Source organism: Salvelinus fontinalis, chromosome 26, assembly GCF_029448725.1.
Source record: "Salvelinus fontinalis isolate EN_2023a chromosome 26, ASM2944872v1, whole genome shotgun sequence".
In the NCBI taxonomy this organism is placed as follows: Eukaryota; Metazoa; Chordata; class Actinopteri; order Salmoniformes; family Salmonidae; genus Salvelinus; species Salvelinus fontinalis.
Genome location: NC_074690.1, coordinates 47,089,561 through 47,214,414, shown reverse-complemented (window position 1 = coordinate 47,214,414; position 124,854 = coordinate 47,089,561). Strand labels below are relative to the sequence as shown.

At 43.2% G+C, this 124,854-nt stretch overlaps 1 protein-coding gene across 1 annotated transcript; it reads left to right on the top strand.

The window, feature by feature from the left end:
* Nucleotides 1-26,329: 26,329 nt before the first annotated feature.
* On the top strand, nucleotides 26,330-107,658 carry LOC129824479 (unconventional myosin-IXb-like). The gene is made up of 41 exons (XM_055884182.1): nucleotides 26,330-26,622; nucleotides 41,122-42,011; nucleotides 57,050-57,144; nucleotides 57,653-57,715; nucleotides 59,142-59,241; nucleotides 65,929-66,029; nucleotides 66,707-66,830; nucleotides 66,964-67,053; nucleotides 67,344-67,460; nucleotides 67,866-68,000; nucleotides 68,192-68,313; nucleotides 68,554-68,695; nucleotides 68,980-69,169; nucleotides 69,389-69,467; nucleotides 70,739-70,831; nucleotides 71,035-71,074; nucleotides 71,258-71,380; nucleotides 71,590-71,670; nucleotides 72,276-72,509; nucleotides 72,649-72,798; nucleotides 73,030-73,187; nucleotides 73,290-73,580; nucleotides 75,861-76,043; nucleotides 76,427-76,514; nucleotides 78,407-78,613; nucleotides 80,283-80,413; nucleotides 80,541-80,644; nucleotides 82,122-82,294; nucleotides 82,792-82,899; nucleotides 84,003-84,173; nucleotides 84,345-84,386; nucleotides 87,622-87,733; nucleotides 96,137-96,210; nucleotides 96,311-96,503; nucleotides 96,765-96,893; nucleotides 97,185-97,290; nucleotides 97,623-97,754; nucleotides 98,038-98,161; nucleotides 99,198-99,319; nucleotides 99,729-99,856; nucleotides 105,420-107,658. The coding sequence occupies exons 2-41, from the start codon at nucleotides 41,199-41,201 to the stop codon at nucleotides 105,605-105,607; spliced, it is 5,856 nt and encodes a 1,951-aa protein (XP_055740157.1). The 5' UTR covers nucleotides 26,330-26,622; nucleotides 41,122-41,198; the 3' UTR covers nucleotides 105,608-107,658.
* Nucleotides 107,659-124,854: the final 17,196 nt, after the last annotated feature.

Here is a 124,854-nt window from a genome sequence, read left to right as displayed (position 1 = left end):
TATTTCTCCACCTCTCACACTCTGAGTCTTGCTGCTGTTTCTAACTCTCTCTCATTCTCTCACACACAGTCGCCTGTAAATGTCTCCTCTCCCTATCTCACCCTCCTCCACCGGAGATCTAGTTCTGTGTGTTTCTATCGTCCAGTCAGTCCGTCAGACAGCGGTGTAGCTATGTGAGTCTCCTGCTCCAGTACAGCTTCCTGGGCTAATTAGCCCTGCTTGCTAGGTGGTTACAACCTGGCACCCTTCAATTAAATGCAGCTTGGATAGAGCCAGTCAGGGGATCCTCAGCCAGTGAGAGAGGAGGAAGAGACGGATGAGAGAAGAGGGGTTTCAGCAGCCACAGACTGCACGGCTGAACAGACCCGACGGACGCCTCTGACTAGAGAGACTGAAGCACTGCCCTGTAGAGGGAGGGTTTCAACTCTCAGACTCTACCTCTCGCTCCTTTTTCTTCTTCTCTCTCTCTCTTTCTCTCTTGCTCTCTCTGGTCTGAGTTTACAATAAAGCAATAAGGTTGTACATCTTCACGTTAAACTAAATGAAACTCTTTTCGAAACATATGGTGTCGACAGTATATTTACCTTGACTTAGGGCTGTTACGGTGACCATATTACCGCCATACCGGCGTTCACGAGTCATGACCGCAGTCAAATTCCATGTGACCTGTTAAGTCATGGTAACTAGGCTTTTCCAAGCTCTGATGCTGCTGATGGTTATTAGTAGCCCACCAATCTTGCTAACAGCCTGGTACTTAGCACTCAATTGCTCTCTAATCACTCTGATATCAATGCAAATGTTTTCCAAAATCAAATCAAACACGGACATCTCATGTAGCCTAGCCCATAGGCCTATATGTTTTGATAAGGTTTGTATCACAACTAAAGTGGCTAAATAACTTCTTAAAATGAAGCACATTAATCCGCTTTACAACGGGTGTAGAGCCGAACTGGCATACATAGGTCGGCGCGTGACTTTCAAGTTTGGGGAATATAATTTTCACCATAAAAATGCACCTTTATAATAAAGCATTACAACAATAAACGTAGTCTAGTGCTTTTGCTGTTCGTTAGGCCTACTCATCTCGTTGGCTGACAAAGTAGGCTAAATATGGACAGTTCCTCTAACAACCTCGGATTTCGATAAAAGGGACATGCGCAGTTGCATCCCCATTGTGTCTGTCTTCACTTAGCCTACTTCCTTGCTGAGATGCCTGTGAGAAGGAATTGATCACGTGACGGCATTGGCTAGTAAGAATTGAGATACATGAGAGAACCATGTGAGTGAGAGATGCTTTGGAGCACGGCAGCCGGGAGAAGGGAATTATAATTAAAGTCACTTTGGCCGCAAAAGGCATGGATTTTTTAGGGGGCGTAACGGCCATACAAGGGGATGTCGCAAGGATATTTGAGGCCTGGGAGAATATTATCAAGTGCTATTGAAATTGTGAATGAGAGACTGATGAAGTGTGTGCAGCCTGCACAAGAAACAAAACAGATTATGATCATTTCTTCAAATTATCATAAGAGTCGCATCCTGCAGCCTTAGAATGTATTGCAAATCAAAACATATAGCCCAACGTTTGTATCACAACTAATGTTGCATAAAAAACTCTTAAGCATATAGGAGGACCTGTTTCTGTGTTGACCACTCAACACAAAATAGCTGCATGTGCGCACTTCCTTGGAAATTGTTTAGAGAAAATATCCTTTCTATTTTATTCAGCTATGTTCAATTGTATTCTTCATACTATAAAATAATAACAAATTATGCAAATATTGTCTGTTAAAATAACTAGTGTAGCCCACAGCCATATGGCATAGCCATATCAGGGCATAACATAAGGACAACTCAGAGCATGCTATTCTGTTCTTCTGAAATAGACTACATCATGTTTCTTTAGACCTGTCTAAAATAAATAATGGATATATTTTGATGGTGTAGGCAATACTAAATTGATTTATTAGACTTTTTAAAATGTAGATGCTCCAAAGGTCTGAATCAGTGGCTTGTATCAGTGGCTATGCGTGGAAGCCAGGAGACGCTAAATGTGTTAATGCTAATTAACGGTCAATCACCATGAAACCGGCAGTTATTTGCTTGACATTCACCGGCTGACAAAATGTTCTGACCGCCACAGCAATACCTTGACTTCACTTACATACCATAGGCCTTACATCTATTGCCAACAACTATGGTCAAACTGCAGTCTGTGGGGCTGAGCTAAACCCCAATTGCTTTCAGCTACACAATTCTCTCAACAATAACTTTTCTCTCTCTCTCTCTCTCTCTGTGAGTTGTACGGAACTGGAAAAAGACAACATTGCAACAGACATTATCATTTGGAAGCTGAGTAAGTATAGACATGCATAATTTGTGACTGACAAAAAGACTCCTTCAAAAACATCGCCAGTTTGTATGATTTAGAGAGCCTGAGGATCAACATGCTGAGTGATCTAAAATAGCAGAGTTACATTGTGTTGCTACTCTTTGACTGAATGTGTCCAAGCTGAGTTGTCTGAGGTATTTTTTTCTAAAGTCTGCTATGAGGCCTGGTCAAAAGTAGTGCACTATACCGAATAGGGTGCGATTTGAGACACAGGCAAAGAAAAAAAGTTGCAGCATTGAAGACAATGGGCTGAAATGAGCTGTGCTAAAAGTAAACACAGAACTCAGAAGGGCTTCATCACTCTATGCTGAGAGGAACAATTCTGAGAGTCTGATGTTGGAAAGAGACAACAAACAGTAGATGATACACTGAACAGACTCATGCATAACCACAGCCACATTGTCTTCGACTCTAAAACACAGACGGACAATGTGTGTGTGTTTGTGTTGCTGCTTCCATGTGTGTGAAGGGGGTCTGTCTGCTCTTGTCAAAAAGGAGTTGTTTATGCTGCTCTTAGATCACAATGCTTTGAGTCGGTTGCCTCCCGCATGGCTGAACTGCAGGGGGACATAGAATGGAGATGAAGGTATAGAATTGAAAACACACTTAGTTACCGTGATGTCCTAGTAACGGTCAGGAGAACCTACTGTATTGTATTGTATTTGTATTTATTATGTATCCCCATTAGCTGCTGCCTTGGCAGCAGCTACTCTTCCTGGGGTCCAGCAAAATTAAGGCAGTTTATACCATTTTAAAAACATTACAATACATTCACAGACCTCAAAACACACTGTGTGCCCTCAGGCCCTTACTCCACCACTACCACAAATCTACAGTACAAAATCCAGGTGTATGTGTGTGTATAGTGCGTATGTTATCGTGTGTGTGTATGCATGTGTCTATGCCTGTGTTTGTGTTACTTCACAGTCCACGCTGTTCCTAAAGGTGTATTTTTATCTGCTTTTTTAAATTCCATTTTACTGCTTGCATCAGTTACTTGATGTGGAATAGAGTTCCATGTAGTCATGGCACTATGTAGTACTGTGCGCCTCCCATAGTCTTTTCGCGACTTGGGGACTGTAAAGAGACCTCTTGTGGCATGTCTTGTGGGGTATGCATGGGTGTCCGAGTTGTGCGCCAGTAGTTCAGACAGACAGCTCGGTGCATTCAACATGTAAATACCTCTTATAAGTACAAGTAGTGATGAAGTCAATCTTTCCTCCACTGTAGTTCAGGGGTTCCCAAACTTTTTCACTCAGTCCCCCCTTCCAGCATTGGGGAACATCCCGCGCCACCGCTGCAATGCGTGCGTACGCCACGTCTGTTTCTATGGGCACAAGCACTGTTCATGACTAAATGTTCACACCTCTCTTGTTGACAGAGAGAAAGTTATGCAGGTTTAAAGCTTATTTCCTGCAATTCTACACATTAGTTGATTTCTGGACATTTCTGACCAGTTATAAAAAGCTCTCTAAGGTATGCAATGACTGACATGACAAGAGGAAAACTGATGATGCACTACCCAATTTCGAAATTGCAACTTGTACATTCTACTATTACAACTTTCAAGAGTAAGTTGAAAGCCGGACTAAGTTCCTTAATTAAAAAAGTATACATTATGTTTTTTTGAAGGGGGAGACTAGTTTGCCATATGGATACTGTGGTTCTAAGGCTGCGTCCCGAATTGCACCATACTCTACAATCACATTCCTATGGAAACCATCCTCTCCAAAGGTAACTAAGACGTGAAAATATACACTGCTCAAAAAAATAAAGGGAACACTTAAACAGCACAATGTAACTCCAAGTCAATCACACTTCTGTGAAATCAAACTGTCCACTAGGAAGCAACACTGATTGACAATACATTTCACATGCTGTTGTGCAAATGGAATAGACAAAAGGTGGAAATTATAGGCAATTAGCATGACACCCCCAAAAAAGGAGTGATTCTGCAGGTGGTGACCACAGACCACTTCTCAGTTCCTATGATTCCTGGCTGATGTTTTGGTCACTTTTGAATGCTGGCAGTGCTCTCACTCTAGTGGTAGCATGAAACGGAGTGTACAACCCACACAAGTGGCTCAGGTAGTGCAGTTCATCCAGGATGGCACATCCATGCGAGCTGTGGCAAGAAAGTTTGCTGTGTCTGTCAGCGTAGTGTCCAGAGCATGGAGGCGCTACCAGGAGACAGGCCAGTACATCAGGAGACGTGGAGGAGGCCGTAGGAGGGCAACAACCCAGCAGCAGGACCGCTACCTCCGCCTTTGTGCAAGGAGGTGCACTGCCAGCGCCCTGCAAAATGACCTCCAGCAGGCCACAAATGTGCATGTGTCTGCTCAAACGGTCAGAAACAGACTCCATGAGGGTGGTATGAGGGCCCGACGTCCACAGGTGGGGATTGTGATTACAGCCCAACACCGTGCAGGACGTTTGGCATTTGCCAGAGAACACCAAGATTGGCAAATTCGCCACTAGTGCCCTGTGCTCTTCACAGATGAAAGCAGGTTCACACTGAGCACATGAGCACATGTGATAGACGTGACAGAGTCTGGAGACGCCGTGGAGAACGTTCTGCTGCCTGCAACATCCTCCAGCATGACCGGTTTGGCGATTGGTCAGTCATGGTGTGGGGTGGCATTTCTTTGTGGGGCCGCACAGCCCTCCATGTGCTCGCCAGAGGTAGCTTGACTGCCATTAGTTACCGAGATGAGATCCTCAGACCCCTTGTGAGACCATATGCTGACACATGCACATTTGTGGCCTGCTGGAGGTCATTTTGCAGGGCTCTGGCAGTGCACCTCCTTGCACAAAGGCGGAGGTAGCGGTCGTGCTGCTGGTTTGCTGCCCTCCTACGGCCTCCTCCACGTCTCCTGATGTACTGGCCTGTCTCCTGGTAGCGCCTCCATGCTCTAGACACTACGCTCACAGACACAGCAAACCTTCTTGCCACAGCTCGCATGGATGTGCCATCCTGGATGAACTGCACTACCTGAGCCACTTGTGTGGGTTGTACACTCCGTCTCATGCTACCACTAGAGTGAGAGCACTGCCAGCATTCAAAAGTGACCAAAACATCAGCCAGGAATCATAGGAACTGAGAAGTGGTCTGTGGTCACCACCTGCAGAATCACTCCTTTTTTGGGGGTGTCATGCTAATTGCCTATAATTTCCACCTTTTGTCTATTCCATTTGCACAACAGCATGTGAAATTTATTGTCAATCAGTGTTGCTTCCTAAGTGGACAGTTTGATTTCACAGAAGTGTGATTGACTTGGAGTTACATTGTGTTGTTTAAGTGTTCCCTTTACTTTTTTTGAGCAGTGTAGTATGCATGGATCATGATGGATAAAATATGTAATTTAACAATCACCAACTTCACTGAACAATTGTACATTTGTGTTAATTGTGGAGGGAATCTATACATTTCTGCCAAAGTTCTGTCAACAACTGCTGAATAATCCCAATATATATATTTTTTAAACAATCACATTATTCCCATTATTTTCTGAAAGGGGTACCTAGAGGCAGCAGGCATTTAAAAATGCTGTTCTTCATATAACGAGCTCTGTCCTGGGGCCCACGTTGGTTTTTCCCCTTGCACTACACAGCTGATTCAAATAACACACTCATCATCAACCTTTGATTATTTAAATCAGCTGTGTAGTTCTAAGGGAAAACACTAAATGTGCGCCCAAAGGGGGCCCCAGGACCGAGTTTGGGAAACGCCAATATAAAGTATAATCTGACAGGGTGCTGTATCAATGTTCTCAGTGTCTCAACATTTTCCCTCTCTTCCATTGCATTAGAATGAAATGTTTCTGAAGAAAAGGATTATTGAAAAATGTACCACACTTTGCATAATGAGTAATGGCACAATTAATAGCTATCCAAATAAGCAAGAACTTCACAGCTAAGAACTGCTTGTAGAATTGTGGGCTTAAGTTGATATCTTATGTTCCAAATATAGGCAATAGCATACGTGGGTGAGAATGTCCAAACTCAAAACATACAATCAGCTATTTTCAGGGACGTAGATAATTATAATGGAAACTTTGTCCACCAAACAATAACACCAGCCAATCACTTTTGGATAACAATTAGTCCGAGACCATATTCTTACCAGTTTATATCTAATTTACAACTGCCAGGTCGCAGTGACACTAATGGCGTCAGTCCCGCTTCTGACCCAATGACTCCCACTGGTGAAACACTGCGATATTACAGACAGATATCCTCGTCTCAGTTCACAGGTACTGACCCGGCTGCCACACGCAGACGCTGTGGTGACTGACAGGCCTCGACAGTTACTGAGCGTTTTGAAGCACAAACACCAGGAGATTTGAATAAATAGCAGTAAACAGTAAATGATTATGGTAATGGTAATGGTACTGACTACGCCGTCCTCAGTAATGACAGTCTGGGCACAGTGAGCACTCAGACAACCCTGTTGCCGTGGCCAACAGTAAAGTAATGCTAGAGAAAATCACTCACACATTCTCTGCTCTCTTTCTTTTGGCTGAGATTGAACATGAACTACAAGGTGAAGGACTGGAAAGAAAGAGAGAGAATGGGAGATAGAGGGAAACAAAGAGAGGTAGAGGAAGAGAACGGGAGAGAGAGCAAGATAGAGTGGGAGAGAGGGGTAGAGGGAGAGAGAGTTAGAGAAAGAGACAGAGACAAAGAGAGACAAATGACAACGACACACAAGGAGAAACACAATCATATGGAGGGCCTGAGAGATACCAAGACAACATTTGAAATTGGAAAGACCCAAATATAACGCTGCTCTGTAACAGGGTCACATTACTTGCGCCCCAAATGGCACCCTATTCCCTATGTAGTGCACTACTTTTAACTAGGGCTCATAGGGTTCTGGTCAAAAGTAATGCACTATATAGGAAATAGGGTGCCATTTCGGACGCAGACATTATCTGGGTACAGCATAGCTCAGTGAAAGTACAGGACAGTACAGAGTGTCTGGAACAGTGTCTGCCCAATTCATTCAACTCATATAAAGTGATGGCCTTGGCAAGGTTTGAGACCAAAATATATTTCTGTCGTGTGTGTAATTTAATAATTGAAAGTGTTGATGAATAATATGATGCACACGGATCAAGGTTATTAATAACATATTGTTACAGTGAACAAAGTCAATTCAGACTGACTGGAGCAGCTCCCTTGTCTGTATGATCATCTCCGACCCAGTCATATTCCATACTATACTGCAAAGATCATTGCACCTTTATGTCCCACAGTATGTATGCTGAATTCCCACAGTCATTGGCTGCAATAAATATATTTAATATTTATATAAAATGGGAGAGGATTAAAAGATACCATCAGAGCCATATACAGTATATCGCAATATATATACAGTGCCTTTAGAAAGAATTCACACCCTTGACTTTTTCCACATTTTGTTGTTACATCCTGAATTTAAAATGGATTAATTGTAGATGTTGTGTCAATGGCCTACACACAATACCCCATAACGTCAAAGTGGAATTATGTTTTTAGAAATGTTTACAAATTAATTCAAAATGAAAAGCTGAAATGTCATGAGTCAATAATTATTCAACCCCTTTTTTATGCAAAGCTTGAATATGTTCAGGAGTAAAATTTGCTTAACAAGTCACAGTAAGTTGCACGGTCTCACCTTGTGTGCAAAAATAACATGATTGACACAATTATATGTAAGGTCCCTCAATCGAGTAGTGAATTTCAAACAACAGATTCAACCACAAATACCAGGAAGGTTTTCAAATGCCACGCAAAGAAGGGCAGCTATTGGTAGATGAAAAAAATACGGACATTGAAAATCCCCTTTGTGCATGGTGAAGTCACTAATTACACTTTGGATGGTATATCAATTAATACACCCAGCAGTCACTACACAGATACAGGCGTTTCACCATGAGGCCTTTGGTGACCATAAAACAGTTACATAGTTGTAAGGGCTGTCTTTCTCCTCATCCTCAGATGAGGAGAGGAGAGAAGGATCATCAGACCAAAATGCAGCATTCGGGAAATAAGCCATCTTTTTATTTAACACGACGATGGCACGAAACAAAACACTTTCAAATTTACCAAAACAAGAAAACGACGTTGACGAAACCTGAACATAAACTTACATAACTAAACGTAAACTCACGGACAGGAAACAGACGACATCAAAATAAACGAACAGCCAAACAGTCCCGTATGGTACATACATTCGACGACACAGGAGACAATCACCCACAAACAAACAGTGAGAACACCCTACCTAAATATGACTCTTAATTAGAGGAGAACGCAAAACACCTGCCTCTAATTAAGAGCCATACCAGGCAACCAAAACCAACATAGAAACAGATAACATAGACTGCCCACCCAAAACACATGCCCTGACCTAAACACATACAAAAAACAACATAAAACAGGTCAGGACCGTTACAATAGTTTAATGGCTGTGATAGGAGAAAACTGAGCATGGATCAACAACATTGTAGTTACTCCACAATACTAACCGAAATGACAGAGTGAAAAGAAGGAAGCCTGTACAAAATAAAAAATATTCCAAAACATGCATCCTGTTTACAATAAGGCACTAAAGTAAAACTGCAAAAAATGTGGCAAAGAAATGTACTTTATGTCCTGAATGCAAGGTGTTGTGTTCGGGGCAAATCCAACACAACACATCACTGAGTACCACACTTCATATTTTCAAGCATGGTGGTGGCTCCATCACGTCATTGGTATGCTTGTCATCGGCAAGGACTAGGGAATTTTTTAAGACAAAAAGAAACGTAATAGGGTGTCCCGAGTGGCACAGCAGTCTAAGGCACTGCAATGCTAGAGGCTTCACTACAGACCCGAGTTTGATCCCGGGGTTTGTCCTGGGGGGGCTTTACTTGGCTAACCGCGCTCTTGCAACTCCTTGTGGCGGGCCGGGTGCTTGTAGGCTGACCCCGGTTGTCAGTTGAATGGTGTTTCCCCCTACACATTGGTATGGATGGCTTCCGGGTTAAGTTGGCGGGTGTTAAGAAGCACGGTTTGGTGGGTCATGTTTCGGAGGACGCCTTACTCAATGTTTACCTCTCGAGCCTGTTGGGGGGTTGCAGCGATGAGACAAAATAGAAATTGGGGAGAAAAAGGGCGTAAAATACAACAACAAACAAAATAAAAGGAATAGAGCTAAGCACAGGCAAAATCCTTGAGGAAAACCTGGCCCAGTCTGCCTTCCACCAGACACTGGTCTGGTGATGAATTCACCTTTCAGCAGGACAATAACCTAAAACACAAGGCCAAATATACACTGGAGTTGTTTATCAAGATGACATTAAATGTTTCTGAGGTGGCCTAGTTACAGTTATGACTTAAATCGGATTAAAAATCTATAGAAAGACTTGAAAATGGCTGTCTAGCAATGACCAACAACAAACGTGACAGAGCTTGAAGAATTTAAAAAACAGTTGTCCAATCCAGTTGTGCAAAGCTCTTAGAGACGTACCAAGAAACACTCACAGATGTAATCGCTGCCAAAGGGGATTCTAACATGTATTGACTCAGGGGTGTGAATACTTATCTATAATGAACAAAAATATAAACGCAACATGTAAAGTGTTGGTCCTATGTTTCATGAGCTGAAATAAAAGATCCCAGAAATGTTTAAAATGCACAAAAATATTATTTCTCTCAATTATGTGCACACATTTGTTTACATCCCTTTTATTGAGCATTTCTCCTTTGTCAAGATAATCTATCCACTTGACAGTTGAGGAATATCAATAAGCTGACTGAACAGCATGATCATTACACAGATTCACCTTGTGCTGGCGACAATAAATGGCCACGCTAAAATGTACGGTTTTGTCACACAACACAATGCCACAGATGTCTCTAGTTGAGGGAGCATGCAATTGACATGCTGACTGCAGGAATGTTCTTTTCTCTACCATAAGCCGTTTTATTAAAGAATTTGGGAGTACGTCCAACTGGCCTCACAACCGCAGATCAAGTGAAACCACGCCAGCCCAGGACCTCCACCTGCAGGATTGTCTAAGACCAGCTTCAAGGACACCTGATGAAACTGTGGGTTTGCACAACCGAAGAATTTCTGCACAAACTGTCAAAAACCATCTCAGGCAAGCTCATCTGCGTGCTCGTCTTCCACAGCAGGGTCTTGACCTGACTACAGTTCGGCTTGTAACCAACTTCATTTGGCAAAGACTCACCTTTGATGGCTACTGGCACTCTGGACAAGTGTGTTCTTCATGGATGAATTCCGGTTTCAACTGTACCAGGCAGATGGCAGACAGCATAGCATGTATGGCATTGTGTGGGCGAGCGGTTTTCTGATGTCAACGTTTTGAACAGAGTGCCCCATGGTGGCGGTGGGGTTATTGTATGGGAAGGCATAAGCTACTAACACAATTACATTTTATCGATGGCAATTTGAATGCACAGAGATACCGTGACGAGATCCTGAGGCTCATTGTCGTGCCATTCATCCAGTTCTTCCATGGCCTGCATGGAAGAACTTTCTCATTATGGTGTATTGTGTGTAGATGGACAAGAACAATAAATTGATGTTTAACATCAGGGCTGTAAAACCAACAGCCGTGTCTCTAATATAAGATTTCAAGAATGTTATAGTGGTGGAAATATACAAAGTGTGTGTGTGTGTGTGTGTGTGTGTGTGTGTGTGTGTGTGTGTGTGTGTGTGTGTGTGTGTGTGTGTGTGTGTGTGTGTGTGTGTGTGTGTGTGTGTGTGTGTGTGTGTGTGTGTGTGTGTGTGTGTGTGTGTGTGTGTGTGTGTGTGTGTGTGTGTGTAAGCTGTCTTCTTTCTCCAGAGGGTGACAGACCAGTCCTCCATTATTCCTCCTCTTCTAAACTACTGAACAATCATGGTGTCTCTGCCTCCAAGAGAAAGATTACAAATAAATCAAGTCAGATCTTACCAGTTCATTGCATTAAGTCAAAGCTACTGTGGGTCAGTACAGATTCAGTAGATACTTTCATGCTGAGTAAAGTACCATTAAAAAGAGATTGCCAGTTCTATGATGTGTGTGCTGAATATTGAGTGTCTCCCTGGATAGCAAGATGGTGGTGGCTAACCTCACTGCGCTGACACCACCACCTTGAGTCCCAAATGGCACCCTATCGGCCCTGGTCAAAAGTAATGCGCTATACAGGGAATAGGGTGCCATTTGGGACCACTCCACATCTATCTGGGCAGGCCTCTGGACCTGAGCCAGCTCTTATTCTCTCTAACGTTGGCATGTTTAGTATTGTTTACTGTTGTCTAAATGTGCTGAACGCTAGCCTCACTGCCTCTTTATCTTTAAGTTGTAACTAACCGTGTATAATTGTGAGATTAGCTCATGTACTGAATAGGAGAACTCCTGCATTCACTGTTTTTTTGTATGACAAATCTGTATTGATACAGAAGTTTTCTATGTAATACATATTTTTCTTTCACAGCTTTCTGAAAAATGTCCTGCATTCACTGTTGTTTTCTGTATGACAAATCTGTATTGATATCGTAGTGTTTTGTGTGACAAATCACCTTAATTGACATCTGTATAAGAAATGTCCTCAACTCTCTTTCATTCACAGTTCTCTGAGAACTGTATCATAAGGATTTCCACAGGAATGGTGAAGCTAGTTGTCTTTCAATAAAGTTCCAAGAGCGGTCAGTGCTACTGCAAGTACCACGTTAACACATCCTCAACACGGAAACAGGATTTGTTCCTCTCCCCCTTTTGAAAAAAAGAATGTCTGTCTATTTACTGGTTACTGGTATTACTGGTGACTTAAGGGTCCACCACGGGTTTACCACAACGTAGTTACTCAAACTATAACATCTCCTCCCTTCTATTCTGTGCTCAGTACTTACTGAACATGATTCTGGAATTTGGCAGTAAGTGACTCCCACAAACCACTATGAGGTCGAGGGTCATAGAGCTAGTTCACACTTCCCAGATGTTGTTTACATTAAATCAAATCAAATTTTTCACATGCGAAGAATACAACAGGTGTAGATCTTACAGTGAAATGCTTACTTACAAGCCCTTAACCGACTATGTGTAACGAAACTCTAGCTCTTCCTCCTCCTCGGACGAGGAGAGGAGAGAGGGATCGGAAGACCAATGTGCAGCGAGGTATGATGACATAATGATTTAATTTATTAAACAAGACGAAAAAACGAACTACACTTGATAATTAACAAAATAACAAAACGACATAGACAGACCTGGACATGAGAACTTACATACAACGAAGAACGCACGAACAGGTACAGACTACAAAACAAACGAACAAACGAAACGATACAGTCCCATGTGGTACCAGCATACAAACACAGGAGACGACCACCCACAACAAACAATGTGAAACAACCTCCCTATGTATGGTTCTCAATCAGAGGAAAACGTAAAACACCTGCCTCTGATTGAGAGCCATACAAGGTCAATTAAACCTGACACTTAACATAGAACAAACACAGACTGCCCACCCAGCTCACGTCCTGACCCACTAAACACAACTATACAAAAGGAGAACAAGGTCAGGAACGTGACACTATGCTTAAACAAAAATTGATAAGTAAAAAATTGAAAATAGAAAATTAAAGCAACAAATAATTAAACCGAAGCAGTAAAATAACAAGCGAGGCTATATACAGGGGGTACCAGTACAGAGTCAATGTGCGGGGGCACAGGTTAGTTAAAGTGTCTATGCATAGATTATAAACAGAGAGCAGCAGCAGCGTAAAAGAGGGGTCTGGGTAGCCCTTTGATTTGCTGTTCAGGAGTCTTATGGCTTGGGGATAGAAGCTGTTAAGAAGCCTTTTGGACCTCAACTTGGCGCTCCGTTACCGCTTGTTGTGCGGTAGCAGAGAGAACAGTCTATGACTAGGGTGGCTGGAGTCTTTGACAATTTTTAGAACCTTCCACTGACACCGCCTGACATAGAAATCCTGGATGGCAGGAAGCTTGGCCCCAGTGATGTACTGGGCCGTACGCACTACACTCTGTAGTCGGAGGCCGAGCAGTTGCCATACCAGGCGGTTATGCAACCCGTCAGTATGCTCTCGATGGTGCAGCTGTAGGATGTTTTGAGGAACTGAGGACCTATGCCAAACCTTTTCAGTCTCAAGAGGGGGAATAGGCTTTGTCGTGCCCTTTTCACGACTGTCTTGGTGTGTTTGGACCATGATAGTTTGTTGGTGATGTGGACACCAAGGAACTTGCAGCTCTTAAACTGTTCCACTACAGCCCGTCGATGAGAATGGGGCCGGGCTCGGGCCTCCTTTTCCTGTAGTCCACAATCATTTCCTTTGTCTTGATCACATTGAGGGAGAGGTTGTTGTCCTGGCACCACTCGACCAGGTCTCTGACCTCTTCCCTATAGGCTGTCTCGTTCGTTGTTGGTGATCAGGCCTACCACTGTTGTTTCATCGTCAAACTTGGTGTTGGAGTCGTGCCTGGCCATGCAGTCATGAGTGAACAGGGAGTACAGGAGGGGACTGAGCACGCACCCCTGAGAACGCACCCCGTGTTGAGGATCAGTGTGGCACATGTGTTGTTCCCTACCCTTACCACCTGGGGACGGCCCATCAGGAAGTCCAGGATCCAGTAGCAGAGGAAGGTGTTTAGTCCCAGGGTCCTTAGCTTAGTGATGAGCTTTGAGGACACTATGGTGTTGAACGCTGAGCTGTAGTCAATGAACAGCATTCTCACATAGGTGTTCCTTTGGTCCAGGTGAGAAGGGGCAGTGTTGTGTGCAATGGAGATGGCATCATCTGTGGATCTGTTGGGGTGGTATGCAAATTGGAGTGGGTGTAGGGTTTCTGGGATAATGGTGTTGATGTGAGCCATGACCAGCCTTTCAAAGCACTTCATGGCTACAGATGTGAGTGCTACGGGTCGGTAGTCATTTAGGCAGGTTACCTTAGTGTTCTTGGGCACAGGGACTATGGTGGTCTGCTTGAAACATGTTGGTATTACAGACTCAGTCAGGGTTGAAAATGTCAGTGAAGACACTTGCCAGTTGGTCAGCGCATGCTCGGAGTACAGGTCCTGGTAATCCGTCTGGCCCTGTGGCCTTGTGAATGTTGACCTGTTTAAAGGACTTACTCACATTGGCTACGGAGAGTATGATCACACAGTCGTCCAGAACAGCTGGTGCTCTCATGCATGTTTCAGTTTTACTTTCCTCGAAGCGAGCTTAGCAGTAATTTTGCTCGTCCGGTAGCCCTGCCACATCCGACAAGCGTCGGAGCCGGTGTAGTACGATTCAATCTTAGTCCTGTATTGACACTTTGTCTGTTTGATGGTTCGTAGGAGGGCATAGTGGGATTAGCTTCCGGGTTAGAGTCCAGCTCCTTGAAAGCGGTAGGTTGGGTATGTACGTGCTTCTACACCTACATTGGTTGCTGTTTGGGGTTTTAGGCTGGGTTTCTGTACAGCACTTTGAGATATCAGCTGATGTATGAAGGGCTATATAAATGAAATAAATAAAAACAATTTTGATGTACGTACGGTCACTGTGGGGATGATGTCATCGATGCACTTATTGATGAAGCCAGTAACTGATGTGGTGTACTCCTAAATGCCGTCGGAAGAATCCCGGAACATATTCCAGTCTGTGCTAGCAAAACAGTCCTGTAGCATAGCGTCTGCTTCATCTGACCACTTTCTTATTGACCGAGTCACTGGTGCTTCCTGCTTTAGTTTTTGCTTGTAAGCAGGAATCAGTAGGAATTAATTATGGTCACATTTCCCAAATGGAGGGCGAGGGAGAGCTTTGTACACGTCTCTGTGTGTGGAGTAAAGGTGGTCTAGAGTTTTTTTCTGTCTGGTTGCATATTTAACATGCTGATAGAAATGAGGTAAAACTGATTTGAGTTTCCCTGCATTAAAGTCCCCGGCAATTAGGAGCGCCGCCTCTGGATGAGTGTTTTCCTGTTTGCTTATGGCTGTATACAGCTCATTGAGTGCGGTATTAGTGCCAGCATTAGTCTGCGGTAGTATATAAACAGCTACGGAAAATATAGATGTAAACTCTCTTGGTAAATAGTGTGGTCTACATCTTGTCATAACATACTCTACCTTAGGCGAGCAAAACCTTGAGACTTCCTTAGATTTCGTGCACCAGCTGTTGTTTACAAATATGCATCGACAGCCGCCACCTTGTCTTACCAGAGGCCGCTTTTCTTTCCTGACGAAAAAGTTTAAACCCCGCCAGCTGTATGTTAATCATGTCGCCATTCAGCCACGACTCGGTGAAACAAAAGATATTACAGTTTTTGATGTCCCGTTGGTAGGATATATGTGCTCGTAGTTCATCTATTTTATTATCGATTGATTGTACGTTGGCTAATAGGACCGATGGTAAAGGTAGATTACTCTCTCGGCGACGGATCCTTACAAGGCACCCGGACCGTCATCCTCAATACCTCCTGCGAATGACGGGATGAGGGCCTTGTCGGGTGTCTGGAGTAAATCCTTCCAATCCGACTCGTTGAAGAAGAATTCCTCCAGTACGGGGTGAGTAATCCCTGCTCTGATATCAAGAATCTCTTTCGGTCATAAGACACGGTGGCAGAAACATTATGTACAAAATAAGTTACAAACAACTCGAAAAAACATACACAATAGCACAATAGGTTACGGGATCGTAAAATGGCGGCCATCTCCTTCGGCGCTGAAGCCATTACCTCCCCACTGCTGGACCTTCTCATGGGTCTGGGAGTGGAACTCAGGGTGTGACGCGGAAGGTGTTGAGATTATGTACATATTTAACATTCTGGGGCCAGATTTACTACATCAGTGTAAAATAACATCCATCTGTAGTAGTTTTCTGTGAGTTTTCAAATGAAAGCACAACTATACAGTGACATGAACTCCTCTATTCAGGGATACGTTTGATGCTTTTTTCTTTCTTTGAGCTTTTTGCTCATTTGCTCACTTCACATCAGAGCAAACAGCTTTTTTTGGTTTGGTTGAGTTTGTATGCTTTTTTTTCTGAAATAATTGTTCATTTCCATTATTAAGAGCACTAAGTGGTGCTGACTTACCTATCTATAACATAACAAGAGATAACATTTCTCTGTATGCTACATGTTCTGAAATTCTCATTTATAAAAGGCCTTCCAGGACAAAACATATTCCCTCTTATAAACATTTTTTTTTTATTACTTTTTAATGTAAACATTTACTGAGTACATGTAATTGCAATCATGGCGCTGCAGAGATGGATAGCTGCTGTATCACGGGTTCCTGATACTATTTTGTGTTTTTTTTACACTGATCTCTGAACTGTTTTTGCACATAATATTTCCTCTATTATTTCCTATGACCAAAAACAGCTTCTGGACATCGATCTCTAACCTCAATATTGATGAAGATTTCTATTTCAACGAGTCTGCAGCTGCAACTACCCAATGGATATTGACTTAATTATTCACGTCATTCTTTTTTTTAAAGTATGTATTTGTTTCATATTTTTTGCATTTTATTTTTATTTTATTTTTAGGCTTTGGATCAGCTTTAAAATTGTGGATAGATTTTTGCTTCCATCAAGGGTGGCAGGTAGTCTAGTGGTTAGAGTGTAGGGCCAGTAACCGAAAGGTTGCTAGATCAAATCCCTGAGCTGACAATGTAAAAATCTGTTGTTTTGCCCCTGAACAAGGCAGTTAACCCACTGTTCCTAGGCCGTCATTGTAAATATGAATTTGTTCTTAACTGACTTGCCTAGTCAAATAAAGGTACAAAAATGTAATTGTCTCCATCATTTCCAATCCCCCATATATTTTTGGGGTAAATATATATTTATATATATATATATACACACACACACACACACACTACCGTTCAAAAGTCCTCAACTGGCAGCTTCATTAAATTGTACCCGCAAAACACCAGTCTCAACGTCAACAGTGAAGAGGCGACTCCGGGATGCTGGTCAGAACTGATCGATTTCTGCTAGATAGGCCAGCTGAAAAGTCAAAATGTGCTATTTTTTCATTCTTCATTTAAGGTTAGGGGTAGGCATTAATTTTAGCGGTTTTGTTAAGGTTAAGGTAAGGTTTAAAATCAGATTTTATTCCTTTGTGGCTGTGCCAGCTATGGACCCCTCTGCAGAGCTGCCTCCAGGGCAAGATTCATGACAATAAATGCCAACCAGTGACATCATCATGCCGCATGTATACAAACATAAAACAAGCAGGGGTCTAGCCCCATTGAGGTTCTTGAGAGTGCAGCCAAGGAAGTGATAGAAGGGAAGAAGTCCATTCGAGCAGCAGCAAGGGATGAAAAAATAGACTGGTACATTGACAAAAAAGAAAAATGAAAGAGAGGCTATGATAGAGTAGCAGAGGCACACAAAAAGGTATTATCTGATGACACGGAGTCTGATCTTGCTAAACATATTAAGAATTTCAAGGAACAGTTTCATGGGCATAGTAGCCTCAAATGCAGAGACTTGTCTACGAATTGGCACATCGAAAAACAACATCCCTGTCCCAGACTGTGGTGAAGAAATGGAAGTGTAAGTGATATTGAACAGAGAGATCTACAGTATATCCGAAAGTAGGAATGCATTTGAAATATACAATATACCACACCAACATTCTATGAATTAAATTTTGACCTACCAGCACCATCACCACTTACCCCAAGGCGGCTCAACATACCCAGTCCCTATGCTCAATTTACCCCATACCCGGGGTAAGATGTGCCAAGAGACCTCTTTTTTTGGACAAGCTATCTTTTCAAAACTGTTATGTTCCTAATGTTTTGTACACTCAGTGTATGTAGATGTCTTTGTTAGAAAGAATACTATATGTCCATTGAAGTAGTGATGCTGAATGTAAAAAATGGCTCAACTTACCTCACTCTCCCCTATCAGAGAGGAAGAGGCGAAGCGAGAGGGTCCACTCCCGTCAAAATGTGTCCATGCGGGAATACAGTGATAAGCAGACTGATAAGTAGATCGTCTGCCTCTCGCCTTTAGGACAAGGACTCCCATTGTTAGGGTGGAGACATGGTCATGGCCTTTTCTCAATTGGATTTGCTCAACTACTGCGTCCTCTCTCCTCCGTCCTCTTTCGCCTCCTTTTTTAAAAGGTCAAAAGGTCATTGAGGACAGGTGGCGAGGAGAGGGAATTTGGACGAAAATGTGCTTGTATGAAATGAGACTCTCCTCCACTTGCACGTCATCAGGCAAATTACGTTTACAGGGGTGGATCCCAAAATGTATGTGTAAAGTGATCCAAACTAATGAAGTTAGTTGTGCAAGACATTTTATAGATAAAACGATAAATAGCATATTGTTTTTAAACGTGTGCATGATTTTCCCCTCTGACAAAACAAGAGCTGATTCAAAGGGGGTGTGGCAGATGTAAAAAATATTCTGTGAAGGTCTTAGGTAAGATCATAAAGAATGATAGAGAGTGGATCCCTATATACTTCCTATTATGGTGTCTGTGAGCACATGGGCAGCACCAATGAGGCAATCTCCATTTTGAAGTAGTCCATTTTCTTCTTCATGAGTGGCTGATCCCTCCTGATGACCCGGTTGGATGTGACTCCAATAGGTTTATCAGGAGGAATTGGCCCAGTGGCACTGCTCATGCTAAAACAACATTTTGGCCACTAGAGGGCTCTATCATTCTCTATGGGTAGGATACGCATGACTATCCTCGATGACAGGTGGCTATCGAGGAGGGGAGGACACTCTTCTGTTCGCCTACAAACAAATTGAGATCTCAAATTGACCACTCAACCACTTATCGGTTTCCGGGTCACGGAGGAGAGAGGACGGAGGAGAGAGGATGGACGAATGACTTTTGCCCAAATGAGAAACACTTGTTATTTAACACAGTATCTCTGCCAGTATTCAACTCTACTGTGCATTCCCACTTCCTGGTCACCTGTCCATACTGTCCTGTGAGCCATGACCAGTGACCCATGACCCAACATATAGTGCCCTCTAGTCTAGTGGACAAATTATATGGACTATACAAAGACAGAAACTACAGACAACACAACCACATGGGAATGCCTATATTGAAGCCAGAGCCACAGATAATGACCAAAGAGGTCCAGCGGTGCCAACTAGCCCATTAGCTGTTAATGCATCCAGCCAGCCAGGACACCCTAACCCTACAGTGCTGCCATCACTTTATACTGGATCTGATTTCATACAGCTCCTCTCTTCTCCTCTTGTCTCTGGTTCCCCTTCTCTTCTTTCTTTTTGTATCTACTCTCCCAACTCCACTCCTCTCTTCACGTCTTCTTTATTCTCTTCTCTTCACTCTTACATTTCCATTTTAGTCGTTTAGCAGACACTCTTATAGCAATTAGGGTTAAGTACCTTGCTCAAGGGCACATCAACCGATTTTTCACCTAGTTGGGTCGGGAATTCAAACCAGCAATCTTTTGGTTACTAGCCCAAAGCGCTTTTACCGCTAGGCTACCTGCCGCCCTCTCCCAGCTCTTTTCTTTTCCTCTCCTTTTCTCTCTCCTCCCAACTCCTCTCTCCTCTCCTCTCCTCCCCACTCCACTCCTCAATACCATCAAGATACACGTTCCATGAAGCTATGAGGGAACTGTTAATCCTTGAAGAACATCCAGAAGTGAAACTCTGAAATGATGATCAGGTAACAGAGGTGTAATGGACCCTAGACACACGCACACAGTAATCCATACAGGGTGTCTGTATTTCAAAGTCCAGAAGTGGACATTGACTCAATCTGTGGGTAAAAGTGTTTTCTACCTCATCTGTTATCTTTGGTTTCACTGGCTCCTCTCTGCTAAGTGGACTGGATGCATTAGGGCTGGAGAGGAGCTTGTATCAGACTAGTCTTAAAAGGCAACATGAAAACCCAGAATATGTCCCAAATGGCACCCTATACCCTATATATTGCACTACTTTTGACTAGGGTCCATAGGTCTATGGCCAAAAGTAGCAAACTATATTGGGAATAGAGTGCCATTTGGGAGGTATAAAATGTTATAAACACAAGACAGCTTCCCCATTGTCAGCTGTCTGCCCTGGTGTAGAGGGACAGTGACAGGTATCTGACAATCCTTGCATGGAAGTGCCACCTATCAAGTTCTAGACTTGAAAACAAAACACATACAGTGAGGCAAAAAAGTATTTAGTCAGCCACCAATTGTGCAAGTTCTCCCACTTAAAAAGATGAGAGAGGCCTGTAATTTTCATCATAGGTACACTTCAACTATGACAGACAAAATGAGGGGAAAAAATCCAGAAAATCACATTGTAGGATTTTTAATGAATTTATTTGCAAATTATGGTGGAAAATAAGTATTTGGTCAATACTTTGTTATATACCCTTTGTTGGCAATGACAGAGGTCAAACGTTTTCTGTAAGTCTTCACAAGGTTTTCACACACTGTTGCTAGTATTTTGGCCCATTCCTCCATGCAAATCTCCTCTAGAGCAGTGATGTTTTGGGGCTGTTGCTGGGCAACACGGACTTTCAACTCCCTCCAAAGATTTTCTATGGGGTTGAGATCTGGAGACTGGCTAGGCCACTCCAGGACCTTGAAATGCTTCTTACGAAGCCACTCCTTCGTTGCCCGGGCGGTGTGTTTGGGATCACTGTCATGCTGAAAGACCCAGCCACGTTTCATCTTCAATGCCCTTGCTGATGGAAGGAGGTTTTCACTCAAAATCTCACGATACATGGCCCCATTCATTCTTTCCTTTACACGGATCAGTCGTCCTGGTCCCTTTGCAGAAAAACAGCCCCAAAGCATGATGTTTCCACCCCCATGCTTCACAGTAGGTATGGTGTTCTTTGGATGCAACTCAGCATTCTTTGTCCTCCAAACACGACGAGTTGAGTTTTTACCAAAAAGTTATATTTTGGTTTCATCTGACCATATGACATTCTCCCAATCTTCTTCTGGATCATCCAAATGCTCTCTAGCAAACTTCAGACGGGCCTGGACATGTACTGGCTTAAGCAGGGGGACACGTCTGGCACTGCAGGATTTGAGTCCCTGGCGGCGTAGTGTGTTACTGATGGTAGGCTTTGTTACTTTGGTCCCAGCTCTCTGCAGGTCATTCACTAGGTCCCCCCGTGTGGTTCTGGGATTTTTGCTGACCGTTCTTGTGATCATTTTGACCCCACGGGGTGAGATCTTGCGTGGAGCCCCAGATCGAGGGAGATTATCAGTGGTCTTGTATGTCTTCCATTTCCTAATAATTGCTCCCACAGTTGATTTCTTCAAACCAAGCTGCTTACCTATTGCAGATTCAGTCTTCCCAGCCTGGTGCAGGTCTACAATTCTGTTTCTGGTGTCCTTTGACAGCTCTTTGGTCTTGACCATAGTGGAGTTTGGAGTGTGAGTGTTTGAGGTTGTGGACAGGTGTCGTTTATACTGATAACAAGTTCAAACAGGTGCCATTAATACAGGTAACGAGTGGAGGACAGAGGAGCCTCTTAAAGAAGAAGTTACAGGTCTGTGAGAGCCAGAAATCTTGCTTGTTTGTAGGTGACCAAATACCTATTTTCCACCATAATTTGCAAATAAATTCATTAAAAATCCTACAATGTGATTTTCTGGATTTTTTCCCCTCATTTTGTCTGTCATAGTTGAAGTGTACCTATGATGAAAATTACAGGCCTCTCTCATCTTTTTAAGTGGGAGAACTTGCACAATTGGTGGCTGACTAAATACTTTTTTGCCCCACTGTATCTGGACTGGTGAGTGTGAAAGGGGTATGCTCCTCTGACGGCAGTAATTTACAGGCAGAGAAGAAAGGATGAAAGTCTTCCATCTCTACATAGAGTAATGGTCCTGAAAAATACCTTTGATGCCTGATAATGCTATCTCCCTTGTTTATCTGAGTATCTCTAACTCACTCACCCATTCTCTCCCTCTCTCTCACTCTGCTATTTATCTCTGCTTCTTTACACTCTCTCTCTCTCTGTCTGTGTCATGCTGCGGTGGAGGAGAGACTTATCACATTACATCAAATCTGTACTGCTAGCAGGGTGTGTACATTCTACACCTGTCCCATCCCATCCGCCCTCCCTCGCTCCTTCTGTCTTTTGCTTCTCATCTCCTTCCCTCTCTCTTGCACCTTCTATCTCTTTCTCACACACAGACTCCTTAACACACCCTCACACATAAGGCAGCGCTTTAAGGAGCATCATTTTCCCATGCAACAGGATACAGAGGTAATACATCTGAGGTTTGACACTGTCCTCCTGATCCACACCAGGTGAGTTTTTATGCCATTCCTTACTTATCCAATACCTTATCTGTATCACTAAATACAGTAGGTCTGATGTCTTTACCAACGGAATGAGACCAATTCAGCTCAGAGTTATGTAATAATATAAAAAATATTGCTAGCAATGCCAAATAGTAAATACATGCAGTGTTAACGGTGTGTACTGGAAGCGAAGTCAGGTGCAGGAGAGCAGAGTGTAGTTAACAGGCGTATGTTTTATTCCGGTCCAAACGAAAGCACATAAGTACATAAAATGTGCCCAAAACACGGACCATAAACAAAAGTCCGGCGCGTAACAATACCCAGAAAACATCCAAACAATTTCACACAAAGACATGGAGGGGAACAGAGGACTAAATACATTCAGTGATTCGGGAATGAAAACCAGGTGTGAGTGGAACAAGACAAAACAAATGGGAATATGAAAAATGGAGCGGCGATGGCTAGACAGTCGGTGACGTCGATTGCCAAACGCCGCCCGAACAAGGAGAGGAGCCGACTTCGGCGGAAGTCGTGACATGCAGTATAGAATTTCTGAAGAATTTGTCACTAAAGCAGAAGAATACAATTCCTGTCAACGCACTACAGCAACAGCAAAAATTTATTATTTTTAATTGTTCCATATCTTTGTAATACTACTGTCTATTGAGCTGAGACAGTTGGTCCTATTTACTTAGCTTCAATATCAGGATCTTGCCTCACAAAGATGGCAGCAGTCTTTTCTTCTCCTGAGAGGAGCAGCAGTGACATAATGACAGTCGGACAGGTAACTGACTTCTGACATGGATACCATTGAAACTATTCCAACTCCAAGCCTGAATCATGTTAACAATGTTTATACTGTTGCATTGAAACCAAATTAAATTATTTAACATGTGCAATTTTTTACATAAAGAAACACAGATGAATAGAAGAAAATGCCAACAGAAGCCAACTGAAATCATGTCATCTATACATCTGCCCACATGGCTTATCACTCACTATAGGCAGTATGACCACAAAGGCATCAATAAGAATAGGATTGTTACAGGTATATGACACCTGCTCTCAAAGTATTATGACATCTCAATAGTCTTGGTGTATCTGTGGGAGTAGTATAACATTCCTGTGGCGTATATTATTTTGACAAATTCAAATCAAATCAAATGTATTTATATAGCCCTTCGTACATCAGCTGATATCTCAAAGTGCTGTACAGAAGTCCCTTCCCCTGGTGTGTTTGACCAACACCAGCTTAGCGCATATGTGTTTGTGCGTGTATATGTGTGTGTGTGTGTGTGTGTGCATACGTACATCTGCGTGTGTGTGCGTACATGTGCTAGCTTGTGTGTTTGACTGACACCAGCTCAGCATGAGTGAGCGAGAGAGTGTCTTGGGCTCTAGTTAAAAGAACTTCAACATGAGAGTTGTTGTTCCAGTGAAGCAATACGGTGATGTCATACCATCTCTATTCGGCTGGTTAACAATGCATCAGGTTGCATCCCAAATGGCACCATATTCCTCACCTTGTGCACTTCTTTAAACCAGGGACCATAGGGAATAGGGTACCATTTGGGAAGTTACCTTGGTCTGTAAGCACATCCTCCTGTCCTGAGGCTCAGGCACACTATCTGAGAACAAACACGCAGCTAGGAGACTCTGTCCTCCTCACACCCAGGTCCCAGGGGACAGGGAAAATACCCATCCAGTGAAAAGAGAGAAGATACATATTTACATCTAATCCCTCCCTCCACTTTTGGAAAATAACTTTTTTTCTGGGATTACATTATCCAAGATTTTATTGAATACCTGCATCAAGTTATGAAATCTGTGTTCACCCAAAACCATTACTGGAAGGTTAGTGTAATGGATTAAATTGGTCTTATGTTAACCATTTGTAATACGGTGTCCAATGGTCTATGTATCCTCTACTACAGCACTGGCTATAACACTGCATCCTTTCTGATATTGTCCTTGTGTATGATGGGGAATCTCTCTTTTCCTCTATAGGCTAGAGCAAACTGGTGCTATACTTTCTGAAGATACAGAACTTAGCTTATTGGTGAGCATTGAGCTACAATGATTTGTTCACAGTGGCTAAGTTTAGTGTCTGGAATGAAAACTATTTTATAGCATACCAGGGTGTCTTGCCTACCACTTCGGAGATGGGAACAAAGGGACGAGAAGAGGACAGAATCATGAGGTTGGAAAAGACCATTTTAGTGGCAAAAGAAAGACACACCTGTTTAGGAGAGGTGCTGGCTAGCGGAGTAGAACACTTGAAAAAGAAAAGGAGATACACTCTAGGAGCGCAGATCCGATTATGGAAAGGACAGGCCACCTGTAAAATTAGCAGGAATGTTCTTTAAAATACTTGCATGTTCCGACACACAGGGGAAGATTGCCCTAGATCACACTCCAGAGCGTTATAGTTTTTTTTTCACTCCGGTGCCTGGAACCAGTGTGTGTGTGTGTGTGTGTATTACAGGGCTGTGTACTCCGGTGCCTACTGATCTGGAATCAGTGTGTGTCTGTTGACTGCTGGCTCAGTTCAGCAGGAACAGGAGTGGCGTCCAATGTGACATCATCATCTTCATTATCATCATCATCACTATCTTCATCATCATCATCATCATCATGTTGTGCAATGTTCGACAATGCATGAAACAGCTATAAACATGTGATAAATATACCAACACAGTAGACTTACGTAATGAATATGCCAACACCTGTCTTGTCTTGTTCTGTACAGTATTCCAGGCAACCCATCTGTCTAGTACTACAGTATGCCAAATGGATTTAAAAAACCTTCTCATCTTGATTGTGAAGCACAGCGTCAACACAGTTGTAATAGAATACAGGTGTAAAGAAGTGTCTGCATATGTGTCCTTTAAGTAACTGTTGCCAGTCAGTGCAAGGCATAACAAAGAGTCAAATGTACAATAAACGGGATAGTGTTACACCTGCAAGGAACCTAGTCCACAGAACACAACAACCAGAGATTAAACTGATTGTTATTACACACAAAAGGACTTGGCGGGGTTCAAAGAAAGCTATGACATCATACTGAATTGTGTCACTTAGCATTTTCTAGCACACCAGGGTTGAATTGAAATGAAACATATCTTTGTGGAAAAATACATCAGATTCTGTGTCTAAATTCAGTATTTGTTTACTAGAGGAGCAGTGGAAGTATGGAAAATGATACTGAAGTTAAATCATATCTCACTTTTTATTTCATTGCATACATTTATGAATGAATGATAATGTTTGCTGTAGGCGTAGGCTAGTTATGTCATTCTCACTAACCCACTGATAAAACATACTGTATATTGTGGGTGTTCTTATAGAGATGTATGATCCGTGAATAATGCATATGCTTCTGAGGACAAGGGGCAGAGAGTTTAAAACAGGATGTTATCTTCTGCAATAAATAGTTTCAGTTTCAGTTAATCTGACTGAAATAAAATGCACACACACTCCATGTTGTTCTGTTTTATTGACGAAGCAGACGCGCTCATGAGCACAAGGGTATGATGCCGCGTTCAAGTGCTGGTCGGAACTAGGTCACTCGAAAATGTCCGACGAGCTAATTGGTTGAAAGCGCGCGTGAATAACTACAACCATTTGGCAAGTCTAATATTTTCGAGTTTCCAAATTATGACTTGTACGTCAACGCAGCATGTCACCCGTACCTAACCCATAGATGAAAGCGCGTGAACAGGCGATACAGGAAATTACAATTCGCAAGAACTAGAAACAACTTGTCAAGAAGATTTTCGATGACCATTCATGTTGGATTAAATCTTAATTAAGCGTCCAGCACTGCAAACCAACTAAAGTATTGTTTATTTGACGTTTCGGTTCCGCAGGTGAACTCGTTTTTTCTAATCAACTTGTTTTGTAATGCTGGTGGATAAGGGAGCTTCCTTTTTGTCAATAATGTTCATGTGTAACGTTACAGGATTCAAATAAATGGATCGTTATGCCAGGTGAGGAATAACATTTGATTAGTATTTATGTTTAGGTGTTAAGTGACTTTGTGGGTGTATAGGCTACTGTAGGCAATGGAGTCTGGTGGTAGCCAATACTCACACAATACTACTGTAGTCAAACTAATGGAGTCCCACCTCTTCCCAGGTGAATTCCACAGGTATAGAAAACTAAACAGTACTTCATATGGCCACGAGATGGCCTAAACTCTTACATGCAAATACAATCTTTCAATCCCAAAGAGACAGTAATAGCTGTTAAAACGCATAGGCCTATGGTAAGAAAATCAACGCCTGTTGTCATTCTATTTGGCAATGTAAGTAGTAGCCTTTAGGTCGGTTAACGTTGATAGAACTTTAGTTGACCGAGTTTGTTGCCATTTCTGTTTTATTGAAAGGGAATGATACCGCGTTCACGTGCTGATCGGAATTAGGAAACTCGAAAATGTTTGACTCGCTTACTCAGTGGTTCCCTACCAGCGGTACTAGGACACGCCTCATTCTACTAGTAAAATGCACATGAGGGGGTACTTCTGGGGTACTCCGACTAGAGCAAAATGCAGTTGTTGGGTACAGTAATCGAAAAAGGTTGGGAACCATTGTGCTAACTTGTTGAACGCGGCACTTGAATAACTACAACCAGATAACGAGTCCAAACTTTTCGAGTTTCCAAATTGCGACTTGCGCGTGAACTCAGCATGTCACCCGCACCCAACCCATCAATGAAAGCGCGTGGACATAATATATAGGAAGTTACAATTCACAAGAACTTGTCAAGAAGATTTTCGATGTTACTTTACGCGTCCAGTCACTGCCAACTGACTAAAGCATTGTTGCGTTTATTTGTATATTTTGCAATAAGGACGGGAACACCTTTTTTCGCTCAACTTTCGGTTGCGCAGTTGAACAATTTTTCTCCCCTTATCAACTATTTTTTTACTACTGGTGGAAAAAGGGAGTTCCTTGTCTTCATTAATGTTCATATGTACAGGATTAAAATAAATGGACCATAATGCCAGGTGAGGAATAACATTTGATTGGTGTTTGTTATTACATAGCAGGAACATTCCTAGACCTAGCCCATTCATAGAGGCGAACTACTTATAGCGCAGTGACTAGTAGTCTATCTTCTGGCAGGGGTCGTTTTGTCGAGAAGGGTGCAATTGCCTCCTGCAATTCGGGGCATTCCTGTATCTGCAGGAACCCATTTTTATACTTATAGTGGACCCTTTTAAAATTGGGCCAGGTAAGAGCGCTCCAGTGCAGTAGGTGGTGCTAATGCACAATAACGTTGGATGCAAGCCACCGATAAACACCACAGAGAAGGGGCGGGGAGGACAACGGTAGCTAGCTAGCTAGCTGTAGGACTAGTAGGCAGTGTCGAGCTAACAAAGGACACTGTGCTAGCCGTAAGGATGACTCTTGTACACGGCAGACGGGAGGCAGGGGCAACACCGTGTGCTAGCTCGCAAACTAACGATAACTGACGTGGATGTCGATTATGGCACCTCACCTTTCTGATTCAGAGGGGTTGGGTTAAATGAGGTAGACACATTTCAGTTCCGTACTTGACCGTATTTTAGCCCCCCTAAAAATGTATACTTCCAGGTCAACTGTATTATGAATACCAACCTCCGCTTTCCAGCAAAATCAATGACGCGACCTTCATGCTGCCCGTCTCTGCAGGTTTGAAGAAGGCAATGGATCTCCGCCTGGTCTTTTTTTAAATGGCGTAGGGGGAAGCGAAGGCTACTCGGTAATAGTGAAAGATATGTCTGTGGGGAAACTTTTTTTTTCAACCGATTTGTTCAACTTATCACCTCAAGATTTTTAATAAAACACTATGAAGAGTTTTTATATATTGTGTCATTACATATCTATTTGAAGGTTTGTGTCGAATTTGAATAGGGTTTTTAGGGTGGCGCTAAAGTTATCTTCACACATTAAACTGCGGCTTTGAGAATCATGATGGCTTGCAGTGATGACGCGAAAAATATATGCATTCAGTTGTGCAATTGACTAGGTATCACCCTTTCCCTGTCCTTTTCACTTAATAGTTTTTAATCTGCGAGAGAAGCGCGTACGATACGTCCTGATACATCACAATGTATCATACAGTTGCAGCAACTGTTAAAACAGTGGACAGTAAGTTTTTATATTTTGCATTTGTGAAATTATTTTGATGTGATATGAAAGTATAGGGCTTTATGTTTCTAGAACCGTACTGCAATTGGGGAACCCCATACCTGTCCTTGGGCTATAAGGAGCAACATTAGGCTCCTTTAGTCCATTATTGGGCTAGGTCATCCCTACTATCCGGTGCCTTTTCTGTCCCCAGGAAATATAACCTCTTATCACCTCTTATTTAGTCTAAAATGTGGATTCCAAAGGGCTTTAAATATACAGTGCATTTGGAAAGTATTCAGACCCCTTGACCTTTTCTACATTTTGTTACGTTAGAGCAGGGGTGTCAAACTCATTTCGCATCGTGGGCCACATACGGCCTAGGGAGATGTCAAGTGGGCCGGACCATTAAAATTATACCATACTCTGCTATAAATAACCAAAATATCATGTCTTTCCTTTGTTTTGGTGTAAAGAAGCACAAGAACATTAGGAAAATATTGAAATTTAATGAACTATCCTTTTACAAAACATTTCATGAAACACCTCATATTTCCTTAGACAAATGTGCAATTTACTTTTATCATTCACAAATATGCATTGCAACTGATCCCACTGATTGTACAAAGGCACAAAACTTTAATTGGTACTGAAAAATATAGTAATGCACTTTAAGATTAAATGAGACTTTTAAAGAAAGGAATTTTTAAACCACTTACACATACGCATATAAAATCTAAATGTAATCCCTGCGTACACCTTACAAACTAAGGAGAGTGATTTTAAATGTGTAATGAAGAAAGTGTTCGCCTGTCCTGTAAATCTGTAAACTTCATACATGAAACATACATACACATACAATACATACTGAAAATTTATGGAGTTGTATGAACAGTAGAATTCCATCACACAACTTTTGTTTTGAAGCTGCTGACTAACATTAAAGTGCACATTTTTTAAATCACCACAGTAAGGATTCATCTTCACAGAGCTGTATTCTTTCAATGCAAACAGTATCTAAGGCAGCATTTTAAAGGTGTTAGTCTAGTCTGGACTTGTATTTGTTCCTGAAACTTGGCATCTTTTGGCCTGTACAAGTGCATCAACACCAGGTGTCATGTCCTGACTAGCTGTCACTTTCAGAATGTCATTTAAGTGCTTGTTTGTGAGCCTTGAACGCATTTTTGTTTTATTGATATTCATCACTGAGAAAATTTGTTCACAAAGGTAGGTTGTCCCAAACATGCACAAAATTTTAGCAGCCAGGGCTGTTAATTTGGGGTACCCTGGTAGTAGATACTGATAAAATCTGTCCAGACCTACAGAGGCAAATTTGCCCTTCAAATCTGCATCACACTGCAAATCAATTATCTCTAGCTGAATTTCGACCGGCAGATCAGAAGCTTTAACTGTGAAAGGTGAGCGAAAAACTGAAAATTCTGTCTCAAGTTCACCAAATACCTGAAAACGTTTCTCAAACTCCCGCAGTAGTCCTGCAATTTTGTCTTTGTACCGTTTCATGTCCGCATCAGGTCTGGTCACACACACATCTCTCAGACAGGGGAAATGAGCAGGGTTGCCATTTGCCAGTTGCATCTCCCACAAAGTCAGCTTCAACTTAAATGCATGTATGTTGTCAGAAAACTGTGTGACAACTTTTTTGCGGCCTTGCAACATTTTGTTCAGATTGTTCAAGTGTTCAGTAATATCAACCAAGAATGCAAGGTCCCGTAGCCATTCCTGAGATTGTAATTCCAACACCGGTTTTCCTTTTTTCTCCATGAACTGTCAGATTTCCTCTCGTAGATCAAAGAAATGCCTCAGCACAGCGCCTCGGCTTAACCATCTCACTTCAGTGTGGTATGGCAGGCTGTGGGTAATGTTGCTGTCGCTGAGAAGTTTGTCAAACTGACGATGGTTCAGACCTCTGGACCGGATGAAATTTACAGTGCGAACAACCACCTCCATGACGTGGTCCATTTTCAGCGACTTGCAACACAATGCCTCCTGGTGCAAAATACAGTGAAATGTCCAGAAACGATCTCCTCCATTAAGGGCTTGTACTTTGTCTTTGAACTTTGTCGCGACACCTGCTTTCTTTCCGACCATGGATGTCTGTAGCCAGGCTGACAGCGCGGGACCAGTCCACTCCAACTCTGTCCAATGCAGCAACGACAGAGCCGAAAATGTCCATCATTTGCACCAACTCAAGAAACTCTTCAGTAACAGTCAATGTCTCATCAACTCCTCGAATAAATATGGCCAGTTGGGCCACGTCTGTGATGTCAGTGCTCTCGTCAATTGCCACGGAAAATGCAATAAATGACTTGACTCTCTGTTTCAATTGACTGTCTAAATCTGCCGATAGTTCCGAAATCCTCTCTGCTATAGTATTCCTCGTCAGGCTAATATTGGCAAAAGCTTGTCGCTTCTCGGGACATACAAGTTCAGCCGCCTTCATCATGCGTCGTTTAACAAAGTCACCGTCGGAATACGGCTTCGATGCTAATGCTATTTCGCTAGCAATTAGGTAGCTGGCTTTTACCGCTGCTTCACTGACTTCTCGGCTCTGGATGAAAGTTGACTGCTGTTTCCTCAGACCCGCCAGCAATTCGTTAATCTTATCTCTTCTCAGTTGTCCTTGCAAGCCGTCATATTTTTCGCTGTGATGAGTCTCGTAGTGGCGTCGAATATTATATTCCTTCAATACCGAAACTTGTTGCAAACACACCAAGCACGAAGGTTTTCCGTGCATCTCTGTAAATAAATAGGACGTGGTCCATTTTTCTTTGAAAATTCTACACTCCTTATCTACTTTTCTCCGTTTGGATAACGACATTTTGGCTAATGAGGGTGTAGCGGAGAGGTAGAGACCAAGGTATTAACAACGTCGTAACAAGCAGCAGATGGCGCATTGATACCGTCTGCTGTTTTCAGTCTGTCTCAGTGATGCGGCTTGTCTTCTACTCTGATGGAAAGAGTGCGCCCCTTAGCGGATAATCCATGAATTGCAGCGAATTAAAAATATTAATTCCATGTCTTTTATGCATTTTTTCCACTTTCAAATTATCCTGCGGGCCTGATCGAACCTCCTTGGGGGCCGGTTCCGGCCCGCGGGCCGTATGTTTGACACCCCTGCGTTAGAGCCTTGTGTATAACTTTTTTTTAAATCCTCATCAATCTACATACAATACCCCATAATGATAAAGCGAAAACAAGTTTTTAGAAATGTGCAATTTTTTAAATAATAATAATAATATTTCATTGAGGTATTGTGTGTAGATTGAGGGGGGGGGGGGGGGAAGTGAATTAATACATTTTATAATAAGGCTGTCATGTAAAAGTCAAGGGGTCTGAATAATTTCTCAACTGTAAAGTTAGGTGTCGTTAACCATAACTCAGATATGGATCTCAAAGGGAATTTTATGTATTTAGTTTTTTGTGGATGTAGGCGTTATTGCCATGTCCCCGGGTCCTATTCATCAACTTCTATGAGAAATATAAGCCATCAAATAATAAAATATTAAATCCTTCATTATTTTAATATCCTACTTAAAATCTCAACTTTTTTCAGAATTATTGTGTTTAATATCATGGTTTTCTGTGTGTCCCTGAACACTTTCTACCCTGTTAGTTTGTTGTAATTCCCCTTAAAAAAACAGACCCTTCCCACAATGGCATCATGTTCAGGAACTATCTTAATTTTTGGGGTGGGAAAACAATAGTGGAAAGCTAAATAAATCATTATACCTCAGTGAAATTAACAGGGAAAGACTATGTAGACACATCTAGTGCCCAAAATTGATGACATATGTCGCACAGCTAAAGTTTTACAGGTATGAACAAATTATCTTCAGTCATTCTTTCTAATGAGCCCTTCCCAGCTTGCTAGTTTATACTCATGGCTCGATACTTCAATGATAATTTGAAACTTGTCTGCCTAAATTGGGACTTGGGAGAGTCTTCAGAATCATTGTTTTTATCTGAGTATTTTCTTTAAAAAAAATTAGATGTTAACCTTTCTAGCGCTGGCGTTCCGCTAGCGGAACCCCTCGACAACATTCCGCTGAAAAGGCAGCGCGGGAAATTCTAAAATATTTTTTAGAAATATGTAACTTTCACGCATTAACAAGTCCAATACAGCAAATGAAAGATAAACATCTTGTTAATCTACCCATCGTGTCCGATTTCAAAAAGGCTTTACAGCGAAAGCACAACATATGATTTTGTTAGTTCAGAGCCAAGTCAAATAAACACAGCCATTTTCCAGCCAAAGATAGGAGTCACAAAAAGCAGAAATATAGATAAAAATAATCACTAACCTTTGATGATCTTCATCAGATGACACTCATAGGACATCCTGTTACACAATACATGTATGTTTTGCTCAATAATGTGCATATTTAAATCCAAAAATCTCAGTTTACATTGGCGCGTTACGTGCAGTAATGTTTTGATTCGAAAACATCCGGTGATCTTGCAGATAGCCACAGAAATCCCAGAAATACTCATAATAAACATCGATAAAAGATACAAGTGTTATTCACAGAATTAAAGATAGACTTCTCCTTAATGCAACCGATGTGTCAGATTTCAAAAAAACTTTACGGAAAAAGCATAATCTGAGTACGGCCTCAGAGCCCAATCCAGCCAAAGAAATTTCCACCATGTTGGAGTCAACAGAAGTTAGAAATAACATGATAAATATTCACTTACCTTTGATGATCTTCATCAGAATGCACTCCCAGGAATCCCAGTTCGACAATAAATGACTGATTTGTTCCATAAAGTTCCATAAAGTCCATCATTTATGTCCAAATAGCCACTAGTTGTTAGCGTGTTCAGCCCAGTAATCCATCTTCATACGCACTAAGCCCAGACAAAAACTCGAAAAAATTTGGTTACAGGTCGTAGAAACATATCAAACGATGTATGGAATCAATCTTTAGGATGTTTTTAACATAAATCAACAATAATGTTCCAACCGGAGAATTCCATCGTCTGTAGCAAAGCACTGGAACGAGAGCTAACTCTGTCGGGAGCGCGCGTCACGAGCCTGAGACACTCTGCCAGACCACTGACTCATTCAGCTCCCATTCCCCCCTCCTTTATAGCAGAAGCCTGAAACAAGTTTCTAAAGATGGTTGACATCTAGTGGAAGCCTTAGGAAGTGCAACTTAACCCCATAGACACTGTGTATTTGGTATGCCAAGCTTTGAAAAACTACAAACCTCAGATTTCCCACTTCCTGGTTGGATTTTTCTCAGGTTTTCACCTGCCATATGAGTTCTGTTATACTCACAGACATCATTCAAACAGTTTTAGAAACTTCAGAGTGTTTTTGATACAATACTACTAATAATATGCATATATTAGCATCTGGGACAGAGTAGCAGGCAGTTTACTCTGGGCACGCATTCCATGCAAAAGTGAAAATGCTGCCTCCTATCCCAAACAGGTTTTAATGCTGTATTTCTAAATTTTCTGTTAAAATCACTCCAATAAATGTTTTAGCTTTCACCCAGGCCTGATATTAGCTACACTATCTAGCTACTTTCCTCTCCTCATTGCAGGACAGCAGCAGGCAAGCTCACCAGCAGATCCGACCCGCTTGCTTACAATTGCACTGTGGTCAGACAGGCTTCCTGTGTAGATTAAAACACAGCAGAGGTGACATGAGATATGTCTCGGAAAATGTACCTCAATCCAGGTAGCCTACAATGTACACTGCTCAAAAAAATAAAGGGAACACTTAAACAACACAATGTAACTCCAAGTCAATCACACTTCTGTGAAATCAAACTGTCCACTTAGGAAGCAGCACTGATTGACAATAAATTTCACATGCTGTTGTGCAAATGGAATAGACAAAAGGTGGAAATTATAGGCAATTAGCAAGACACCCCCCAAAACAGGAGTGATTCTGCAGGTGGTGACCACAGACCACTTCTCAGTTCCTATGCTTCCTGGCTGATGTTTTGGTCACTTTTGAATGCTGGCGGTGCTCTCACTCTAGTGGTAGCATGAGACGGAGTCTACAACCCACACAAGTGGCTCAGGTAGTGCAGTTCATCCAGGATGGCACATCAATGCGAACTGTGGCAAAAAGGTTTGCTGTGTCTGTCAGCGTAGTGTCCAGAGCATGGAGGCCCTACCAGGAGACAGGCCAGTACATCAGGAGACGTGGAGGAGGCCGTAGGAGGGCAACAACCCAGCAGCAGGACCGGTACCTCCGCCTTAGTGCAAGGAGGTGCACTGCCAGAGCCCTGCAAAATGACCTCCAGCAGGCCACAAATGTGCATGTGTCAGCATATGGTCTCACAAGGGGTCTGAGGATCTCATCTCGGTACCTAATGGCAGTCAGGCTACCTCTGGCGAGCACATGGAGGGCTGTGCGGCCCCACAAAGAAATGCCACCCCACACCATGACTGACTCATCGCCAAACCGGTCATGCTGGAGGATGTTGCAGGCAGCAGAACGTTCACCACGGCGTCTCCAGACTCTGTCACGTCTGTCACATGTGCTCATGTGCTCAGTGTGAACCTGCTTTCATCTGTGAAGAGCACAGGGCGCCAGTGGCGAATTTGCCAATCTTGGTGTTCTCTGGCAAATGCCAAACGTCCTGCACGGTGTTGAGCTGTAAGCACAAGCCCCAACTGTGGACGTCGGGCCCTCATACCACCCTCATGGAGTCTGTTTCTGACCGTTTGAGCAGACACATGCACATTTGTGGCCTGCTGGAGGTCATTTTGCAGGGCGCTGGCAGTGCACCTCCTTGCACAAAGGCGGAGGTAGCGGTCCTGCTGCTGGGTTGTTGCCCTCCTACGGCCTCCTCCACGTCTCCTGATGTACTGGCCTGTCTCCTGGTAGCGCCTGCATGCTCTGGACACTACGCTGACAGACACAGCAAACCTTTTTGCCACAGTTCGCATTGATGTGCCATCCTGGATGAACTGCACTACCTGAGCCCCTTGTGTGGGTTGTAGACTCCGTCTCATGCTACCACTAGAGTGAGAGCACCGCCAGCATTCAAAAGTGACCAAAACATCAGCCAGGAAGCATAGGAACTGAGAAGTGGTCTGTGGTCACCACCTGCAGAATCACTCCTGTTTTGGGGGGTGTCTTGCTAATTGCCTATAATTTCCACCTTTTGTCTATGCCATTTGCACAACAGCATGTGAAATTTATTGTCAATCAGTGTTGCTTCCTAAGTGGACAGTTTGATTTCACAGAAGTGTGATTGACTTGGAGTTACATTGTGTTATTTAAGTGTTCCCTTTATTTTTTTGAGCAGTGTATTTTACTCTGAATATTCCCATTATACCAACTGTTACAACGAGAAGAATAAACTGCTAGTTTTTCCGGAAAACTCCCCTTTTCATACTTATGCTAGGTAGTAGTAGACAGTAGTAGACTACGGTAGGGATTAAAACCTGTAACCGGGATCCCAGGACCACTTTTCACAAAAGCCAGGTTTCTAGAAAACAGTCGACTATATTGATTTTAAACTGGTGTTGAGAACAACGCGGCAGAGGCTGGCGACAGTGGAGTGAGGAGAGGAGGAAACTGCCATTGGGCCAAGAAAAAGAGCAGAGAAAGGAAAACTCACCTTAGTTAAGATCAACTGAATGGTGAAAATATTGGCCTGTTTCGCAATTGACAACGATGTCATTGTTAACAACATTGCTCTATCATCATTACTAAATATCAGTTTCACTTGCTGTGAAATCTTTATATAGTGGCGCAGCCAAGCCGGCAATGTGTTGCAGCCACAATCTTATTTTGGGAGAACCCTGGCATAGTGGTCATATCTAGGTTTTAAAAGCTTTAAATGGGCACTTCTGATTTTTGCGGTATTTCTCGGAACTCTCAGGATAAATATGAATTATTCCCGGTATTGAAAGTTGTTACATTTTCTGAAAATATTCATCCCTACTATACAATGACATCCATATGGTTAGTACCAATCAGGGGTTGGAACTGAAATATTTTCCAATCGTTCTATCTGAATGGAAACATCATTTTTTGTTCAGTTCCACTGTTCTAACCAGCAAAATAAAGTTCTAAACCAGTTTGAACCAAAAAAAAAGTTACGGTTGATATTGTTCCTTTTTAAACCTCTGAAATCACATTGTTTTCTCCAATTAGCTCGACATAAAATTTCTTCACCAATCAGTGCGGGTAGAGAAGCTTGCTATATGGAGCGTGCAGGCAATTTGTTTACATACATTGAACAGACAGGTGTAGGACACAAGATGCGACTGATTTTGTGGGTGGGGAGATGGTGGAGTCTTGGCTTGAAGAGCTGGCCATCTTATGAAATGCATTATCTGACTTGGGCTCACAATTATACCTACGGAAGAGCGGCTTCAATGAAGGAACATTGAATGTCTTTGAACTTCAGTGTGTTTGCTTAATGTTGGACCAGAGCTAGCTGTGTGTGCAGATCAGCACCAGTATTAAAAACAATTAAATCCAATGTGAAACGTGATAACTATAGTATCCTTAACGAGCATTGAAAAAGTTGATCCATTCTTCTGAATCATGCTTGTAAAGTCAATAGGCTAGTAGACTATGCTCCGGAGAGGGATGGGCTTGAAGCCTACACACGCACACACTGGCAAAGATTTTCAGATGGCAAGCAGGCAGACACTGGAATACGTTTCTGCGTGACCGAAACGGGGCTTTGCATAGGGCTTTGCATAGGCGCTTTGTTGCGTTTTTTGTGGGACTGAAAAAAATGCTTGGAACGTAAAATAATGTTAGTAATTAACTGGTTCCCATGTTCTCAAAATATCAGTACTTTTCAGAACAGTATAGATCACTTTTGTTCCCGGTCCTGATTATTTTCCTGTAAAAATGTACTTATTTTTCTGTTCTGTTCCTTGAACCGGTTCCAACCCCTGGCACTAGTACAAATATTACAAGTTATTTCTTGTGTAGGCTGCTATCCTACTCGAAATATAATCAAGTGGGATGGAACAAATTGTCCACGTTAGCTACTGCCAGCGACATAATACAGCTGCCCGGTGAAGGAACTACTGCCCAGTGGGAAGCACCTAGACACAACACCGTTGTACCGGTCATTCACACGAGCTTGTCGTTACGTTTGCTAATTGGCATGTGAAGGTGACATACAGATGGTGATCAATACTATAAGTTATTTCTCCCTCGCCCATCGAAATAAACAACTTTCTTTTACAAGTTAACTACCACAACGCTGCTATTGCCTGCATTAAACTAGCTAGTTCGGAAGGGCTCTGCAGCAACTGACTGCAACAAATCCGTCTCCACTCGACTTAACTGTGTGACATACATCATCAATTTTGGCACCAGGTGTGTCCGAATAGCCACTCCAAAACACATATATACACTCGGATTTATCTATTTTTACATGTTTGATGATGTTTGTCTAATTGTCTCACTCATACTTGTTTCGGATAAATTATAGAGAATTTCAAAATGTTAAAATATGTTTGTTATCGAAACATTAAAATCCTCTTCAAATTTTACCATTATGCTAGCTCAAACTCAATCACCCACAGAACTATGGCTAGTTTAGGCTCCACATTATCTCTTAACAGGGTGGAAATGTTGTTATAAAAGACAGTAAATAAATGACAGTCACTAATTATTTATATTTGGGTAATATATATATATATATATATATATATATATATATATATATATTTACTAATTACAGTTAAATATGTGTGTATATACAGTACCAGTCAAAAGTTTGGACACCTACTCATTCAAGGGTTTTTCTTTATTTTTGCTATTTTCTACATTTTAGAATAATAGTGAAGACATCAAAACAATGAAATAACACATATGGAATCATGTAGTAACCAAAAAAGTGTTAAACAAATCAAAATATATTTTATATTTGAGATTCTTCAAATTAGCCACCCGTTGCCTTGATGACAGCTTTGCACACTCTTGGCATTCTCTCAACTACCTTCACCTGGAATGCTTTTCCAACAGTCTTGAAGGAGTTCCAACATATGCTGAGCACTTGTTGGCTTCATTTCCTTCACTCTGTGGTCCAACTCATCCCAAACCATCTCTATTGGGTTAAATAGCCCTTACACAGCCTGGAGTCATTGGGTCATTGACCTGTTGAAAAACAAATGATAGTTCCACTAAGCGCAAACCAGATGCATATCGCTGCAGAATGCTGTGTTAGACATGCTGGTAAAGTGTGTCTTGAATTCTAAATAAATCACAGACATTGTCACCAGCAAAGCACCATCACATCTCCTCCTTCATCCTTCACATGGGAACCACACATTCAGAGGTCATCCGTTCACCCACTCTGCATCTTACAAAGACACTGCGGTTGGAACCAAAAATCTCTCATTTGGATATATTAGACCAAAGGAAACAATTCCACCAGTCTAATGTCCATTGCTCCTGTTTCTTGGCCCAAGCAAGTCTCTTCTTATTAACTTTTGACTGGTACTGTACATGCATGCATTGTTAAAACTATTTGGAAGTGTTATGTGAATGTCCCTAACAGTGTTGCAATATGATTGTGTGAACAATCTGCCTATAATTATTAGGATTTAAGGGCCTGAGCTTGACCAATATGTTCTTCTGAAAGTCAAACATTACCTTTTTCTGATAGAATACCCCAAAAATGAATGTTTTTTTCCTTCAAGTTATAAGGTCCAAAATGTCACCGGGGAGTAAGAATGACTCAGCTGTTGAATCTCATTGTCATTGGACAAAATATTATGTTGTACAGAATGGAGGTTAGGGAAGTCGTGGGAAAGTTGGTTGCTCGGAGGGAATAGAAGCTATTGTCTTAGTGGAACAAATACTGTAGAAAACATTTGTTCCCTTTTCTGGTGTCTGCATGCATACAGGCTCGACAGACAACTATGCACTCACTTCTCTTAGAAGCTGGGCTAATTTGTTGTTGCCAGTCTAATGCCATTTGTGATGTTTACAGTGGATTCAGAAAGTATAGAGACCCCTTCACTTTTTCCACATTTTGTTACGTTACAGCCTTATTCAAAAAAAATCCTCATCAATCTACACAATACCCCATAATGACAAAGCAAAAACTGTTGTTTAAAAAAAATTTTTTTTGCAAATGTATTTCAAATAAAAAGCAATACCTTACATAAGTATTCAGACCCTTTGCTATGAGACTCAATTTTGAGTTCAGGTGCATCCAGGTTCAGCTGATCATCCTTGAGATGTTTCTACAACTTGATTGAAGTCCACCTGTGGTAAATTCAATAATTGGAAATGATTCGGAAAGGCACACACCTGTCTATATAAGGTCTCATAGTTGACAGTGCATGTCAGCGCAAAAACCAAGTTATGAGGTCAAAGGAATTGTCCGTAGAGCTCCGAGATAGGATTGTGTCGAGGCACAGATCTGGGGAAGGGGACCAAACATTTCTGTAGCATTGAAGGTCCCCAAGAACACAGTGGGCAAACTTTGCAATTGGGGGGGAAGAGCCTTGGTCAGGGAGGTGACCAAGAACCCGATGGTCACTCTAATAGAGCTCCAGAGTTCCACTGTGGAGATGGGACAACCATCTCTGCAGCACTCCACCAGTCAGGCCTTCATGGTAGAGTGACCACTCTACAGTAAAAGGCACATGACAGCCCACTTGGAGTTTGCCAAAACGCACCTAAAGGACTCATGGTGGAGGAAGCATCAGGCTGTGGGGATGTTTTTCAGCGGCAGGGACTGGGAGACTAGTCAGGAACAATGGAAAGATGAAGGGAGCAAATTACAGTGAGATCCTTGGTGGAAAACTTCTCCAGAGGGCTCATGACCTCAGACTGGGGCGAAGGTTCCCCTTCCAACAGAACAACAACCCTAAGCACACAGTCAAGACAATGCAGGTGTGGCTTCGGGACAAGTCTCTGAATGTCCTTGAGTGGCCCAGCCAGAACCCGGACTTGAACCTGATCGAACATCTCTGGAGAGCTGTGCAGCGACGCTCTCCATCCAAGCTGACAGCTTGAGAGGATCTGCAGAGAAGAATGGGAGAATCTCCCCAAATACAGCTGTGCCAAGCTTGTAGAGTCATACACAAAAAGGCTTCAGACTAATCACTGCCAAAGTTGCTTCAACAAAGTACTGAGTAAAGGGTCTGAATATTTATGTTAATGTATTATTTCAGTTTCTTTTACATTTACAAACATTTCTAAAAACCTATTTTTGCTTCGTCATTATGAGGTATTGTGTGTAGATTAATGAGAAAAAACAGCAATTGTATCTGTTTTAGAATCAGGCTATAACTTAAAATGTGGGAAAAGTGAAAAGGTCTGAATGCTTTCCGACTCCACTGTATCTCCCATACTCCTCCCTGACTCTACCACATTCTTCTCCCTCTCTCCCTACCCAGTGGTTACATCATGATTGGAGGAGGGCAGTGCTAGTGAGGTATGCTGGAGAGGTCCTGTTTGTGTGTCAGCCAGCAGGATGAGTGTGTCTGACGGTGTGATAGGAGCGGCCAGCCTGGACGTAGATCAACAACAGCAGCCGCAGGCCGTCTTCCTCCAGATCTACCCACGTCTGTCCCAGGACAAAACAGCATGTTGTACTCTCCAGGTCAGCCCAGGGGCCACAGCGGCCATGGTTATCCAGAAAGCAGTGGCCACTCTGGGCCTGGACATGACCAGTCCGTACGCCTTGCTGGAAGTCAGGCAGGCTGAAGGGGAGGAGAGGAGGCTAGGAGACACTGAGATGCCTGTGGAGAGGGTGTTGCTTTGGCCCCCAGGGGCCAGAAAACGGCATCCCCGGGAGAAGGGGTATTACTTCATCCTCCAAGCCCAGGGAGGTGCAGGGGCTCTGGGGTCAGAGACGGATGGTGGTGGGGTACCTTCATTAGAGGAATATGATGACTTGTGCAGCCTCTCCACCCTGACCGAGGACACTATCCTGGCCACCTTACGCCTGCGCTTCTACAAACACAACATCTACACGTACGCCAGGGGCATCCTGGTGGCAATTAACCCATTCAAATTCCTGCCCATCTACAACCCTAAGTATGTCATGATGTACAACAACCAGCCACTTGGAAAATTAAGCCCTCACATCTTTGCAGTGGCGGACATGGCATACCACACCATGCTGAAACATCAGGAGAACCAGTGTGTGGTGATATCAGGGGAGAGCGGATCAGGGAAGACCCAGAGCACCAACTTCCTTATACACTGTCTGACGGCGTTGGGTCAGAAGGGCTACAGCAGCGGGGTGAAGAGAACCATACTGGGAGCTGGGCCTGTGCTGGAGGTAAGTGTGTGTGTGGGGGGGGGGGGGGGGGGGCAGGGGGGGGGGGGGGGGGCAGGGGGTGTTAGGCCTGCTTCAGAAGCAGCATTCCTTTGCAGGCAAGTAAAAGGCCCGTTCAGTGGCGCATAGTTTCTATCTCCAGAGAAGGTTTTGGGGCTGCATTTAAAAAGCCTTAGTGTAGCCTTAAAAACCAACAAACGTGCCGAGGTGCTTTCAAGGGTATATGACTGCAGTAGATATACACTACATGAACAAAAGTATGTGGATACCTGCTCGTCAAACATCTCATTCCAAAATCATGTGCATTAATATGGAGTTGGTCCCCCCTTTTGCTGCTATAACAGCCTCCACTCCTCTGGGAAGGCATTACACTAGATGTTAGAACATTGCTTTGATTCATGCCAAAGGTGTTCAATGCGGTTGAGGTCAGGGCTCTGTGCAGGCCAGTCAAGTTCTTCCACACCAATCTTGACAAACCATTTCTTATGGACCTCACTTTGTGCATGGGGGGCATTGTCATGCTGATTGTTGCCACAAACTGTTGCCACAAAGTTGGAAGCACAGAATTGTCTAGAATGTCATTGTATGCTGTAGCCTTAACATTTCCCTTCACTTGAACTAAGGTGCCTAGCCCAAACCATGAAGAACAGCCCCAGACCATTATTTTTCCTCCACCAAACTTTACAGTTGGCAGTATGCATTCGGGCAGGTATCGTTCTCTTGGCATCTGCAAAACCCAGGTTCGTCCTTCGAACTGCCAGATGAAGCGTGATTCATCACTCCAGAGAATGCGTTTCCACTGCTCCAGAGTCCAATGGCGGCGAGCTTTATGCCACGTTCAGCCATGTAAACCCATTTCATGAAGCTCCCAATGAGCAGTTCTTGTGCTGACGTTGCTTCCAGAGGCAGTTTGCAACTCCAGTGAGCGTTGCAACCGAGAACAGATGATTTTTGAGCGTTTCAGCACTCGGCGGTCCCATTCTGTGAGCTTGTGTGGCCTACGGCTGAGCCATTGTTTCTCCTAGACGTTTCCATTTCACAATAAGAGCACTTACAGTTGACCTGAGCAGCTCTACCAGGGCATAAATTTGACGAACTGACTTGTGTTCTCAATTTTATACACCTGTCAGCAATGGGTGTGGCTGAAATAGCCGGATCTACTCATTTGAAATGTTGTCCACATACTTTTGTATACACTGCTCAAAAAAATAAAGGGAACACTTAAACACAATGTAACTCCAAGTCAATCACACTTCTGTGAAATCAAACTGTCCACTTAGGAAGCAACACTGATTGACAATAAATTTCACATGCTGTTGTGCAAATGGAATAGACAAAAGGTGGAAATTATAGGCAATTAGCAAGACACCCCCAATAAAGGAGTGGTTCTGCAGGTGGTGACCACAGACCACTTCTCAGTTCCTATGCTTCCTGGCTGATGTTTTGGTCACTTTTGAATGCTGGCGGTGCTCTCACTCTAGTGGTAGCATGAGACGGAGTCTACAACCCACACAAGTGGCTCAGGTAGTGCAGCTCATCCAGGATGGCACATCAATGCGAGCTGTGGCAAGAAGGTTTGCTGTGTCTGTCAGCGTAGTGTCCAGAGCATGGAGGCGCTACCAGGAGACAGGCCAGTACATCAGGAGACGTGGAGGAGGCCGTAGGAGGGCAACAACCCAGCAGCAGGACCGCTACCTCCGCCTTTGTGCAAGGAGGAGCACTGCCAGAGCCCTGCAAAATGGCCACCCGCAGGCCACAAATGTGCATGTGTCTGCTCAAACGGTCAGAAACAGACTCCATGAGGGTTGTATGAGGGCCCGACGTCCACAGGTGGGGGTTGTGCTTACAGCCCAACACCGTGCAGGACGTTTGGCATTTGCCAGAGAACACCAAGATTGGCAAATTCGCCACTGGCAGGTTCACACTGAGCACATGTGACAGACGTGACAGAGTCTGGAGACGCCGTGGAGAACGTTCTGCTGCCTGCAACATCCTCCAGCATGACCGGTTTGGCGGTGGGTCAGTCATGGTGTGGGGTGGCATTTCTTTGGGGGGCCGCACAGCCCTCCATGTGCTCGCCAGAGGTAGCCTGACTGCCATTAGGTACCGAGATGAGATCCTCAGACCCCTTGTGAGACCATATGCTGGTGCGGTTGGCGCTGGGTTCCTCCTAATGCAAGACCATGCTTGACCTCATGTGGCTGGAGTGTGTCAGAAGTTCCTGCAAGAGGAAGGCATTGATGCTATGGACTGGCCCGCCCGTTCCCCAGACCTGAATCCAATTGAGCACATCTGGGACATCATGTCTCTCTCCATCCACCAGCTTTAGTCCAGGTCTGGGAGGAGATCCCTCAGGAGACCATCCGCCACCTCATCAGGAGCATGCCCAGGCATTGTAGGGAGGTCATACAGGCACGTGGAGGCCACACACACTACTGAGACTCATTTTGACTTGTTTTAAGGACATTACATCAAAGTTGGATCAGCCTGTAGTGTGGTTTTCCACTTTTTAATTTTGAGTGTGACTCCAAATCCAGACCTCCATGGGTTGATAAATTTGATTTCCATTGATCATTTTTGTGTGATTTTGTTGTCAGCACATTCAACTATGTAAAGAAAAAAGTATTTAATAAGAATATTTCATTCATTCAGATCTAGGATGTGTTATTTTAGTGTTCCCTTTATTTTTTTGAGCAGTGTATATAGTGTAATTTCCTTGCCCAGCCCTAGCGGTCATGCATACTAGAGGTCGACCGATTTTTATGATTTTTCAACGCCGATACCGATTATTGAAGGACCAAAAAATGCCGATACTGATTAATCTGCCTTTTTATTTTATATATATATTTGTAATAATGACAATTACAACCATACTTTTTGAACACTTATTTTAACTTAATACATCAATAAAATCAATTTAGTCTCAAATAAATAATGAAACATGTTCAAATTGGTTTAAATAATGCAAAAACAAAGTGTTAGAGAAGAAAGTAAAAGTGCAATATTTGCCATGTAAAAAAGCTAAGGTTTAAGTTCCTTGCTTAGAACATGAGAACATAAGAAAGCTGGTGGTTCCTTTTAACATAAGTCTTCAATATTCCCAGGTAAGAAGTTTTAGGTTGTAGTTGTTATAGGAATTATAGCACTTTCTCTCTATATGATTTGCATTTCATATATCTTTGACTATTGGATGTTCTAATAGGTACTTTAGTATTGCCAGCCTAATCTCGGGAGTTGATAGGCTTGAAGTCATAAACGGTACAATGCTTGAAGCACAGCGAAGAGCTGCTGGCAAATGCAGGAAAGTGCTGTTTGAATGAATGCTTACGAGCCTGCTGCTGCCTACCACCGCTTAGTCAGACTGCTCTATCAAATCATAGACTTAATTATAATATAATAACACACTGAAATACAAGAATTAGGTCATTAATATGGTCAAATCCGGAAACTATCATTTCGAAAACAAAACGTTTATTCTTTCAGTGAAATACGGAACCGTTACGTATTTTATCTAACGGGTGGCATCCATAAGTCTAAATATTGCCGTTACATTGCACAACCTTCAATGTTATGTCATAATTATGTACAATTCTAGCAAATTAGTTCGCAACGAGCCAGGCGGCCCAAACTGCTGCATATACCCTGACTCTTTTGCACAGAACGCAAGAGAAGTGACACAATTTCCCTAGTTTAAAAAAAATTATGTTAGCAGGCAATATTAACTGAATATGCAGGTTTAAAAATCTATACTTGTGTATTGATTTTAAGAAAGACATTGATGTTTATGGTTAGTGGTGAAACATTGGTGCAACGACAGTACTTTTTTCGCGAATGCGCTTGTTAAATCACCTGTTTGGCAAAGTAGGCTGTGATTCAATGATAAATTAACAGGCACCGCATCGATTATATACAACGCAGGACAAGCTAGAAAACTAGTAATATCATCAACCATGTGTAGTTAACTAGTGATTATGTTAAGATTGATTGTTTTTTATAAGATAAGTTTAATGCTAGCTAGCACCTTACCGTGGCTCCTTGCTGCACTCGCATAACAGGTAGTCAGCCTGCCACGCAGTCTCCTCATGGAGTACAATGTAATCGGCCATAATCGGTGTCAAAAAATGCCGATTACCGATTGTTATGAAAACTTGAAATCGGCCCTAATTAAATGGTCATTCCGATTTAATCGGTCGACCTCTAATGCAGACAGTACATAATAAGACCATTATTCTGCATTGTGAATTGAGGTGGATTTTTGTCATTTTATTCTTATTTGTTTGAATGGAAAACCAATTTTTTTTTAAAGAAAAAGGCAGTTGTCTATTTGTCACATCACTACTATTAATGTTAATAAAGCATTAAGAGACTTCATAATAAAGTGAGAAGTGTTACTGAGCTAGGCTTGTATCCAGAGGCGAGATCCCGGTCAGAGCTACAGTAGTTGGAGTTTCTCTTTCTGTGAAAAGTCTTCAGATGAGAACTCAGCTCACTATGCCCTAGAGTGCCTCGTTTATTGCAGACAGGAAACTAAGTACGTGAGTAGAAAACACACACACACACACACACACACACACACACAGAGAGAGCTTACTGTTTGCACCTGGAAGTGTGACCTCCAACCTACCCACTGCAACCACATCACAAACAATATTTCATGGTTCATTGAATAAGACATTGTTGTTCCTCTGTTTATTTATCACTGCTATTTACAACTGGATGAGTAGCAATGAGTAACCCGACAAACAGCTGTTGTCTCTCCGGTTTGTTTCCTATTCAGTTTTCAGGGCTAGTGAGCAAAACAGTTCTGCCAGAGCTGCCTTCCAGCTGCTGAGTGAATAGTGCTCAGTCAGGTTTGACGGGGGAACACCTTTTCAGCGAAATGAATACCACCATTACAGTGATTGCTTCTGTAACAGCCAGTCAGCCAGCTAGTCACTCTGTCTCAGTTATGCTCTGGCCAGTGTCCCCTCTAAGCTACGTACATGCAACCACGAGGCTCCTGGAGCAGTCCCGTGCTGAAGAATTGCAAGCTCACTGTCACGTTCCTGACCTATTTATGTTAGTTGTTATGTGTGTTTTGGTCAGGACGTGAGGTTGGGTGGGCATTCTATGTTTTCTGTTTCTGTGTTGGTTTTGGGTTACCTGGTATGGCTCTTAATTAGAGGCAGGTGTTTGGCGTTCCTCTAATTAAGAGTCATATTTAGGTAGGCGTTGTCACAGTGTTCGTTGTGGGTGATTGTCTTCCGTGTCAGTATGTATGTTCGTGCCACACGGGACTGTAGCGTTTGTTTGTTTCGTTTCGTTTCGATGTCGTCTGTTTCCTGTACGTGAGTTTATGTTTAGTTATGTAAGTTTATGTTCAGGTTTCGTTCTACGTCGTTTTCTTATTTTGTAAGTTTGTTAAAGTGTTTGTTTTCGTGTTGCCATCTTCATCGTTGTTATAAATAAAAAGATGGCTTATTTCCCGCAAGCTGCGTCTTGGTCTGAAGATCCTTCTCTCCTCACCTCATCCGAGGATGAGGAGAGCACCAGCCGATACAGAATCACCCACCACGCTAAGACCAAGCGGCAAGGGAAAAATAAACGGAGTAAGGGACAGGAGAAAAACAAGGATTTCTGGACATGGGAGCAGATAATGAATGGAGAAGGTCCCTGGGCTAAGGCAGGAGAATATCGCCGTTCTCAGGAAGAGAGGGAGGCAGCTAAAGCCCAGGAGCGGTGGTTTGAGGAGGCAGCAAGGAGACGTGGCTGGAAGCCCGAAAAGCCATGGGAGCAGCTGGAGGCACTGGGGAGTGCAGAGGCTACCGGAGAGAGGAACCGGAGCTATGAGGGAACGCGTCTGGCACGGAAGCCAAAAAAGCCCGTAAGTAATTCCCAAAAATCTCTTGGGGGGGGGGCTAGGAGGTAGTGGGCCAAGGGCAGGTAGGAGACCTGCGCCCACTTCCCAGGCTTACCGTGGAGAGCGGGAGTACGGGCAGGCGCCGTGTTACGCAGTAGAGCGCACGGTGTCTCCTGTACGAGTGCATAGCCCAGTGCGGGTTATTCCACCTCCCCGCACTGGGAGGGCTAGATTGGGTATTGAGCCAGGTGTCATGAGGCCGGCTCAACGCGTCTGGTCTCCAGTGCGTCTCCTCGGGCCGGCATACATGGCACCGGCCTTACGCATGGTTTCCCCGGTTCGCCTACATAGGCCGGTGCGGGTTATTCCACCTCCCCGCACTGGTCGGGCGACCGGGAGCATTCAACCAGGTAAGGTTGGGCGGGTTCAATGCTCAAGAGTGCCAGTACGCCTCCACGGTCCGGTATTTCCGGCACCACCTCCCCGCCCCAGCCTAGTACCTACAGTGTCTACACTACGCACTAGGCTACCAGTGCGTATCCTGAGCCCTGTTCCTCCTCCACGCACTCTCCCTGTAGTGCGTGTATCTAGCCCGGTGCCTCCAGTTCCGGCCCCACGCACTAAGCTACCAGTGCGTCTCCAGAGCCCTGTACAAACTGTATCTTCTCCCCCTACTAATCCTGATGTGCTTGTCCTCAGCCCGGCGTCACCAGTGCCGGTACCACGCATCAGTTATAGAGTGGGCTTTGAGAATACAGTGTGCCCTGTCCCTGCTCCCCGCACTAGTAGGAAGGTGCTTATCCTTAGCCCGGTGCCTCCAGTTCCGGCACCACGCACCAGGTCTACAGTGCACCGTATCCGGCCAGAGCCATCCGTCTCCCCAGCGCCATCTGAGCCATCCGTCTCCCCAGCGCCATCTGAGCCATCCGTCTCCCCAGCGCCATCTGAGCCATCCGTCTCCCCAGCGCCATCTGAGCCATCCGTCTCCCCAGCGCCGTCTGAGCCATCCGTCTGCCAGGAGCCTGCAAAGCCGCCCGTCTGCCATGAGCCTGCAAAGCCGCCCGTCTGCCATGAGCCTACAGAGCCGTCAGCCAGACAGGAGCCGCTAGAGCCGTCAGCCAGACAGGAGCCGCTAGAGCCGTCAGCCAGACAGGATCTGCCAGAGCCGCCAACCAGACAGGATCTGCCAGAGCCGCCAACCAGACAGGATCTGCCAGAGCCGCCAACCAGACAGGATCTGCCAGAGCCGCCAACCAGACAGGATCTGCCAGAGCCGCCAACCAGACAGGATCTGCCAGAGCCGCCAGCGAGCCATGAGCAGCCAGAGCCGCCAGCGAGCCATGAGCAGCCAGAGCCGCCAGCGAGCCATGAGCAGCCAGAGCCGTCAGAGAGCCATGAGCAGCCAGAGCCGTCAGAGCGCCATGAGCAGCCAGAGCCGTCAGAGCGCCATGAGCAGCCAGAGCCGTCAGAGCGCCATGAGCAGCCAGAGCCGTCAGCCTGCCATGAGCGTCGAGAGCCGTCAGCCTGCCATGAGCGTCGAGAGCCGTCAGCCTGCCATGAGCGTCGAGAGCCGTCAGCCTGCCATGAGCGTCGAGAGCCGTCAGCCTGCCATGAGCGTCGAGAGCCGTCAGCCTGCCATGAGCGTCGAGAGCCGTCAGCCTGCCATGAGCGTCGAGAGCCGTCAGCCTGCCATGAGCGTCGAGAGCCGTCAGCCTGCCATGAGCGTCGAGAGCCGTCAGCCTGCCATGAGCGTCGAGAGCCGTCAGCCAGCCATGAGCGTCGAGATTCGTCAGTCAGCCATGAGCTGCCCTTCAGCCTGAAAAGGCTAGATACCCAGAACTGCCCATCAGTCCAGAGCTGTCTCTCTGTCCGGAGCTGCCTTTCAGTCCGGAGTTGCCCCTCTATCCTGATCTCCCTCTCTATCTTCATCTACCTCTATATTCTTATCTATCCCTCTGTCTTGATTTATCTCTCTGTCCCGGTGCGTTCCTTATTAGTGATGTTATTAGGAGGATTTTGTGGGAGTAAAAAGAGGGTGGACATTCTTGGAGGGAGGAAGCTAGGATGGATTATGGTGGGGTGGGAACCGCGCCCGGAGCCTGAGCCACCACCGTGGTTAGATGCCCACCCAGACCCTCCCCTAGACTTTGTGCTGGTGCGTCCGGAGTTCGCACCTTGTGGGGGGGGTAATGTCACGTTCCTGACCTATTTATGTTAGTTGTTATGTGTGTTTTGGTCAGGACGTGAGGTTGGGTGGGCATTCTATGTTTTCTGTTTCTGTGTTGGTTTTGGGTTACCTGGTATGGCTCTTAATTAGAGGCAGGTGTTTGGCGTTCCTCTAATTAAGAGTCATATTTAGGTAGGCGTTGTCACAGTGTTCGTTGTGGGTGATTGTCTTCTGTGTCAGTATGTATGTTCGTGCCACACGGGACTGTAGCGTTTGTTTGTTTCGTTTCGTTTCGATGTCGTCTGTTTCCTGTACGTGAGTTTATGTTTAGTTATGTAAGTTTATGTTCAGGTTTCGTTCTACGTCGTTTTCTTATTTTGTAAGTTTGTTAAAGTGTTTGTTTTCGTGTTGCCATCTTCATCGTTGTTATAAATAAAAAGATGGCTTATTTCCCGCAAGCTGCGTCTTGGTCTGAAGATCCTTCTCTCCTCACCTCATCCGAGGATGAGGAGAGCACCAGCCGTTACACTCACTCAGAGATGCACGGCATTGAACTTCACTAAAATGTACACCATCTTTCCACTTTGTGTTTATATGGTTATTTTGTTGTAGGTTAAAGAGCGCGTCGGAGTAGCCGTGTTCTATTTCACAGGCATGCATGAGTGGTTGTGTAAAGTGTAAAAATGTGTTTAACAAGTCACATAAGTTGCATGGACTCACTGCGTGCAATAAGTTTTTAACATGATTTTTGAATGACTACCTCATCTCTGTACCCCACACATACCGTCAGTCTAGCAGTGAATTTCAAACACAGATTCAACCACAACGACTAGGGAGGTTTTCCATTGTCTTGCAAAGAAGGGCACCTATTTGTAGATGGGTAAAACATTTAATAAAAAGCTGACATTCCCATATCCCTCTGAGCATGGTGAAGTTATTACACTTTGGATGGTGTATCAATACACCCAGTCACTACAAAGATGCAGGCATCCTTTCTTACTCCGTTGCCGGCGAGGAAGGAAACAGCTCAGGGATTTCACCATGAAGCCAATGGTGACTTTAAAACAGTTACAGAGTGTGTAATGGCTGTGATAGAATTTAGGATGGATCAACAACATTGTAGTTACTCCACAAAACTAACTGAATTGACAGAGTGAAAAGAAGGAAGACTGTACAGAATAAAAAATATTCCAAAACATGCATCCTGTTTGCATAAGGCACTAAAGTAAAATTGCAAAAAAATGGACAAAGCAATTTAACTTTTTGTCTGAATACAAAGTGTCAATTTTGGGGCAAATTAAATACAACACATTACTGAGTACATCTTCATATTTTCAAGCATAGTGGTGGCTGCATCATGTTATGGGTATACTTGTAATTGTTAAGGACAGGGGAGTTTTCCAGGATAATAAAGAAACGGAATGGAGCTAAGCACAGGCACAATCCTAGAGGAATACCTGGTTGTCTGCTTTCCACCAGACACTGGGAGATGAATTCACCTTTCAGCGGGACAATAACCTAAAACACAAGGCCAGTCTACACTGGAGTTGCTTACCAAGAAGACATTGAATGTTCCTGAGTGGCCGAGTTGTTAGATTTTCAAGCCAATTTAATTCCAAACTGTATGGCAATACCTGAAAATGGTTGTCTAGCAATGATCAACAACCAATTTGACAGAGCTTGAATAACAGGCAAATGTTGCACAATTCAGGTGTGGAAAGCTCTTAAACTCACAGCTGTAATTGCTGCCAAAGGTGCTTCTACAATGTATTGACTCAGGGGTGTGGATACGTATATAAATGAGATATTTCTGTATTTCATGTTCAATAAATTTACAAACGTGTTTTCACTTTGTCATTATGGGATATTTGTGTGTAGATTGATGAGGGGGAAAGATGCATTTTAATACATTTTGAATTCAGGCTGTAATACAACAAAATGTCGAATAAGTCAAGGGGTATGAATACTTTCTGAAAGCTGCGTATGTCTGCTTAGACCACTGTTCTGTTATTACTGTATAAGTGCAGTACTGTCATTAGTAACGGGTTACATAAGGCACAAAGTAGGGCTGTGCCCCACACTCCCACCTCTTCCCAAGATAGTCTGTTCCCGGATCAAAGATTCTTCAAAGTAAAAGAATCAAAAGATTCTTCAAAGTAGCCACCCTTTGCCTTGATGACAGCTTTGCATACTTTTGGCATTCTCTCAACCACCTTCATGAGGTAGTCACCTGGAATGCATTTCAATGAACAGGTGTGCCTTGTTAAGGTGTGCCTCTGCAGTTGGCACTAATAAGCAACAAGGTCCAGGGTAGAGGTCTGCATGGGACTGATTTCTTCATCCCTCCTGCACCCGTAGCTTTTCATACTGCACCCTCTGGCTTTCTGTCCGACTCCCACCCACTACCACAATAACTGGTCCCAAGCCCAACCGCAGTCCCTCAATGTTATTTTAGGCATATGTGACGCAGCTCACTTGACAGCCATGGTTCCAGCAATTTTGCGCCCTATAGGCAATATCAAAATAACATAAGAAATAGCATAGGTTAAACTACCAGAGATTCTCCCATGGCACATTTTATATTAAGCTATCAGTATTACTGGGCTATAATCAGCCAATAGGCTTGACTTAGTTTGAAGAGGGCAGAGTTGGAGAGACTTGCACTTTATCTTGAGCTCTTTCTATGGCCTACCTTTTAGGAGCGGGAGACATGAGTGATACATTTTTATTTTTAGGCAATGTAGTAAACTATAGTATTTTGGAAGTAATGTGATTTACTCTGTGTCCCCCTCCAATCTTATTCATTATGATCTAAAAGGCAAAACTGATCCTAGACCAGCACTCCTATTGCCTGGCTACCCAGACTCCTTGCGCCGGCCAAACACCACGGCACGCTCACGGACGGACGTTAATTTCTTATCCGCAATGAGCCTGGAGTACCTCCCCGCCGTCTGATTTGGCCAGAGCCAGAACACACGTAGGTATAGCAGCAGTTTGAAAGTTCGCAATAGACTTTGATACTGTGATTGGTTGGAGATGAACCCATCGATGATTACTTTGTTTTGTAAAAGGCCACTCTTGCCCCTCATCACCATAAACAACTTCAATGATGGCAGTCTCAGATTAAAGTATGTAGCGAACAACAGAGCAGCGGAATCATTAAGTGTGAGTCGTCAGGCTAGCACTCTCACTCTGAGACATTTTATTAAAACAGGCCCAGATTATCTACAGTGTTTTGGACCAACCTCTGGTGTCCTGATGGACTCCCTATTATGAGAGTTAATGCTATGATTGCAGGGACCTAGGCCCCACTTCCCTCTATCTGAGAGCATGCCAAAAACGACAGTCACTTCACATGGTTAGGAGACGTAGGCCTGCAATAAACGTGTCTTTCCAGAGTTGGCCTACAACAAACCTTCGGGCAGTGATCATTTAGAGCTGGAACTTTTTCTTCTGTGTATTGTTCTTTGGTTGAGCTCCATTTCACTTCCTTGAACACAGCAGAGGCAAACCGAGATGTATGGTTAGGAGCACTATTTTTAATAAACACACAAGACCAAGAGCTGTTGACTATTTCTAGCAGCCAGCTCCCTATGTTTAGGGTCTCGGACTTCCTTCTTTTTGTTTTTTGTTTTTTTGTAACGAGTCAAACTGTTATGGGGAATGTCTCTGTCCCTCACATGCCAATCAGAGAGTAGCTGATTGGCTGGTTATTGTGTGAGGGAGGGGTTGGTTGCTGCTCTGTTCGGGCCCTACAGCTCCATAGGGAAATGTGTATTATGGAGGCCGTGTTGGGGCGTTGGATAGAGGAGACAGAGGGAGTAAGAGGAGAGGTGGAGAGACCGAGAGAGAGGGAAAGAGGAGAGGAGAACCCAGAACAAGCCAAGACGTATTTCCAGATATTTCTTGTTGGAAAGTAAAAGCTGTGTTTGAAAGAGGATGATAACTCATAGTGTTTACTTCACTATGGAGAGGAGGGAGGAACATTCCTCAGGCTCTAGCAGCCTAGCAGTCAGTTTTACTGGCACACTTGGCTGTTGGAGGGGGAGGGAGCGAGATATAGAAGAGGCGGATTCGGAGGGAGAGAGAGAGAGGGGTAGAAAGAGAGCAAGAGAGAGACAAAGGAGATGGGAAGGGGGGGAGAGAAATTGGAAAAATGTGAAAGACAGACAGAATGGGGGGAGAGAGGGAGGGGGGAGAGAGAGGATCAGAGTGTTCAAAGTAATACTGTATGTACTGAGGCTGTATAGAGGCCTGTGAAGGCACAGCCCTGACGTGTCAAGACAGGATCCCCTACTGTACTGTAGCCCTCATTGGAATCCTCCAATACACCACCACCACCTCAACCCAAATACTGTTCTTCTGTAGGGGTGGAGTCTGGGTCATGTTCAGTGGGTCCAAAAATGGTGAAAATATGCTAACCTCTCACCATTACAATAACAGGGGAGGTTAGCATTTTGTAACTGTCTCACTCATCATTATTCACAATTCATTCAGGACTTTCCGTAATCATGGCAGCATCCACATTAAAGTGGGGGGGGGGGGACGACTATGTACAAAGTGCTGTAATTTCTAAAGGGTTCACCCAATATGTATCATTTCAAATTCAAAGTGCTGGATTACAGAGCCAAAACAACAACATGTTCACTGTCGCAATACTTTTGGAGGGGTGTGTACGTGTGTGTAACCAACCTTCTTGCCACAGCTCGCATTGATGGGCCATCCTGGATGAGCTGCACTATCTGAGCCACCTGTGTGGGTTGTAGACTCCGTCTCATGCTACCACTAGAGTAAAAGCACCGCCAGCATTCAAAAGTGACCAAAACATCAGCCAGGAAGCATAGGAACTGAGAAGTGGTCTGTGGTCACCACCTGCAGAATCACTCCTTTATTGGGGGTGTCTTGCTAATTGCCTACAATTTCCACCTTTTGTCTATTCCATTTGCACAACAGCATGTGAAATTTATTGTCAATCAGTGTTGCTTCCTAAGTGGACAGTTTGATTTCACAGAAGTGTGATTGACTTGGAGTTACATTGTGTTGTTTAAGTGTTCCCTTTATTTTTTTGAGCAGTGTATTTTTTCCCTCATCAATAGACACACAATACCAAAACAGACAAAGCAAAAATAGGTTTTTAGAATTTTTGGACATTTTATAAAAAATCTACATATTGCATTCAGACTCTTTACTCTGTACTTTGTTAAAGCACCTTTGGCAGCGATTACAGCCTTGCGTCTTCTTGGGTATGACGCTACAAGCTTGGCACACCTGTATTTGGGGAGCTTCTCCCCTTCTCTGCAGATCTTCTCAAGCTCTGTCAGGCTGGATGGGGGAGCGTTGCTGCACAGCAATTTTCAGGTATCTCGAGATGTTCCATCGGGTTCAAGTCCGGCCTCTGGCTGGGCCACTCAAGGACATTCAGAGACTTGTCCCGAAGCCACTCCGTCGTTGTCTTGGCTGTGTACTTTAGGGTCGTTGTTCTGTGGGAAGCTGAACCTTTGCCCCAGTCTGAGGTCCTGAGCGCTCTGGAGCAGGTTTTCATCAAGGATTTCTCTGTACTTTGCTCCATTCATCTTTTCCTTGATCCTGACTAGCCACCCAGTTTCTGCCGCTGAAAAACATCCCCACAGCATGATGCTGCCACCACCATGCTTCACCATAGGGATGGTGAATATTTCAATCTTGGTTTCATCTGACCAGAGAATCTTGTTTCTCACGGTCTGAAAGTCCTTCATGTGCCTTTTGGCAAACTGCAAGCGGGCTGTCGTGTCCTTTTTTTTTCTGAGGTGTGGCTTCCGTCTGGCCATTCTACCATAAAGGCCTGATTGGTGGAGTGCTGCAGAGATGGTTGTCCTCCTGGAAGGTTCTCCCATCTCCAGAAAGGAACTCTGGAGCTCTGTCAGAGTGACCCTTCTCTACCGATTGCTCAGTTAGGCTGAGTGGCCAGCTCTAGGAAGAGTTTTGGTGTTTCCAAACATCTTCTATTTAAGAATGGTGGAGGTCACTTTTCTTGGGGACCTTCAATGCTGCAGACATTTTGGTACCCTTCCCCAGATCTGTGCCTTGACACAATCCTGTCCCGTAGCTCTACGGACAATTCCTTTGATCTCATGGCTTGGTTTTTGCTCTGACATGCACTGTCAACTATGGTACATTTTATATAGATAGGCGTGTGCCTTTCCAAATCATGTCCAATCAATTGAATTTACCACAGGTGGACTCCAAGTTGTAGAAACATGTCAAGGAGTATCTATGGAAACAGGATGCACCTTAGCTCAATTTCAAGTCTCATAGCAAAGGGTCTGAATACTTATGTAAATAATGTATTTTTGTTTTTTAATTCTAAAAACCTGTTTTTGCTTTGTCATTATGGGGTATTGTGTGTAGATTGAGATTTTTATTTTAATCGATTTTAGAATAAGGCTATAATGTAACAATGTGGAAAAAGTGAAGGGGTCTGAATAATTTCCGAATGCACGTACAAGAGTTGCTTACCAAAACGACATGTATTCCTGAGTGGCCTAGTTACAGTTTTGATTTAAATTGGCTTGAAAATATATAGCAAGAATTGAAAATGGCTGTCTAGCAATGATAAAAAAAGAATGTACAACTATTGTACAATCCAGGTGTGCAAAGCTCTTAGATTTACCCAGAGACTCACAGCTGTAATCGCTGGCAAAGGTGATTCTGACATGTATTGACCCAGGGGTGTGAATACCTCTGTGAATTAGATATGTCTGTATTTCATTTTAAATCAATTTGCCAAAATTTCTAAACACGTTTTAACTTTGTCATTATTGGGTATTGTGTGTAGATGAATGAGAAAATATATTTAACCCATTTTGAATTCAGGCTGTAACACATCAAAATGTGGAATAAGTCGAGGGGTATGAATACTTTCTGAAGGCACTGTATTTGTAGTGTTTGTAAAAATGCCAAATATTAGATTTAGCTTATGGTGACCCAGCCCTTTACAGTACCTCATCAGTTTTTGTAACTGTAAATAATATCTCCCCTCGCTCTGTTTCTAAATAGGCGTTTGGCAACGCGAAGACGGCACAGAACAACAACTCCAGCCGCTTTGGGAAGTTCATCCGGGTCAACTATCTAGAGAGTGGGGTGGTGCGAGGGTGAGGCAGTGTGTTTGTGTTATCATGTATTGCATGACATATTTCATACCATAGCAACACCTGTCGCTGCATGATGGCTGTATCATCACAGAAACAAGATACCATTCACTTTTAAATCAGTGGGATGGTTCATTTTTTTTAGACTTGCCTGGGTGCCTGTTTGTTTCTGCTTTCTTGCCAACGTCTTATAGCAAAGAGCACAAACAGATCTGGGACCAGGCTATATTTCCTCACTGAATGGCAACCACATTTTCATCAGTGAGTTTCTGGGTAAAATTGAATTGGTTTGTTTATGTAGTTCCTAGCTGCCAGTGTCACAGTGAAAGGGAGCCTGTCTCTCAAACATGACTGCTGTCATAACATTTCTTTTTAGTTCACAGCACACTCATTTGGCTTTATTTTAGAAATCAGACATAAGTACATAAAGCAGACATTTGTACACAAGCCACACTTCTATCAGTTGTTGGTATCGATTTTGAATTGATTGATCTGTGTGTCTCCCTTGCAGGGCGGTAGTTGAGAAGTACTTGCTGGAGAAGTGTCGACTGGTGTTCAGAGCTAAGAATGAAAGGTATGGCTGGACTAGCAGAGATCTGACACACACACACACACACATAGATGGAGTAGAAGGGAAGAACTGGCGCTTGACAAACATTTTCCCGCTATTGACGTAAATTAATGATTCAAGCGAAAGCAGGTGCAAATCTGGCTCATCTAAATTTTGACTCTGTCCCTTACTGAATGAGTCCTTGTTTGGGATATTGAAATGAGTGCATCCAAGAATAATTTTTTTATGAAGGTGTCAACACTAATTCAGGAAATTCACGCTCAGATCGTGAATTGTGCAGAAGCTTTTCATTTGTCATAGCAGCATCACATCAGCTATTCTATGAAGCAATTTTCTGCTTCGTACTTTCACAGGCTGTAAGGTTAATGCCACATCAACAGCATGCGCTCCTGTGACTGTAATGCATAAAAGACATGTTATTTTATTAGCTTCTCTTATTTAAAGTTGAACCCTGGTCTGAAGTGTAACTTAGTCTACTTCACTTTCTTATTAATTCAAATCATGCGGAAAAGCATAGAGAAGGTATAAGTGATAGCACCACTATACATTACTCTCTTGCTGCAAAATGGAAACTAATAATGGAAACACTTAAAGATGGACTCCACATTTTGTTTTGTTTACTAAACAGGTGAGCAGCATGGTAAAAAACATTGCAGTAAATATTCTGCTGTTCTATGTCGTTGCTGTCACTTCTTTGTTGTTGTACTATCCCAAACAGACGTTGCGGTTTCACTATTTAGGATTCCAGCTTTAAAGGCCCAGTGCAGCGTTTTTATATAAATATCAAATATTTTCTGGGTAACAGTTAAGTACCTTACTATAATTGTTTTCCATTAAAATTGACAAAAATAGCTTTTTAGCTAAATTTTACTAGGACTGTCTGGGAGTGGAACTTTTTTTTTATTGGTCTATTAACTAATTTACCACCTGGTGTTGTCACCAGGCAATCTGAAACTCCCGCTCATGCAAACCTGCTGATTAGATGGTCCTGTGTAGATTGTTTTTTCAACCAGCAACGATTAGGTAATAACACTGATAAATACATTTTTTTTTAAAGTTTAGTGTTAGTTTCATCAGCTATTGTACAATATGATACAAATCACACAATCACACCATTTGAATCACGTTACAATGTTAATTACAGATGAATGTACTATATATACACACTAATGATTAACAGTCTGACTGGAGACCTATGTTTTTCCTGACCAGGGAATAACCAGAGCCTTACAGTAGTTGTTGCCTATAACTAAGGCCTGGAATCTTTCTTGGTCAGGTCATGCAGTCAGAAAAAAACTCCTTGCCCTCTCTACAGTACAGTATAACCTCTAACATCTGACCTTTAGGAACTACTGTGTGTCCTAGTACCTGCTGGTGGGTGCTTCTGACTGAAACAGACACAGTATGACCTCTGACCCTTGACCTCTAGGAACTACCATGTGTTCTACTACCTGCTGGTGGGAGCATCCACGGAGGAGCAGAGAGAGTTCAGTCTGCTGCAGCCTGAAGACTACACATATCTACAACAGGTACTAGCTCACTCACTCTCTCACACACACACATTCACACTCTCTCACACACACACACATTCCCACTCACTCACTCTCACACACACACATTCACGCTCACTCACTCTCACACACATTCACACTCACTCACTCTCACACACACACACATTCACTCACATACACACTTACACAGGGTATACACCAGTTCAGTTGAGTTCATTAACGTCATAATCATTACACACTAGGGTTTAATAGCGGGAACCGGGTTACTGAGATTTCCCAACCAAACCCACTACCATTTCCCGGGATAAATAACTGCGAGAAACTGGTCAATTATAATAAATTATTTCGATGAACAGCATGACGTGAAATAGAACTGTTAAAATTATATGCGATGTCTAAATCTGGCTTCTCTGGCCTTCTCTGCTCCGCTATCTACATGATCAATCATCAACGCTCAGGGTGGGGACACACAGTGCATGTCAGTATGGAGCGCAGTTCACAATGCATGTATCATCTCATCAGCTGGTAACTTTTTTTTCTTGTGACGAGTAGGCCTACAGTAGCCTAATATTAGGACTGAATGCGTGTCTAATTTACATATCTCCATCTAGGTTTTGGGGGTCACCGTATTTTTGTACTGTAAATATATATATATTTTTTTGCAACTGCATAGTTTTAATACAGTCAATCACTCGAATATCGTTGCTTTAAATCAGTGCGCACTCGAGCACTTTCTCAGTCTTACTCTCTCTCCATCCATCCCATTCAAATTGCATCCAAAATAGATAATCCTGTTCAAGATGGATGGATGTCCCATCTACCCCTTTCAGGTAAAACATTCAATGCAGTATTAGCCTTGTACACTGAGTGTACAAAACATTAAGAAGACACACATTCCTAATATTGAGTTGCACCCCCTCATTTGCGCTCAAAACAGCCTCAATTCGTCGGGGCATGGACTCTACAAGGTGTCGAAAGTGTTCCACGGGGATGCTGGCCCATGTTGACGCCAATGCTTCCCACAGTTGTGTCAAGTAAGCTTTATGTCCTTTGGGTGGTGGACCATTCTTGATACACATGGGAAACTGTTGAGCATGAAAAACCCAACAGCATTGCAGTTCTCGACACAAACTGATGTGCCTGGCACCTACTACCATAACCTGTTCAAAGGCACTTAAATAATTTGTCTTGCCCATTCACTCTCTGAATGGCACACATACACAATCCATGTCTCACGGCTTAAAAATCATTCTTTAACCTCTACGGGATGATTGTCCCTAAACGGGGACGGTTGTTGCTAACGAGCGCCAATGTGACTAGAATGGCGTCGTATACAACAGCCAACTTTCTGGGACATAGACATGTCTTATATGGGCAGAAAGATTAACAAGAATTTAGGTTTTCTGCAGTGTCCAATTAACAGTAGCTATTACAGTGAAAAAATACCATGCTATTGTTTGAGAGTGCACAACAACAACTTTTATCACGGCAACTGTTTTGATACATTCACCTCTGAAGGTAAATAATGTACTTACATTCAGTAATCTTGCTCTGATTTGTCATCCTGAGGGTCCCAGTGATAAAATGTAGCATAGTTTTGTTTTATGTTCAAATGTATGAACTGGGGTCTATAGTTTGATCCCACTGCTGTCTCTGGCTCCACACCCACCCTGCACGGCCATAGAGATGGGTGAAAGTTAGTGTATAAGCTAATGATCCATCATGTATGACATTCCTGGGAGTGTGTAAACTTACATTTTTTATAACCATAGCATTTTTGTACTCTATAGTTATGCACTTGAAAATGTATCAATTGACCAATTTCACCACATTTTGGGCAAACTCCTGGCAGACTTGATACAAAATATTGTGCAGTAATATAATTCTTCACTGGATCAGTCTGAAACTTTGCACACACACACTGCTGCCATCTGGTGGCCAAAATCAAAATTACACCTAGACTCATATCTGAAAGTATGGCTTTTCTCTTGCATTTCAAAGATGATTAAAAAAAATATATATTAACGCATGTTTTTTTGTTTGTATTATCTTTTACCAAATCTAATGTGTTATTCTCCTACATTCATTTCACATTTCCACAAACTTAAACGGGTTTCCTTTCAAATGGTATCAAGAATATGCATATCCTTGCTTCAGGTCCTACAGGCAGTTAGATGTGGGTATGTCATTTTAGGCGAAATTTGGAAAAAAAAAGGTACGATCTTAGAGGTTTCTAACGTGTCTCCTCCCCTTCATCTACACTGATTGTAGTGGATTTAACAAGTGACATCAATAGCTTTCACCTTGATTCACCTGGTCAGTCTGTCATGGAAAGAGCAAGGGTTCCTAATGTTTCGTACACCCAGTGTTTTACCTAATGAATGATGGGTTAAGGGTTAATATGCATAAGCTTCTAACTTATAGCCTCTGTCATCATGTTCTCTTGCACAATACGCACCTGCTCTCCTCTGGCCTCGATTAACTAGAATAGCTTGTTGGACATTTTTTTGAGCAGGGATGCAAGCTTGCTCTTGTTTGCTGAATGTTAAATTACATTCTTTCAAACTCGTTGGGAGTAGCGGTACCACAGATATTGAAATGAGCAAGATGCAAGACTTCGCTCTCAAACACGTTGCACAGAATTAGGGGAAATATTATGAAAGGTAGGGCTATATGCGTCAGCCTACTAATTATAAAAATGTGACATAGGCTCTATTAGATTTCAACATATTTTTTTAAAATCAAATTCACTAGCCTATAATTGTAACTTTGCAGGCCGTATGTCCTGCACCAGAACCAGAGTACAGTAATACAGTACACACTCAAAATGATTACTGGAGCGTGTTTCATTTATTTACCCAAGAGAGCATACATCTACGGGCCTTTAAGTTTTTCTGTTGTGCGTAATGTGCGGTAGCCTATATCCCATTATATGTATTGCATAACGGCACAATCATTTGGGTTTGGTCTCATAAAATGTATTTTTAATGTAGGGTTCATCTAGCTCCGGTAGCGTCAGGCCTGAATTTTCATGCCGATCAAAGCTATCGCTTCCGCTTTTGGCAGGAAATACCGGGATACCCGGGAGAATTGTGATTTATTCTCGGGAGGGAACATTTTGTGTAAAATACAGGGAAAATATGAAATCCTATTACACACATCCTGGGGCTGTGATCAACTGAGAGCGCAGGGTGTTCCAGTGAGAACGTAGTTCCCCTAGTGATCTTTATTCTCAGATTCGTGCTATAAATCCATCTGAGCAATATTGATACAGTGCAGTATATCTGTGTGAAATATGCAGAAATCTATGTTTATTACTTTGTCGAGAATTATGTTCTCAATGTTCATAACCCTATTAAACTACTCGGTCTGCAACCCACAATTTATAAGATACTGGTTGAATGAAACAGACGGAGGCCCAGCCTACAATAGTCAAATGTTTATTCACGAGAACGTTCTAAAGTCTACAATACAAAGACATCCATTTTATAGCGGCGCACATACTTCCACACAAACAGTAGATATCCTACGCACATAATGTATCAATACCCAGCCGACAAAGATTAGGGACCGTGAGAAGCACTCCCTGTGCTCCCTCAAATCTCTCTGTGGCCCCTTGCCAAGGTTGGCACCGAATCTTGCTCAGACAGTCTGTGTGTCACGTTCCTGACCTGGTTTCTGTTAGTTTTGTATGTGTTAGTTGGTCAGGACGTGAGTGTGGGTGGGCAGTCTATGTTTTCTGTTTCTATGTTGGTTTTGGGTGACTTGATATGGCTCTCAATTAGAGGCAGGTATTTTTCCTTTCCTCTGATTGAGAGTCATATTAAGGTAGGTGTGTTAACACTGTTTGTGTGTGGGTGATTGTCTCCTGTGTCAGTGTTTGTCGCACCATACGGGACTGTTCGGTCTGTTTGTTCATCGTTCTTTTTGTGTAGTCTATTTTCCCTGTTCGTGCGTTCTTCGTGTTATTTGTAAGTTCATATTGTTCAGGTCTGTCTATACATTTCGTTTTGTTATTTTGTAGTTTATTCAAGAATAGGTCGTTTTCTGTCTTCATTGTTTTGTCGTGTCTTTATTAAATTAAGTATGCCTTGGTTCAATCACTACTCCTCCTTTTCGGTTGAAGAGGAGGAGGACTACCGTTACACTGTGTTTAAGATACTATAGAGACATATTGTACAGATATATTGTTTTACCCTAATTCTGACTAAAACTACACATTTCATTTATTATAATTTTACTGACTAAGACTACACACATCATTAATAATAATTTTATGATTCTAATGTATTTCATTGATGATTCTAATCAATTACATAGTTATATAGTTTCAGGGTGGAATATTCTAATCATTCATTTAAACATATAAATTACATTCACATACTTAACCTCTCTTGGGTACGTGAGACGTTAGCGTCCCACCTCTTCAACAGCCAGTGAAACTGCTGGGCGCCAAATTCAAATACAGAAATTATAAAAATTCAGAAAACAAAACATTTTACATAGGTTTAAAGATTAACTTCTTGTGAATCCAACCACGGTGTCAGATTTTAAAAATGCTTTACGGCAAAAGCATATTGTACGATTATTTGAGAACATAGCCCACTAGACAAATCATTACAAACAGTAACCAGCCAGGTAGAACAGTTGCACAATTTAGAAATAGAGATAAAATGAATCCCTTACCTTTGATCTTCATATGGTTGCACTCAGCAGACATTAATTTACTCAATAAATGTTCCTTTTGTTCGATAAAGTCTCTTTATACCCAAAAACCTCAATTTTGTTTGCACGTTCTCTTCTGTAATCCACAGGCTCAAACGCAATCAAAACAGGAAGACAAAAACATCTAAATTGTATCCGTAAAGTTCATAGAAACATGTCAAACGATGTTTATATTCAAACCTCAGGTTGTTTTTAGCCTAAACAATCAATATTATTTCAACCGGACAATAACATCATCAATTTAAAAGGTAAACAAGAAACGCACTCTCTCGGTCGTGCACATGAAAAAGCTCTGTGACATTTTAGGGTCCACTCATTCAGACTGCTCTTACTTCTTAATTTTTCAGAATACAAGCCTGAAACAATTTCTAAAGACTGTTGACATCTAGTGGAAGGCATAGAAACTTTAATTTGAGTCCGAAGTCAATGGATACTGTAATGGCATTGAATAGAAAACTACAAAAAAAACAACAAAAAAACTTCCTGAATGGATTTTTCTCAGGATTTCGCCTGCCAAATCAGTTCTGTTCAGACACTATTTTAACAGTTTTGGAAACTTTAGAGTGTTTTCTATCCAAATCTACCAGTTATATGCATATCGTATTTTCTGGGCCTGAGAAGCAGGCAGTTTATTTTGGGTATGCATTTCATCCAAAATTCCGAATGCTGCCCCCTACCCTAGAGAAGTTAAGATAAAAAAAGATGTGGAGCATGTATGGAAGTCAATACTTGTATAACTTTTCATAGAAAACCTGGTTTGGAGAGCTATACCGTATTGCTGTATTTATTATTAAAATGTGTCCCAAATGGCACCCCATTCCCTATGTAGTGCACAACCTTAGAATAGGGCCTATAGGACTCTGGTCAAAAGTAGTGCAAACTATGTATGGAATAGAGTGCCATTGGCCCTGATCAAAAGTAATGCACTATGTAGGGAATACGGTGACATTTGCGACGAACATTACATGCTGACCAAACCGAATGCACGCGTTCACATGTTGATTTTGTACCCCCACACCAGACACGATCAGGACACGCATTTGGGGACATATCGAATTATATTCATTTGGGGACATATCGAAAAGCATTAAACATTCATGGCAATGTAGCTAGCTAGCTTGCTGTTGCTAGCTAATTTGTCCTGTGATATTGACATTGGGTTGTTATTTTAAATGAAATGCACAAGGTCCTCTACTCCTACAATTAATCCACAGATAAAACGGTAAACCAAATTCCTTTCTCGTCATCTCTCCTCCTTCCACAGGCTTCTTTTTTACTTCTTTGGACTTTAATATGGCGGTTGGCAACCAACTTTACGGTGCATTACTACAGCCGACTGGAGTGTGGATGTCAGTTCATCTTTCAATCACCCACGTGGGTATATACTCCTACACACCAATGAGGAGATGGGAGAGGCCGGACTTGCAGCGCGTTGAGTGTCACAAATAGAACCTATTTCTATTTTAGCGCCTGGCCACGCAGGACCTCGCTGAGGCGTGTGAGCAGTGTGGGTGCAATGATTGAATAACGTGTATGTGTACATTTATTTTTGCAACACTCTCGCACGCGATGCGAGCGGTGTGGTCAGCATGTTAGTGTCAAACAGAGTTAATCTCTAGTCTCTGACGCAAGGCATTCTGGTACTTGCGTCAATAGCGTATTCCAATACAACAGAAATATGTACATAGTTCTCTCAATCTCCATCACATTAATTTTAATACAAGTACTCTTACATATGTAAATAACTGTAAAATAAAATATCTTTAGATACAGCTCCTTGAATTAACTGCAAACATTAACTCTGTAACCCATTAAAGTCCATAGCCTGTACTCCAGCAATACAGATGCTAAAAGCATGTCTTCATATTTTCTCTTTATGTTCTGTCAATTGTCTCTCTATTTTCTCTTTTTTTCTGTCTTAAGTGTATTGAGATTTTAAAAAATTGTTTCAATTAAAATACTCTCTGTCACTCTGCTCAGGAGTCCTTTCATTTAGAAGACGCTGAGAATCTCAGACATGAGTTCGAGAGGCTTCATCAGGCCATGGAGATGGTGGGATTCCTGCCCTCCACTAAGAAACAGTACGTATACGTAGGGTTAACTCTTCAGGCGAGCAGTACGTAGGGTTAACTCTTCAGGCGAGCGAGACAGAGTGTGTGCGACGAAGAGAGAAAGAGTGAAGTAGACAGAGGGAGACAAACTATAGTTTATAGAGATATCTCAGAAACTTTATCCTCTCCTCTTTACGTCCCCTGTACCATACTCTTGTCATCTGTCATGATCCCTGATATCATCTTTTTCATGAAGAGTTTCTGCCACAGTCACACCTGATGGAACTAAAACAGTCCGTATGTAACAGTGCAACTCTCCAAGAACTCCACCGCTCTCTCCCATTTCCGCAGCAGGTTAGAACTTGTCAGTCCTAGCAGGAGAAAAATGCAGGGAACATTTCAGCAGCAGACATCTGATCATGGCCTTAGGGTGTGGCAGGTGGAACACTAGAACTTAGTTGCTCACCTAGCGGCCTACTGTGGCTGTTTCTCAATGTAATTATATCGTAGCTTGTAAACGATTATGCGTGTATATATGTATTGTACCCTTGAAATAAGGATGATGCCATAACTCATACTACTAGCCAGTGAGAGGTGCTCATGGTGTGTGAAACTGTTATCCAGGTGTATTGCGCCCTATGTTTTCTTGTGCAGGATATGATCAGTAATCCTGGTGTATTTTATAATAATCGTGTGTTTCTGTGTAGGATATTTTCCATGCTCTCTGCCATCCTGTATCTGGGCAACGTGACGTACACCCAATCAGAAGACGGCCAGGGGCTGGAAGCGGGGCCAGCAGATGTCCTCTCAACCCTGTCTGACCTGCTCAAGGTAGAGGAATCAATCAATCAATCAGTCAATGTATTTATTGTGTAATCATTCAATCAATCAATATCTTTAGTCTCACCTGCTTAGAGGAACACCTGTACACAGCGTTAACTGACAATCTGCTCTGTTCTCATAGGTCAAACAGGAGTTGCTGGTGGAGGCTTTGACCAAGAGGAAACAAACAACAGCCAATGACAAATTAGTGTTACACTACACTCTCAAAGAAGTAGGGGTTCTAACACCAGTTACATTTATTTGACTTTTTCTTCCTCACATGACATGAGGGAAAACTCCAGAATGTAGTTATAGCCAGGACCTGGATATTTTCCTTGTCATGTCACGTGTGGTCAGAAAAAAATTGGTGCCCTGGTATTGTGGACTTATATGGCTCTTGTTAGCTTTGCAGCCCTTTCTTGGGGTGTTTCTTGCTGTTATCCTATAGGCCATAACGATTGGTGTCTTGTTGTTGTCCTACCCAGGCTGTAAATATTGTCGTCTTGTTATTGTCCTACCCAGGCTGTGACAGCGCGGGACTCCATGGCCAAGTCTCTGTACAGCGCTCTGTTTGACTGGATTGTCCTGCACATCAACCACGCTCTGCTCAACAGACGAGACATGGAGGAGGCCATCTCTGTAAGACAACCATTCACTGTACTAACCCAAACCCAGAGACAACCCTAACCTAACCCTTTCACTGCAGCTTTAAAGCCACGATCTGTAACTTTCACTTCCAGTAAAAAGTGCTGCCCCTGCATTTGTTTGACAACCTTTCACTGTACTAACCCTAACCCAGAGACAACCCTAACCTAACCCTTTCACTGCAGCTTTAAAGCCGCGATCTGTAACTTTCACTTCCAGTAAAAAGTGCTGCCCCTGCATTTGTTTGACAACCTTTCGACGCAGCTTTAGAAAGTATTAGTTTTACTTTTATTACTTCACATTTAACTTTTCAATTTTCTCAATTTTCTTTCTCTGCATTGTTGGGAAGTAAGCAAGCAGTAAGCAGGAAAAAATAATTTATATTAGGATTATTTTTAGTGTTTGTCCATAGGTATTCTGGATATATTCGGTTTTGAGGATTTCCAGACGAATAGCTTTGAACAGTTCTGCATCAACTACGCCAACGAGAAACTACAGTATTACTTCAACCAGCACATCTTCAAGCTGGAGCAGGTGAGCTCTATAAGGGAAAGGAAAGGGGGATAAGTTGTCAGTCGCACAACTGAATGCACTATAAACCCTTCACCCCATAAAAAGGGTACCTTCATGTGAAGTTAAATCATCTCTAATTGGGAGTCAATCATCATTAATTTATTCATCCACCCATCTATTCACGCATCCATCCGTCCATCCATCTATTCCAGAAAGAGTACCAGGCTGAGGGGATCAGCTGGAATACCATAGACTACACGGACAACCTGGGCTGTATCCATCTGATCAGCCAGAAACCCACTGGGCTTTTCCACCTACTGGATGAGGAGAGCAAGTAAGTCTGGGAGGGCCAAGAGTTTGAACCTAAAACCAGGGCCCAGAGTGTTTCCAGTCAGGTCACGTGGTCAGGAAAATCTCCTGGCCCTGTCTGCAAGGGCTGTATCTCAGTAGTCTGTAGTTACGTCTTGTCTTGTACCTTTATCACCACTGATTTAGAGGAAGTGGACAGATGAAAAGAAGCTTACTGGTTGGCTTCCTCTATTGCTTTTGCCTAACCCAGTCTTTGTGTCCTTAGTCTCCCTCAGGCCACGGATGACACTCTGCTGAACAAGTTCAAGCAGCAGCATCAAGACAACCCGTACTTTGTCCCCACCGTAGTGATGTTACCAGCCTTCGTCATCCAACACTTCGCTGGGAAGGTCAAATACCAGATCAAGGTAGAGAAAGTGCAAGGGGAGCAACCTATTAGTCTACACTGTCAGTCGAAAGGACATCACACAGCTAACTGTCCTGCTTCCAACCCTTTCTTTGTCCTGTCTTCCTCCTCTCATTGTGTCCCTCTCCCTCTACATCTCCTTCCTCTCCTCCTTCCTCCATCCCTCTTCCTCTCTACCGCCCTGTGTCTTTCTCTCCCTTCTCAACCCCTCTCCCTCGTCATCTCCTCTCATTCCCTCTCTCTACCTCTCCTCTCCTCTTCCCCTCCTCTCCTTATCACGATCAGGATTTCCGGAAGAAGAACACGGATCACATGCGTCCGGACATCGTGGCATTGCTACGTAGCAGCGAGCGGGCATTCATGCGTCAGCTGATTGGGTCAGACCCGGTGGCAGTGTTCCGATGGGGCATCCTCCGGGCCACCATACGCATCATAGCGGCCTTCAACAAGGCCGGAAGCCGCCGGGCAGTCCCAGGTAGGCTTCACTTTAGATGCCCTCTCTCTTAGACCTGTCCAATCGGGGTATTTCACGTTTACATGAACTGGCCGGGCAAGAGAAAACGGTGCTCTTTTTATGAGCATATAACTGGTCAAGAGTTTTTAGTTGTGAGTCTCTTGAGATATGACCTGCTACACTTTGGTGGCAACGATGATGATAAGATGACTAACATGGCAAGGCCTGTTTACTCTACAGGTCTGGTGGAACGCACCTCCCGTCGGTCTATAGGGGAACTGAAGAGGAGGCCGAGCTCGGCTCTGCAGAGACTGTCCAGGCAAGAGGAGAGAGACTATGCTGCCACTCATTACAGTTGCAACATTATAGTTGAACATGTTTCACCTTCATCTAAAGAGAAGAGGCAGAAGGCCTTAGTCCAGGGGTGTGCTATCGTATCCACAGAGGGCTGATGTAGGGGCAGGTTTTTGTTCCAGCCAAACGCATCAAATCAAAGTTTGTCGGTCAGATGTGCCAAATACAACAGGTGTGGACTTTACAGTGTGTGTCTTCATGTGTGTGGGAGTGTCAGTGTAGAAATAAATAATTAAGGGGGTCAATGTAAACAGTCCCGGTAGCCATTTGATTACCGGTTTAACAGTCTTATGGCTTGGGGGTAGAAGCTGTTCAGGAGCCTTTTGGTCCCAGACTTGGCATTCCGGTACCGCTTGCCGTGTGGTAGCAGAGAGAACAGTCTATTACTTCGGTGGCTGGAGTCTTTGACAGTTTTTTGGGCCTTCCTCTGACACCGCCTGATATAGCGGTACTGGATGGCAGGGAGTTTGGCCCCAGTGATGTACTGGGTTGTACATGCTACCCTCTGTAGCGTCTTGCGGTCGTATGAGGAGCACTTGCCATAGAAAGCGGTGATGCAGCCAGTCAAGATGCTTTCAATGGTGCAGCTGTGGAACCTTTTGAGGATCTGACGGCTCATGCCAAATCTTCTCAGGCTCCTTCACGACTGTGCTGGTGTGTTTGGACCATGATAGGTTCTGATTGATGTGGACACCGAGGAACTTGAAGCTCTCAAACCGCTCCTCTCCAGCCCTGTCGATGTTTCTTGTAGTCCACGACGAGCTCCTTGGTCCTTCCCACGTTGAGAGAGAGGATGTTATCCTGGCACCACACTGCAAGGTCTCTGACCTACTTCCTATAGGCTGTCTCATCGTTGTCAGTGATCAATCCTACCACTCGTGTTGTCGGCAATCTTAATGATGGTGTTGGAGTCGTGCGTGGCCGCAGTCGTGGGTGTACAGGAATTACAGGAGGGGACTGAGCACGCACTCCTGAGGGAGCCCCCGTGTTGAGGGTCAGCGTGACGGATGTGTTGTTGCCTACCCTCACCACCTGGGGTGGCCCGTCGGGATCCGTTTTCAGAGGGATGTGTTCAGTCCCAGGGTTCTTAGCAGCTTAGTGATGAGTTTGGAGGACACTATGGTGTTGAACGTGAACAGCAATCTCACGTAGGTGTTCCTTTCGTCCAGGTGGGAAAAGACAGTGTGGAGTGCAATAGAGATTGCGTCATCTGATTCAACTAACATGTTTCTCCAGCCACAGCTCCCAACTGGACTTCTCGTTCGATCGGTCCGATGACAATCCTCTGGAGGTGATCGAGGACATCTTTGCCAACTACGAGAAAAAGAAGTATGTGGACTGGAGGGAAAAAGCAGGAGCCAGGTTGTTGATGGGGATGTTACATACTGCACATTATCAACAAGAAACTATGCTGAAAACTAGCCTGCTGTAGCCAACTCTATCATTGTCAAGCCATGAATACATAACAATTGTCATCCATCTTGCCTGTAAAATCCAGTTCACCACCATCTCTCTGTCTTTTCTCCCCATAGGAAGAGCAAGGCCAGCAAGCACAAGCAGCTCATTCCTACGGTAATGTATTAGTAGTTTCTTGGGTCTTTTTATTGGTTTATGTTACTTCTGTACTGTCTTTACAGTTCACATAGACTGGACAGTCTCCTGGCCCTATGTATAAGCATATTACAATACTGTGTCATTGTAGTTGTGTAACAATGTGTGGTGATGATTGATTGATTGATGTAGTACGTCCTACAGAATCTGATGAACACTCGGTCCCTGAAGCACATCGTCGGCCTGACGCTCCATGACCGCGCCTCTCGCTCTCTGCTCCACCCACATCAGAGGAAGAAAACACCCAGCATCAGCGCTCAGTTCCAGGTCTGCTTGCCCAACACACATGCAGGCCGCATGCACACACACATGCAGGCACACACACCAGCCTCCTCCCACTGAGAGCTGACCAGAACAATGAGCTTGTCTTAGCATTGTGTGTATGTCATTAAAACTCCATTAAAGATCACTAATGGAGGCTGTAAACAGCATTCCCTCAGCTAACTGGTGTGATATATTGTAATGTTATTCTGCAGGCGTCTCTCAATAAGCTGCTGGAGACTGTGGGGAAAGCAGAGCCTTTCTTCATCCGCTGTATCCGTTCCAATGCTGAGAAGGTAGGATTACATGTACTGTATAAAGATTGTCTATGTCTGTCCCTTAAAGAAAAGGTCACATCATTTTCCGTGAAATTTCACATGTGAAATTTTTTTGGGGGGGAGCACTTCACATGTGGTCACGTGAAATTCATGTGGTTTTTCCGTAAGGGAATACCTAGGACGATACAGTAGTTACCAGGGTTGGGGTCAATTCCATTTAAATTAAGAAAGTAAACCAAATTCCAATTCAGAATTTTTCTATTTGAAACGCATTGAAGAGAATTTGAATTTGTGTACTTCCTGAATTGAACCCAACCCTTATATTTATTTGCATTTTGGCAATTTTAGCACAGGGGTTTTCAAATTTCCTCCGGGACCCCCAGACATATCACAATTTTGTATCCCTAAACTAGCACACCTGATTCACCTAGTCAATGGCTTGATGATTACTTGACAAGTTGAATCAGGTTTGCTGGCTCTGGGAATATTTAAAAAACATGGAATGTCTGGGGTCCCCGAGGAACGGTTTGAAAACCCCTGATTTAGCAGATGCTTAAGTCACTACTGATGACAGAATTTCTCTGTTTAATGCATTGGGATGCAACTCTTTGTGTTCCTTGTAGAAGGAGATGCTGTTTGACAATGCTCTGGTGCAACAGCAGCTGAGGTGCACAGGCATGTTGGAGACGGTACGCATCCAGAAGTCTGGCTACAACGCCAAGTTCACCTTCACAGAGTTCCTAGAGCAGTTCAAAGTGTTGCTGCCTAAAGAAGCCACCACAGCACCAGAGGACATAGCTAACCTTCTGCAGAAGATGGGTCTAGGACAGAGCACGTACCAGATTGGGAAAACCAAGGTAACACTTTACATCCTAGCCATTATAGCCTCCATAGAAAAGCTGAAAAGTGATTAGTAATTCTTGCTTAAACAACAAAAATCATCATTTGACTTTATATTAAACATGTAGTCCCATCTAAATGTCCTTTTTCTCCCAGGTGTTCCTGAAGGAGAGGGAGAAGCAGCATCTCCAGGACACCCTGAACAAGGAAGTGATGCGTCACATCGTCATCCTGCAGCGCTGGTTCAGGGCCTGTCTCAGCAGGAGCCACTTCCTCTACAAGAAAGACGCCGCCATCAGAATACAGGTTTGTACCTATATGGCAGAAACGATGATCACACTGGTAACTATTGATTCAAATCACAACAACGTGTACAAGACCGATCCCAGCCCTTGTAAAATAATTTTCAGGGAGCGCTGTATAGAAAGCCCCTGTGTGATAGGGTAAGATTAATGTATTTTTACAGCGGTGCGGCTACTGTGTCCTAGCCCAATTTCCCCTCGGAGATAACAAAGTTGATCTCATCTTCTCCTATAGCGATGTTGGCGTGCGTTCCGGGCGGACACCAGATGCCGTGCGGCCACAGTGATCCAGGCAGCGTGGCGAGGCTCTCGGAAGAGGATTGACTACCTGAGAAAGAGGAACAGCATCAAGAAGATGCAGACACTGCTCAGGAACAAACGAGGTCCAAACAGGTACTAAGACTCATCTTTTTATATCCTAAAAATGTACAATAGAACTTTGAACTTCAGGGCCCTGAGTTTTTCTGACAAGCACAAATCTGACCCTACTTCTAGCTCAATGGCTGAGGTAGAGAAGCCCACATCTCCCCAGCTACCTTCCAAGCCCCAGCCCCCGCCCAAGCTGCAGCCCAAGCACCATACCCAGCACCAGAGAAGCCTGGAGAGGAAGGAGCTGAGGAGGCAGCACAGTTTGGAACCAAGCCCCAATAGGAGCCTCCACCCAGGCCCAGAGGTTAACAGACAGCAGGCTACCCAGAGGAACACAGAATCGAAGAAGAAAGAGGGTAGAGGCTTTCCACCTCTCAGCAGACCTCTCTCCCTTCCCCTAGACCTCAAGGATTGCAGGTACGATTCTCTCCCATCCCTCACCTCTCCCGCTCACCCCATCCTTCACCTCTGACCTATCCACTGTGATAGCTGATGTGTGGTGACCTTTATGGTGCAGAATGGCTGCCATGGCAGTGGCATCCCCCAGGTGGTTGCTCTCTACATATTGGTAGTGGATGAAGTGAGTGCCCAGTCTCCCACCCACCTCAATGCAAGTTAAGTGTTTTTAGCACCTGCTGAAAAATATTATGTAAATGTGTTATTATTCAATGTAAAGTGTTTTGTTAGGTGGAAAAGCACCATACCATTCAAACGTTTGGACACCTACTCATTCAAGGGATTTTCTTTATTTTACTATTTTCTACTTTGTAGAATAATAGTGAAGATGTCAAAACTGTGAAATAACACATATGGAATCATGTAGTAACCATTTTTTTAAACAAATCAAAATAGATGTTATATTTGAGCTTCTTCAAAGTAGCCACCTTTTTGCCTTGATGACAGCTTTGCACACTCTTGGCATTCTCACAACCAGCTTCACCTGGAATGCTTTTCCAACAGTCTTGAAGGAGTTCCCACATATGCTGAGCACTTGTTGGATGCTTTTCCTTCACTCTGCGGTCCAACTCATCCCAAACCATCTCAATTGGGTTAAGGTTGGGTGATTGTGGAGGCCATCTAATGCAGCACTCCATCACTGTCCTTCTTGGTCAAATAGCTCTTACACAGCCTGGAGGTGTTTTGGGTCATTGTCCTGTTGAAAATCAAATGATAGTCCCACTAAGTGCAAACCAGATGGGATGGCGCATCGCTGCAGAATGCTGTGATAACCATGCTGGTTAAGTGTGCCTTGAATTCTAAATAAATCAGACAGTGTCACCAGCTAGGCACTCCCACACATCACACCTCCTCCATGCTTCACAGTGGGAACCACACATGCTGAGATCATCCGTTCACCTACTCTGCGTCTCACAAAGACACAGCGGTTGGAACCAAAAATCTCAAATTTGGACTTATCAGACCAAAGGACTGATTTCTACCGGTCTAATGTCCATTGCTCTTTTTTTCTTGGCCCAAGCAAGTCTTTTCTTCGTATTGGTGTCTTTTAGTAGTGGTTTCTTTGCAGCAATTCGACCATGAAGGCCTGATTCACGCTGTAACGGTGGTCCTCCTCCTCTTCAACCGAAAAGGAGGAGTAGTGATGGAACCAAGATGCAGCGGATTGTGAAGACATGATTTATTAAAGAAAAACACGAAAACACGAACTTGACTAAACTAACAAAATAACAAACGGTGTAGACAGACCTGGACGACGAACTGACATAAACACGAGAACGCACGAACAGGGAAAATAGCCTACACATAAATTCACGATGAACAAACAAACCGAAACAGTCCCGTATGGTGCGACAAACACAGACACAGGAGACAACCACCCACAACGAACACAGTGAAACAACATTCCTAAATATGACTCTCAATTAGAGGAACGCCAAACACCTGCCTCTAATTAAGAGCCATACCAGGCAACCCTTAAACCAACATAGAAACAGAAAACATAGAATGCCCACCCAAACTCACGTCCTGACCAACTAACACATACAACAAACTAACAGAAATAGGTCAGGAACGTGACACACGCATTCTCCTCTGAAGAGTTGATGTTGAGATGTGTCTGTTACTTGAACTCTGTGAAGCATTTATATGGCTGCAATCTGAGGCTGGTAACTCTAATGAACTTATCCTCTGCGGCAGAGGTTATTCTTTGTCTTCCTTTCCTGTGGCGGTCCTCCTGAGAGCCAGTTTCATTACAGCGCCTGATGGTTTTTGCAACTGCACTTGAAGAAACGTTCCATGTTCTTGAAATGTTCCAGATTGACTGACCTTCATGTCTTAAATTAATGATGGACTGTTGTTTCTCTTTGCTTATTTGAGCTGTTCTTGCCATAATATGGACTTTGTCTTTTACCAAATAGGGCTGTCTTCTGTACACCATCCCTACCTTGTCACAACACAATTGATTGGCTCAAACCCACGAAATGAATTCCACAAATTAACTTAACAAGGCACACCTGTTAATTGAAATGCATTCCAGGGCACCTACCTCATGAAGCTGGTTGAGAGAATGCCAAGAGTGTGCAAAGCTGTCAAGGCAAAGGATGCCTACTTTGAAGAATCTCAAATCTAAAATATACAATGTAGAAAATAGCAAAAATAAAGAAAAGCCCTTGATTGAGTAGGTGTGTCAACTTCTGACTGGTACTGTAAATCCAATCCATATTATGTTTTTTTTAACAGGGATGGAGAGGGGGCGCTCACCAGCCTGTCCCCTTACACAGGCACCCTGGAGCGCTACTCCCACTTGGAAGATATCAAGGAGCATGCAAAGAGGTGGAAAAGCAGGAGGGAGGGAAGACATCCGGAGGACTCCAGCCCTGAGATCCAGCGGCCCAGGGATAAACGCATGGCGGGGTTGCTGCTGTATGACATATTATTATGTGATGTTATCATAATGTTATGTCCAGTGGTGAAGTGGAGAGTAAACGCCATTTATGCACCGGTGTTGACTCACCTATTGCGGGAAAAGGCATTGAAAGTATAGGGAGCGTTACTTTACTCACCGCGAACATCGTTTACCCACCTATTTTCTTACCGCTACATCACTGGTTAGGTCATGTCTTAGTGTTTCTCTCAACCAAGACCCTTCAATGTCCCCTCAATATGATATTGGATCACTAGGTAGATATACATCAAGTTGTTTCTTTCCCCATTCTCTGTTGTATCTTTCTTTCATCAATATCTGATAGCAATGTCTTGAATTCTAACAGAGTTTACAGTTGACATATTTCTATCTCTTAACTCAGGAACCGAGGGAAGTCTATCTCGCTGGACAACGTGTCCAAGCTAAGCTCCTCAGGGTCAGGCTCGGACAGCTCTTCCTCCATTACTGAGGTACTACTACTCTACTATTGTTCCTTCATGCACGTTAGATATGTATTACTGAGGTATTCTTTTCTCGTAATGTAATTATTACTATTACACTACTACACCATTACGTATCACAGCTCTCCCTCTGCCACTGAGGTACTCTGGTCTCATACTGTATGTGACTGTCATTAATGTTATTCTATTGCCTCATTACTTATCACACACACAGGTACAGTTGATGTCGTAAGTTGACATACACCTTAGCCAAATACATTTAAACTCAGTTTTTCAAAATTCCTGACATTTTAATCCTGGTAAAAATTCACTGTCTTAGGTCAGTTAGGATCACCGCTTTATTTTAAGAATGTGAAATGTCAGAATTATAGTAGAGAGAATTATTTATTTCAGATTTTATTTCTTTCATCACATTCCCAGTGGGTCAGAAGTTTACATACATTCAATAAGTATTTGGTAGCATTTCCTTTAAATTGTTTAACTTGGGTCAAACGTTTTGGGTAGCCTTCCACAAGCTTCCCACAATAAGATGGGTGAATTTTGGTCCATTCATCCTGACAGAGCTGGTGTAACTGAGTCAGGTTTGTAGGCCTCCTTGCTCGCACACGCTTTTTCAGTTCTGCCCACACATTTTCTATAGGATTGAGGTCAGAGCTTTGTGCCACTCCAATACCTTGACTTTGTTGTCCTTAAGCCATTTTGCCACAACTTTGGAAGTATGCTTGGGGTCATTGTCCAATTGGAAGACCCATTTGCGACCAAGTTTTAACTTCCTGACTGATGTCTTGAGATGTTGCTTCAATATATCCACATACATTTCCTGCCCCATCTACTTTGTGAAGTGCACCAGTCCCTCCTGCAGCAAAGCACCCCCACAACGTGATGCTGACACCCCCGTGCTTCACGGTTGGGATGGTGTTCTTCGGCTTGCAAGCCTCCCCCTTTTTCCTCCAAACATAACGATGATCATTATGGCCAAACTGTTCTATTTTTGTTTCATCAGACCAGAGGATATTTCTCCAAAAAGTACGATCTTTGTCCCCATGTGCAAACTGTAGTCTGGCTTTTTTATGGTGGTTTTGGAGCAGTGGCATCTTCCTTGCTGAGTGGCGTTTCAGGTTATGTTGATATAGGACTCGTGTAAACTTCTAACCCACTGGAATTGTAATTAAGTGAAATAATCTGTTTGTAAACAATTGTTGGAAAAATTACTTGTGTCATGCACAAAGTAGATGTCCTCACCGACTTGCCAAAACTATAGTTTGTTAACAAGAAATTTGTGGAGTGGTTGAAAAATGAGTTTTATCATACTTGCCCAAACCTACATGTTCCCGCAGTATCCATACTCATCTTGTTTGTTCTCAATTTAAAAAATATCTAACTTATCATTTGGATATTTCTAGGGCTTGTTATACTTCATGCCAATTGTTCTGTTTTATCTGTAGCCCACATTTTTTCAATACTTAAATAATAATGCCTTTGATTCATCCACTGTCTTAATGATCATGTGATTTCCAGGTTTTAAAGTGAAATGTAAAAGAAATTCTGCTTCATATTCATCATCTCCAGCACCACCAACATATGAAGTAAAAAAAAAAATGTAAAAAAGAATATTCCCAATTAGGGAACGTTTTTTTATTTTTTATTACTGATGACAAAAGAATGGTCCAACCCACTGCACCCTCATATGCCATGTCTTGAAATAGTTGGATTAAAAGTAAACTTACATTGTAAATCTTCTGATAGCCACTTTCTAACTCTTAAGAAAATTCTACATGCTACCACCTGTTTCAAAATGTATTTTTCCCATTTTGTTCCTATTGAACACAACCCTTGGACAGTGAGGGGTCTCTCAGTCCCTCAACTCACCTGTGCCTCTTGACCTCTCCTGGCCACCATAGGTCAGGGTGCGCTCCCGCAAGCTGCCCAATCACAAGCGGAGGTTAGCCTACGCCCGCAGCGGGCTGATGTTTAACCTTAAGGGGTCCCAGGAGAGCGAGTTTTGGAGCTTCCCCCTCCCCCCCATGAGCCCCTCACCGGGGGTCAGTGGCATGGGCCAGTCCAACCAATCAGAAGTCAACATCTGTCCACGCAAACCTGAGGTCCAGGTACCAACCAGCCTGACTATGGAAAACTACTACGGGCCCTGGCACTGCACGCTGACTGACTCTTGCTGTGCATGCACTGCAGGCTTTGTGTATGTTAAGACAGGGTCTCATCTCCGCTCGTCTCACAGTGCTCGGCTGGATGGGTCTGCAATGTTCTACAGTGTTCTGCGGGTTCTATATACTGGCTTCTCTTCTTCAGTCCAGGGAAAGACCCAGAAAACAGAGCTAGTCACAACCATGAACCATCCTCTGCCACCTAAACACAGTGGCTGGATGGCTCTGGTTGCTGCAGCTTGTTTCTGACCTTTTTTTTCACAATGTTTAGGCAACACCATCAAAACCATGTACAGTTCACATCCCAATGATACAAGTTTACTGTTATGGGAGTAGTAATGGGATTAGTTCCCCAGTTGTCCTTGTGTGTATTCCCTCTTGGTAGAGAGAGAGAATAATTGTTTTGTTCTACAAACTATAGCCTCTCATATAGCACACAGGTTTGTGGCAATCAAGATACACACTGAGCCTCCCGGGTGGCGCAGTGGTCTAGGGCACTGCATCGCAGTGCTAACTGCGCCACCAGAGTCTCTGGGTTCGCGCCCAGGCTCTGTCGCAGCCGGCCGCGACCGGGAGGTCCGTGGGGCGACGCACAATTGGCATAGCGTCGTCCGGGGTAGGGAGGGTTTGGCCGGTAGGGATATCCTTGTCTCACCGCGCTCCAGCGACTTCTGTGGCGGGCCGGGCGCAGTGCGCGCCAACCAAGGGGGCCAGGTACACGGTGTTTCCTCCGACACATTGGTGCGGCTGGCTTCCGGGTTGGAGGCGCGCTGTGTTAAGAAGCAGTACGGCTGGTTGGGTTGTGCTTCGGAGGACGCATGGCTTTCGACCTTCGTCTCTCCCGAGCCCGTACGGGAGTTGTAGCGATGAGACAAGGTAGTAATTACTAACGATTGGATACCACGAAAATTTGGGAGAAAATGGGATAAAAATTAAAATAAAAAAAAGATACACACTGATAACTAATATTTTCATCTGTGATGGTCATTGCTGCCCTCAATTGGCTACAGCAAAAAAGGTCATAGGTCAGGCGGAGGTTAGGCTCATGATGCTGCTGAAGGTGTAAACATGGGTTAAGAGGGAGTTTCCACCGTATTCCTTTATCTCAGTGTAACGGATGTGAAATGGCTAGCTAGTTAGCGGATACGCGCTAGTAGCGTTTCAATCATACGTCACTTGCTCTGAAACCTAGATGTAGTGTTGCCCCTTGCTCTGCAAGGGCCGCGGCCTTTGTGGAGCGATGGGTAACGATGCTTCGTGGGTGACAGTTGTTGATGTGTGCAGAGGGTCCCTGGTTCGCACCCGTGTCGGGGCGAGGGGGCGGTTTAAAGTTATACTGTTACATCAGTCCATTCCTTTGACGTCCATGGTGGGAGATTACTGTAAGAGAGCACTCTTCGGGGAGCAGGAAGGGGGAGAGACTGAACTCGGCTATGGGTGTGGTGGCTGCAGGCAGACAGGCGTTCCTGCTGGGGAATGGGTACTAACCAATGATGTATATACATCCGTGATTGATTATGCTATGTATTGGCGCCCGTGTCGGGGCGAGGGGACGGTTTAAAGTTGTACTGTTACATCATACAATCTTAGATGTTCAGTAATTGTTTTCCCTCAGTTTCAGAAATCTTCAGATATTACCACGGATGTTGGAAGGTTCAGCCTCCCAGCCAGGAGTACCAATGAGAGCCAGGAGTACCAATCAATCATCAAAGACTACAGTCAATCCCAACCGGCCACACTTGAGAGGTAAAGGCGGGAGGCTGTAAGGAGGCTGTAAAACCATAATTGATTTTTTAGTTATTTCCTGCATATTGAATGGAGATGATACTGTGTTCTTTGTCATGGTTAAATGTTATCCTTTTGTGTTCCACAGGCTTGGATTTTTCAGTAAGATTAGGAAGAAATGGCCCAATAGAGAGGCTCAGCCACCTGAGTACGGGAAGGGGACTAATGCGAATACACAATCTGAAAAAGAAGGTACTGTAGTCCTGCCCCCTACAGCAAACTGCTCACTGTGCCTTCCAGCTTTAGGGCTCTATTTTAGGCTGGCGTTAAGGTGGCGCTAGTGTCAAACGCACATTAGTTTGCAAGTTCATCATGTAAAAACTGGGGCCGTGCATTTTCCAGCCTGAATGCCAGGTTTGGCAATTTACCTGTCTTATATCAGCTCGCTTTCGCTCAGATGGGCAGGGTGGAAATATTTGCGGTGTGTCCTTAAAAACATGATCCAAATTAGTAATTTCAGGCAGCGCTGATAGGGATATTTAAGGCCAACCAAAAGCTGGTTCTAGCGGTAACAAAGTTGGTTATGACATGAATTTTGACAGCGAAACCTCAGCCTATCCAGCTGTGACGCACACTGCCCATATGCGCATGGAACAAGAGTAGACTAATGTGCTTTTGGTGCCTGTAGACTTCGTATATAGAAAGAAAAAAGTGTTTCCCCCATTTTCGGTTTATTTGATAAAAAACAAAGCATAGCCTCCCCTCCTCTCAATTAAGGTTGTTTTTGTCTGCCCAATGTAACCTGGAAGTAGTCAAGACTGTTGATAAAGGGTTTAACTCCCGAGACCACTTGGAAGTAAATCTTAATCACCAAAGCTTTATTAAAATATCACGTTTGAGAGGAATCAAACAGATCCATTTTGGATGTGCGTCCATTGGATGTGCGTCCATGCAGATCCATTTTGGATGTGCGTAAAAACCCTCCATAGTGTGTTGTTTTTAATATTATATGCCCACGGGGAGAAATGATGGTGCCTGTAAGTGTGACATAGCCTATTTAAAACAAGTTGTTGTTTTTGATTAGAATTAGTTATTTTTAGGCCGTAACAATAATGAATTTAATGTTGCTTATTGACCATGTTTGGCATGTCCATGCTCAGCCATAATGAAATGTACAGTAAGCCTAGACCCTATTTCAGTGTGAATGCTATTGAAGACATACAATTACTTAGAACAATATGGACTGCAAATGGGTTCAAGTTAACCTATTTAGCAAAGAGGGGATAGGTCTACATTTAGTTTCTGTAAGCCATTTAACAAACTATAACAGACTTACATTGAAATTGCAGTTGATTCCAAGGCAATACATAAAAGATTGTAAACACACAATCTGAAACAACCACATATTTTGCCATGGAGCACGTTCTGATTGGCCAGTGAGGGGCCAAGCCTCGACACACCCACACCTTGTTTATTCATCAAAACCCAGCCCTTTTGTGCCAACGTCAGCAAGGGCACCGATAATTCTGACACACCCCTGGACCTGTAGCATTACCGGTATTGTTTAGATTTAACGTTGCATTAGGTTTGTTAAAATAGAGCCCAATGACTGATACATTGTTTTGTGCCTTTCAAATCGTGTTTCTTTACTACCATCTAGTGGTCAATGGTATAATCTCAACCACATGTCCCCTCTAAAAGCACACACACATCCTTCCCTTACCTACAGCCATCTCTCCATACTCCTACCCCTTGTCGTGCGAGGGCAGCGGGCAGCCTCAAAACCCCACCATCAGGATCAGCCAAGCCTCGAGAGTTTCTGAGAAGTGGAATGCTTCTCTGGAACGGGAGATCACCAACACCAACGAGCTCCGAAACCTGGACGAGTTCCTGGGGAACCAGGTGGGATACCTGTCTCTCACTCACCTGGTATTCACATCAGGCTTAGGAGTTAGCCCTATTGCAACTGCATATTGTTTTATAAAAAAACAGTATCGTACTGCCTATTGGTTAATTAGGATGTGTTTTAGTCTTCAGAGTTTTTCAAGAGCAGTTATTGACTGACTAAGATCGCCCTGTCTTTCATTCACCATCTTTCTTTCTCACTCATTGACACACTCACATGTGTACTAATAATTCGGAGACATGGCGCCAAATAGACTTAGTGCACTAACATTTTCCTGCATGTTCTTGCAGTGCATCTTTATAACATACCGACTTACCAGTTCTGGTCAGAGAATCTGAACGGACCATTTTGGGGGGGGCCATTTTGAATGATCGATAATGATACATGTAGAGATCCATAAATAAGAATTTGTTCTTAACTGACTTAGTTAAATAAAGTTTCTTTTTTTTATGTAAAAAAGATCCATGTAACTTCATACCCACCATCTCTCCAGGTAAATGAGCTACGTACAAGGGCGAAGGAGCTGTCAGCGACAGAGAGCATCTTCCTCACAGCCACCATGCAGTTCAGAGAGACCATCAAGGGCATGTACTCCGTCTCGGTGAGTATACAAGTCTATCCATCGGACTGATCAAATCAAATCAAATGTATTTATATAGCCCTTCTTACATCAGCTGATATCTCAAAGTGCTGTACAGAAACCCAGCCTAAAACCCCAAACAGAAAGCAATGCAGGTGTAGAAGCACGGTGGCTAGGAAAAACTCCCTAGAAAGGCCAAAACCTAGGAAGAAACCTAGAGAGGAACCAGGCTATGAGGGGTGGCCAGTCCTCGTCTGGCTGTGCCGGGTGGAGATTATAACAGAACATGGCCAAGATGTTCAAATGTTCATAAATGACCAGCATGGTCAAATAATAATAATCACAGTTGTCGAGGGTGCAGCAAGTCAGCACTTCAGGAGTAAATGTCAGTTGGCTTTTCATAGCCGATCATTAAGAGTATCTCTACCGCTCCTGCTGTCTCTAGAGAGTTAAAAACAGCAGGTCTGGGACAGGTAGCACGTTCGGTGAACAGGATAGGGTTCCAAAGCCGCAGGCAGAACAGTTGAAACTGGAGCAGCAGCAGGGCCGGGTGGACGGCCAGGCAGAGACAGCAAGGGTGGTTCGTTGCTCCAGAGCCTTTCCGTTCACCTTCACACTCCTGGGCCAGACTACACTCAATCATATGACCCACTGAAGAGATGAGTCTTCAGTAAAGACTTAAAAGGTTGAGACCGAGTCTGCGTCTCTCACATGGGTAGGCAGACCATTCCATGAAAATGGAGCTCTATAGGAGAAAGCCCTGCCTCCGGCTGTTTGCTTAGAAATTCTAGGGATAATTAGGAGGCCTGCGTCTTGTGACCGTAGCGTACATGTAGGTATGTACGGCAGGACCAAATCGGAAAGATAGGTAGGAGCAAGCCTACTGATCTGGGCACCTTGAACACAGAGATCGTTTTATGGAGCTATAGGTATTTTGATAAGGAACTATGCATGGGGGTAATTAACCAAGTTCGAAAGGGTGTCTTGAAACTGGTTTTAAAATAGATTGGCATTCACTGCCCAAGACGGATGTAAAGATTTGGGATGGGCTATACTGTACATCAAATCACCCCCACACTCTTCATTAACCCTGTCCTCCTCTCCCATGTGTCCTCTCCAAACAGAAGCCCCACATTAGCTACAAGGGCTTGATGAAGGGCTACCAGAACCGGGTGTCCAGTCTTGCCGAAGCCAAGCAGCAGACTGAGGTCCAGTCGGTGGTCAACCTGTTCCAGTCCGTCCTGGATGGCTTCATACGGGGAGAGATCAAACGAGCGGAGGCTGGGCCGGTCAAGGTAGTTCTGAATAAACACACACAGACCATACACATGCACGCACACACACACACACTCACAACAGTTCTTTTACATTGCTTGTGAGCAGAATACACTTTTGAAAGTTTAAGAGCTGTGTATGTCATTTTAAGAGGTGCAGATGTTCCATGTCTACTTTTCAATGTGTTGCAGACCATGAAAAAGACAAAGATGAAAGGGAAAAAGAGCAAATGTGTAAGTTAAATTGTATGATAATAACCTCTGAATAGCACTGTCAAAAGTAAACCCAGATTAATGGTCCGGGGTCCTCATTTGTTTATCAGTGCATGGATTTCTCACTAAATTCTGGTGTATGTGGAGATTCTAGGATTTGCATGCACAACAAATGATTGGGATTTATCAAACTGTCGCACGCAACATATACACATTTTCATTGATAAATCAGAGCCATACTATATTTCTAGCAGTGGAGTAAAAATACTTTAAAGTGCTACTTAAGTAGAAATGAGTATCTGTACTTTACTTTTTATATTTTTGACAACTTACTTCACTACAGTCCTTAAGAAAATGATTTACCTTTTACCCCATACATTTTCCCTGACACCCAAAAGTACTTATTACATTTAGAATGTTTAGCAGGACAGGAAAATGGTCCAATTCACACACTTATCAAGAGAACATCCCTGGTCATATCGACTGCCTCTGGTCTTGCGGACTCACTAAACACAAATGTTTTTTTTGTAAATGGCGTCTGAGTGTTGGAGTGTGCCCCTAGATATCCATAAATTGAAAAAAAAAATTGTGCCATCTGGTTTGCTTACTATAAGGAATTTGAAATGATTTATCCTTTTACTTTTGATACTTCAGTATATTTCATTGCTAAAATATACTTAAGTATCATAAGTAAATGTAAAACCAAATACTTTTAGACTTTTACTCAAGTAGTATATTACTGGGTGACTTTTACTTGAGTCATTTTCAATTAAGGTATCTTTACTTTTACTCAATTATGACAATTGAGTACTTTTTCCAACACTGATTTCTACGCTCTTGAACAAGCGTTTACAACCCGCCTGAAACTCCCTCCATTCACCTTTTATGGTAACAAAATCTCCCTTATTTTCTGTATGATTTGGAGATGTTGGAACTGGGACATGACAGTATAAAAGAAAGAGCAATGGCAAATTTGATCACATTTCTGTAGAGCCAGAATGTTTTGATCTTTTGCAGTGACTTAAAGAAAAAATGCATGACGCCTATAGCGAGTGCCAAACACTGGCTGTGCATTCTGTAAGATTGGTTGTCTATTGAACAATTTAAAAGTAAATGCTGCCTACAGCCCACACTTCCATGAAAAATACGAATTGTTCAATATTTTGTTTTTCAATACATGATTGTGTTTCTATCTCCTGCCTTTAGTATAGGCTCTGAGATTGAATAGGGTATCACACTCCTATCGCACAGCAATACTGTAGCCTACCCATACTGCTAACAGTCTATTTACTTTCAAGCATTGGTTGGCTATTGAATGAGCGATGGATAAATGTTAGCCTAATATTTGTGGTGTGGTGGGACTAAACCAGTCATGTCAGTAAAGGAGAGACATGCCCTGCAATACGAGTATGATTTAGGCCTACAGTGCATTCGGAAAGTGTTCAGACCCCTTGACCTTTTCTACATTTTATTACGTTACAGCCTTGTATTAAATTGTGTGTCCCCCCCCTCAATCTACGCACAATACCCCATAATGACAAAGCAAAAACAGGTTTAGAAAGTTGAGGTATAAAAAAATAAAATAAAAATATGAAATATCACATTTACATAAGTATTTAGACCTTTTACTCTGTACTTTGTTGAAGCACCTTTGGCAGCGATCACAGCCTCAAGTTTTCTTGGGTATGACGCTACAAGCTTGGCACACCTGTATTTGGGGAGTTTCTCCTCTTCTCTGCAGATCCTCTCAAGCTCTATCAGGTTGGATGGGGAGCATCGCTGCACAGCTTTTTTTGGACATTTAGAGACTTGTCCCGAAGCCACTACTGCGTTGTCTTGGCTGTGTGCTTAGGGTCATTGTCCTGTTGGAAGGTGAACCTTCGCCCCAATCTGAGGTCCTGAGCGCTCTGGAGCAGGTTTTCCTTAAGGATCTCTGTACTTTGCTCCATTCAGCTTTCCCTCGATCCTGACTAGTCTCCCAGTCCTGCCGCTAAAAAAACATCCCCACGGCATGATGCTGCTACCACCATGCTTCACCGTAGGGATGGTGCCAGGTTTCCTCCAGATGTGATGCTTGGCATTCAAGCCATAGAGTTCAACTTGGTTTTATCAGATCAGAGAATCTTGTTTCTCATGGTCAGAGAGTTCTTTAGGTGCCTTTTGGCAACTCCCAAGTGGGCTGTCATGCGCCTTTTACTGAGGAGTGAGTGGTTTCCGTCTGGCCATAAAGGCCTGATTGGTTGAGTGCTGCAGAGATGGTTGTCCTTCTGGAAGGTTCTCCCACCTCTGCAGAGGAACTCTGGAGCTATGTCAGAGTGACTGGCTTGTCGGCCAGCTCTAGGAAGAGTCTTGGTGGTTCCAAACTTCATCCAGTTAAGAATGATGGAGGCCACTGTGTTCTTGGAGACCTTCAATGCTCCAGAAATGTGTTGTTACCCTTCCCCAGATCTGTGCCTCGACACAATCCTATCTCGGAGCTCTACGGACAATTCCTTCGACCTCATGGCTTGGTTTTTTCTCTGACATACACTGTCAACTATGGGACCTTATATAGACAGGTGTGTGCTTTTCCAAATCATGTCCAATCAATTGGATTTACCACAGGTGGACTCGAATCAAGTTGTAGAAACATCTCAAGGACGACCAATGGAAACAGGATGCACCAGAGCTCAATTTCAAGTCTCATAGCAAAGGGTCTGAATAGTTATGTAAATTGGGTATATTTTTTTGAATAAATGTGCTCAAATTTCTGAAAACCTGTTTTCGCTTTGTCATTATGGGGTAGTGTGTGTAGATTGAGTAAAAAATTATATTTAATCCATTTTAAAATAAGGCTGTAACGTAACAAAATGTGGAAAAAGTCAAGGTGTCTGAATATTTTCAGAACACACAGCATATAATAAAAGTAAAATAAATATAATAGGCGGCATGCTGCTATGCGATTCTCTTACCAAAGGAAAATTCATATTTTATCATTAGGGCTACGTTGTAATGTTTTTATTAGCCTATCATTATTATAATTCCTGTGCATCAAACACCACCATTTCCCCCAAAGAACAATATTTGCTTCCAATACAGTTGATCAACCATTAGAAGTTGTTCGTACGCAAGGTCTGAGATTTGCATGGAGATATGCACACTTTCCTGTCAAGTTCACGCAAGGTTTAGTATTTTTTTTGTCGCACGCAACTTTGATATGTAAGGTCCCAGGTTGCGTGTCATTCTCCCTATCTGATGTGTGTTATACTGTTTCAAGCCCAACAGCCCTCTAGATCACATGTTCAGTACGTACCAGGTGAACATCATGCAGACCTGTGACCTGTGTGGTTCCTACATCTGGGGCATGGAGAAGGCCTACATGTGCAGCGGTGAGTAGCCTATAGATAACACTGTCTATTGTTCACCATCTTAGAACATAAAACTAGAACATAGAATAACCAGTTTATTATGTACACCCATCTCGTACCGGGTCAGACACCCTTCTTTGCCTCCAGAACAGCCCGAGTTCTTCGGATTACAAGGTGTCGGAAACGTTTGTTGCTGAATTGGTATCAAGGGACCTAACGTGTGCCAAGACCACCGCCAACAGCCTGTACCGTTGACACCAGGCAGGATTGGTCCATGGACTCATGCTGCTTTACGCCAAATCCTGACTCTGCCATCAGCATGACGCAACAGCATTCGTCAGATCAGGCAATATTTTCCGAGTCCTCCACGGCCACCTGACAATCTGTAGGAGCGATACATTTTTGTGAACCTAATAAACTGGCCGGCTAGTGTATATTTATAACATAGATGAGAACATTACAACAGAAATATACACGATATATATACACAAGTATGTGGACACCCCTTCAAATGAGTGAATTCGGATATTTCAGCCACACCTGTTACTGACAGGTGTATAAAATCGAGCACACAGCCATGTAATCTCCATAGACAAACATTGGCAGTAGAATGGAAGAGCTGAAAAACTGAAGAGCTCAGTGACTTTCAAAGTGACACCGTCACAGGATGCCACGTTTCCAACCAGTCAGTTCGTCGAATTTCTGCCCTGCTAAGCTACCCCGTCAACTGTAAGTGCTGTTATTGTGAAGTGGAAACATCTAGGAGCAGCAATGGCTCAGCCGCGAAGTGGTAGGCCTAACACAATCTCACAGAACGGGACCGCAGAGAGCTGAAGCGTGTAGCGCATAACAATAGTATGTCCTCGGTTGCAACACTCACTACCGAATTCCAAACTGCTTCTGGATGCAACTTCAGCACAAGAACTGTTCGTTGGGAGCTTCATGAAATATGTTTCCGTGGCAGAGCAGCCGCACACAAGCCTAAGATCACCATGCCAAGCGTTGGCTGGAGTGGTGTAAAGCTCACCGCCATTGGATGCTGGAGCACTGGCAACCTCTGGAGTGATGAATCACGCTTCACCATCTGGCAGTCCGACGGACAAATCTGGGATGCCAAAAGAACGCTATCTGCCTGAATGTAAAGTTTGGTGGAGGAGGAATAATGTTTTTCATGGTTCCTTAAGCCCCTTAGTTCCAGTGAAGGGAAATCTTAATGCTATATCATATTCTAGACGCTTCTGTGCTTCCACCTTTGTGGCAACAGTTTAGCGTAGGCCCTTTCCTGTTTCAGCGTGACAATGCCCCCGTGCACAAAGCGAGGTCCATACAGCAATGATGTGTTGTATCGGTGTGGAAGAACTTGACTGGCCTGAACAGAGCCCTGACCTCAACCCCATCAAACACCTTTGGGATGAATTGGAACCCCAACTGCTAGCCAGGCCTAATCGCCCATCATCAGTGCCCAACCTCACTAATGCTCATGGCTGAATTGAAGCAAGTCCCCGCATAAATGTTCCAACATCTAGTGGAAAGCCTTTCCAGAAGAGTGAACGCTGTTAAAACAGCAAAGGGGGAGACCAACTCTATAATGCCCATGATTTTGGAATGAGATGTTCAACGAGTAGGTGTCCACATACTTTTGGTCATGTCGTGTAGCTGCAAGAAGCAATGAAAGGAGTTCTGGCTTATGAGCATTCTTGAAGCATGGAAGCATTATACCTCATCATCCCTCGTGTACATGTAACAATTGAAAACACTGTGCAAGTTAAATTGATAGAGCGAAAAGTGAGTTTTGGGTTAATTGAGTATGCAAATAATTTTTTACAAAGATTATATTTTCTCTGATCTTGACATATTGCTTAGCTTTTCTTAAATGTACAAGAGATAGACATGACTAACATACATTCTGAGTTGAGTCCATCCGGTGTATATTTTGATAAATCCAAAATGGCAGAATATTCAATATGGCGGATCCGCCATAGAATTTTCCGGCATTTTGGATTTATCACAACATTGTACGTTTGATGGACTCCAAACTCAGAATGTATGTAAATCATGTCTATCTCTAGTACGTAGGAAAATGTGTTCCTTATGATTAGAAAAATGCATATACATTCTTTAGTGGCTGTATGTCGAACGGGCGTGGGGCCTTAGACTTTGAATGCTTATTACAGAATCACCTATGGGCCACTTAGCTTTTTCAAACTTAGTAAAGACTGGCATGATGAACATATATTCTGAGTTTCGAGTCAATCGGATTTTACGGTTGATGAGAAGATTTTATGAAAATTTAAGATGGCGGAAAATCCACTATGCCGGAATTCATGGGTCTTGAGGCAACTCTGTTCCTTACTATGAGAAGCACTTATTTACCAAGTTTCATGGTTGTATGTCAAACGGGGCGGTGAAGCTGAGCCTTAGAATGCTTATTACAGCGCCACCTAATTGCCACTAACTTTCATCCTTTGACATATTGCTTAGATATGTTCACAATTAGTAGAGACATGCATGATTTTTATGCATTCTGCATTTCAAATCAATCAAATGTTCGGTTCATGAGAAGATTTGAAGATATGAAAAATCCAATATGGCGGAACTTATGGGTCCTTTAGGCAAATTAGGTGGTGTGCCAAAAGCCGACAAACGTGAAGCTGAACTATCCCCTTCAAGGGAGGAGCAGATTTTTTTGTTTATGACAGTAATACATTCTTATGATGACTAACATTTGTTAGCACCTTCAATTCTTGAACATTTTCTCATAAAAAGTATATTTCAACAATGTCAGCTCAGGCAAATTTGCCAAACTGCTAAACTTGGAACCAATCAGAACTCCCGTACATACCCCTCGTGATGAAGGCAGCCAATGGCCTGCTTCTTTTCTACGATGTCAAGACAGCCTCACTTCAAAACTTGAGCTGTTAATGTCAATTTGTCTGCTAAGGAAGCTAGTGTTACATTAGCTATCTCTTGTCTTTGAGTTAAAATTGTTTTTGCATGATTGTGTCTTATTTCAAGTAACTAGCTGCAGGCTTAAGGAAACATTTAATCATATACTTTGCATAGAAACCAAATAAAAGCACATTGACAGAAAGATGTGTGTGTCATGTACTGTATGCTAGAATGGCGATTTAAAAACTACAGCTGCATATGCAAATTAGGCAACACAGCATATCCTACACATACAGTGCCTTCAGAAAGTATTTATACCCCATGACTGTATTCCAAATTCTGTTAGACTGATTTAAATAAATACAAATTTCACCCATCTACACACAATACCCCATGATGACAACTTTAGACATTTTTGCAAATTAAATACAGAAATATATAATTTACCTAAGTACTCACACCCCTGAGTCAATACTTTGTAGACGCACCTTTGGCAGCGATTACAGCTGAGTCTTTCTGGGTAAGTCTAAGCGTTTCCACTCCTGGGTTGTGCAACACATGCCCATTATTATTTTCAAAAATATTCAAGCTCTGTCAAATGGGTTGTTGATCATTACTAGACAACCATTTCCAGGTCTTGCTGCAGATTGTAAGCAGATTTAAGTCAAAACTAACTCAGCCACTCCAGTGTAGATTTGGCCTTGTGTTTTAGGTTGTTGTCTGGCTGAAAGGTGAATTAATCTCCCAGTGTCTGGTGAAAAGCAGACTGAAACAGGTTTTCCTCTAGGATTTTGTCTGTGCATAGCTCCATTCCATTTTTCTTTCATTAAAAAGAACCCTCCCCTGTCCGTAACAATTACAAGTATACCCATAACATGATGCAGCCACCACTATGCTTGAACATATGGAGAGTGGTACTCAGTAATGTGTTGTATTGGTTTTTACCCAAACATAACACAAAAAGTTAATTGCAGTATTACTTTAGTGCCTTGTTGCAAACAGGATTCATGTTTTGGAATATTTTTATTACATACAGGCTTCCTTCTTGTCACTCTGTCAATTAGGTTTGTATTGTGGAGTAACTACAATGTTGTTGATCCATCCTGGGTTCTCTTATCACAGCCATTAAACTCTGTTTTAAAGTCACCATTGGCCTCATGGTGAAATCCCTGAACGGTTTCCTTCCTCTCTGGCAACAGAGTTAGAAAGGATGCCTGTATCTTTGTAGTGAATGGTGTACTGATACACCATCCAAAGTGTAATTAATAACTTCACAATGCTCAAAGGGATATTCATTATCTACTAATAGGTGCCCTTCTTTGCGAGGTCTTTGTGGTTGAATCTGTGTTTGAAATTCACTGCTCGACTGGCAACCCTGTTACGTCCGGTAATGGATACAAAAATCTTGGGTTATACACATCATCTGGTGTACAATCTGTAGACCACTCCAACTAGGACTTTTGACAGGGATAATGTGGCATTTCTTATTTGATGACTATTAGCTTTACAATAATTGTCCTATAGATTTTTGTAGTCTAAAATTATTAATTTGAAAAATGGTAGCAAAATCTTCTTGTCCCGGAATGACATGCTAGTGATAAAGCTACTGTATCTGCTCGTGCTAGCTAGCAACATATCTACTTGTTGTAGCTAGCTAGCTACATTCCTAAGGTTGCTGCGTTCTAAGTAGGGAGTTATTTTACAGTTTTTGAATTGATGGTATTATGTTTCTAGAACTAAATAGATTCAATATTTTTTTTACCACCTTGGAGCAGGGCCCATGATGTAGTTATTTCTCTAGTAGACTGCATCACTACAGCAGAGGCTAGCTGGCCAGCCGATATGCTGTAGTAATAGTGTCCACAATCCAATGTGAGAGTCTGTATCGATAGGCTTTGGCCCAGAACTCAACATAGCAAAAAAAATGCTGATCAGACTATTGTATTGCCTGTGTCCAAGGTCCTGATTTTGAGCACAGCACACTTGGTGAAACACCCAAACTCGCAAGCAGCCGTGGGAGGGGCATATGTGGACAACTGGGAGGGCCGGTTCACATGTCTGTCAGACAGGACCTCCGGCAAGAATGAGGGGTAACTATGAAGGGAAACACCCCTCGTCTGGACCCGTTTGGCAAACATTCAGTGCTCACTGAAAAAGCATGAAGTTCACTCACCCTCTTAGTGGAGGTAATAGCCAACAGGAATGTCGTCTTCATAGATAGGTGCTTCGAAGACATCGACTCTAGGGGCTCGAGGGTGGATTAGCAAGCACCACGTCAAGGTACTGATGGAGGCCAGACCCCAGAGATTGAACCCAGAGGTCAAGCCCACAAGGTACTGATGGACCCCCAGACATCCTCTTCACCAGGAGTTTGAGCTAGTCCCCTCGGGGCGACTTTACAGGGACCAGGGCACAAAAGACATAGAGCCAAACAATCCTTTGTCCCGGCGTCAAAAAGGACCAGCTTACAGTTAACAAGTGTAGTTGATAAAGCCAATGTCTGTAGTGTACAGATGAACCATTGATTGCTCACGAATTGCATCTTTTGATGTATTTGTCCTTTGTCGATCTTTGATTATGTGGTATGTATGAAAAGAGCTGCAACCAAAATATCCCCATGGGGATAATGAAGTAATTATCTTAAGGTCCAGCTTGGCACCGAGCGAGCCATTGCTGGACACGGACGTCAAACTCCCTTCATAAGCTTAGAGAACAATGGGTGGCCACCCATGGGTCCCTCCTGCCGAAATAGCAGCTAGATACACTCTGTGGATCCTGCTCGGCCCGCATCAAGCAGTGACTGAAAACTGTAAATACGTTTGCAGATATGCCCCACCGGCTTTGATATGACGCGTTGGTGGAAGAAGCCCTGGCGGAAGAAGCCCTGGCGCTCTGCAAAGTGTTCACCACATTGTCCTGAAGGCCTAGAATGGTCCGCTAACGCCTCTAAGGCCAAGCCCAAAGCTGGAGGCGATGCGGGTCCGGAATCCAACGTGTCCCCCGAACAGTGGGAGGGGTGTATGTGGACAACTGTAATGGCCAGTTAACCTGTCTGTCAGACAGAACTCTTGACCAGACCAAGGGGATAGGATGGAGGTCAACACTCCATCTCAACTAATTCGGAAACATTTAACCAGGGCGTCAACACTAGAAGACCCTGAGACATTAGAGGTGGCATAAATATAGCGGTGGCTGGCATCGGAATTGGAGTTCATAGCCTTCCATTACTGTGTTGAGTACCTATGGACTGCCACGCAGAAGAAATATCGTCCCGCACAGAGAAGCACGAGATTATACTTCACTCAACTTTCTGGAGTTTTCCCCTTTAGTTAAAACTATCAACGTTTCTCTCAACTGTCGGAATTGTGCTTGACTCAACGCAATATTAGCCACTTTCAATGTAACATGCTGAAACAAAACGAACTATGCAAGACTTAGTATGCAAAACTAACTGCGCAAGAGATTTTCTTGTAGGCAGAGCGCATTGGAGTAGGATTCTATTACATTGATAGGAGGACTCAATCAAAGCTGCAGTAGGCCTATACATATATTACAATGGCTAAATGCAAATTGCCATATATGGACCTGTGCCATTCACTTTGAACTGGACTGTGTTTACAGCATGAGCAGTCGCAAATAGATGCGCTTGTTTTTAGATCAAAGCAAGAGCTGGAGGTTCTCCTGTGCACATTTATTCATATTATTTGCTAGTTAGTGAGTTAGCCCAGTTATAGCTCATTTCTAGTCAACAACGAGGGAGTGGTTGCTTCCTACAAGAGCACAAAATGTGTACATTTCTAGCCATCTTTGAAAAGCGAGTCAGATAAAGAGCTTTTTTTATGTCTTAAAGGGGCAGTGTTGTATTTTGAGTCTGTCTTGAATAAACTAAGTAGCCAATAGCCAGAGGGTAGCATAATTTGTCTGATTCTATGTAAAGGTATGGGAATAATAATGAATTGTATTCGTATGGTGGTTTCTTGCATCAAACAATGTCACCTTGTCTGAAGGACAATTCAAGTGGATTAACAGGTTAATGTCAAGCCCTGCATGTTTTTTTTCTCAAAAGTCTCATGGAATGTAGGCCTACATTGAACACCACACATTTCCTACTACTGTAAGTTGAATGATAAAACAGCTATTTCCATATTAAAATGTTATGGGATGCATTTTTCTCCATTGTTTTTGATGGTAGTCTACTCTGGGATACATTTATGGGAGTTGATATATGGAGTGAGCGACTCTAGTTGTTCACAGTAAATCCAGCCCACAGAATTTTCACAATGTTGAAGTTTGTGTTCAACAGACCTGAAATTTGCTCAGTGCTGGAAAAAATTACAGGTGTCATTGCCCATGGACACTCCACTTGCCTCTCAACTTAGATGTCGGCACACCACCTCAAGCTCAAACTCGACAAGACGGAACTGCTCTTCCTTCCGGGAAAGATCTGCCCGCTCAAAGACCTCTCCATCAGAGTTGACAACTTCAAAGTGTCGCGCTCCCAAAGTACAAAGAACCTTGGTGTGACCCTGGACAACACCCTTTCGTTCTATGCAAACATCAAAAGCAGTGACTAGCTCCTGCAGGTTCATGCTCTACAACATCGCTAGAGTAAGACCCTAACTCACACAGGAAGCAGCGCAGTTCCTAGTCAAGGGACTTGTCCTCTCCCATCTACTGCAACTCGCTGTTGGCTGGGCTACCCGCATGTGCTATCAAACCCCTGCAACTTATCCAAAATGCTGGAGCCCACCTGGTTTTCAACCTTCCCAAGTAACCCCGGTCCTCCACAATCTCCACTGGCTTGCAGTCAAAGCTCGCATCCACTACAAGACCATGGTGCTTACCTAGGCAACAGCATGAGGAACTGCCCCTCCCTGCCTTCAGGCTATGCTCAAACCCTACACCCCAACCCGAGCACTCCGTTCTGCCACCTCAGGTCTCTTGGCTCCCGCTCAGCCCAGTCCAAGCTCTTCTCTGTCCTGGCACCCCAATGGTGCCACCCCAATGGTGCCAGGACAACCGAGTCATTGCCCGTCTTCTGAAAAAGTATCTTAAATAATCTTCCTCCTCCTATAGTTTTGTTGTTCTACGTTAAACTGGGCAGCGGGGCTGAGCCTTGGACTTTGAATGCTTATTAGAGCGCCACCTATGGGGGAATTTGTGCTGTTTTTGGTGTCTGAGTAGCAGTTGTTGGCTTGTTGGTTCTATAGGCTTTGAATGGTATTCAATGGGCAAACATTTCTGCATCCGGCAGAAATATATTAATCCAATGTTATGATATAATCGTCAAGCCCATTGAAAAGACCAGGGACATGAATATGGAATTATGCCGTAAGAAAGTGTCACTTGCACGTGTATTGCCAAAGTATACTTTTTTTTTAACCAATTGGGCGTTGAGATATTGTGACAAAGGTGGAGGAAAAAATGGAATTCATTCAAAAACGAGCTTCGCTGCCAGCACCCCTAATTGTAACATTAGAACAGACTCCACATTTCTTACCATTGTGTTCTTGTCCCCCTTGTTCGGTCCTTTAGCGTGCAAATTAATATGTCACAAGAAATGCCTCTCCAAAATCATCAACGCTTGCTCAACACGATGCGCCAGGCTGGTAAGCAGCACTACATGGGTCAAGTGTTTTTAAAGTTTGTCAAGTAAAGTTTGTCAGGACAATTGTTTGATCCAGTGTGCATCCTATGTCTGTGTGTTAGGACGATGGGGTACCAGGCCATCTGCACTTTGGGGTAGAGGTGTGTGTTCTGACCAGTAAGACCTACCCAATCCCTATGGTGGTACAGATGATGCTGGAGCATGTGGAGATGAACGGCCTGTACACAGAGGGCATCTACCGCAAGTCTGGCTCTGCCTGCCGCGCCAGGGAACTGCACCAGCTACTGGAGACCAGTAAGACCACTACCTTAACCCTGAATGTCCTTTTTGGTTTAGTACAAAAAGGATTTGTATTATTGTATTAAATTGTATTAAACTGTTCTAATTGTTGGTCAATCAATAATGGCACTACATTCATGCACTATTGTAGTATAATGGTAGTTACAGCATTTACCATAAAGTCATGTTTCTGTTTTTCATTTATACATTCATTCGATTTATTTGTACAATTCTTACCACACACAAAAACCACAAGACAATTGTATTTTTTGTCAGACCCAGAGAGGGCAACTCTTGAGAACTACTCCATCCACACGGTGACAGGTCTGGTGAAACGCTGGCTCAGAGAGCTGCCTGAGCCCCTCCTTACCTTCAGCCTCTACAACGACTTCCTGCACGCTGTGGGTGAGTTTGTCTGGTGGGCTGTGTTCAGTAGGGCACAACGTAGCAAAAAATGAAATTGAGTTGTCATAGTTGTGTGAAGTTCAATAAGTATTTTTCCATTTGTTTTTCATTAAGAAATGCCAGAGAAATCCGTTTAAAATACTTGTGGTGATCTGGATTTAGCTCCATACACTGGATTCAATGGAATAGTCCTTTGTCCACCCTGCATGCCAATCAAGCTAAATTAGCCACCTGAAGTACTTTAGTAGTACAGTATTTCAAAGTGTTTGACACTGTTCATTTCATCTGCAGAGTTGCCAGAGCAATCTGAACAGCTGCGTGCGGTCTACCAGAAACTGGACGACCTCCCCCCTTCTAACTTCAACACGCTGGAGAGGCTGGTCTTTCACCTGGTCAGGTAGGTAGCAGCAGACAGATGGATCAGTTTTATCTACAGTATATGGGTATAATGGTCTTTCTACTTATCACTCGTTTTCACATCACTCAATAACCTGTACAGTGCATCGCCATGCATCTTGACTGACAGTAGCAATCCACCATCTTCCATACAAAGGCTTTTGTATGCTATGCTTTGGGCCTTGAGTTTTTCCTTCGGTCCCGGAGTGTTTCCTAATCACAATGGACCAGGAAAAACTTTTGGGCCCTGATTATGCCACATGACAGGTTAATCATGTTACAGTATGAGAATAGACCTGTTGCGTTAGACTGCTGGATATTTCCTTCCTCTAGAGTGGCAAAGGAGGAAGAGCACAACAGGATGTCTGCTAACTCCCTGGCCATAGTGTTTGCCCCCTGCATCCTGCGATCCCCTGACACCACAGACCCTTTCCTTAGCATGAAGGACATCTCCAAGACAACCACGTGAGACTACACTACATCACTACAGTAGTAGTAATGTTAACAAAGAGGGCTGATGTGGTTATTTTAGGGCGTTTTTTTTTTTTTCAAACACATTTTATTGTTAGTGGCATTCTAATGTGAGAAACGCCTGTAGACTCACTTTCATGTACAGCCAATGCGCTGATGTGATGTTTGCACTTGAGTTGTAGTTACATACGCATATCTCTCAAGTTAAGATGTGGTCTTTAGTAAGCATTTTGTGTGTATTTTGCTGTAAGAAGCCCTGTCCTTTCTCTCCCACCAGGTGTGTAGAGATCCTGATCTTAGAGCAGCTTAGACGGTACACTGAGAAGATGCAGGAGATCACACAGCTGGAATTCGCTGAGGCCCTGGCCGTCAACAAGCTGATGCTCAAGAGACAGAACACTGTAAGTGCATTACATTAGTACAGGACCTTTTTTATTTCTGTTATTTGTATTTACAATGTATGTAGTTATATCCTTGAGCTGTTCCGGTCTATTAATGTTCTGTATTATGTCATGTTTTGTGTGGATCCCAGTCAAAGTAGCTACTGCATTAGCAACAGCTAATAGGGATCCTGCTAATAAAATAACGAATAACTGTCGCTACCATTTCACACTGTAGACAGGACACTGGAAGAACACTTTGGTTCCACCGTAACTTTGCTTTGATATCACATTGGGTTGCAAAATTCTGAAAACGTTTTCAGGTTTCTGAGAAATCGTCCAGGAAAAACAAACGAGCTTGGGGAAAGCTGGAGTTTTGCAACCCTAGATCAATGACGTGTTTACAACATACTTTATAAACTTGATATACACTGAGTATACAAAACATTAAGGACACCTGCTCTTTCCATGACAGACTGACCAGCTGAATCCAGGTGAAAGCTATGATCCATTATCGATGTCACTTGTTAAATCCACTTCAAAATCAGTGTAGTTGAAGGGGAGGGGACAAGTTAAAGGATTTTTAAGCCTTGATACAATTGAGACATGGATTGTGCATGTGTGCCATTGACGGTTAATGGACAATACAAAAGATTTAAGTGCCTTTGAACAGGTGCCAGGCACACCGGTTTGTGTCAACAACTGCAGCCCTGCTGGATTTTTCACGCTCAACAGTTTCACGTGTGAATCAAGAATGGTCCACCACCCAAAGGACATCCAGCCAACTTGACAAATCTGTGGGAAGCATTGGAGTCAACATGGCCCAGCATCCCAGTGGAACGCTTTCGAAAACCTTGTAGAATCCATTCCCTGAAGAATTGAGGCTGTTCTGATGGCAAAGGGGGGATGGGTGCAACTCAATATTAGGGAGGTGGTCCTAATGTTTGGTATACTCTTGTGTGTAATACACTGGGAATTTCACTTTGGGAATATGGTTCCCACGTTCCCAAAAAGAGTTGTCTTGTCTGGTATATTGACTCATACTATATATCTGCAGATCTTAGAGAAACCTTCATCAGAGCTGGACGTACCTCAAATGGATGATCTTAACCGGTCGGATATAGACATGAACTCAGAGAGGACCCTCATCGAGAGGATCAAATCCATCAAACAGGAGAAGTGAGTGAAGAGACTGACTCCTAGTTCTCTGTTCTGGGGTACAAAATCTTGTTCTAGCCCAGCACTAACACATCTGACTGAACTATGCACCATATACCATACAGCTCAGCGTTTCTCAATACATTCCTGGACCATTCCTGGGTGCACAATTTTGTTAAACCCAGCACTAACTCACTTGATTCAAAAAATCACTGAGCCCTTGGTTAGTTGAATCAGGTGTGTTATAGTGCTGGACTAGAACAAAAAGATGCAGTCCCAGGAATATATTAATAGACACTGTCTTAGTGGTACAATATATAGTGTGTGTGTGTGTGTGTGTGTGTGTGTGTGTGTGTGTGTGTGTGTGTGTGTGTGTGTGTGTGTGTGTGTGTGTGTGTGTGTGTGTGTGTGTGTGTGTGTGTGTGTGCAGGGAGGAACTGGCGTGCAGCTTGCCAGAGTTGGAGCAGGAGAACTTTGACGACTCAGAGTCCAGATTGTCGTTGTCTATCAGCTCAGAGAGCCTGCTGGAGGATAGAGTGAGAAGCCTAGAGTCAGAAGGTCAGTAGAGGGGTACGGTAAGCCTTCACCATCCTCTGCCTTCATTCACTTCAACTCTTTGTTTTCAGTAACACATTCTTTTACAGCCTACACTTTATTTTACAGCCCAGGTAGTTACTTTGAAATTACTTGTGAAAATAATTGTGTTGTGATTGCACTTGCATTCTTAAACCAGGCTGTAAAACAAAGTCTTGTTTTCTACTTCTGGTGCATTGGAAGTAGCATGGTTGACTTATCCGTTTGTGTTTTACCCAACTCCTGCTAGCGAACTCCTGACTATATTAGGGGAGAGATTTTTGAAGAAACAAGTGGTGGATTCCCTTTTAAGATGCCACCTTCTACAGTAGCTAGTTGTAAAGTGGGTCTGCATGCTTTTAGTGCCGGTTTTGTGTAACCAGGAAAAGGATTTACCGTTTACAGTGGTGTTTCAGGGTGTGTGCTTGCTCAATCTACTGCATTTCTGACTGACTTTTTGTATTAGTATCACAAGCAGGCCGACTATCAGCCAGTCCCTGTTGTACAAGTGTTACGAAACCGATTAACTAGCTTGCTAATATTGTTCCACCTGCTAAGTCTAAGGGTCTGAATCAAATCAAACTTTATTTGTCACATGCGCCGAATACAACAAGTGTAGACTTTACCATGAAATGCTTACTTACAAGACCTTAACCATCATTGCAGTTCAAGAAGAAAATATTTACCAAGTAGACTAAAATAAGAAGTAATAATAAAAAGTAACGCAATAAGAATAACAAGGCTATATACAGGGGGCACCGGTACCGAGTCAGTGTGCGATTGCAAATAAATCATTTCTTAAATTGTTTTAGTGAAATCCCAATGGAACTGCACTTGCAAAAACAGTTCTCTAATTAATTTATAAAATGGACAGTCATTGTTACCGCAGACCATCTTAACGCTTTGCATGGGTCCAAATCTATCTGCAAAAACGTTATTGCCACTTGGTTTTTAGCTAATTGTACTCAACTACTAGCTTCAATAATGCTCTCAGCACAGGCTAGTTGAGGTAATCTGTACGTGTAGGTGGGGGCGAAGTGACTATAGGTAACAAACAACCAGCGAGTAGCAGCAGTGTTCAAAAGGGGGGGGGTCAATGTAAATTGTCCGGTGGCGATTTGATGAATTGTTTGGTGGTTCATTTCTTTACTATCAAATGAGGAGAGACAAACTTATCACACAAGTCAGAGTTATACTTAAACTAAATCTTTAATAGTGAGAGCTTTGCAATAGCGATGGCTGGTCGACGAATCACCATCTCTGATGATCCGTTGAGAGCGCCAACACAAAGTCTACTGAGATCTTTTATAGCAAAGAGCCGCCCCCTAGTCTACATAACAAACCACAGATGTTTTGAACGGAAGTATCCCGTAGCCAGGAGTATCCCGTAGCCAGATAGCATTCGCTATAAATTATCGTTCAGTTTGGCCCCTAAGACGAGGTTCCGATCTCGTTCCTGGTACTCATAAAACAAAAACACCAACTCGACCAATGGCATAAATTAATTGTCAACTACAGATACTCCCATCTCAAGTAAACCCCCTTCTTGACCACACTCCTGGACAAGCTCACTGAGGGGAGTGAGCCTCCAGGATAAGTGCAACATCAGAGATGACATACAATGGTTCCAGACACTACCACACACATCCCCCAATGCCAAAGGAGGGAGTGACTGGCTCAGACATTGTGGAGACAAGTAATTGGTTCCCCATTAATCACACCATCCCTTCACATGGTTTAAGAATAGGTAAAGACACATTCATATGTGAAGACAATGTCCCTCCTGTCCTCTTCCCTTTCTGATATTCTGCATAGCACCAGGGACATGTGAAAGACAAGACTGACCTCTCCCCTCTCTGGGCCCCAGGTGACTGAGCCCCAGCTGAGGGAAGAAGTGCAACTGCCAACACCAGAGTCCGAAGGGATACATTCTAATAACAAGTATATCACATAAGCATATTATGCAGATAAGACATCTTAATTATCTATGTTACACAACTAATTCTGATTCTTCCGCCACAATTGTTCAGCAGTCTTATGGCTTGGGGATAGAAGCTGTTGAGGAGACTTTTGGTCCTAGACTTGGCGCTCCGGTACCGCTTGCCATACGGTAGAAAAGAAAACAGTCTATACCTTGGGTGACTGGAGTCTCTTACAATTTTATGGGCTTTCCTCTGACACCGCCTATTATATAGGTCCTGGATGGCAGGAAGCTTGGCCCCAGTGATGTACTGGGCTGTTCCCGCTACCCTCTGTAGCGCCTTACGCTCAGATGCCGTAGTTGCCATACCAGGTGGTGATGCAACCGGTCAGGATGCTCTCGATTGTGCAGCTGTAGAACATTTTGAGGAACCGGGGACCATGCCAAATCTTTTCAGTCTCCTGAGGGGGAAAAGGTTTTGTCGTGCCCTCTTCACGACTGTCTTGGTGTGTTTGGACCATGATAGTTCATTGGTGATGTGTACACCAAGGAACTTAAACTCTCAACCCGCTCCACTCCAGCCCCGTCAATGTTAACGGGGGCCTGTTCGGCCCTCCTTTTCCTGTAGTCCACGATCTGCTCCTTCGTCGTGCTCACATTGAGGGAGAGGTTGTTGTCCTGGCACCACACTGCCAGTTCTCTGACCTCCTCCCTATAGGCCGTCTCATCGTTGTTGGTGATCAGGCCTACCACTGTTGTGTCGTCAGCAAACTTAATGATGGTGTTGGAGTTGTGTTTGGCCATACAGTTGTGGGTGAACAGGGAATACAGGAGGGGACTAAGTACACACCCCTGAGGTGCCCCAGTGTTAAGGATCAGCATGGCAGACGTGGTATTGCCTACTCTTACCACCTGGGGGTGGCCCGTCAGGAAGTCCAGGGTCCAGTTGCAGAGGGAGGTGTTTAGTCCCAGAGTCCTTAGCTTTGTGATGAGCTTTGTGTGCACTATGGTGTTGAACAGCATTCTCACATAGGTGTTCCTTTTGTCCAGGTGAGAAAGGGCAGTGTTGTGTGCGATTGAGATTGTGTCATCTGTGGATCTTTTGGGGCGGTATGTGAATTGGAGTGGTGTCCAGGAGGATGCTGTGGATGTGAGCCATGGCCATCCTTTCATAGCACTTCATGTCTACCGATTTGAGTGCCACGGGGCGGCACTAATCATTGAGACAGCTGGTGGTCTCATGAATGCTTCAGTGTTGCTTGCCTCGAAGCGAGCATAAAAGGCATTTCGCTCGTCTGGTAGGCTCGCGTCACTGGGAAGCTCAGGTCTGGGTATCCCTTTGTAGTCCGTAATAGTTTTCGAGCCCTGCCACATCCGACGAGCGTCAGAGCCGGTGTAGTTTGATTCAATCTTAATCCTATATTGACACTTTGCTTGTTTGATGGTTCGTTGGAGGGCATAGCGGGATTTCTTATAAGCGTCCGGATTAGTCTTCTGCTCCTTGAAAGCGGCAAGTCTAGCCTTTAGCTCGATGCAGATGTTGCCTGTAATCCATGGCTTCTGGTTGGGATATGTACGTACGGTCACTGTGGGGATGACGTCATCGAAGCACTTATTGATGAAGCAAATGATTGAGGTGGTGTATTCCTCAATGCCATTGGATGAATCCCGGAACATATTCCAGTCTGTGCTAGCAAAACAGTCCTGTAGTGTAACATCCGCGTCATGTGACCACTTCCGTATTGAGCGAGTCACTGGTACTTCCTGCTTTAGTTTTTGCTTGTAAGCAGGAATCAGGAGGATAGAATTATGGTCAATTTGCCAAATGGAGGGTGGGGGAGAGCTTTGTATGCATCTCTGTGTGTGGAGTAAAGGTGATCTAGGATTTTGGTAATATTTGGTAAAACTGATTTAAGTTTTCCTGCATTAAAGTCCCCGGCCACTAGGAGCGCCGCTTCTGGGTGGGCATTTTCTTCTTTGCTTATGGCCTTATAGAGTTGGTTGAGAGCGGTCTTAGTGCCAGCTTCGTTTTGTGGTGGTAAATATACTGCTACGAATAATACAGATGAGAACTCTCTTGGTAGATAATGTGGTCTACAGCTTATCATAAGGTACTCTACCTCAGGCGAGCAATGCCTCGAGACTTCTTTAATATTAGACATCGCGGTACCAGCTGTTATTGACAAAAAGATACACACCCTCACCCCTCGTCTTACCAGAGGTAGCGTCTCTGTTCTGCCGGTGCATGGAAAATCCCGCTAGCTCTATATTGTCCATATCTTCGTTCAGCCACGTCTCGGTGAAACAACATAAGATGTTACAGTTTTTAATGTCCCGTTGGTAGGATAATCTTAATTGTAGGTAATACATTTTATTTTCCAATGATTGCACTTTAGCGAGAAGAATGGAAGGCAGTGGGAGTTTACTCGTTCGCCCCCGGATTCTCAGAAGTCTGCCCGATCAGCGTCCTCTTTTCCGGCGTCTTTTCTTCATGCTAAAGGCATGGATCTGGGCCTGTTTCAGTGAAAGCAGGAAATCCTTCTCGTCTGACTCGTTAAAAGGATACGTTTCTTCCAGTCTGCGGTGAATAATTGCTTTTCTGATGTTCAGAAGTTATTTTCGGTCATAAGAGACGGTAGCAGCAACATTATGTGCACAATAAGTAAAAAAAATAAGTTGCACAAACGCAAAAGAAATTACAAAATAGCACAATTGGTTGGGAGAATGTAAAACGTCAGCCATGTTCTTCTTCTTCAAGAAGACGGCGCCAATCTTAGGCCTAGTTAACTGGTCTGTAACCAAGTGGTGAGGCCAATGACATCAGCAGGCACCATCAGACCAACTCCTTGATGCCCTATTCTTTGAAGTTTGCAATTGTTAAAAAAAAACAAAAAAAACATTTGCACAAAACATATTTATACTTAGGATTTCACTATTCAATAGGAGTTGAAGTTCAAAAATCGGCAGAGGACGGTGACAAATCAGCATATGAGGACTGTGTTGTATGTACATGTGCCAAGGTGACAGCAAACTTACCGGCATCAGCTCCGTCATTACCTTTTAGATCAGCCAGTCCAAGCAAATTATTGTTTGTTGTTCAAAAGGGTGACCCCCCCCCCCCCCCCCCCCCCAAAAAAAAAAAGATATACAAAAAGAAAACTACGAAGACGGATGCCTGAACTAAAAAGGCCAAGAGGCCTCTGGTCACAGGTAGCTAATCCACTGATTTCTCGCACATGTGGACTTATCAAGGCTTCCAGCCCCTATTCGGTTGGTGCTGCCACCTGGGAATGGAGTGTGGATGTGTGTCATGGTAATGTGTTGCCTAATTGTGTGCTAACATTAAATTACCCCCATATCATAACACTAATCTGGTCCTAGATCTGTATGCGCTTTAGCCAACTAGTCTTCTGTAGCTCAGTTGGTAGAGCATGGTGCTTGCAACCCCAGGATAGTGGGTTTTCTATTCCCGGGACTGCCTACATGTATAATATTATATTAACTCCTCTGACTATAATTGTCATGCCCAGCACAAACAGATCTGGGATCAGCTACTATTTGACTAATCCGGAGTATCTCTACCAGGCTGTCTACTATTAGACTAATCCAGACTGGTGTCTCCACCAGGCAGAGTGAACCTGTTGTGGAGGAGCCAGGGGCAGGAGTGCCCTCCTAAGCCTGCTGACCTGGCCCAAAGAACTACAGCCACAGGCCACAGAGACCAACCAGATGGACATAACCCCCAGCCCAACACCAAGGCAAGGAGCAGGAACCTCTCAGACCTGGACATCCCCTTCATAGATGAGGAGGACTAGTCTGGGTGCCAGTCTGTTTTTGTTACATATTGAATTGTCATTTCAGACAATTGCAGTCAACTTGAGAACTAGAAATACCTCTGAAATACAGGAGTAATCAGTGGAGCTGTATTGTGGCACCACAAACAAGAACCATGCACTTTCTGTACATTTTTCTACGTGTGTGTGTGTGTGTGTGTGTGTGTGTGTGTGTGTGTGTGTGTGTGTGTGTGTGTGTGTGTGTGTGTGTGTGTGTGTGTGTGTGTGTGTGTGTGTGTGTGTGTGTGTGTGTGTGTGTGTGTGTGTGTGTGTGAAATGACCAAAGCGGTTGTGGTTTTCTAATGGGGAAACATAATGGAATAACACAAGACACAGTGCAGTCTATTGTACCAATACATCATGAACCATAAAGGCTGCGTTTACACCGGCAGCCTAATTCAGATTTTTCTCCTCATTAATTGGTATTTTGCCCAAAACTGCACTGCTTGTGTAAACACAGCCCAAGTAAAGAGATGTGCCTTTGATTTTAGCCATATACATTCTCATATTATTTTAAAGCAAAGTATTTTGGATGTGTCTTGCCTGTGGACAATACTGTAACGAGGACCAAATCATTTTAATATTTTATACCAAGTGCCTTTTTTGTAATGGACTACTAATATGCCACTTAGCTTGGCTTTTTCTTTTTCTGGTACTGTGTGAAATAAGTTGTTATTTTATTGATTAATAATTAACGTAAAACTAATGCAAGATTGTATTTAGGGTTATTAGTGGGCGTATATGTTTTTTCCCTGTTTTTATGTAAAAGTGAGGGATATAAAGCCACTGTGCTTTACCAGTATTTCCACCATTATCCTACACTAGTGTTGCTGCAGGTAGAAAATCCTTGGGAAACTTCTGTAATTGAAACAAGCTGTCTCCAATCAATGTGTGTGGTTGTGCCTGTGTGTTTGGCGGGGGATCATCTGATTCAGGGGAGGCGTAGGTCTGTGAATATTAAATCGCACAAAAACTATTATTTAGCAGGGAATACTATTCTACGCCTCACTTTTGTTTAAGAAGATACTCTCCAATGGACTCGGAAGTTGTTGCTAAAAATGAGTAAATTAAGGGCAGTTAAAAGGGAGAGTCAATGAGTATGTTTACATGCTCACTAATAATTTGATATTAAACTGATAATTGCAGTAGACCGAGTATGCATTAGTCACGTAAACGCCTTATTCTGCTTATCTTAATAGCTGTGTGGTCATAATCAGAGTAAACATACGCTGATTAAAACACCTGGTTTTCTGAGCAATCTTTCCGAATTATAAGAGCCTTCATCTGAGTTACAATAACGGCATTGTAAATAAGAATTTGTTCCTAACTGACTTCCCTAGTTAAATAAATCAAAAATGTGATCTGTGCATGTGCTAGCACCAACAACGCAAGTTTGAGTTCGGAAGAACTGAAAGTATGCATCTTAGACAGGTTTTACATATAAACTTTATATGTCCAAACTCCGAATCAAATAGGATTCCCAAAAAGAAGATGGTTGCTGTAGTAGAACATTTATTTTGATTTGGCGATCGTTCTCGCAAAGCATGTAAACGCTTTAATCAAACTATTACATTAATCTGACTTACAATAATCGTATTGTTGTGTGCCTGTAACCGTACCCAATGAAACCAACCATGGAAGTATATTGTAGTGAACTTGAACCCGGGTCCAGCAACTGTCAAGCCAACACCTTAACTGTTTTTTCTAGTTGCAGCAACACTAGTGGATATTGGTGGACATAAATTGTGATGTAAAGAAAAGTTCTTTCAAGTTTCTCTCAGTTGGAGTAGGCTAGAAGGACACAGCTTTGAAGGAAGTAGTGGTCGTCCCGCCTCGCTGCCTCCTAATAGATTGATTGACTACCTGCCTGCTCAGAACGTCTTTTTGTACAGTACTTTACCAAGTATCACAAATTCATCCATTTTAGCATGTCTGTGTATTATGAATGGGGTAATTCAGAATTATATACATTTTGTTTGCAATCCTTATTGTGTTTTGTATTTCAACGAAATAAACAGACATTTCAGTGTTGGGGTTGATTTTGCCTACGTGGACCTTCAAGCACACAGACTTATGTGTGTATGATCTCTACACTGGGCGATGTGTGATTATGTAGAACCAGTAATAAACAACAAGTACTGTGTCCAATTTCACTCTCACTATGAAAAGCACAGGTGAGTTAATCATATTAATATGATCATTTGTTCTTTTATTGGAAAAACAATGTGATATTCCTCTAATTCTGATCTTTTGACCAATTATTGGCAAAAAAAACTATTGGTGGTGAAAAGACCAGAATTGGGCTGGCTCTGTAAACGCAGACTATGATATTTAGATGAAGGTTTTCCCTTACATATTATTTGATGGACAAGTCTCTGCTATTTTTTTCTATGCTAAAAAATTATGAAAAAATTACTATTGTTCATTAACCAATTAATGAACAATAGTCTCAGAGCATGTGTTTACTGTACTGCTCATAGTAAGGTGTGAGGGGGGGTCAGAGAGGTTGGGTTAACTGCGGAAGACACATTTCAGTTGAAGGCATTCAGTTGTACAACTGACGAGGTATTTGTTTTATCGTAAGACCCAAGGCATCCTGATCGCACTTCTGGGTCACGGATTTTTGGGGAATTGTCCGCGTTCTCCGGAATCCTTGGCTCCTCCCTACTAAATTTACACGGTTATTTTTCTATTTAGTTATTAATACTTATTTCCAAGTGAAAAAGGTCTTAGGAACGTGTATATGTAAAACATTTTTTATTCAATTTTTTCCTGATCAGTTTTCATATGCACTTAAAATAGTACGTAACCTTTTTATTTAAATTATTATTTTGTATTTTATTTCTCAGAGTAGTTCCTGATTACACTAAAGAGGGTTTTTAGTCTCTCTTACTACTGAGAACCCTTGGTTTGGTCTTGAACATAATTTTCTGATGAGTTGAATTTCAAAAGCCGGATAACAACTAACTCAGAGTTTATGGTATCAGCTATTTTCACTTTAAGTTGACTTAAATGGCGCAGATCTCGGTTCCTTATCGCTTACGTTCACTGCTCCTACGTTTTTGACTCATCCTACAGTTTATACTTTTATATAATCTTTTTTGGTTTGTCTTTGTCTATAGTTTCTCCTAATGCTAGGATGTTACGAAACAACGCGAAAGGCCTTATTTTTATTTGCTAAATAAAAACATATTTTTGCTTTTTTCGAGAGTCTCACTCAATTTCTGCTGATGCCAACTTCTGGAGGTCACAGTGGAGCAACAATATTTGGCTTTCCCGTGGATCTGAACGCTCCGCTGGTGTCACTACAATGAAAAATACCTTTGGTGTTAAAATTCTACACTCGGAATGTGACCCCTTTGGTCACTTTATTTGTCTTGTGATCAGTTACAATGACATTACGCTCATTACTGTACACTTCTACGGGTACAACACCAAAAATGAAAAGGATGAGTTGCTTGAATATGTAGGGAAACATATACTTAATTGGTTATCTAAATTTCCCATTTTGTTATTATTCATAGGAGGGGACTTTAACATTAATTTAACAAAAATCTAATTGCAAGAACTGGGAGCTCTTACCTTAGAAAACATGGTAGTAATCTTGCTAAGACCAGAAGAGCTGAGGAGGAAAAGGTGATCATTAAGATAACTTCCTTCCTCAGAGATCGCCAGCCGGCCCCTCGGGGGAGGAGAAGATGGAACTGGTTGAGTTACAAAATGAACTGGATAATATATATATAGATTAAAAGCAAAAGGAGCCTTTATTAGATCTAGGAAAAAATGGAGGGAAAACAGAATTCATCCTATTTCTTTAGACCTGAGAAATTTCACTCTACAAATAACACTATCCATAAGTTAAACATTTATGGTGTTATTACAGATGACCAACAATGTATTGCTAAATACTGTAGAAATTTTTAGGGGAAATTGTATAGCTCTACGTACGGTCAGGAATCCACAGATGTTTTTTGACTCACTGAATAATGTTCACTCTATCAGTGATATAGAATCTAAACAGTGTGATGAACCCATCAAAGTTGGAGATTATAGAGTCTATCAAACATCTAAAGAACAATAAATCACCAGGTGTTGATGGAATTACTTTAGAATAATTTTTAAGAGAGTATTAAAAATAATGTTCTCCCTCCTACAATGAGTCAGGGGTTAAAAACACTGATACCTCAGCCTAAAAAAGAAGTGCTGCTCATCGATAACTGGCGTCCAATTTGTCTTCTTAATAATGACTATAAGATATTAGCCTTACTACTTGCAAAAAGATTCAAAGAAGTCCTGGATGCAATGAAACAGTCTGGCTTTAACAGACATATTTCTAACAATATCAGACTACTTTTAGACATACTTGACTACTCAGACCTAATAACCGAGGATAGCTTCATATTATTTTTTAGATTTTTATAAAGCATTTGTGTCACGATCGTCTTCGGGTGAAAGAGAGGACCAAGGCGCAGCGTGATATAAAGACATCATGTATTTATTTAAGAAAGACGAATAACACTAAAACAAACTAATCAAAACAACAAACGTGAAGCTATACAAACAATAAGTGCAGACACTGGCAACTTACACATAGACAATCACCCACAACCTACCCAATGACTAAGGCTGCCTAAATATGGCTCTCAATCAGAGACAACGATAGACAGCTGTCTCTAATTGAGAACCAATCAAGGCAACCATAGACTTACCTAAACACCTACAATGAACACAACCCCATGAACTCTACAAACACCCCCTAGACCAGGGGTGTCAAACTCATTCCACGGAGGGCCTAGTGTCTGCAGGTTTTTGGTTTTTCCTTTCAATAAAGCCCTGGACAACCAGGTGTGGGGAGTTCCTAACTAATTAGTGATGTTAATTCATCAATCAAGTACAAGGGAGGAGCGAAAACCCGCAGACACTCGGCCCCCCGTGGAATGAGTTTGACACCTGTGCCCTAGACAATACAAACACCCTAGACGAGACAAAAACCCACAAACATCCCCCATGTCACACCCTGACCTAACTAAAATAATAAAGAAAACAAAGATAACTAAGGCCAGGGCGTGACAATTTGACACAGTAGAGCATCAGTTCCTCTTCCACTCCCTTGAGAAATGTGGCTTTGGGGATTCTTTCTGTAAGGCTATTAAGACTCTATACAAATGCTAACAGCTCTATCAAATTGAAATATGGCACCTCACCTAGATTTGAGTTAAAGAGAGGAATTCTGCAATTATTATAAAACTTGCTGATGATACTACACTTTTTCTGAAAGACGCTAACCAAATTCCCATATCGATCAATGTGATACAATCCTTTTCCAAAGCGTCTGGTCTATATCTTAACATGAATAAATGTTAACTCATGGCTGTCAAAGATTGTGTGACACCTTCATATTATGGTATTCCAGTGAAAGAAGAACTTATATTTAGGCATAACCATTACTAAGGATCAGAAGTCTAGAGGCTTACTAAATGTGAACCCTCTTATTAAAAAAACCCATAAGAAGCTAAATCAATGGCTAAAGAGGGACTTATCTTTAAAAGGAAGAGTCCTAATAACCAAGGCTGAAGGTCTAGGCTAACATATGGCGCTCTGTCTTTATATCTTGATGGTAAAATAAGCAAGGAGATAGACCAGATGCTTTTCAACTTTCTGTGGAGAAACCGTAGCCATTACATTAGGAAATCTGTTGTAATGAACACGTATGAGTATGGTGGGCTGAATTTTCTGAACTTTACTACCTTAAATAATACTTTTAAGATCAATTGGATAGAACAATTCCTAAGAAGACCCACTTCTATGTGGATTTTTATTCCTCATCATGTCTTCTCTACTTTTGGTGGCCTTAACTTCATGTTGGTTTGCAATTATAATATTGACAAAGTTCCAGTGAAACTGCTTTTCATCGGCAGGTTATCTTTTCATTAGAGGTCGACCGATTATGATTTTTCAATGCCGATACCGATTTCTTGGAGGACCAAACAAGACGATGCCGATTTAAAAACAAAAAATTATAATAATAATTATGTAATAATGACAATTACAACAATACTGTTTGAACAATGAACACTTTTATTTTAACTTAATATAATAAATAAATAAAATCTATTTAGTCTCAAATAAATAATGAAACATGCTCAATTTGGTTTAAATAATGCAAAAACACAGTGTGGAGAAGAAAGTAAAAGCGCAATATGTGCCATGTAAAAAAGCTTACGTTTAAGTTCCTTGCTCAGAACATATGAAAGCTGGTGGTTCAATATTCCCAGTTAAGAAGTTTTAGGTTGTAGTTATTATAGGAATTATGACGCGTCGACTATTTCTCTCTATACCCGTTTGTATTTCATATACCTTTGACTATTGGATGTTCTAATAGGCACTTTAGTATTGCCAGCCTAATCTCAGGAGTTGATAGGCTTGAAGTCATAAACAGCGCTCTTCTTCAAGCATGGTTAAGAGCTGCTGGCAAACGCAGTAAAGTTTGAATGAATGCTTACGAGCCTGCTGCTGCCTACCACCGCTCAGTCAGACTGCTCTATCAAATATCAAATCATAGACTTAATTATAATATAATAAACACAGAAATACGAGCCTTTGGTCATTAATATGGTAAAATCCGGAAACTATCATTTTGAAAACAAAACGTTTATTCTTTCAGTGAAATACGGAACTGTTCCGTGTTTTATGGAACGGGTGGCAACCCTAACATGCTGACCAGACGTTGCCATGGGCTAAAATAGAACTCCTTTCTAATTCTGATGCAGATCGGGCTGAAAGTCCTGCCTCTCCCATCTCCTCATTGGTTTATAGAAGCAGGTACCCACGTGCCATCTCCTCATTGGTTATACCCACGTGGGTGATTGAAAGATGAACTGTTTTGCCGGTCGTCGTGGTAATACTATGAAAGTGTAGATGCCGATCACCATATACGTTCAAAGATGAAAAAGCCTGGAAGGAGGAGAGATGACTAGAAACGATCCGGTTGGCCGTTTTATGTGTGGATTAATTGTCGGAGTAGAGGACCTTGTGCATTGCAGGTAAAATAACAACTCAATGTTTATATCCCAGTACAAATTAGCTAGCAACAGCAAGCTAGCTAAATAGGACAAATTAGCTAGCAAGTGCAAGCTAACTAGCTAAATTGCCATACATGTTTAATGCTTTTCGACCTGTCCCCAAATTAATGTCATTGATTCAGAGTTTGTTTTGATATTTTAAACTGCATGTCGTGATCGCGTTTGGTGTAGGGGAACAAAATAAATGTATGCACGATAGCGCACGATGGCACACGCGCGCAGCCGGTTTGGGTTCCGTGTAAGTCTAAATATTGCTGTTACATTGCACAACCTTCAATGTTATGTCATAATTATGTAAAATTCTGCCAATTAGTTCGCAACGAGCTAGGCGGCCCAAACTGCTGCATATACCCTGACTCTGCTTGCATTGTATGCAAGGGAAGTGACATAATTTCCCTAGTTAATAATGCCTGCTCACATGAATTTCATTTAACTACATATGCAGGTTTTAAAAATATATACTTCTGTGTATTGATATTAAGAAAGGCATAGATGTTTATGGTTAGGTACATTCGTGCAACGATTGTGCTTTTTTTGCGAATGCACTTTTGTTAAATCATCTCCCGTTTGGCGGAGTAGGCTGTAATTCGATGATAAATTAACAGGCAGCGCATTGATTATATGCAACGCAGGACAAGCTAGTTAACCTAGTAATATCATCAACCATGTGTAGTTAACTAGTGATTTATGTGAAGGTTGATTGTTTTTATATAAGATAAGTTTAGTGCTAGCTAGCAACTTACCTTGTCTCCTTGCTGCACTTGCGTAACATGTGGTCAGCCTGCCACGCATTCCTCGTGGAATGCAATGTAATCGGCCATAATCGGTGTCCAAAAATGCCGATTACCGATTGTTGTGAAAACTTGAAATCGGCCCTAATTAATCGGCCATGCCGATCGGTTGACCTCAACTTGCCATGGTCCTTAATTTATAAGCATAATATTTCTCCACATAGATATTATATATGGAATAATCGGGATATATTGTATAAAAATACTTCTTTGTTTTTAGGATATTGGTTCCGAGGTCCCTGTAACACCTACAGATTTCGCAATTGTTTTAGATGCCATTCCCTCAGGTGTTGGTCTATTATTCAGGAACGTGTCAAGACCTAACCATCAGAGCTTACCTTCCATTAATCCTGTTGACTCATCAGTAGGAAAGATTTGTTTCTCTTTTGGTCCATTCAACAACAGAGCGATACGAACCTTGTTTCAGCAGGATGTTGTATGTCATGCCTTATTGGAGTTGTTTGATTGATAATATCTGTTGGGAAAAAGTTTGGATGTTGCCACACACATACCTACTTTAAAATGAAGGATATATCCTTTAAAATGGTTTGTAAATATTATCCTGCCAACCACTATATGAAGAAGTTTAAGGGAAACAAACTCAAATTGTATCTTTTGTAATGTCCACCCAGAAACAATGTTGCATCTTTTTTGGCATTGTATTAATGTAAGGAAACTGTGACAAGACATCAGTAGATTTATAATTGAACACATTTATGAAGATTTTACACTATTGTGGAGAGATGTACTACTTGGATTCTTTACCTACGATTAGAAATAAACTGAAACAATTGTCTAATTTATTTCATTATTCTTTTGGCCAAATTTCATATTCACAAATGTAAATTTACAAACACAACACCACATTTTCTAACCTTACAAAAATAAATTAAACTATATTTTTAGACAATGAATTACTCAACTAACAAAAAAGCTGTTAGAATTATAAGTGCATGTATGTCCCTTAAGGTCCTTGTGTAATGTAATTGTAATATTGAAAAACAGCCTGATGCTGCCATGCTCATGCTTCACCGTAGGGATGGTGCCAGGTTTCCTCCAGACGTGACGCTTGGCATTCAGGCCAACCTTGGTTTCATCAGACCAGAGAATCTTCTTTCTCATGATCTGAGAGTCCTTTAGGTGCCTTTTGGCAAACTCCAAGCGGGCTGTCATGTGCCTTTTTACTGAGGAGTGGCTTCCATCTGGCCACTCTACCATAAAGGGCTGATTGGTGGAGTGCTGCAGAGATGGAGAACCTTACAGAAGGACAACCCATCTCCACAGAGGAACTCTGGAGCTCTGTTTGTGATCATCGGGTTCTTGGTCACCTCCCTCACCAAGGCCCTTCTCCCCCAATTGCTCAGTTTGGCTAGGCAGCAGCTCTAGGAAGAGTCTTGGTGGTTCCAAACTTTTATTTAAGAATGATGGAGGCCACTGTGTTCTTGGGGATCTTCAATGCTGCAAAAAAAATTGGGTACCCTTCCCCAGATCTGTGCCTCGACACAATCCTATCTCAGAGCGCTACGGACAATTCCTTTGACCTCATGGCTTGGTTTTTGCTCTGACATGCACTGTCAACTGTAGGACCTTATATAGACAGGTGTGTGCCTTTCCAAATCATGTCTGATCAATTGAATTCATCACAGGTGGACTCGAATCAAGTTGTAGAAACATCTCAAGGATGATCAATGGAAACAGGATGCACCTGAGCTCAATTTCGAGTCTCATAGCAAAGGTTCTGAATACTTATGTAAATACGATACTTCTGTTTTTGTATATAAATAAATAACCTGTTTTCGCTTTGTCATTACTGGGTATTGTATGTAGATTGAGGGGAAAAAAATATAATTTAATCCATTTTAGAATAAGGCTAACGCAACAAAATATTGAAAAAGTCAACGGATCTAAATACTCCGAATGCACTGTATAAACAAAAAAATCTGATTTTCATTTATGTTCTATGATCTATACAATAGGCTATTGTAACGGTTTTCTTCTGTGGAAGGAGAGGACCAAAGCGCAGCGTGATTAGTGTTCATCATGTTTAATAAAAGACAAAAAACTGAACACTTCCAAAATACAAAAAACAACAAACGTGAAAACCGAAACAGTTCTATCTGGTGCAGACACACAAAGACTGAAGACAACCACCCACAAAACCCAACACAAAACAGGCTACCTAAATGTGGTTCCCAATCAGAGACAACACAAAACACCTGCCTCTGATTGAGAACCATATCAGCCCAAACACAGAAATAGGAAAATCATAGAAATACAAAACAAGACTGCCCACCCCAACCCACGCCCTGATCAGCTCAGGACTGAGGGGCAGCTCAGGACTGAGGGGCAGCTCATGACTGAGGGGCAGCTCATGACTGAGGGGTAGCTCATGACTGAGGGGTAGCTCATGACTGAGAGGTAGCTCATGACTGAGGGGTAGCTCATGACTGAGGGGTAGCTCATGACTGAGGGGTAGCTCAGGACTGAAGGGTAGCTCAGGACTGAGGGGCAGCTCCGGACTGAAGGGCAGCTCCGGACTGACCCGCTGGGCAGACGGGCGGCTCAGGCGGCGCTGGGCAGACGGGCGGCTCAAGCGGCGCTGGGCAGACGGGCGGCTCAGGCGGCGCTGGACAGACTGGCGGCTCAGGCGGCGCTGCACAGACGGGCAGCTCTGGCCTGCTGAGGCGCACAGTAGGCCTAGTGCGTGGTCCCGGAACTGGGGGTACCGGGCAGGGAACACGCACCTCAGGGTGAGTGCGGGGAGCAGGAACAGGGCATACTGGACCCTGGAGACGCACAGTAGGCTTGGTGCGTGGTGCTGGAACTGGTGGTACCGGACTGGGGACACGCACCACTGGGCGAGTGGGGGGAGCAGGACCAGGGCATACTGGACCCTGGAGACACACAGTAGACTTAGTGCGTGGTGCCGGAACTGGTGGAACCGGACTGGGGACACGCACCACTGGGCGAGTGCGGGAAGCAGGAACAGAACACCCCGGGTTGTGAAGAACGTGACAGCTATCGTTGATTTTTGCCTCAATAGGCCTGACGTATGACCTTTTTCAAGGAGCTTTCCGTTCTATTAGGGTTATTTCGCCTAAAAACCTTTTAGGCCTACCTATAGAAACATTTTTACAAAAGAACTATGCAGCCCAGCCTGGCAAGAGTGGCCCAACGAGTATTTAGCATCCTCAGTGGCTCTGCAAGTGCGGAGAGGGTATTCTCCCCTGCTGGCCTGCTCTCCAGGCACTGAGCCTAATAAGGCAGTATTATTTAATTCTAAGTTACAGCCTTTTTTTTTTCTTCCTGTGAGCGATGAGTGGTTTTTAGCAGAGCTGTTGGAAAGGAAGTGGAGTGCCAGAGCGGTGCTTAAGTAGAGTGATGAGCGGGATTTCTGACTGTATGCCAAACAAAAACCCTTGATTTCAAAGTTTAACAAACACTACAACTCTATACACAACGATCATTTTGAACCATTTTCACTGAACATTTTACAAAAACACATTCACTGGAAGAACTGCAGTTGCAAAGTTTGGTAACAGCATTTTGGTAAAATCTCCCTCAGTTTGTGACCACGTTTTCAAAAAACTCTAAAGTATCTGCTCTGAATACAGATTCAAAGATGTCTGCAGACACAGTGGGGTGTCAGCTATGACGTGACACCTTGAGTTTAAAAAGATAGCTTTTGGTTATTGAACTTGTCACGTTCTGACCTTAGTTCCTTTGTTTTGTCTTTTGTTTTAGTATGGTCAGGGCGTGAGTTGGGTGGGTTGTCTATGTTCGTTTTTCTATGATTTTCTATTTCTGTGTTTGGCCTGATATGGTTCTCAATCAGAGGCAGCTGTCAATCGTTGTCCCTGATTGGGAACCATATTTAGGTAGCCTGTTTTCTGTTGGGTTTTGTGGGTGGTTGTTTTCAGTCTTTGTGTGTCTGCACCAGATAGAACTGTTTCGGTTTTCACTTTGTTGTTTTGTGTTTGAAGTGTTCAGTTTTGGATTTATTAAATAAGATGAACACTAACCACGCTGCGCTTTGGTCCTCTCCTTCCACCGACGACAACCGTTACAGAACTACACTAAGTGAAGTGGATTTACATCTGGTAAAATAATTGTGGTAATGGAATTGCATCATGGACCCCTGATCTGTACTACACAGAAATGCATAATTATGGTTATGAATGCCACAATCACCATGAAGAGAATATCTTAAATGGGTATATAAATATGCAATATCCGCCTTTGCATATTTGGTATTATTCTACTCACTGGTTATTATTTTAATGAGCTCCGCCACCAAACAAGACCAAATTTGGTTGGTCCAGACCAAATCTGAACCAATCATAGACGACTGTTACACAAGTTTGGACATCAAAGAACAGTAGAGTGTAGTAAAGTACAGTACATCATAGTGTTCTCGAATCTAGTGTGCTCTGCTGTATACTGTGCTGCACTCAACTCCACTTTTTTTTGCTGTACTCAGGGTTGGAACAAACTTAAAATGTAATGTAATTGAGAAAACCGGTGTCATATTGTATTTTTTTGTGAACATCCTTTCTGAATTTCAAAGTAATCCAAGAAGTAATAATTTTGTTTTTCAGAAATTTCTGTAATCTGATTGCAATATTTTTGAGGTTAACGTAACGGGTTACTTTAAAAAAATAAAAAAATAATTGGCAGGGGTCTTTATTTCAACATTATTGTGGTTTGATGTATATTTCTAAAACCTTTTTAAGACTTTCTGGTAGATATTTTCTAGACCCCTTTTCCATCTGTTTGACAAGAAATCAAAGCCTTTGCTTTTTCCTAATTGTTAGGATGGTCAATGTACACTACCATTCAAAAGTTTGGGGTCACTTAGAAATGTCCTTGTTTTTGAAAGACATTTTTTTGTCATTTAAAATAGCATCAAATTGATCAGAGTGTAGACATTCAGGTTGTAAATGACTATTGTAGCCGGAAATGGCAGAATTTTTTTTATAATGGAATATCTACATAGGCGTACAGAGGCCCATTATCAGCAACCATCACTCCTTTGTTCCAATGGCACGTTGTGTTAGCTAATCCAAGTTTATCATTTAAAAAGGTGAATTGATCATTAGAAAACCCTTTTGAAATGATGTTAGCAAAGCTGAAAACTCAACGTCAACAGTGAAGAGGCGACTCCGGGATCCTGGCCTTCTAGACAGAGTTGCAAACAAAAAGCCATATCTTAGACTGGCCAATAAAAATAAAAGATTAAGATGGGCAAAAGAACACAGACACTGGACAGAGGGAGATTAAAAAAGTGTTATGGACAGACAAATTTAAGTTTGAGGTGTTCTGATCACAAAAAATAACATTTGTGAGATGCAGAAAAAATGAAAAGATGCTGAAGGTGTGCTTGACGCCATCTGTCAAGCGTGGTGGAGGCAATGTGATGGTCTGAGGGTGCTTTGGTGGTGGTAAAGTGGGAGATTTGTACAGGGTAAAAGGGATCTTGAAGAAGGAAGGCCATCACTCCATTTTGCAACGCCATGCCATACACTGTGAACAGCGCTTAATTGGAGCCAATTTCCTCATACAACAGGACAATGACCCAAAGCACAGCTCCAAACTATGCAAGAACTATTTAGGGAAGAAGCAGTCAGCTGGTATTCTGTCTATAATGGAGTGGCCAGCACAGTCACCGAATCTCAACCCTATTGAGCTGTTGTGGGAGCAGCTTGACCGTATGGTACGTAAGAAGTGCCCATCAAGCCAATCCAACTTGTGGGAGGTGCTTCAGGAAGCATGGGGTGAAATCTCTTCAGAGTACCTCAACAAATTGACAACTAGAATGCCAAAAGTCTACAAGGCTGTAATTGCTGCAAATGGAGGAATCTTTGATGAAAGCAAAGTTTGAAGGACACAATTATTATTTCATTTAAAAATCATTATTTATAACCTTGTGAACGTCTTGACTATATTTCCTATTCAATTTGTAACTCATTTCATGCATGTTTTCATGGAAATCAAGGAAATGTATAAGTGACCCCAAACTTTTGAACGGTAGTGTAGGCTTGGCCATGATACTCAGCAGGTTGATAAAGTGAATCAGATTAGTTACAACTGGGGTTGGAGCGAAAACCTACAGGATGGTAGCTCCCCAGAAACTGGGTTGAAGATCCTTGACCTAGGCTATGTCAGTCAGAGTTGCCATTCTTGACATTGTATTGCATACTTTGTGGTCTGGAAGGCACACACGCTATCTTGTTGAGCTGGACCTGCCCTACTTTACAGCCACCATGGCTTTCACACCTCCCCGTCAAGGCTCCCATGTCCCTGCTTCCCTCTCTGGGAAGTGTACACCATTGGATTCCTCCCTGTGCTTTTAAAAAGCCTTGGATTGGTATAAGTATGGGCTGGACTAGAAGGAGTTTTCATCATATGTCTCACACCAGTCATTTGCTTTTAAATCCATGAAGAGAAATGAACAAGTGCACACTTAGGGCAGTCTCGCTCGCTCACTCACTGACTAACCTATTACCCAGCACCTGTTCAAATGTGGTGGATTTTGTGCACACCCCTTTTGAAATGTATATTGTCTGTCAGCTTTACGGTTTTCCCTAATCTCTTGTCTTTTCTCTCACCCTCTCTTCTCCCCTCTCTTCTTTTGTCTTTCCATCCTCTTCTCTCATCGCCATGCTTTAGCCGCAGGGGATGGTTGGGCCCAGCGTCTGCCATGCTGTGGTGGTTATCTTCCTGGAATTCTTCTCCTGGGGGCTGCCCACCACGCCCATGCTTACGGTAGGTAAACCACCACCGCACGTCTGAGCCCACCCAGCTGCTCCACTAACACAGGCCTAGCTAGGGATACATTTATTTATTTTTATTTTACCAGGTAAGTTGACTGAGAACACGTTCTCATTTGCAGCAACGACCTGGGGAATAGTTACAAGGGAGAGGAGGGGGATGAATGAGCCAATTGTAAACTGGGGATTATTAGGTGACCATGATGGTTTGAGGGCCAGATTGGGAATTTAGCTAGGACACCGGGGTTAACACCCCTACTCTTACGATAAGTGCCATGGGATCTTTAATGACCTCAGAGAGTCAGGACACCCGTTTAACGTCCCATCCGAAAGACGGCACCCTACACAGGGCAGTGTCCCCAATCACTGCCCTGGGGCATTGGGATATATATATATATATTATTTTTTTTAGACCAGAGGAAAGAGTGCCTCCTACTGGCCCTCCAACACCACTTCCAGCAGCATCTGGTCTCCCATCCAGGGACTGACCAGGACCAACCCTGCTTAGCTTCAGAAGCAAGCCAGCAGTGGTATGCAGGGTGGTATGCTGCTGGCGTACAGTACAGAAGGGGCTGCTCACCACACCCATGCTTACGCTAGGTAAACCACCACCGCACGTCTGAGCCCACCCAGCCGCTCCACTAACACAGGCCTAGCCAGGGATACATACAGTACAGAAAGGGCTGCTCACCACGGCCATGCTTACGGTAGGTAAACCACCACACACCTGAGCCCACCTGCCTGGAGCACAAGCTTACCTAAGCCTACGTTACAGTAGGGATACAACACATGCTCACCATGCTCATGGTAAGTAAACGTCCACACACCTGAGCCCACCTATTCCCAAGCTTACTGTACATTGTGCTACCCACAGTAGGTATAGGCCAACACATGCTCACCACGCCCATGATCACTGTAAGTAGGTTAACCACCAACTGTTCCCCTTACATCCTGTATGAAAACAAGCTTACTTAGGGCTACAGTACATAGTAGGGTACATAATGTACGTACAGTAGAGGCAACACATGCGTTTACATTTGAGTCATGTAACAGACACTCTTATCCAGATCGACTTACAGTAGAGTGGGGGTTAACTCTGTCCTAGGGACCTCAGGGGGTGCACGTTTTGGTTTTTGCCCTAGCACTACACAGCTGATTCAAATGATCAACTAATCATCAAGCTTTGATCATTTGAATCAGCTGTGTAGTGTTAGGGCAAAAACCAAAACGTGTACCGCTTAGGGTCCCGAGGACCGAGTTTGGGAAACTGCAGTATAGAGTGCATACATTTTTCATACTTTTTTGTACTGGTCCCCGTGGGAATCCAGCCCACAACCCTGGCGTTGCAAGCGTCATGCGCAGGACCCCCTCATGCTAGACTAAACACAACCTGGGCTCAGGTGTGACTCACATGCACCTAAGCCCAACTGCTCCCCTCCCTTACTTAGGGATACATACAGTTGGGATGTACTGGCGACTGCCAAAATCAAAGGAAAGACTTGAGTTCATGAGGGATGCAAGGTGTATTGATAGCGGGTGCTTCCGCACAGGTGTGGTTCCTGAGTTAATTAAGCAATTAAAACATCCCATCATGCGTAGGGTCACGTATAAAAATGCCCAGTTGCACATTTATTTTGGCTACCATGGCTAGAAGAAGAGATCTCGGTAACTTTGGTCCTTTGAGACCGCTCTTTGTGTCAGTTCACCAGATCTCAACCCAATTGAACACTTATGGGAGATTCTGGAGCGGTGCCTGAGACAGTGTTTTCCACCACCACCAACAACACACCAAATGATGGAATTTCTCGTGGAAGAATGGCGTCGCATCCCTCCAACAGAGTTTCGTGGTGGCCCAACACCCTATTAAGACACTTTATGTTAGTTTCCTGTACAATACATGCTCATTGCTCACCCCGCCCATGATCAGGGTAAACTACAACTGAAATGTTTCATCATGTGTTGGTCATTGTTGCGTGTCCTGTCATTGATGATGCATGCTGTGATAAAAATAAAAGTAAAACAAATTGGGATTAATGAAGTAATACTCTACTCTCATAACTTGTGGCAAAGAAGGGGGTCGAGTGATAAATGGCAGATATGTGAGAGCAGAACTAATAAACGGGCTCTGCCCGATCACTAAAATGGCCACCCCGATCAGAACTACAGATCACAAAATGGACGACGGCCAAAACTACAAGTCCCAGAAGCAAGGGGAACCCTCAGGAGGCCGAATTGTAAGGAGGTTTTACTGGCCAGGAATTCAGGCTGAAGTGGCTCGGCATTGTGGAGAGTGCCCGGAGTGCCAGTTAACAGCTCCCCGACCAGCTGTTAGAAGCCCGTTAGTGCCACTCCCCATAATCGAAACGCCATTTGAGAGGATAGCGATGGATATAGTGGGCACACTACCCAAGTCCGCCAGAGGACACCAATACATTCTGGTCATTTTAGATTATGCCACTCGCTACCCAGAAGCCATTCCCCTTCGGACGATGACTTCCAAAAATATCGCCATGGAATTAGTGCTCTTGTTCACCAGGGTAGGGGTTCCAAAGGAGATCCTTACTGACCAGGGGACCCCCTTTATGTCCCGCCTTATGGCAGACCTTTGTAAATTGTGGCAGGTGAAACAGTTGAGGACATCGGTTTACCATCCTCAGACGGACGGGCTGGTTGAGAGATTCAACAGGACCCTGAAGTCAATGCTCAGGAAGGTAATCGATAAGGATGGGAAAAACTGGGATTGCATGTTGCCGTATCTGATGTTTGCCATTAGAGAGGTTCCTCAAGCCTCGCTGGGGTTTTCTCCCTTTGAGCTGGTATATGGGAGGCACCCCCGGGGAATCTTAGACATCGCCCGGGAAACCTGGGAGCACCAATCCACCCCGTATACTAGTGTCATAGAGCACGTCACAGCAATGCAAGACAGGATAGCCACAGTCATGCCCATCGTCCGAGAGCACATGAGACAAGCACAAGAGCACCAGCGGCACACTTATAACCGGCAGGCTACCCTGAGGGAATTTCAACCGGGAGATAAGGTGTTAGTGCTGATCCCCACGGTAGAGTGCAAACTACTAGCCACATGGAAAGGACCATATGAAGTACTAGAGAGAATAGGAGAAGTGAATTATCGAATCCGACAGCCAGGTCGACGGCCACAGGAACAGATCTATCACATAAACCTGTTCAAAGCATGGAGAGAGAGAGAAACACTAATGGTCACATATCCTACACACACTCAGGGGGCAGCCGAAGTAAATATTTCACCTACTCTGTCCCCAGCACAAGTACAGGAAGTAAAGACCCTGATCCAGAAAAACAGAGATGTATTTTCAGAGGTACCCGGCCGAACTGAGGTTACGGCTCACGATATCGTTTCCCTACCAGGGAGAAAAGTGAGCATGAGGCCATATCGGGTACCCGAGGCTCGACAGGCCGCGATTAGAGCAGAGACAGAGAAAATGTTGACAGCTGGAGTGATCGAGGAGTCACATAGTGAGGGGTCTAGCCCAATTGTGATGGTCTCCAAGCCCGATGGGTCTTTGTGGTTCTGTAACGACTTTCGGAAGGTAAATTAAATCTCCAAGTTTGATGCCTACCCCGTGCCCCGAGTAGACGAACTACTGGAGAAAGTTGGTAAAGCTTACGACCCTGGACCCTACATTACGACCCTGGACCTGACAAAAGGGTACTGGCAAATTCCTCTGACCCCCAGGGCCAAAGAAAAGACAGCCTTTGCAACCCCTGACGGTTTGTTTCAATACACCGTTATGCCATTCGGCTTACACGGGGCCCCAGCCACCTTTCAACGGCTCATGAACAAGGTCCTAAAACCGCACCAGGCATACGCCGCAGCTTATTTAGATGACGTGGGAATCTACAGCCCTGATTGGGAATCCCACTTACCCCGGGTACAGGCGGTGTTAGATGCCCTTAGAAAGGCAGGGCTCACGGCGAACCTTGACAAGTGTTATGTGGGGTTAGGGGAAACAGAGTATCTGGGATACACCGTGGGAAGAGGTTTAATCAAACCCCAACGTAAGAAGGTGGAGGCAATTAGAGAATGAATAAGAAGCAAGTTCGAGCCTTCCTAGGGCTGACCGGTTACTACCGGAAGTTCATCCCAAGTTATGCCACAGTGGCCGCCCCACTCACCGACATGACTAGAGCCAGAGGGCCAAACATGGTCAAATGGGATGAAAGGGCCACCAAAGCATTTAGGGCATTACAGGAGGCTGCTGTAATCCAGTGCTGGTGGTACCAGACTTTGAGAAAGAGTTTGTGGTTCAGACGGATGCCTCAGAGGTCGGCTTGGGAGCAGTGCTATCCCAAGAGGTAGAAGGGGTGGAACACCCCATCCTGTTTTTAAGCAGGAAGCTGGAACCACGGGAAACCAACTACGCAGTCGTTGAGAAAGAGGTGCTGGCAGTAAAGTGGGCTCTAGAAAGCCTGAAATACTACCTGCTGGGGTGCCACTTCACCCTCATCAGTGACCATGCCCCACTCACCTGGATGCATAGGGCTAACGAGAAGAACGCTCGGGTGATGCGGTGGTTTTTGAGTCTCCAACCGTTTCACTTTGACTT

What these genes read in the sequence shown, in the direction of transcription:
- LOC129824479 (XM_055884182.1), top strand. Translation starts at nt 41,199, where the DNA reads ATGAGTGTGTCTGACGGTGTGATAGGAGCGGCCAGCCTGGACGTAGAT. An exon ending in ACTACACATATCTACAACAG is followed by an intron (nt 59,242 to 65,928) that starts GTACTAGCTCAC and finishes CACTCTGCTCAG; the next exon opens with GAGTCCTTTCATTTAGAAGA. An exon ending in GACATCTCCAAGACAACCAC is followed by an intron (nt 97,755 to 98,037) that starts GTGAGACTACAC and finishes CTCTCCCACCAG; the next exon opens with GTGTGTAGAGATCCTGATCT.